This window comes from Cervus canadensis, chromosome 25 (genome assembly GCF_019320065.1).
Source record: "Cervus canadensis isolate Bull #8, Minnesota chromosome 25, ASM1932006v1, whole genome shotgun sequence".
In the NCBI taxonomy this organism is placed as follows: Eukaryota; Metazoa; Chordata; class Mammalia; order Artiodactyla; family Cervidae; genus Cervus; species Cervus canadensis.
In genome coordinates this window covers 586,439-708,334 of record NC_057410.1, presented here as the reverse complement: position 1 = coordinate 708,334, position 121,896 = coordinate 586,439, and the positions used below count along the sequence as shown (strand labels likewise).

Below are 121,896 nucleotides of genomic sequence, written 5' to 3'. Positions count from 1 at the left end.
CCTTAAGGGACTCTCAAGAGTCTTCTCCAACACCACAGTTCAAAAGCATCAATTCATCAGTGCTCTCAGCTTTCTTTATAGTCCAACTCTCACATGTATACATGACTACTGGAAAATCCATAGCTTTGACTAGATGGACCTTTGTTGGCAAAGTAATATCTCTGCTTTTTAATAAGCTGTCTAGGTAGGTCATAGCTCTTCTTCCAAGGGGCAGGCATCTTTTAATTTCATGGCTGCAATCACCATCTGCAGTGATTTTGGAGCCCCCCAAAATAAAGTCTATTGCTGTTTCCATTGTTTCCCCATCTATTTGCCATGAAGTGATGGGACCAGACGCCATGATCTTAGTTTTCTGAATGTTGAGCTTTAAGCCAACTTTTTCACTCTCCTCTTTCACTTTCATCAAGAGGCTTTTTAGTTCCTCTTCACTTTCTGCCATAAGGGTGGTGTCATCTGCATATCTGAGGTTACTGATATTTCTCCTGGCAATCTTGATTCCAGCTTGTGTTTCTTCCAGCCCAGAATTTCACATGATGTACTCTGCATATAAGTTAAATAAGCAGGGTGACAATATATAGCCTTGACACACTCCTTTCCCAATTTGGAACCAGTCTTTTCCATGTCCAGTTCTAACTGTTGCTTCCTGACCTGCATACCGATTTCTCAGGAGGCAGGTAAGTTGGTCTGGTATTCTCCTCTCTTTAAGAATTTCCCACAGTATGTGGTGATCCACACAGTCAAAGGCTTTGGCATAGTCAACAAAGTAGAAGTAGATGTTTTTCTGAAACTCTCTTGCTTTTTCAATGATCCAGCAGGTGTTGGCAATTTGATCTCTGGTTCCTCTGCCTTTTCTAAATCCAGCTTGAACATCTGGAAGTTCACAGCTCACGTACTGTTGAAGGCTTGATTGGAGAATTTTGAGCATTACTTTACTAGTGTGTGAGATGAGTGCAATTGTGCAGTAGTTTGGATTGGAATGAAAACTGACCTTTTCCAGTCCTGTGGCCACTGCTGAGTTTTCCAAATTTGCTGGCATATTGAGTGCAGCACTTTCACAGCATCATCTTTTAGGACTGAAATAGCTCAACTGGAATTCCATCACCTCCATTAGCTTTGTTCATAGTGATGCTTTCTAAGGCCCAATTGACTTCTCATTCCAGGATGTCTGGCTCTAGGTGAGTGATCACACCATTGTCATTGTCTGGGTCATGAAGATATTTTTTGTATAGTTCTTCTGTGTATTCTTGCCACCTCTTCTTAATATCTTCTGCTTCTGTTAGGTCCATACAATTTCTGTCCTTTATTGTGCCCATGTTTGCATGAAATGTTCCCTTGGTATCTCTAGTTTTCTTGACGAGATCTCTAGTCTTTCCCATTCTATTGTTTTCCTCTATTTCTTTGCATTGATCACTGAGGAAGGCTTTCTTATGTCTCCTTGCTATTCTTTGGAACTCTGCATTCAAATGGGTATATCTTTCCTTTTCTCCTTTGCTTTTCACTTCTCCTCTTCTCACAGCTATTTGTAAGGCCTCCTCAGACAGCCATTTTGCCTTTTTGCATTTCTTTTTCTTGGGGTACAAAGTCACAAACCTCTGTCCATAGTTCTTCAGGCACTCTATCTGATCTAATCCCCTGAATCTATTTCTCACTTCCACTGTATAATTGTAATGGATTTGATTTAGGTCATACCTGAATGGTCTAGTGGTTTTCCCTACTTTCTTCAATTTCAGTCTGAGTTTGGCAATAAGGAGTTCATGATCTGAGCCACAGTCAGCTCGTGTTTTTGCTGACTGTATGGAGCTTCTCCATCTTTGGCTGCAAAGAATATAATCAATCTGATTTTGGTGTTGACTATCTGGTGATGTCCATGTGTAGAATCTTCTTTTGTGTTGTTGGAAGAGGGTGTTTGCTATGACCAGTGCGTTGTCTTGGCAAAACCCTATTAGCCTTTGTCCTACTTCATTTTGTACTCCAAGGCCAAGTTTGCCTGTTACTCCAGGTACTTCCTGACTTCCTATTTTTGCATTCCAGTCCCCTACAATGAAAAGGACATCTTTTTGGGTGTTAGTTCTAGAAGGTCTTGTAGGTCTGACAAAACGTGGTCCACTGGAGAAGGGAATGGCAAACCACTTCAGTATTCTTGCCTTGAAAACCCCATAAACAGTATGAAAAGACAAAAAGATAGGACACTGAAAGATGAACTCCCCAGGTTGGTAGGTGCCCAATATGCTACTGGAGATCAGTGGAGAAATAACTCCAGAAAGAATGAAGAGATGGAGCCAAAGCAAAAACAATAACCAGTTGTGGATGTGACTGTGATGGAAGTAAAGTCCGATGCTGTAAAGAGCAATATTGCATAGGAAACTGGAATGTTATGTCCATGAATCAAGGCAAATTGGAAGAGGTCAAACAGGAGATGGCAAGATTGAACATCAACATTTTAGGAATCAGCGAACTAACATGTACTGGAATGGGTGAATTTAACTCAGATGACCATTATATCTACTAGTGTGGACAAGAATCCCTTAGAAGAAATGGCGTAGCCATCATAGTCAACAGGAGTCCAAAATGCAGTACTTGGATGCAGTCTCAAAAATGATAGAATTATCTCTGTTCATTTCCAAGGCAAACCATTCAATATTACAGTAATCCAATTCTATGCCACAACCAGTAATGCTGAAGAAGCTGAAGTTGAACAGTTCTTTGAAGACCTACAAGACCTAGAACCACACAGTTGTCTCCAAAATTGGATAAACGTTGATGTCAATGTGACCTCCCAGCATTCAGATCCAAGATAGTACAGATGGAGATGGACCCTTCATTTATGAGTCATTCAGGAGTCTAAACACACCAGATTCACTGTCCATCTAACAGCCCATCATGGTTTCTGCTAATTTGTAACCCATGTAATTAGAGTTAAAATTTATTTCCCAACTTTTGTTTTGGTTTCAAAACAAATATGTTTGTGGTCTTTTTCTAGTTTCAATTTGCTAGTTTCAATGGGATATAGAAAATGATAGACTCTAGATGGAAGCGTCTCCAGTTTTCACTTCAACATAGTCTCATGGAAAACAGAAAGCAGACAATATTGTATGGAATGGTAATGAGGTAGATAGGACCGAAAAAACCTTCAGTGATGGGGACAGAAAATAGTTAATATTTAAGAGTAAAATTAATGTTCCTATGTTGGTTTTTCTTTGCATTTTCATAGCCTGAGTTTTACTGGCTGGATTTCTGGGCATTAAGGGAAAAACACAGACTTTGGAATAAGACACCATGTCCTTGGGTTCAAATACGGGTTCTGTCACTTACTGATGAGTGTTAGACAAGTTATTTATTCTCTCTTGGTTTTTAATTCTTCACTAGTAATGATTTTATAGGTTGTCTCTACCTATTCATTTCTCTAAGTTAAATGAATACTTGGCACAGTGCTTGGCATTTATGGAACGCTCAAGAACTGGTAGACTTACTATCATCATATCAGTATCATACATAACTATTCATGTTATGTGTCTTGTATCTCCCTTGGTGTATAGTATGTCTTACATGTAGTAGGTACTCAACAAATGTTTGATGAATCTCTGCTTTGTATGCAGAGGCAGGTTGGGCTTTCTCTCCTATCCTGAAGGCACTCCTGGTGGGAAAATCTCCTCCACTTCCCATTCTAGTTTGAAAATTCTTCTGTTCTGTAGTAACATCTTGAGCATTCTTGTTTGCTTTTCTCTCAGTCTTAAGACTTGTTCATCTTCAAAAACGTTTCAAAGTGAAAGTGAACGCTCAGTTGTGTCCGACTCTTTGTGACCCCATGGACTCTACAGTCCATGGAATTCTCCAGGCCAGAATACTGGAGTGTGTAGCCTTTCCCTTCTCCAGGGGATCTTCCCAACCCAGGTCTCCCAGACTGCAGGCAGATTCTGAGCCTCAAAACATTTAGTAGTCAGTATAATATGCTGCAAGGACGTCCCCCTCCCTCCCAGCAGAAAAGTAAGGCAAAGGAAGTCTGCAAAAACAACCAGGGGTGTTAAATTACTCATGTTTATTTATAACAGACCTTCAGCCAGTACAGTACAAAACTTACAGTAGTATATCTCCGTTACACAAATATTTACTTACAGTATATCACATGTACAAAATGCTTTGCAATAAGTCTCAAAAGCTAGTTTAACTCCTCTTGAGAAAGGAGAAAAACTCTTTAAAAAAAAAAAAAAAAGGAGGGAGGGGGCCCCAGAGGAAGAGGAGGAGGTGAAGGGGTAAGATCCAAGGAGACACCCAGCAGAGGCTACAAATGAAACCCTGGCAGAGGGAGGAGAGAGGTGGTATTGCACTTACTTCTGTGTTTTATTTTTTCTTTTTGTTCTCATAACTTCTGATCAAAAATATATATTATATATATATATTATGTACACAAGGAAAGAAGCTGCCAGAAGTATTACAAAATCGCATCCGCAGCTTGGACACTGACACGAAAAAACAAAGGTCTGGAAAAGTGTCTATTTAGAAATGTTTTTGTGTGGTGTTGATTTTAAATATCAATATAAAAGGAAAACACCTCTTTTCTCCATGTGGGTTTCAATGTGTGTTTTTTCTTTTTCTTACTTTTTTTTTTTCTTTTTTTATGCAAAAGGAGCTAGGAGAGAGCATGAGGATGTTTGAGGTTCCAGAGCTGGCAGGCTCTGGAAAGCAGGATTTTGTACCTAAGACCCTGGTTAAAGTGCAGTGATGGTCTGGAGAGACAGAGCGCCCTTCTCTCCCCTCCGTAGCACCTGGGCTCGCCCTTCCAGTCTCTGCTCTCACGGGCTCAGAGCATGGCCTCAGAGCACAGTCCTTCATGTTCCAGGAGGTTACAGGTGCCAGAACTGACGGGGAGGGGACGGGGCACCCCAAGGCTCCGATACCCCAGAAAGGACTAGTCTTGTGAGGTGTCACCAAACACACAGCAGACGCAGAAGAGGCGGTGAGGGCAGGGCTCATGGGAAGGGGCTCGATAACCAGGAGGGTTGAGGGGAACCCCAGAGAAGAATCTCAAGTCTGCTGACCTCTGACACAAGGAGCTAGTTCCCTGGGGGTGCTCTCAAGAAGACTCTCCCCTTCTCCAGAGGCCACGCTCCTCCCACGTGGCCCCCTGCCCCCCTGCCCTTGGCAGCATCTGTTTATTGCTACATTGTCAAGGAGACACAGTCTACCCACAGTGTCCCTCCCTGACAATCTGGTTCTCTTGGGGAGACCACAGACTGGGGGAGCAGGGAGAAGGAAGTGTTCAGGGTCTCCCTTCCCGTAACAGGATAAGGCAGACTCTCTGAGAGCCCTTACGAGCCTCAATCCCAGGGTCTGTTCCTTAACCAACCCTTTACCAGCCCCCTGAATTATCCCTGATAGGGAGTGAGAAAAGTAGGAGGCCAAAGAGCCAATAAGGAGAGGACTTGTGGAAAGAAAAACGGAAGGAAGAGAAAAGGGGGGAGAGCGAGAGAGAGAGAAGGACCAAGGGTTACAACTTGTGAGGTGTTCTGTTTGGTTTTTACTTTTTAATTTTTAAATATAGAAAAACAGGCTTTGGTTTGAATCTCAGGGAAGCAGAGAATGGGATGGCTGTGGCCTTGGGTAGGGAGCTCTGGTGGAAAGAGACCCCCACTCAGCGGTGGAGCGATCCCCTCCTGCCCCTGTCTCACTGTCTAGGTCACCCAAACAGCCAGGAGTCTCTGCAGCAGCCAGGAGCGTGCCCCCTCCTGCCCTACATCTGGGAGCTGAGTGTAGGGGGGTAGTAAAGGATGGCTCTCCCATTCAGCTGTGTCCATCCCATTCTCGCTGGCACAAGACTGGGATGGGGAGAGGGGCGTCTGCCCTTGCTCATCCTGGGGAGAATTTTTGGTTATACTGAGAGTTAGGAGAGAGAAAAGAGACATCCTTTTCTCCCTGCCACTGATCCTAAGAACAGGGCCCAGGAGTCTGGGGATGAGAGGGTGAATCCTGCTAGGGGGGGAGAAGGCAGCATGACTGGGGGGCTGAGGATGCCCCCTTGTTATCAGGCAGCAACCCACCAGTTTCTCATAGGACAGGGGCCAGAGGTGCCCCTGAGAGCCCAAGTAGGTCGCTAGAGTGAGGAAGTTTGAGAGGTGGGAGAGAAAGAGAGGAATTTTGACCCATTCCCTTCCCTGGTTCCCAGTTAGGCACCTGTGGCTCCACACGTGTCAGAGACAGAGGATTGCTGACCTGGCCTTGGCCCCTGAGAGTATAAAGCTGGGGCATTCCAAGGAGAGAAAAACCACCACTGAGTGGACGGGCAGTGTGAAGAGAGTAGAGCAGTGCTGGGGGCTGTTCGAGGAGAGGGGGGAGATCACACTGGAGAGGCAGATCCCGGATGTGGGCTTTGGGGAACTCCAATTCCTAGTGGGATGTCAAGAGGACCCTCAGTCCCAGGGTGCCTGGGGAGGATTCCTTCAGCCTCTCCTACTTCCCAAGGAGGGGTTTCTTCATTTGATCAGGAGCTGTGCAAGCTGCCTAAGGTCAGAGGCCACGAGAGGCCACGAGTCCCAGGCTGCAGGGTCCCGGAGGGCAGAGGTAATGCCACAGAGCTAAGGTGGGTATAGAGCGCGGTTGGCATCGAAACGGAAGCATCGGGTACGGTAAAAGGTGAGGACCTAAATCAGGAAGCCCGAGGCCTCTCAGCACTAAGGGGAGCTTCCCACTCCTGGGGCTGCTGGAGAAAGCGCAAAGAGAAAAATCAGGCCTGACGTGGAGGGGGCTGTGGGGAGGAGGGTGGGGGTGTGGCAAGTGATATAAGTTAAAAAAAAAGAAGCAAAAGAAAACTCAACAAATTATATTAATAAATAACTCAGTGAGTATGGTGGGATGAAAGGAGAAGAGAAAAAGGAGAAAGATAAGCAAAAGACCTGTTTCATCACAACGCTTAGATCAGTGGGGGGAGGAGGAGCACAGGTGAGGACGGGTCAGGGTCAGGGGTGAAGCCAGGGAGCCGGTGGTGGGGGCTACACAGCCCAGCTCCTACGGCCGTGGTGGGGACAGGCCAGCCTCCTGCAGGCAGGGCGAGGGGGGTGCACTGAGGCGGGGGAGGAGGCCGCTAGCCCACCTTGTGCTCCCCCCGGACAATGTGGGAAGAGAACTCGTACCGGTCCTGGCTGTGGTAGCCACAGATGTTGCACTCGAAAGGGTCTCGGAAGCCGTGGCAGCCCATGTGAATCGTGAACATGACGTGGTCCAGGAAGAGGATGCGGCAGTGCTCGCACTTGAAGGCCTTCACTGGCTCGCCGCTCTCACCCACCACCCGGAGCACTTCCTTGGAGGGGCCTGGGGTGCCCCGCAGCAACCCCTCCTGTGGCTTGGGGTCCTCTTTGGCGTAGGCAGGGCTGGGCCGGCCCACCACCATGGTGGGAGGAGGCTGGGGTGGGGGGCCCTGAGGCAGTGACACCACTCCCCCCACCCGGTCCTCGTGGTTGCTCTCTGTGTCTGTGGAGTCCTGGCAGCCGTTGCTGGGGGAGGCCCCGGGGTCAGTCAGGGGGCCTCGGGCCCGGTAGAGGAGGGGACCTCCGTCAGCTAGATCCTCGGGCCCCTCACCTGCTTCCCGGGACCCCGGAAGCTCCAGTCGACCAGGGAGGGGCTGCATCTGAGTGTAGACAGAGCTGATGACAGGCGTGAGTTCTGAGATGCAGTTGGTGGGCGGCAGGCGGAGGGGACGCAGATGTTCGGCCCCCACGAAGGCCAGAGGCCCCCCGAAGCCAGGCTCCAGGCCGTGGTGCGCCGCCAGCTCCACGTCCTTCTCATAGCCGCCCGCGTTCACATCGTAGGGCAGGTCCGAGAGGCTGAAGCGCATCTGCTTCTCACCTGTGGAGAGAAGGGTCTCAGGAGGGCTGACTCGGGATAAGTCCAAGCTCCCCTAGGATTCCTTCTTTGTTTTCTTTCCCTGCGGGTGGGTGTAACATTACCCACCACCCCTCATTTACCTCCCACAAGGTCAGGTCCTCTGTGGGGCTGCTCCCCAACCCTGGGCTATAATCTTAGAGAAGGACTTGGTCCCAGCCCACTGGTCTTGAAAACTTACTTCCTTCATTGCTCTCCATAAAGAGAGCTAATGGCCAGGGACCCCCATACACACCTTTTCTCTCTGACTCAAAGGGCCCTCCTCTCAGTCCCCATAATCAGACTCCAAGGGCCCTTCTCTCAGCCCCCATAAACAGAAGTCCTTACTATTTTCAGAAACTGGAAAAGCCTGACCCCCAACCCTCTCCTCTTACAACCATCCTGAGAGCCCTCAACTCTGACTCCTCTTCCCCCTCGTGAGGGATGTTCTCCCTCTTCACTCCCCCCCCCCTCCCAGCCCATTCTGGGGATACATTCTGAACACTAAGAGACCACCAGGCTGCTCTCTTCCACCCCAAGCAAATCTCCAGACCCAGCTGGTCTGACAGCCACCAGTGCTCAGATTTAGACAAGTGGGGGCTTCCAGCTGATGTCTCCCCTCCAACTGGACTCTTACCTACAAACTTCTGGGGGGTGGAACGCTTGCGTTTGGTGAGGCTGTTGGCCAAACGGTCAATGAAAGTTGGCCTCTCAGAGGATGAGTGCAGCATGGAGTCTGGCACCATCTCCAGGTCCCGTATCTCATCGCCTGGTGGGAGGGGGCAGGGGAGGAGTGGGGTGGGCGCGACAGGCAGGAGCAGCTGAGCGAGGGAAGCCGGGGCCCAGCTGCCCCTGCCTGGAGAAAAGCAGCAGGTCGGTAGCTGAGGAAGGTCGGTAGCTGAGGAAGGTCAGAGCGGATGCCTGGGAAATGGCACTCTGCTTACTGCACTCCATCTAGAGCTCACTACGGCACATTTCCGGTGATGTGCGAACAGTTACATGCTTCTGACCCTTGACTGCATATCTCCTTGTGTGCCCTCTCTCTCTCTGACAACACAGATGAAATCCTCCCTACCTCTGGATCTGCCTGCAGCACCCACCACGGGGCCCGGCACATTCATCTGTTCTAGATCCACCCCTTTGTGAGGGCAGGGGCTGGCGTGGCCCCGCCCTGCCCCCGACGGCCCCGCCTGCGGCCTCACCTGACTGGCAGGCGCTGGCGTGGCCCCGTCCCGCCCCCTGACGGTCCCGCCTGCGGCCTCACCTGACTGGCAGGGGCTGGCGTGGCCCCGCCCTGCCCCCGACGGTCCCGCCTGCGGCCTCACCTGACTGGCAGGGGCTGGCGTGGCCCCGCCCTGCCCCCTGACGGCCCCGCCCTGCTCCCTCACCTGACTGGCAGGGGCTGGGGTGGCCCCGTCCCGCCCCCTGACCCCTCACCTGACTGGCAGGGGCTGGGGTGGCCCCGTCCCGCCCCCTGACGGCCCCGCCCTGCTCCCTCACCTGACTGGCAGGGGCTGGGGTGGCCCCGTCCCGCCCCCTGACGGCCCCGCCCTGCTCCCTCACCTGACTGGCAGGGGCTGGGGTGGCCCCGTCCCGCCCCCTGACGGCCCCGCCCTGCTCCCTCACCTGACTGGCAGGGGCTGGGGTGACCCCGTCCCGCCCCCTGACGGCCCCGCCCTGCTCCCTCACCTGACTGGCAGGGGCTGAGGTGGCCCCGTCCCGCCCCCTGACGATCCGCCTGCGGCCTCACCTGACTGGCCAGCCAGAGCTTGGGCTTCAGTGCTGAGACTCTGCAGGTAGTTGTGACACCGCTCCTTGTGCTCCTCCAGGGTGCTCTGCTGTTTGTAGCTCCGGCCGCAGTAGTTGCACTTGTAGGGCTTGCCCACCGTGGGGGAGGAGACTGCAGAGCAGAGGGGAGAGGGGGCGTCAGAGGGCCACCCAGGGAGCAGGTACGCCCGGGAGGGAGGAGGAAGGGACGTGGCTCAGCTGAGTTCTCTGGCTCATCTTTCTTTCCCCAGCTTCAGTGGCCAGCGAGGATAGACGGTGGAACCCTGAAGAAGAGACGACGCACCGGGATGGGAGGAGAGAGGGCACGTGGCTTCGACTGTTGGTGGGCCTCAAGATGGCCATGTTGCTGTTCAAAGGAAGGAAGGACCCGGGGACTTCGCAGGGCATCATCCCTGGCAGGCAGGTTGGCCCCACCCCAGGATCTCAGAGTCTGGGGCCCAGACTGTGGTTTAACCTTTCCATGTGGCAGGCGGGTGTAAGGGCTGTTTATCAGACAAGGGGATTTTTTTGCTTACGAACTATCTGCTTCAGTTTGGGGGAAACTGGTGGGCTGGGGTGGCAGAAATGAGAGCCCTCAGCTCTGCCAGGGTGGGGAGGGGCATGTTCACTGACCTTTACTTGTACTTTTACCTCCATCCCCGGCCTGGTTTTAATTGCTCAGTTTTCTTTTTCGCTACACTGAGATATACCAAGAGAGCCCCAGAAAAACCATCACTGATAGAGAAATTCTGAGAAGAGAAAAATAAATAAAATAACCAGAGGAAAGCAAAGGGAGCGAACACCAATTCTGGGGGTCTTCGTTTTTGTTTTTTTTTTTTTAAACAAAGAAGAGGTTATAAAGATTTTGTTTCCAGAGATGAAAAAAAGGTTAGGAAAACTGAGATCAACACTTCCTCTGAAAACAACTTGAGAGAGGATATTTGTGAATGTGGCCAGTACTGAGCAGGGAGACGGGAGAAGGCAGCTTCAGGAGGCTAGTAATCACCACCGGCCCCTGCCCCTACTCACACACGCCTAACTTGGCCCTGCACTAAGTCACCTATTGCCTTTCTGCTCTTGCTCTGTAAACCCGAGTGGTTGGGGGGTAAGATGAATGCCGTGGTCCTCATCCACCCAGGACTCTTGGGGACATGGTCTAACCTCTAGGACGGGAACTCCCTTTTCTCTCCTAGAGTGTGGGCTGTGATAGAAAACATCTCACAGAGATGAGACCCAACAGTGTATCTCTCTCCACCTGTGTCCCTAAAATGTCCTACACAACAACACCCAGTGTCCTCCCAGCTGGCTTCGCTGTGGTTGGTAAGAATTCTAGGGGCCAAGCCATCCTTGTTCCAAACCAGCAGGGGGAGCCACCCTTTTCCTCAGAAAAGGAGTCTGACTTGCTCGCATCTGCCACTCGCACCTGCCGTTAATTGGATTCCAGCAAGGCTGTAGAATAGCTCTGTGAAAATATCTACCTTGGGGTTGTTATGAGGACCACATGAGGGAGGAGACACATGTAAAATATTTGTAGATTATAATGCCTGAATCAGTAATGATCTTTCTCCCTGGTTCTCCACATACATAGAGAGAAAGAGGTCCCAGTTCCAAAGTGAGAGAATCTAGAACAAGGTAGGTGGCTGGGGAAATGTGGAACAAGAGGGTGGTGAGGTGACTGCTCTGGCCCTTTAAATCCTGGCCCAGGAGAGTTCAAGAAAAGAGAAACAGCAAGGAAAGTTTCCAAGGACAGACCCTACTGTCTCCCCTCTGCCCTTCTTCCTTTCCCCCCCTGCCAGCTCCGCTCCTGGCCTTTCCCAAGTCCAAGGTGAACGCTTAAGACTTAGTGAGAGGCTGCAGCAGTGCTGCCTGTCCAGTTGATCCAGAAAGGTGTTGACTCAACCTGTCTTGGCTGAGGCTAGGAAACCTGGTTAGTCCGGGTCCCTGGCAGTGTTCCCAACACTGACCTCCAGGCACCCTCTGGATTTGCTCTTGCCTCTAGGAAGGTGATGACCTTGTGAGATGGGAAACAGAAATGGGATACTCTTTTCCTAGGCTTCCTTTCTTCCAGTTTGAGAGGCCTGTGGAAATTTACAGGAACCAGCCAGAAGTCCAGGGGAGGACAGACAGAGGTTGCCAGAGACCTCTGGTGTTTGTGCGGGCTAGTAAAGACGGGGACAGGTGTGGGGCTGGAGCGCATGAGAGTGGAAGGAGGGGTGTCCCTGGTGCTCAGAAGGGAGAGTGACGGCCCCGGATGGTCCTGGCATCTGCATGCATGTAAAAGCCAAGTTAGGGAGGGTGACTATTGACAGCCAGGAACACCACCCCTGCTCCTCTTGTTCCAGGTCGCAGAGCATGGCAGATGCAAAATATCCCATCGAAGAGCCCCACGTGCCCTGGGGCCTGCGGCTCTGCTCTGGGAGTGCTCTGCCCCCTTCGGTGGCAGACACTGTAACCCTCCAAGACTAGAGAAGAGGCTGAGCTCATTTACTGGGTGTTCTGGACATGCCCTACCTGAGTGTGTGCGGAGGTGGCCGGTGAGCGCGTCGCGCCTGCGGCAGGCGTAGTTGCAGAAGGGGCACTTGAAGGGCTTCTCCCCAGAGTGCAGCTTGATGTGGCGTAGCAGGTTGCCCTTCTGGGTGAAGGAGGCGCCGCACTGGTTGCAGTGGAAGGGCCTCTCCCCTGGGGGAAGAAGAGGCCACAGCCGAGCGAGGGTGAGGAGCTGTGATGGCTGAGCCCCGCGCCCCGCGCTCCACTCTACCCTCTCCCCTGGAGGGAAGAAGAGGCCACAGCCGATTGAGGGTGAGGAGCCACGAAGGCTGAGCCCAGCGCCCCGTGCTCCACTCTACCCTCTCCCCTGGGGGAAGAAGAGGCCACAGCCAAGCGAGGGTGAGGAGCTGCGAAGGTTGAGCCTCGTGCCCCGCGCTCCACTCTACCCCGCCCAGGGAAGGAAGGTGCTCAGAACACATGTGTGAGGCAGGGCCGCGGCACACACACAAATGCTGCTTGCAAAGGGCCCCTCGGGAACAGGCTCACTCGGAGGCTGGGACTAGAGGTGTGTGGCAGGGCCAAGGGTCCCAGGCCTGGAATGCCGGGCCCAAGACTGTTAGCGAGAACTGAGCGCCGCAGGGCCTGCTCTGCCCCAGGAGCCTGGAGCCCAAGATAGCTGTAAAGAGGCTTCTGTTTTCCTTTATTTAAAGACTCATGAGACAGGGACTTCCCCTGGCGGCCCGGTGGTTAAGGCTCAGCGCCTCCACAGTAGGGGGCACAGGCTTGATCCCTGGTGGGGCGCGAAGTCCCCACATGCCAACTGGCACAGTCAAAAAAACCCGTAAGACACAAGTGCCCAAACAATACCCTGTTGGACTATAGGATCCTTCTTCTTTCTGTAAAAAAAAAAAAAACGTATTTATCTGGCTGTGCCCCGTCTTACTTTCAGCACTCGGATCTTCGCTCTTCGTCATAACGTGTAGGAGCTTGAGTTGTGGCATCTCTGAGTTGTGGCATGTGTGGGATCTAGTTCCCTGATTAGGGATCGAACCTGTGCCCCCTGAAGTGGAAGTTTGGAGACTTAACTGCTAGACTCCCTAGCACAGAAGTCCTTTATCGGACACTTCTTGAGGCAACACGTCTTCTCCTCCATCACCTCCTGAGACAAATACCAGCTTGCCTTATAACTACAGTTGAGGAAAGTGCCAGGAAGTACAGGTGTTGATGGAGTCCAGATTTCATCCCCCACCTTTTTTTAGCAGCTAGAAGCAGTGCTGGGAGAGACCTCCCCTTCCCGAGACGACCCCGCGTGGCCTGGGCCCGGCCGCCCGCCGGACTCACCCGTGTGGCTGCGCTTGTGCACCATGAGCACGTTGGGTCCAATGCAGACCATGCCGCAGACGTCACACTTGAGCTTGCCGTTGGGCAGGCGGATGCCACCGGGGGAGTGGGGCTCTGGCCCGCTTCCATCGCAGTAGCCCAGCGGCTCCGACAAGGAGTCCTCCACGATCACACTGTCATCCTTCTCCAGGAGACGCTCGTCCGGCCCCAGCAGTCTGCTCGACTCCTCATCGCTGTACATCTCCACCTTGATGGAGTTGGCTGGAGGGCGGGAGCGTGTTTAGGACAGAGACAGACCAAGGAGGGAGCCTGCCTGTGGGCCAGAGACGCCCTCCTTACGTCCCAAAGGCTGTCTCCAAGCCCTGAGACATTTAGGCTTTAAGAGGAGCCAATCTCCTAAGTATCCTGGGTGGTGCTATGGGGTCCTGCTGGGACCTGAGACACCTTTGTCCTCCTCTCCCACCCACAAGGCACACAGGTTTCCAGAGGAAAGTTGGGGTACATGGGGTGCCTTCAGTTCCTGGGGAGAGTGGGGGACTAAGGGGAGCCTTTTCCTCCCCTCTCTTGTCATTAAGGAAGATGTCTGGCTTGGCCCCGGGCAGGAAGCCAGGGAGTCACAGTGGTGGTAAAACGGTCCTAGGAAGACGGAGACGGCGGGCTGAAAAGAGCAAAACTGGAAGACAGACACAGCTCACGTTATCCCCCCACCCCACAGGGCCGGACACCTCTACTCCCCTTCGTGAAAATCTGGAGAGGGGACTGCAAGAGGGAGGAGCCATTGAGGAGAAAGCTTTGGCTCTGGCTCTGACCTACATTCCTGGCTATTCCAACCATTTAGAGAATGTCACAGATCCAGGGCCAGCGAGGAGGGGCAGTCATGGGGACCCTGTCTAGCAGGAGACCGGCGGGGGTGAGGAGGGGATCCTTCTCATCTCTATTTCCTATCTAACTCCAGCCCATGGCCACTTCCATCTGCTCAGTTCCAGAGTTTCTCTTTGGAGCCCTCACCTTAATCCCACCCATGCCTCTTTCAATTCCACCCTAGTCACTAGGCAGTGATGGTTCACCCTCCTCTCAGAAGTCACGGAAACCCAAGACATGGAGCTCCTGAGTGCTGCTAGGTCCTCTGGGCGGAAATCAGAGGGAGGCAGCGAGCGGGAAATGGCTGCCATGGAAGGTGAATTGAGGGCCAGACACACTGGGTGCCCAGGGCCTGGGAGGCTGGAGGCTGCACTTACCACTGAGTGAGCGGCTGGGAGAGGAGTGCTGGCTGTTGGGGGTGCTCACTGAGGGCCCCACTGGGGCCCCGAGGAATTCCTTCTCCAGAGATGAGTCCCCGCTACCTTGGAGGAGAGAACAAGGAGGAAGGTGAAGCTACAGCTCGAGCCATTTTCCGTCTACGCCTGATCTCTTCAAAGTTCAGTGACATTTCACAAACATTTATCTTGCAGCCACGTACGAGGGCCCGTTGTGTGTGGGGCACCATACCTCGTGCCCTCGCCAGCCTGGGTGCCCGGCGCTGACTTCCGCGAGCTCCGTGGCAGCTCCTTGCCCACCCTACCTTCATCTAGGCCTGAGGGGAAGAGCTTCACTGCCTGACGTCCACAGGAAGCAGGGCTGGGGCTGGGCGGGCCGGGGTGGAGAGGAAAATGGGGGCCTTGCGAGGGAGGCGGTTCAGGACAGACGTTCTTCCCTACTGTTACTCTCCGGAGCCCCCAACACCGGATTCGGGATCTGCAGGAAGGGTGGCTGGAATTGCCCCTGAATCTAATGATAATAATAGTAATCATAATAATAGCAGCTAACATTAATTGAGTGCTTACTACATGCCAGGCATCATTCTATGCACTTTAAAAGAATTATCTCATTGAATCTTCACAACAACCCTGCAAAGGAAGGGCCGATATGATCTTAATCGTACATATGAGGAAACTGAGGCACAGAAACAGCTGTTTCTTGCCCAAGTTCACAGAGCTGGCAGCGATGGGACCTGGGTCAGACCACAAGTAGGAATTACGGGCGTCCTTAACCCTCACCTGTGTACAGCTAACTGGAGTCACTGTTTCAGAAGCGGAGAGCTGGGTCCATCTCACTCTAAAATCAGCAAGCATGTAGCTATTCCAGAAACCCTCCATCTGATAGTATTCCAATAACATAGTTACTACTTGACATTCCCCTTGACAGTGAAATAATCAGTGTATTCTCAATATATATGCATTTTAACTTGTTGACAAATAGCTTTTGTAAAAATGCCTTCTAAGTGTCACGTATGTTTTTAAAAATCAGATAACATACCTGAAGACACGAATCAAGTCTTTAAAAAAACCCCTCCTCCCACAATCTTCTGCACAAATATACATGTGAAATAAAACACATGTAGATAAACACAGACACGGACATATATCACATAGGTAGATACACATAAAGAGAACATACCTACGGGGATACACACTGGGCTAGCCGTCTACATTATCTGCTAACATGAACATGCATAGATGTGTGCACACAGGTCTAAATATGGAAGACAGAGAGAGAGAGAGAGCCTAAAATTCACCCCTAAAGTCCACCTGTTAGCACTTTACCCAGTTTCCCAGCTATGCACATACTTACTTTCACAAAATAAAGATTCCATTATAAAATGGTTGGAGTCCTGGGCCTGAGGCAAGAAATCCGGAGCACACCCTCCTGAGGGATCCCTCTCCAGCTTCGGTCAGTGGGAAGAAAACAACCACTCAGGACTTTGGGGCCATTTCCCATTCACCGCCTCTACTAAAAGCCCCATTTCCCCCACTCTAGCCCATCAAAGCCTGAGGACATTTATTCACTACCTATCGAAGAAGCCTTAAGGCTTGAAACCGAGGTTCCCCGGCTGCGGCTCTTTAGGTGAGCCGTGGTTATTTAAAAAAAAAAATGTTGCCCCCTATCAATACCACACACATATCACCTAGTGAGCATCTCAGAGCTGTGGGTTGAGACCTGTAGACTCAGACCCAGTTTTAAAATATGTCCTCTTAACTGAGTAGGGTTTGCTAAGGTTGCAAGGGGTAAAAGGGCTGACTTGTCCTCAATCACTGGATGTTAGTAATGAGGGGAGAACAGGGCTCCGGGGCCTGGCACTAAGTCCTTGACCCTAAAAGGATGAGTGAGGTTGCTGGAAATCCATCGCTGGTCCCAGCCTACTGGGCTGAGGCTGCCTCTTGGGGCCTGGGGCTTGATACATGGGGGAAACATCCTTACAGGGATACTTAGGGACAGTAAGGGGACAACATTCTCTCTGACTCTCCCTTTTAAGGCCTGAGTACAGCAGGAGCAGGTACTTCCAGGGTCGCACCTGTAGTTCAAGAGGCTCTTTGATGCCATTGCCCTCCCTGGGATAAAGGTAAGAGGCAAAACAGGCTCAGGTTGACTTTTATGGGACTAATACCTAAAATAAATCCATTTCAGGGGTTAGAAAGTCTTCGGGGGCTCCAGGGATTTTGAGTTTCAGCTGGATGGTGAAGAGAACAAGAGTCCGATTTAGGAAGTTCAGCAGTTCCTCTCTCGGCCCCAGAAAACCCAGTGAGGGAATTTCAAACCTCTGGGACTCCCGAGAAATCCCAGACTATCAAAGCCAAGAATTAGGGTTGCCCTTAGGTCTCAGAGAGATTTTCTTGGTCCGAGTCATCCTACGTTGGCTGAATCCAAACCCCCCGGAGGGCAAAGCCAAATCATGAGGTTCACATCAGAGGAAGCAGGAGGCCGGTAAAGGGCATGAAAGCAGGAAGGCGAGGAAGGAGCTGGAGCGGTCCCACCAGCTCGATGTGTTTCCCAGCGAAGGGAGCCCAGCCCTCGGGGCCTCCTGCCCTTTCTCCATCCCTCCAAACAGTGGCCCCCTCGAGGGAGGAGCCAGCTGTGGGGTCCCAGAGCCTCCACGATTCTCTGAAGGGACCTCGACTTAACTGCTTTGCCTTCTTGACCACGGGCTCCAGGGGGCGGGATGCTAGCCCGCTGGCAGGGAAGAGTGGGGACAGGAGCAGAGAAAGACGCCCATCCCCAGCTCTATTGTGGGGAGGAGGCTGAGGCCCCTTGCATCTCAGTTCCAGGCGGAGGCATCTGCTGCCGGGGCACCCCTCTTTACCTAGGTTCTTTTATGACCCATTCCCACCCCAGCCTGTCTCGGCATTTCACCCCAGGCAGCTCTACATCTGTCCCCAAGGCCTAATCAAGATGTCACCACGAGCTCGCACTGACCAAGTCGCAGCCTTTGCTTAGCAACACCAAACACCCTTCCCCATCCTCCGCAAGTGTGAGGAGGAACGCCCCCTCCCCCGCTCCACGCACAGCCCCCAGTCCGCTCCCGCTCCTCAGGCTCGGGGAGTTGTTACTGAATTGGCTCCTCAGCCCCAGCAGCAGCCCCCCCTCCCCGCCCCCCTCCACTAGCCGCCTTCTGCCTGAACTTACATTATCCTTCCCTTGCCGGTGAGACCCCGGGGTGCGAGCGCGGCCGCCGCCTTGGAAACGGCGAGCGAGTGCGGGTGGTGTGTGCATGTCTGCGTCTCGGTGGCAGGCAGGGGTGAGCCCAGCCACTCACCTTCCAGGAAGCGTGGATTCCTGGAAGTGAGGGGAACCGCCGTCATTTCGCAGGCAGCGGCAGCGGCTCGGTGAGCAGAGGCCCACGGCTGCAGCCAGAGAGGAGAACTCAGCCCAGGGTGTGTGTGTGTGTGTGTGTGTGTGTGTGTGTGTGTGTGTGTGTGAGTGTGTGAGAGAGAGAGGGAGAGAGAGAGGGAGCGAGAGGTGGGGGGAGAGAGAGGGAGGGAGAGCGCGCAAGCAGCACAGGCTTGGATGCGCCTGGGGAGGGGGCTGCAGAGACTGTGTCTGCGCCTCTGGTGGGGGTCGCTAGGCTACAGCATCCCTTTCTCAAGACGGTGAAGGGCCTGGGGTGGGGGGCGCACAGGCAGGGGGGCAGATGCCTTTGCCCTGTGCCCAGCAGACAAAGAGGAACTGCACAACAGACGCCTGAGAGACACAAGAGTGTGTGCCAGAGAGAGAGGGAGATGGATGGGCCCGCGGGGTAGGGGGGGAAGGGGGGGCCCCAGGGAAGGCCCAATCCTTTGCCAGCTGGGGAAGCCAAGGCCTCAGAGGTCATGGGGCCCAGGACAAGGGGCAGCTTCAAGGCTCCAGATCGGCAGAAAGCCCCTCCCCCACCGAACTCAGGCCCTTGTCTTCCCTCCTTTTCTTCCTCCTCCAGGATGGAGGTCGCTCTCCAGATTGGGGGGCGGGGGGCGGGACTGACAGCCTCCCCCTTCCCAGCAGCCAGAGGGCCCTGCAAAGTCTGATCTCGGGGCTAGTGTTGCTCTGTGGCCCGGAGCCCTTTCAGATCCCAGGCAAAGTGCTGGTCCAGTCACCCCACCTCCCCTCCCCTCCTGTGCCCCTGGGGCCCCAGCCGCTGCCGACAGCCCTGGATGAATCCGCCCTCCATCAAGACAAGGCCTCCGCTCCCTTCCCTTCCAGAGGAGCTGCTCACGGGCCGTGCTGACCTACTTTGGAAGACTAGATTTTCTGATTCCAAGAATTAGGGGGTGGGAGGGGCTGGGAAACTTTGGGCTGCCTATCTCTGGACCCCTTTCTGCCAAGGTTCCCTTAAACATTTCACAGTCCCAGAAAACTTCGAACAAGCACTGCTCAGTCAATTAATTGCATGAGCTGGGTTTGAGCAACTCAGTTTCCCTAGAAAGATAGGGAGTGGGGGCGGGGAAAGCATCTGTGTGGTAAAGGAATGGACTCCTCCTTTCTTCCCTCTCCCCCCCCCCCCCACTCCCTCCCCACTCCAGGTGATGATCTTTCCAAAGAAAGAGATAGGGAAGGAAGAGGTGGACTTTCTGTAATCGGTTCTGTGTGGGGGTGGGGGGGGGGTGGAGGGGGGACTGCTTTGAAGAACAGGAGAGATTCCCCCTTCATCAGTTGGCCAGGCAAGGGAAAGTCCCCAGGTGTAGAGGCGGAAGAGTGGTGGAGACCCTCCGCCACGTGCTTTAGGAGGGGTGCACGCTGCGGCCTTGCCCTCTGCTTCCCCATCAATCCAGGAGAGGTGGCTCAGCGCGGGGCAGGGGTGCGGGGGCAGCTCTCAGGAGACCCTCACATGGACCGTCTCAGCCATGTCTGGTCCTGCAGGGGCTGCTTTTCAGAGCTCATGTTAGCCCTTCCTTGACTCCCGGTCCCCCTCCCCCAGTCCCCGTCCCTCTCTATGGTAGCTGCTGACATCTGGAATTCTCAAAACACAGGTGAGTGGTTCCTGGCCTCCACTTTCATTCAAAAACAATCCTTTGCTGAGGACTCTTCTCATCTAGGAACTGCCAACCTGCTGAAAGCCAGGAAAGCTTGGTTTCATAGCACAGTGATGCCCATACATTCAGTTTTCCTCTAATATCCAACGTTCTCCAGAGGTAGGCTGAAAAGTGCTCCATGGGCTATTTCCTCAGCCAGCTTCCCAGTTTCTCACTTGCCTGCCTCAGGGGAGGGACTAGTTTTTCTCTGAGAGTCCTCAGCTCCAAGGCAGGGTCCTGAGAACAGGTGTTGCTCAATCGTGGTTTTCTGAATAGACCCAGCTGAGCAGGAGACAGGAGGATTGGTTGGCTCCTCAGAAGAGACATGATTTTAGTCCCAATAAGGTTTCTTTCAACTGAATCAGTCCACTTGATCCCTGTTACTCTGTCCAGCACGTAGCAGGTATCAAATGCCTGTACCAATTCCAACTCCTTCCCTCCTTAAACGAGAAAGGGGTCAGAGTCAACTTCCTACCTTGACATTATGTGGGTGCTGCCAGTAACTCTCATAGGTGTGTCTGGCCCATCTTGCTATCTCCCTTAGTGCATGCCCATAATTCCTCCATTGGTCCCACTTTAAGGTAAAAAAATAAACTATAGGTCATTACTACAATGGTGCTTGGATTACTGATGGGGATACATGTTATGTCAAAACCCAGTTCTGGCTTCTGTTATTTCTTACAATCATTTCGTGCCCTAAAATTTTAATGGTCCAAAAAATGGTTCCTTCCCATCCCAGAGACAAATTCTGTCTTAGGCCATTTTCTACACCCTTGGAGAGAGCCAAATGAGGTTCCTCATTGCTTTTCATCTTGTGAAACTAAGAGGATCATGATTACTTTCATATCCCTAAAAGCCATCCATACTACAAGCCAGGATCTCTTCTGCCTCATAAGAATATGTGGCAGGTATAAAAAGCTCTATGATCATGGAAAAGATAGGGGAAGAATTGGTCTCCCTCTCTCTACTTCAAATGTGTAAGCTCTTGGCCCACTGGCTGAATTCAGACTGTAGACAAATTTGGCTTGCCCCATGGAACATTTCTTAAAATACAAAGTTATTATTTTTAAAAGGAGACATTTCATATAAAATCCTGATTTCTGATTTCTTTTGAAAAACTGGAAGCTTTGGCCACACTGGATACACATTCTGGTGGACCCTGCAGAGCCGCTGCTCCTTGAGGAAGGACATGTGCTCTCCAGTCCATGACTGTCCCCATCACTCTCTTCTGCTCATTACCTGAGCCCAGTTCACTCTGTTACGTCCTACCTGGCCCCTGCAGGCCTTTGAAACCCTGGGTGTCATGTTTGGTTAGTGACCTCGGCACAGGAGAAGGAACCAGATCTTGCTTCCACTGCTTTGTTTCAACTCTCTTCTCTCTAATAGTCTCCACTCACAGTACCCCTCTTATTTCCTTCCCCTGCTCCTATCCTCCAAGAAGTCTGGGAAGAGAATCACTTTTTAGGGAATGTAAAATTACCAAAATAAATGCACTCTATCTAGTACTACCAAAAGTGCCAGTTCCAAGACTGCGGTGCCCTGGGAGGTCCCTGAAGGCTCTCCACTCTGCTCCACAGGAGGGCGTGCTCCCAGCCCCTGACAAACAGAAAGCGCAAGAGGACATACCAGACATATAGGAGCGGCCATTGCAGTCTTCTAAGTCCATCTTAGAGAGACTCTGCTGGAAGAGAAAAATGCTATTAGAAGCCAGATCTGGAAAGGGAGTAGTTTTTTTCTCTAACATCCTGGCATCAGCAAGAACCCTAAAGGATCACTTAAGTGTGCTCTGACCCTATTCTAACAAAGCAAAACCTCAGACTTAGTCCTGATGACAAAGACGATGTACCCAGACTTCCAAACCCCAGGGTCTCCTCCAACCCCCAACTTCTGCAGGCTTCCCCAGTCTCTCAGGTGGAAACGCTGTCTCACTCCGAACTGGTCCCTGATTGTGTTGCTTGGAGAGCAGACCCTCTCTTGTTAAGTGACGCTGATGGTGTAGGACAGCTCAGTGCTCACCAGGCAAAGAAACAAACCCACAGAGTCGCTACACCTTGTTAAGAAGGGAGTAGTAATCTAAGAAGTTTAGATTCAATCCTTCAGGAGAAACATGTTTGGGTGGGGGGAGGGAGGGGGACAGGAAAGTAGAAGACAGAGGAGAGCGGCCCACCTCAGGTTCAGGGAGGAGTCCCGTACAGAAGGTGTAAGGGTCACATTAAATCCTTGAGTGGTTTCTTCTTACTTTTTGTTAATTACTTTGCTACCTTTATTTTTTTTTTGAGGGGAGTTGAGGGGGGACCTGAATTTAAAATGCAGGTTAGTCTATTTGAGGGAAGGCAAACAGTAATTGGCAGTAGAGTATTAAACAATCCAGAAGTGAGGACAATTAAAAGTGATAATTTGTTGCAATGAATTATCTCCTTAGGAGCCTATGGGAGGAGAAAAAAAAAAAATCCCTATTTGGTAGAAATTTACATACATCCATCTCCTATCTAGAACAATAGTAGATGTTCAGAGCAGTGGAATTCATCCTTATATTTTCCAAAAAGTGAAAACCAAAAATGCAAAATTTTGAGAAAAGTCTTTGAGAATACTAGCAACAGTCTAGAAGAATGGAACTTAAAGTTTATTAAATAAGTAAATATAGTAGTAGCATTGGTTGAATAGGGCTTCCCCGGTGGTTCAGCTGGTAAAGAATCTGCCTGCAATGCTGGAGACCTGGGTTTGATCCCTGGGTTGGGAAAATCCCCTGGAGAAGAGAAAGGCTACACACTCCAGTATTCTGGCCTTGAGAATCCCATGGACCATACAGTCCATGGGGTCATAAATAGTTGGACACGACTGAGTGACTTTCACTACATACATTTAAAATTGCTTTCACCAGTCATCTAACGAAAAATAAATACCCCAGGGGCAGATTTTGGCGAGTGAGAGTGGGGCAAGGAGAAGTTAGAAGGCCTTTCTAAGTGAACAATGCAAAGAAATAGAGGAAAACAATAGAATGGGAAAGACTAGAGATCTCTCCAAGAAAATTTGAGATATCAAGGGAATATTTCATGCAAGGACAGGCATGATAAAGGACAGAAACAAGAAGGACCTAACAGAAGAAGAGATTAAGAAGAGGTGGGAAGAATACACAAAACTGTACAAAAAAAGGTCTTAATGAACTGGATAACCACGGTGGTGTGGTAACTCATCTAAAGGCAAACATCCTGGAGTATGAAGTCAAGTGGGCTTTAGAAAGCATTACTATGAACAAAGCGCTAGTGGAGGTGACAGCATTCCAGCTGAGCCATTTAAAATCCTAAAGATGATGCTGTCAAAGTGCTGCACTCAGCAAATTTGGAAAACTCAGTAGGGGCAACAGGACTGCAAAAGGTCAGTTTTCATTCTAATCCCAAAGAAGGACAATGCCAAAGAATGTTCAAACTACCATACAATTGTGCTCTTTTCACATGCTAGCAAGGTTATGCTCAAAATCCTTCAAGCTAGGCTTCAGCAGTACATGAACCAAGAACATCCAAGTGAACAACCTGGGTTTAGAAAAGGCAGAGGAATCAGAGATCAAATTGCCAACATTTGTTGGATCATGGAGAAAGCAAGGGAATTCCAGAAAAACATCTACTTCTGCTTCACTGACTACCCTAAAGCCTTTGACTGTGTGGATCACAGCAGACTGTGGAAAATTCTTACAGAGACAGGAGTACCAGACCACCTTACTGTCTCCTGAGAAACCTGAAAGTGAGTCAAGAAGCAAAAGTTAGAACCTTACATGGAACAACTGACTGGTTCAAAATTGGGGAAGGAGTACGTCAAGGCTGTATATTGTCACCCTGTTTATTTAACTTCTATGCAGAGTACATCATGCAAAATGCCAGGCTGGATGACTCAGAAGCTGGAATCAAGATTGCTGGGAGAAATATCATATCTGGATATCAGATATGCAGATATATCACTCTAACGGCACAAAGTGAAGAGGAACTAAAGAGCCTCTTGATGAAGGTGAAAGAGGAGAGTGAAAAAACTAGCTTAAAACTCAACATTCACAAAACTAAGATCATGGCATCCGGTCCCAGACTTCACGGCAAATAGAAGGGGAAACAGTGGAAGCAGTGACAGATTTTATTTTCTTGGGCTCTAAAATCACTGTGGATGGTGACTGCAGCCATGAAATTAAAAGACACTTGCTCCTTGGAAGGAAAGCTGTGACCAACCTGGACAGGGTATTAAAAAGCAGAGACATCATTTTGCCGACAAAGGTCTATATAGTCAAAGTTATCATTTTTTTCAGGAGTCATGTATGGATTTGAGACTTGAACCATAAAGAAGGCTGAGCACCAAAGAGTTGATGCTTTTGTATTTTGGTGCTGGAGAAGACTCTTAAAAGAGTTCCCTGGACTGCAAAGAGATCAAACCAGTCAATCCTAAAGGAAATCAACCCTGAATATTCATTGAAAGCACTGATGCTGAAGCTCTAATACCTTGGCCACCTGATGCAAAGAGCCAACTCACTGGAAAAGACCCTGATGCTGGGAAAGACTGAGGGCAAAAGGAGAAGGGGGCATCAGAGGATGAGACAGTCAGATACCATCACTGACTCAATGGACATGAATTGAACAAACTCTGGGAGACAGTGGAAGACAGAGGGCATGCTACAGTCCATGGGGTTGCAAAGAGTCAAACGCAACTTAGTGACCGAACAACAACAGAGTGGGGTGACAGAACAGCCCGAGCTGCTATCAGGGTTCTTGGGTCTCTTGGAAGGATCGCACTGAAGCAAACGGGTGAAAATTTGGTTTGAGTGTACTACTGTATTGATTGAGGTGAGGGTGGGGGTTCTGAAGGGCACACATCAGGAAAGTATCTATTATCCTGTCTCACCACCACCACACCCCTCGTCGTTCTTGTCTAGTGCTGAGAGATATCATGCTCTAAAAAGTCTCATGAGAAAGCCTGAGACATGGGGCTTTGCTTCACCTCACAAAGCAGTTCTCCCTAGATTTCATTAGAAAGATTTCTAATCTCACCTAGGAAGCCTGGATGTGGAAAAAAAAAATTCTCTAGGTTTATTTCCAACTCCTCTTTTCTTGACATCCTCCCTGGTATGGACTGAACTTTGGGAAGAGACCGCTAGACCATGCCAATAATAAATGGTTCCTTGAAGGGTCCCTTAGGGGCAATGATGAGAAGAGCCCAAGTCCACAGTGGCTAGTGAACTCTCTGGAATTAGCCTAGAACTTCGGTGGTTAGAGATGCAAATATGAGGGAGGGCGGTCCCATACTGGTACTCCTGGGATCCCTTTCATTTCCAAATCATTAGCTACATAATTGCCCTTCGGGATTTTGTAAAGCTCAAGATGCCACAGGTTATTTCACACACACACACACACACACACACACACACACACACCCAATGCAGGAGAAGTGAGAGTGAGCAGGTTTTTCCCCATTTTCTGCTTGGAGAAACTGAGGCTCAGAGCAGCTAAGTGACTTGTCTCGGCTCACAGTGAAGCTGGAACAAGGAAAGGAACCCCAGTTTCCTGTCCCTCTGAGGTGTGCTCTTTCCATTAAACCATCTTACTTCCTTTCTTTTTTTTTTTTTTCTTTTTTTTTTTTTTTTCTTTTTTTTTAAAAATATGGAACGCTTCACGAATTTGCGTGTCATCCTTGCGCAGGGGCCATGCTAATCTTCTCTGTATCGCTCCAATTTCAGTATATGTGCTGCCGAAGCGAGCACTACTTCCTTTCTTAAGTCAGGGTACTCAATGCCTTTGGATTGTCTTGCTTTTCCCTGGTTCTAGTATCAATTTCCCTGGTTCTTACATTGTTTCCTTTTCTGTGATCCCCATGGGAGAGGGGTCTGTTACTTAAATGGAAAAGCCAGTTGAGCAGGCTCTACTGGGAGAAACACCCTAATGGGATTGTGTGTTTGTATGAACCCCGAATAGAAAGGCACTAGGTGGGCAGAGTGGCGGCGGCGGAAGCACAGCACTGGCTCAGTTAGTACTGGCTCGGGAAGTGCGTCTCATCTTTGGACACCTGTCCCAATGGTCTTAAAACAATTTCCAGAAGGGTCTGAAGGAGTTGTTTTCTGAGTTGAACTTGGTTCCTGGAAGTAAACTGAGCTCTTCTGCTTCTTAATTGTTCTCAACAGGTGCTCTATGACACATCTTGGGCAAAATCAGTCTTTAGCTGCCTCCAACTGGTCTAAATGCCAAGTTGGGAGCCCTGGGGGTGAGATGGAATTGAGATTCTGCTGCTCCTGATTCTGGTATTCTGAGAGCCAGGAGCACATCAGATGTACTTCACTGTTTGCTCAAATCTCCAGGCAGCATATCCATCTCCACCTTCCCATTCCCGGTCCCCCAAGAACCTCCTCCCCTGCCTGGCCTGCCAGGCCTCTCCTTAGAGAACTGGGTCAAATTAGGCAGTGCAGATTGGAGACACACCAGAGGGGGAGGAGGTATAAGGTGAGAGAAATTGGCGACACAAGATAGACTTAGTTCAAAGATCTCAAAAGGAAACTGACTTTATGGCAACACAGACATCATTCAGTGATGGAGGTAGGCATCTATGTACTGTAAATTCAGTTCAGTGAGCTGAATACAAAGCACCTAGAAACAGCCAGTCTCCCAATTCAAAAGGAAGTATCTCTGTGAGGAGGGAGGAAAGGTTGGTCATTGTAACCTGAGACAAAGATTTTCTTCCTTGTTCTTTCCAATGCAACTGGCACCCTAAAAAGAGCCCTCCATGGCCCTGGCTTTCTCTTAGCAACATAACATTGCATTTGAACAGGAATGGGCAGGAACAGGTATTCCCTTCTAGACAGAAGATTTCCCACCACACTTCCTGACAAACAGCAAGTGAGACCAGTCCAAGGTCTGACTTTCAAGGTTAGGCTTCAACTACTATCCCCATCTCCACAAAAACATACCCACAGCTCTATTGGTGACAAAAATATCAGAAAGTCAAGTTTTCTCTCCGTACTGGCTCTGAAAGTCTGAAATAAGGTGGACATCACAAGTAACGAAAGCTCTTCAAATCCTCCAGAGAATCCTGCTTGACCCAGTGATACTCCAAAACTGGAATTTAAACCGCATTACTGAGGCTGCACGGGTAGAGAGGTGGTGAGAGGGTGTTGCTGGGGAAGCAGGTGGGAGTGGAGCGAGGGCCGCCTCCTTGCCATCCTTTTGGGCGTAGTAGGGAGAAGGGGATTTTTTTATTTGGTCTCACTTAGGATCTGAAGTGGAGCCCAGGGATCATTATTATTTTTAAAATACTTATTTCTTTGGCTGCACCAGGTCTTAGTTGTGGTATGTGGGATCTTTGATCTTCCTTGCAGAAAGTGGGATATAGTTCTCTGACCAGGGGTCAAACCCAGGCCCCCTTGGGAGCATTGAGTCATAGCCACTGGACCACCCGGGAGGTCCCTCCCCAGTGATGATGATGATGATGATTTTAATTTTCATGGAGATTTAGTTGATTTACAATGTTAGTTTCGGGTATACAGCACAGTGAATCTCTTACATATATATCCACTCAGTGGGCAACAAAGTCATTATGTTTTGTGCTTGAGAAATCAACATCTGTTGAGTAGAACTAGATATAATTCTGAAGCTGCCAAATTGAGGGCCCCTCCCACCATCCTGGGGCCCACCCCAGAAGCTCCAGTGAGACCTCTCCTGATTCCCAATGGTAAGGCTATCTTCTTTTATAAAGACTTTATTTTTATCTCAGGGGCCATTCATTTGACTGTTCTTGTGATCCGGGGAGCTGTCTGGATTCTCTGAATTAGGCTGTAAGTGGGGAAGGCCGAATACCGCATACCGCAAAGAAAGATTCACTGACCTACTGGCAGACCCATGAGGAGATGAGGAATTCCTGGCTGGGCATTTCACATACCCTACCAAATAAGATGCCACACCCAGAGTGTCTGATTTGGACTTTTATCTGGTCTTGTCCTCAGAATTTGAGTTATCTTAAGTGGAAATATTCTAGGTAGTCAGACACCTGTTTTTAATGCTTCCTAAAGTGGCTCGGACAGTAAAGAATCTGCCTGCAATGCAGGAGACCCAGGTTCAATCCCTGGGTCAGGAAGATCCCCTGGAGAAGGGAGTGGCTACACACTCCAGTATTCTTGCCTGGAGAATCCCAGGGACAGAGGAGCCTGACAGGCTGCAGTCCATGTAGCCACAGAGCTAGACAAGACTGAGTGACTTTTTTTTTTTCCTCCAGGAAAAGTAGCAGTAAGGGGAAACAGTCAGGCCTCAATAGTTTTCTGTTTGGTCATGATATTGGAAGGCCTAGACTTGACCTGTGAGCAAGTCACAACCACGCCAAGCTCACCACTGATGCTCTGAGGGCTGACTGGAGAGGCTGGGGTAAGTTGGAACTCTCAAACATGTAAGTGGGGGGTGTTTAAGTCACGACAGTAGACAGTTTTGGAGAAGGAAAGGGCAACCCACTGCAGTATTACTGCCTGGAAAATCCCATGGACAGAAGAATCTGGCAGGCTACAATCCATGGGGTAGCAAAGAGTCAGACAAAACTGAGGGACTTTCACTTTTTTTCCCCCCAAGGATATGAACATGTACCTTTACACAGGCAAAGTGAACAAGTAGCAGTAAGGGGAAATAGCCAGGCCTCAACAGTCTTCTGTTTGGTCATGATATTGGAAGGCCTAGAGTTGACCTGTAAGTCACAACCATACCAAGCTCACCACTGATGCTTTGGGGGGGTCATACTGGGGAGACTGGGGCATAGCTGGAGCTCTCAAACATGTAAATGGAGGTGTTTAAGTCACGATAGTAGACAATTTTGCTTTATAAGAGAAGGGACTGAGGTGAAAGAAGTTGTTCAGCGTTGACACACTGTGGTTGGTGACATATCAAATCTTCCTGGAAGCAGAGTCAGTAAATTCATGACCTTGGAGGGGGAAATGGGGTACCATATTTCCTAAATATCTCCTATCTAAAGTCCCATGTTCCCATTAAACATTGTCACTAGACAGGACCACTCATAGTTTAAAAAAAAAAAAAAGCACACAAATCAAACAATGAGATTCTACAACTCTAGCAAACTGGGGGAAGAAAATAACTGGGATGGGGCTGTGTGAGGAGGTACAGGGAAGGCTGTTTTAGTTTAGACTTGCTTCCCAAGTCTGTTTTTCCCTCTGGTTGTCTGCCCCAGGACTTCTGCCTGTTACATTTCTTTCTTAAGGCTCCTATGCAATGAATCTCTACCTTCGTAGCCTTGCTTCTCAGGTTCCCTGGACTTCTCACCCTGCATAGTGCCGCACACAGCACTTTTTGCTCCACCCTAAGTTTCTTCAACACTTGTTTCTCCCACTCTGCTCATAGCCTCCCAGTCTTCCCACTTAGGCCTAGGTCTTTCTCGCTAACCTTCTTGACCGACATCTCCCCCTAGCCACCCGCAGTCTCTTGCTTCTTTGCCCAAGTACCCGGCCTAATTCTTTCTCCACCCTATCCTTCTGTTCTACCCCAGCCGTATCCAACGAAGGAGCCTCGCGCACGCCAGGTCTTGCCAGTCTTCGGTTCTCTGCCTTGACCCATCTCCCGCCTTTTTAGGCCACCTAGGTCCCTGCTACGTCCCTGTCAATCTTATGGCCTCGCGCCAACCCCTGTCCCCCACCGCCAGCTTCCTCCCTTGGGCCTCAGCCCACCCAGCGACCCTCTCCCCGCCAGGCCCCCTCCCACGTGTCCCCCTCCCTTCACGCCCAGGCCCCTCAGGCCCCGCCCCCGGCGGCCGAGGCCCCGCCTCTCGCGCTTTGCCCAAACCCCGCCCCTCACTCACCTGAGGCAGCTCCGCGCGCGCGCAGGCTGGGGGGGTGAGGGAGAGGGGACGGAATTGGAAGAGAGGGAGGCGGGGCAGCGGGGCTCCCCCACTCTGGCCCGGACGGCCCAGTGCGGGGGGAGTGGGGTCACTGAGCAGGCCACAACCGGGCCGGAGGAGGGACCCGGGCGCTCAGCGGCGGCGGCGGCTCCATCTCCATCGGCGGCTTCACCTGAGGAGGGACAGGCCCCCCCCATAAACCCCCCCAGTACGACTGTCCCCCTCCCCCGAACAACTTCCGGTCCCACTACCAGGCGACAGGCGGTGTGGCCGAACACCGAGCGCCTCCAAGCTGGGGAGACAAGGGAAGGAGAGCTAGGGGAGAGTAGCCGAGCGCCGAAAAGATTCAAGTCCTAAAGGCGCGGTCTCAGGCAAAGGAAAACTCAAGGACTGACCCTTCATCTGCATCTACTTTGCAAATAAGTCCACGTTGGGCGCTCTAGTTGCCCTGGCACGCCTGCCTCTAGTGCCACGTTTTGCCTTTGCCCCTTCTACGACAATATTGACTTTAACCTCCTTAGCATTCTTTGCCTTTCCTGCAAGGGCGTAGGAATTGTGTAGGGGAGGGACTTAAGGATGCCAAATTAAAAACAATTTCCTCTTGGAGGGGTATCTTGAGGTCATTCACCTAAGTAGCCCTGCAGATACCGACAGATTTAAGAGAAGGAAACCCCACTTCTTGACTTCCTTTCACCTTTCGTTTTGGGTTCTCAAGAGATATCCCAGTACCAGGGCATTTCCCTCCCTGCAATTTGCTCACTCCCCAGCCTCAAGAAGTTCCCCAAATCATCTTTTTAAAATTTTTCAGAGTGGTAGTCTTAAACAGATATTTTATTGATGTATTTAGAAAAGTGGAACTATAAAGGGAGAGGGTTGTGTTGCGCTCTTCACAGCCCTCGGCAACCTAGAGGTGGTGAAAAGTTACGTATACACACATACTTTGAAGAATCCCAAGGGCAAAGGCAAAATAAGGATTCAGTGGTGACAGTCATGAGAAATGGAGATAGGGTAGATAGAGAAAATAGTGCTTATTTCCAGAATTACTTTTCCTGCTTCCAGCCCTTTGCTCCAATAGCTCTTACCTTCTGGCACAGGGTCAGTGGCCTGTGACTCTAACAGCATCCACGGAGGGGTGAGAGCTTGGGTGGATATGTGTGAGGAATGTGTGTGTGTGGCTTCGGAATGCATAGTCAGGGCTGTGATCCAAGACATGGAAAGGAGGTGGAGGGAAAAGATTTTTTGCGGTAATGAGGCCAAAGAACGGGTATGGAAAGGGGCTCAGAATGTGGCTCTGTTTCACCTTCTCATGGGGCGACATGGACATGGACGCGGTGCCAGGCGTTGTTGAGCACCCCTCGTAGGTTCCAGATTGGGGCCACCGTGTCTGGCTGCACATTGTAGCTGTCATCTACAGCCTTACAAACAATGTTCAGTTCCTTTTCCCCAGCTGGCAGAGGGGCTTGCAGGTGCCATAGCCGCCAGGCCCAGGCCTTTCGGGCACGCTGCTCCTCTCCTTCCAGCTCAGCCACTTGCCAGGTTAGGCCCCCATCCAGAGACACATCCACCCTGACCACAGCTCTTCCTCCTCCACTCCATGCGTAGCCTCTGACAGTCACCTCCCCTGCCTCTATCGTCTCCCCTTCTTTGGGCTGTGTGATGGCTGACTGGACTGGAAGTTCTTGGATTGATGGAGCTGAGTCAAAGTCTACAGTGTCCCAGTCCACAGACGGAGAAAAGCCTTTGTAATCCCGCCGCTGCCAGTGGCTGAAACTCTCTTCTGGCTCCACGCTCACTCTGCCCAGCCATTTGACATGGCGGGCACCCACCACACCGGGAACCACCACTCGCACAGGAAAGCCGTGGTCACGAGGCAGAGGCTGCCCATTCATCTCATATGCCAGCAGGACCTCAGCTTCAGGGTCCATGGCCCGAGCCAGAGGAATGGATGCTCCATAGGGAGTCCCTGTGGGGTCTGAATCCAGGCCCTCAAAGCAGACATGGGCCTCAGTTTCACAGAGCTGGTGACCAGCCTGGGCTAACACATCACAAAGCCGTGCCCCAGCCCAGCGCGCAGTGCTAATGGCCCCTAAACTCCACTCCAGACCTCTTACTTCTTTGAACTGAGTCATCTCGGAGCGCCGGTTGCCAGCACACTGCAGAGTGACGGTGACCTCGTGCTTAGGGAACTGGTACAAGTCATCCAGGGACAGGCACAGCGACTGACCCCCTGGTGGCCCTGCTACATTCAGGCGATAGGTGTCTGGGTCCACGTTAGGTACAGGCAAATGATTCCGGGTGAAGAAGATAGGGTTGGGTGTGATGTAGTTTTCTGTCAGCAGCTCAGGGGGCGGCTCCGCATTAAAGGGGTGCTGGGTGTTGACCTTCAGAGCTGAGTGACGTGTGGGATCGTCCGCATAAGGATCAGAGGTCTTCAGGACGGAGGGTGCCTTGTCATCAGGGCTCAGCTCCCCAATCTTGTACTCAGCTAGCATCTCTTGCACATGGGGCTGGTTGTGAACAGCATAGTGGGCCCAGAAGGGCTCTAAAGGACCCCCGGCTGCTAGCATCAGCTTTGACGCCCCCCCTGGATGTATGTCCACAAATTCTGTGATATCAAAGACCTCACAGCCTAAAGTCACCCAGACCCCAGTCTCAAGGCTGCTGTGGGATTTCACTTCCTCCCTCGTATATCTGCGTGGTGACTCTTGAGAAGCCTGAGGCAAAAGGGAGCAGAATGTTAGGAAGAAATCACTCCACCTCACTCTGACCCTCTGCTTCCCTGGTGGCTTAGACGGTTAACAACCTGCCCACAATTCGAGAGACCAGGGTTTGATCAACAGGTCAGGAATATCCCCTGGAAAAAGGCATGGCAACCCACTCCAGTATTCTGTCCTAGAGAATTCCATGGACAGAGGAGCCTGATGAGGTCCATGGGGTCGCGAAGAGTCAGACATGACTGAGTGACTAACACTCTGACCCAACCCACAAAGTTATGGCCACTGGGAAGGTAGAAGATTCCATCTGTGCTGTGTGCATGAGGACCATGAAGACTGTGTAATCATGGGCTCTGTGGTAAAGCCTGGGTTGCCTGGGGAACTCACTCAGGCCCCTTGGTTCTGACAGTGAAGCTCCTTCCTTCCCTACTTACCCTGCACTGCTGGTCATGACAGGCCAACACTGCCCCGAGGCCTAGCAGCGTCCCCACGACTCTCCATCTCCTGGTGCTGGAGTTACCACCAGAGAAGGTGAAGCTGGGGCGCTGGGGCTGAAATGAATCATTTGTACAGCAGGCCCGAATGCAGAGCCTTGCCGGGGTTGACTTGAGTCTGGAAGAGAGAGAAGTCTTCTTAGTAGCACACTTCTGATCCTAAGAAAGGGCGGGGGAAGGCCTGGGGTGTACCTCTCCCAGGTTAGCCATTGGTTCCTTCAGCTGGGACTTAAGTTTCTCAGGGATGGGTGGGACAAGGGGGATGTGGCTTTCCCTTTCCTCCCAGGCCACAATCTCAGCCATTTCACCTGGCAGTTAAGCTAAGTGCCATAAAAGCACAGGGGGAAGGAGACATGGGCGAGGAACTGGATGGCCTACCTGCAGGCCTGTCGGAGCCCTGGGGCCACAGCTCTGCTCAGCAGCAGCATTATGGAGACCTAAGAGAGGAGGCAGATCCCAGGATCAAGATAGGAGTGCTGGGAGGTGATGAGATTAGGGCAGCTCGAGGCAACGGGTAGGCGGATGACACAGAGGAGACCAGCTAGGAGCTCTCTGGACAGATGGGGACAATTTTTCTGGGGTAACGAGGCCATAGAATGGGAGTAGGGATCCCAACGGGACCTTAGAGAAAACCTGGAGGAGTTCAGAGACAGAATATGCTGACAGGATGGAAAGGAACAGGGGGTGGGAGGGAGTCCCCTGAGAATCACCGGTTCTACATCCTCCACCCTGGACTCTGCACTGCAGAGAGCAATGGGAGCCAAAAGTCTATTGTCCAGCAGCTTGCCAGTTTAATCTTTCTGAAGCTAGCAGAGCACAACTGAGGGGTGTGCTCACGTAAAAGGAGACAAAAAAGTAAAAATACAGATAGTGGCCACCTAATGAGGTGAAGGAAGCTCAGATTCTGGAGTCAAACTGCTTTGCGTTTATAAAAACCAGTCCCGCCATTAACCAGCCCTGTTCCTGGGCAAGATACCAGGCCTCTCTGAACTTGTGTCCTCATGCATGAAATGAGATCTACCTAGCAGAGTTGCTGTGATGCGCAAACAAGTAATAACATTGCCATTGAAGGACTTTCCCTCCTCCCACTCCTAAAACAATAAAAATTGAACCCAGCTGGGAACTGGATCCCAGCCTGGGGTCCACACCCCTACCTTGTCTGTGCCATTTCAGTGAGCTCAGCAAACTGAGTAGTTAATGGCCTGGGTGTCAGGGAACCGGCTAGAGAAGGAAGAAGGTAATTTTTCTGCTCTGGCTCGCAGCAGTTTCTTCTTTACAGCACTGAGCAGATCACTGATCTCAGGAGGGCCAACGTGGCGAGTGGGGTGGGGCGAGAAGAGTCAGAATTGCCTAAGATGCAAGAAAGCTAGGAGTAGGAGCAGAGAGGCTGCGTTGTACTCCCGGGCCTTGGGACCCTCACTCTCCCTCTCACTCCCCGTCGGTGCCAGCAGCCCACTCTGCTGGAGCGATGAGGTAGAGCTGACTTATAGCGGAACTCGATCAGCCCAAGGTTCCAGTCTTGGGAGAAGCAGTCTTCTGCTACGGAACAGCTGACACCCCCTTGTGCGGGTGGTGACCAGTCACTCCCCAGGGTCACTTTGGGCAGAATATGGATATTTTACCGGGGCACAAGTAGCTGGCTCCATATCACTGCCTAACAGCTGGCCCGAGAGTATTTTGTAGCAATAGCCCACGGCCCCAGGAGCACCCGGCTGGCGGAGGTGGAGGCGGGTACCAGCAGTTTTGCTGAGCCTGGGATTCGGAGCACCCCGGGTGCCAAGCGCCCGCCCCGCCACCGCTCAGGTTATTGGCCTTGCCCCCTCCTCTCCCCTTTCCTGGCCCCAGCCTCCTTACCCGGCTCAACGTGCGCTGGGGGGCTGTTTTACCTTCTCCGTGCCCAGCGGCTATCGGCGACGGGGCGGGGCCTGCGCCGTGACGTTGTGCGGAGTACAGGACCACTCTCGCCCCTCGGCTCGTCCCCTGGCCATTGGCGGGCGGCAGACCGCCTCCCAGCTGCTGTGCCCGCCTCCTGGAGGCGAAGGCAGGCCGGGCGCCACCCCGGCTTGCAGATAGGACGGGCTGTTTTTCCTTCCGCCCGCGCCAGACGAGGAGTGGGACCCTCAGGATGTTCGGAACAGTGTAAGGTGATGAGGACTCCCAAGGGTTGGGCTGAGAGGCGCTCCCGCCCCGCCCCGCCCCGCCCGCCGAGACGCTTTCTCTAGAGGCCTTGGCGTCCAGCCGGCTTTCTCCCGGTGGTGAGCTCCGCCTCATCCTCTCTGTCGCAACTACCACAGCCCTGTTTGTTGTTTGTCGTTGAGAGAAAACAAGATCAAAAGCTCAAGTCTTTTATTTTCAGGAATGAGAGCAGAAATGGAGTCTAAAGAGTGGCTCAAAGACTTCGAGATTCCTTGGTCTAACAATTTCTCCTCAAATTGTAGAAATAACACTGAATAACCAACCATCTTTTATATTTTGCTTAGTTGTCAATTTATTTTAAAAGGTCGTTATTTAATGACATTTTAACACCCAAAAGTTGGAAGATTGCAGTTGCTCATAATATCAGAATAAAGGACACTAATTAAATTGTTTGCTGTTACCCTTTTCTCATTTGGCTAGGGAAAGCTTGTCATTGGCGAGCTGTGGCCCTGGGCAAACGTACCCAACACTGCCCTCTAGAGGTGAGAAGGCTGAGTTACAGCCTTACTTGAAAAGTCGACTGAGAGGCCAACACTTTCACTTTTTTTCCCCACCTTTAACTTTGGAAGATCATTTCCCCTCCCTCCCTTTCTTCTTTCCAGAATTGAACTAGAAGAGCTTTTACTAGAAATGAAGAAGTCGTGTGGGGGTGCAGGGGTAGTGTGGAATACTAAGCAATATAAAGAAAGGAGAACTGACAGTGAAAAGGTAATTTTGGCTCTAAGGTTTTTGGAAAAAAGATTCCCAATTTTACTGTACAATTTAATCATCAGACAGGTCTGATGCCCAACCTATCCTGCCAGTCTTAAAAAACAAGCTCAGTCCAAGGATACAGAGGAATCAGTTAAGGATTATCTGAAGTCATGGGATGAGATTTCTGCCTTGTAACTGTCACCCTATATAGAGCTACACACAGGCTTTATAGAATTGACCCTTTAAATCTCAAAAACTTTCATTTTACAGAGGAAACTGAGGCAGAGAACAGCTAAGTAACTTGACTAAGGCCATAGCTAATAAACTGTCAGAGGTGGGACTGAATTCCAGGGTGTCTTTCCTGTACTTCAGATCCTCTGGAATTTAAAATTCCTCCTGCAACCACACCTAATCTTTTCTATCATTCTCCCCGACCACTTCCACTTAGACTGTGAGGGTCAGAGCTTCAAGAATTCAGTAGAAAAGAAGAAGAATTTCCTGCTGAAGTTTTCCTGTTGGGGTAGAAGTCACATGATAAATCAACAATGTTAATTCAGTGATTTATAAAACTTTCTTTAGGTCATGGTCTCAGGTCACGGACCCCTTTGAGAGGCGCACAAAAATTTTTGCACAACACTCACAACCACCACCTCTCCCTCCAGCCTCAGCTGTCTGCCCACAGGTCCACAGATGCCCACCCCCTTCCACATATACAGTCTGTGCTAAGCTAGGGACAGATCTGATGAGCGCTCTAGTGGCTTGGGAACAGAAGTGATTAAACAGCAGTAAAGAGGCTATTTTACAAATTGAATTATCTCACCATTCAAGGAAAGATGAGTAATAAGGAGTTACCAAGATGCAGGGCTTCCCTGGTGGCTTAGCAGCAAAGAACTGCCTGCAATGCAGGAGACATAACAGACATGGGTTCAGTCCCTGGGTGGTAAAGATCCCCTGGAGGAGGGCATAGCAACCCACTCCAGTATTCTTGCCTGCAGAATCCCATGAACAGAGGAGCCTGGTGGGCTACAGTCCACAGGGTCACAGAGAATTGGACACGACTGAGCAACTTAGCCTGTACGTACGCACGCACACATGCATGCACCAAGATGCAAAGGAAGGCGTGTTTCTGGTTCAGTAAAACATTATTGGGTTGCCCTTGCAAATTTCTTGTATCAGAGAAATAGCAAAAAAAAAAAAAAAAGAGAAGAAGCAACACTCCAATACACCTTTTTTTCTCCTTTTTTACTTACATTAAATACATCGGTAAATCAGCAGTCGCATTCTGTTACCACGATTGTTATGTTGGGAGAGGAAGAAAAGGGAAAAAAGGCAAATGCTTTCTTAGAGGCAAAAAAAAAAAAAAAAGAAAAAAAAGATACCCCGCCTTAAAAAAAAAACTGATCAGAAGAAAAAAATGAAGAGCCGGGAAATAAAAACTAAGATTCCCCAAGCCCACCAGAGCTCAAAGAAAAACAGAAGAGCTGCTAGAAAGTAGAAGGAAGGCAGCAGACAGGCCCATAATTTAAGGCCAATCCTGTTCCTAAGTGGGGCAGTGGAGGGGAGAAGCAGCCTGGAGAAATGGTTTCCCAGCCCCAAGGCAATGAAACATCTTCACTCCTGCTCCATGGGGAAAACTGCACAAAGAACTTCATTTCTAAGAAACTTATGAGAGCCATCCTAGTTCTTCCACTTGTAAGAATGCACTGGGTGCTTTAGGGGGCTAATGGGTGCTGGGAAAAGAGGGGGAGAATATGCGTTTCAGGGCCGTGGGAACTAAGGCTGCCCCTGGGAAAGGAAGGGAATTGAGGCATAAGTGGAAGAACCTAAGCTCAGTCCTTCAGAATCTCAGCGTCATGGATTTCTCAGTTGCTCTGCAACAGAAAGCAGTCTACAAGCCCAAAAGGCAGAACGGTTCCAATCCGAGCTCACTATGGCCTCTCCTATCTCATTTCCCCCAATTTCCCCAAAATTCTAAGCTAGAACAAGAAGGAATTTAGAGTTCTCTCTTGCCTTGATGGCTTCCCAAAGACATCTTAAAATACCTGATGAGGGGCGTGGAGAGAGGCTGGAGATTTAGAAAGGACCAGTGTCCTCTGGTGTGAGACAGTCATGAGGGACCTTGAGTGCCAGCCATTCCCTGTCCACGGGAACAGGCGTTGTGATGAGGGGGCCACGGCAGACCTCGGTGGTGCAACTCCCTAGTGGTGTGCGGATTAAACCACTGGCTGCATGGGGGGTGGGTTTGGGGTGGTAAGCATGGCCAACTGAAGATTCTAACAAAGGGGAAAAGAAATCGGGCCTGATGGGAGGTGGGGGGCAGAACAGACTGTACAGTGGGAATAAAGATCATACCTATTTACAGGGAAGTAGAAAAGACACAGGAATGGGTGGATCAAATTGAATGGGAACCCTGGGAAAGCACAGAAAACTCCTCCCTCTGGCCGGACTCTCCTTCCCTCTCCTACGGTGAGTGGCCTATGCTATCCTGAGACTGCTCTGCAGTTGCTCAGTTAATTTCCCAGGAAAGGTAAACCTCTACCAAAGAGTCAGGCTGGCAAGGATACAGGCGCAGTGAGAATGAGAGTTAGAGGCAGCAAGCAGTGGAGACTGGGCTTGACTCGCTGCCACTGGTACTGTTCTCTGCAGCCCCGCCTCAAGTCTCACACACACACTGGATTCCACTTAACTAAAAAGAGGGCAAGTATGTCAACCAAACCACCCACTAAACAAGTATCACAACTAAACTACCATCAGTTAAAGTGCAAACTGCAGGGGGATATGGTGGCTGGGGCTGGGGCCATCTGAAGGCCAGAGAGAAAAAAATGCCTAAGTCAGAGGATGGGTATCAGAAACTGGTCCCTCCTCCATTTAGATCACAGCAGAGCCAAAGAGGCAGGCAACCAGTGAAGATTCTTTGGAGGACTCTGGGGTCCAGAATCTCCCCCATTATGGGGGAGAAGCTACCTAAGAAGCTGGGTGAGGGGAAATTAGGCCTTGGAAGAGTTCACGAGACACAGGTGACACTGCCTCTCCACCCCTTCCACTTGCAGTCAGCCAATAGCAAGACTCCAACCTGGTGCCCGGGAGCTGGCCGTCCCATTCCCACCTCTACCTAGAAAAACCCTCCACAAGGCCAACTCATGGACTGCAGTGCTTTCACATATGAGGAACTCCAACCAAACAAAAACAAAAAGGCAATGTTTCCTTACTACCCCCTGCTCTGAGCCTTACTTTCCCCCAAGGCCCTTAATGTGACTGAACTGGAAACCTTCCTCAGTTCCTGGGTTCACCACCTTCTCCATCCTGGGGAGAGGAGGAAAAGGAGATCAAGAACAGAGACTGACCAAAAGCAGAAGGGGAAGGGGCAGGAGACAAAAAAAAAAAAAAAAGTTTTCTAAAAAAATGGGCAGAAGGAGGAAAGATGAGTAGGTCACTGTCTTGCACCTATAATACAAAGTGAAGAAAGTTTGTTTTGGAAGGTAAGTCCTGGGGGATCTGACCCCCAAGCCCCAGAGTAGGGGTAGGAGGCCAGCGGCAACAGCGGCCTGGAGCTGCTGCTGAAGCGTTAAAAAGTGCCGTGACGGAGCCGTCAGGAGGCAGCCCTGGGGACCAGGGCTGGCTGTGCTGCTACCGAGGGGCTGTGTGCTGAGGGGATGGAGGTTATCTCTTAGCTCTCCTGCTAGCTCCGTACTTGTTTGCTGCTAGCCACCCCCTCAGTTGCTACAACACTGGCTCTTGTTCTGCTGGGACTGCTCGTGAAGATCCACACCCCGGCTTCGGCCTGCTGCACCCCCCAGATTCTGGGGTTCACTCTTTGGCAACTTCTTAGCTAGAGATAAAAACAGAAGGGAACAGAGTATGATAGATTTTACTCATCTCCCCAAAAGACTTAGGGGAAAGGGGAAATGTGAGAGACTAAAAGAATGCTCTGAAGAGGGGAGGGTTCATTGCAAACAACACTGAAGATGAAGGGGCTGGAGCTGCAACCAAAGGATGGAGGTCACAATGGAAAGTTACAGTATTTCCACACCTGAAGTTTTCATAAAGGGAGACACTCCCATTTATCCTTATGACCTGGGTTAGTGATCTTGCCTAGAGGCAAGGGGAAAACGACAGGAAGACCTCAGGCTGCTCTGACCTTACCTATTGCCAGGAAGAGATCGTTCACGTTCATAGCTGTCTTGGCTGAAGTCTCCATAAACAATAAGCTGTTGTCATCTGCATACGCCTGGGCCTCCTGCAAGGGGTGGGGTGTACTGGTACTCAGACTGGAGGGCAGGGACAAGGACTGCCTTTCCACTCCCATGTAGCACTGGAGCTAGGCAACATCCTAGGTTCCCTCCCCTCTGAGCCAGCTGGCCCTGGACCCATAATTTGGTGATGACTCCCTCAAGGGACAACCCATGGTCTCCACCACTTAATCCAACAAACAGATGTCAGCAAACTTAAGCACAGGGAAGAAGGTAAGTTGGTTAGGGGCCTCTGGGCTCTGACACTCGAGTCCCTCACCTCGCGTTCAGTCGCCCCCCCCTCCCCCTCTCACCTGGCCCACAGCTGGTACTGGCACTCCCCTACCCCTCTGCTCTGGGCTTTTCTTCTGACTCCTCTAAAATCTCCTGGCTGGCATTAGGGTCACAGTGCTGCTGTATTTAACTTGGTGCAGAACTGGGGAATGAGATGATGAATGTCCTCAGATGAGGTTTTCAGAGAGGGCAGGTTTGGGAAAAAGAGGTCCCAAGCATAGAGGGAGTGTGTCAGAGAAGGACTTGGTGGCCATCTTACTTCATACTCCACCATGCGCTTGTTGGCCAGGTCGGCTTTGTTCCCTGCCAGGGCAATAACGATGCTAGGACTGGCCTGTCGCTGTAGTTCTTTTACCCATGTCTTCGCTCGGGCAAAGGTTTCCTGGGAAAACACAAGGATGAGAATGGGTAGGCTGGAATGACTGCCAATCTAGGGCTATCACCTTCAAAGTCCAATCTCAAAACTCACCTCTTCTAAGCAGCCGTTACTCACCGAAACCATCTATTTCTGGCAAGTCATTACCTCTGTCTTCTTAACACTTGGAAGCATAATTTGTATTCTTATTTTGCTATTTCAAGAACCGGTTTTCTCTCCCCCACCTAATTTAATTCCTATAAATAAAAGCAAGGACAATCTTCTCAGCCCACTTACCTGATTAGTAATGTCATAAACCACAATGGCAGCTTGGGCACCTCTGTAGTACATGGGGGCCAAGCTATGGTATCGCTCCTGCCCAGCTGTGTCCCAGATCTCAAACTTGACTGTCGTGTCATCTAGACAAACAGACTGGGTGAGGAAGGCCGCTATGAATGAGAGAACACAGGAGAAGCTGGTGTAAGTGGGAGAATGCACTGGAACGTCCCAACCTCCTTCAAAATATCTCCACGTCAGTCTAAGACCAGTCACTACCCAGGCCGTTCGGCTACAGGAAAGGTTTAGCATTCTCCTTCTTATACCCTGGAAAGGTTTAGCATTTTCCTTCAGGTCCTGGCACCAGAATTAAGCCTGCTCTTGGCTAAATCCTTCCTGCCAGAAGTCTTTCCAGCTAAGGAATGGGGGTGCCATGGTAAACTCTAAGGGCTAGAAAGAACCAGATTTAATACCAGAGTCAACGCTCTTCTAACCAAAATAGATTAAGAGATAATGAGAGACAATAAGCTTCAGATAAAAGTCACATCAATAACTGATTAGAAGATTTTAAAGCCTGATGTGAGGTCCCACCATTATATTATTTGGCTGTTACTTTTTTGTATCACTTCTGCTGGTCTAAGAATGTATTTCCAAGGTAAGTAATAAAAGCGGGGAAGGAGGAATATGGGGAGTTCTCATATTGAATTAGCACCCTATTTCGGGATAGTGGCAGAGCGAAGATAGCCAACGTAGGAAAGGCATCTCTCTTCACCTTTTGTATTTAGCTCTCACCTCTGCTTTACCAGATGTGTGCATCAGAGATCAGCTAAGGAGCTTCTCCAAACATACACGTCTACACTGCCACCAATCTCACCCTCCTTCCAAAACTAATCAGCCAACCTGAGGTAGGGCCCAGCATGCTCCCCAGGAGTTTCAGATGTACACCTCTGATTATAAGCCACTGCCCCAAATCAACCATGCTCAAGACGACCCTCAACTGAACTTCACTGGCATTAAGATGAGAGCAGGAAGAGGAAAATAGTCTGAGATTAAAAAAAAAAAGAGTGGTTTTTTTGGTGCTCAAAGGCCAACCTTCCTAACTTTCTTCTAGGAAGAGGATGAACAGACACCTGTTTTGGGGCATTTTGGCAATTTTTTTGTTTCATAAAAGATTTCCATTTTTGGGAGCTAAGAGGGCCAGCAGCATGATCAGATCCCTTGACCTCCCTTCAGGAGCCCTTCTCAACAAGAACTCTCTTCTCTCCCTGAAGCGCTTACCTCCAATGGTGCTCTCCTGGTACTCGTGGAACTGCCCTTTGACAAAACGTAACACCAGGCTGGACTTCCCCACCGCAGATTCACCCAGCAGGACCAGTTTGAACTGGCATATTTTGCTGGCCTGGGGCTGCCCGTTGGGCCTGGCTGTGCTTCTGCTAGTCATGGCTAGGTTATCAGAGCGGGAAAGGGTGGAGGGAGGGGGATGCCACAAGGCGGCAGAGGGGGGAGGGGGAGGGGAGGGGGTGTCCAGGCTTCAGCAGTTCTGCAAGAAAAGAGGTGGGTGAAATTAAACACAGGGCCATGACAACGGCAACCATTCTTTAAAAGAAAGGACAGAATCTCTTCATTTCTTTGCTCCAATAAGGACTTAAGTCTTATAATCACCCACCATTAAAAGCTCACACCACTGAGAGGGTCCCAGGCACCTGGCACTCAGTGGTTAAGAGCGGGGATCAAGAAAACAAGAATAGCATTTAAAGTAGAGTGTGCTGCAATGGAGAGACTGAAAACCGTGTGAGAGTCGTCTTTAATCTCCCAGTCATTCCCCACCAGGTCTTCAAAGAACAGCAAATCGATCAACTTTTAGCTGGCCTAAAAGAACATCCAGGTCCACCCAAAAGTACCCCAGATCCCTACTATCTCTTTGGTGTCCAGGTGCTGTCCTTTTCTTACCCCCTCTTCTTTCTAGCCTTCAAAACGAGAAATTCACTCTAGGGGTGTAGGTAGCAGTCATCCCTCTGAGGAGCTAAGGGATAGCCTCTGGTTCTGTGTCCTTCATGCATGACCACTTCTGAAACTGACATCTCTGAAAATCAAACCAGGATCCAATTACCAAAATCTATCCTTTCTCATTTCTGCTCAGAGGTAACAGAGAAACAGACTACCTTCAGTGTTAACTCTTTCCCTTTGCTTCTACCACCCCTCTGAGTCTGAAAACCTATCAAGTCTGAGTCAGTAGGCTTGCTTTACTCTCAACCTGCGGCTCTCTTCTTGGTGCCTAGGGATAAGACTACGCTCCACATGAAAAAGGCCTAACAGCTGTAGGCCTCCAAGTCAGGCCCAGGGGAAGAAGGCGCACCTTCTGAACACAGGCAGCAATCTCCAGAAGGTGGTGCAGGGGTAAGTCTTCAAGCAATAAATACTTGATGAAAGAATATAACTGAACCACCTTCTCTACCTTCTAAGTGGCTAGGAAAGCTGGTGGAAGAGGATACAGACAGAGGTTGGGACTTTGTCCAATCATCCAAAACTGAATATATTTCATCATCGTGACTCTGAGGGGAAAAGAACTATGAGACTCAAAAAAGCGTTAGCGTGATCAGAACATGCAAAACCACCTCACCCCAAAATTAAGCACTGCTTGGATTGTACTTTGCTGGTTCAAATTGATGTTTCCCTTCTCCAAGACTGATTCTAGTGACTCCATAAAGATCATATTCTGTGACATATATAGTGAAAAAATAATTGCTTTGGGATCAAATCAGGGTTAAAAAATATCTGCAGTATTAGTAAAGATGGAAAGGACAGAAAAGCCATACAGAAAGAAGCATAGAGAACAAAAGCTGTGGAGTCCAATTCATTGGATTCATTTTAGTTCTGCTTACAAGCTATGAACTTTTGGACAAGTTACTAAATCTACCTGTGCATTTGTTTCCTCATCTGTAAAATGGGATAACAGTCTATGAGCACCTACTTCAAAAGGTGTTGTGAGGACTAAATGCAATAATACATATAAAGAACATAAATATTTGACAAAAGGTACTGTATCAATATTAAGCTACTAATCATTATTAAGCTACTAATCATTAATTTCATGACATCAAGAAAATTTTTCTTTCTGAGCCTTCTACCGTTATAAAATGGAAAAAATACCTATCTCATAGAATAGCCCTAATGATTAAGTGAAAGATGTGTTTAATACAGAGCTAATAAATAGTAAGACAGGTATTATTTAGTGGCCTTGATTCACAGAAATAATAAATTTAATATATTAAAGGACATCTCAATATTAGTTGTTATCAATATAATCCTAAAGAGCAGCCATTATATGAAGGAGGTAGAGGAAAACAAAGAAAAAAAAAAAGTGTAAGAGGAAGTTAACAGAGAAATGAGCGAGAAACAAGAAAGCCCAGAAAAGTCTCAGCATGGACGAGATTAAGACAGAGGACTGTATAAAATTACTCTGATCCTACTGGGTATTTTGTAGTCCCCTACATCAATGAGTCCTAAGAATTCAGATATACATGTGCCACTCTGTGATGAACTTTTCACTGGTTTATGATGAAATGATTAAAATAAAAATGATAGAGCAAGTTTTTCACAAAGCTAAATTTATTCAATTTAAGAGTATCCTTTATAATACAATTTCTAACTTCTTAGTATCAATTTTCTCTCAAAGGTAAATATGTATTTATTGCATGGATAAGCCTCTAAGACCTATAGTTCAATTTTTAAAAAAAGCAAAACACCCGGCTGATTCTATTTCTATAAACAAAGCAAAATTCTACAAAGAAAAAGGTATGGAAAGATACATGCTCATCTGTTAACAGTGGTTACTTCCCTCTAGGGAGAATGAGACTAAGGAAAATGGTATGTAAAGAACTCAGATTTCATTCTACATAAATCTTTCTTTTATTAACAGGAAATAAATATATATATATATATATATATATATATATATATATATTTAAAGTTTCCTACATAACTTTAAAAAAAAATGCTTTCTTTAAAAAATAAATAATGGTGTTGCTAGTCAGTAGTAAACTTTCTAAATATACTTATGTAGAAAAATAGAAACCCTTAAATTTCATTTGTCTGTTAAATCCAAAATTCTGGGAACCAGTACTGCAAGAATCAGTATTAATTAGTTTCTTAACTACTAGTCACAGTTCTTTAACTCTTTTCATCCTCAAACCTTTAGAGCAGTGTTTTTATGCTGTAAGGCAGTAGTGATCTTGAAATCGCTTGGTGGATCATGATCAGTATATTAAAAAAAGAAGAAAAAAATTACCATGTGGCATGCAAATAATAAGCATGAGAATCATTTTGTGAAAATGCTTCACTTGTGGTTGTATGTACACACACTGAATTTTGATGTAAAAAAACTTTTTTTTTTGAGCCATGACTAAAAGTTTTAACAAACACTGCTTTGGAGAGGCCTGCCACTGAAAGATGGGTTAGTAGGAAGTCTAGTCTCTGGCTGGCCTACAAAAGCACTTCCAGGTGAAATTAAGATGAGGGCCAAATATAGCTCTCCAGGGATTAGAGGTTTTCCAATTCTGCTACGAAAGTTATGGAACAATTATGAAAATGGAATGCTAAAGTCGACAGAGGCAGTCCTGCACAGTGGTAAGGGCTCTGGAATCAGGCAAGCCTTAGAATAAAGCCTTATTCTCTGCTTTGTCAATTAACCCACTGTGATCCTAGGCCACTCACTCCTTTTACCTTTCTGAGCTTCAGCTTCCTTATCTATGAGAATCTGGGGGTGGAGTAGGAAGGATAATAGGGGAAAATAGTAAAAGGCAGAATTTGAATTCAAAGTACATTTAAGAAATACGTTTCTCTTATATAGTTTCTCAGCATCTGTGAGATTATTTTTAAAAATATATTTATGTAATACTTCATATACATTGTTCCATAAGTTAAGAGGATAGGCCATTAAACTCTACACTTGAAAACAGATGACATGACAGGGAGAAAAAAAAAACCTACAGATGATAAGCTGATCAAGTTTCCTTTAGGTTGATACACATATACTATACTCTTAAGAAACAACAGGAAAAGTGACTAGATTCTTTGACTTACTCCCTCACACTTCAAAGCATGTGATCCAAGGGGCAGAACACTAAGTTAGAGTGAACTGAATTCTCAGTAGCAGACACATCTTTCTAGGCCTGGGAAAACAGCAGGAGTTGGAGAAGTGTGATGAAAGTGAAAGAGGAGAGTGAAAAAGTTAGCTTGAAGCTCAACATTCAGAAAACTAAGATCATGGCATCTGGTCCCATCACCTCATGGGAAATAGATGGGGAGACAGTGGAAACAGTGTCAGATTTTATTTTTTGGGGCTCCAAAATCACTGCAGATGGTGACTGCAGCCATGAAATTAAAAGACGCTTACTCCTTGGAAGGAAAGTTATGACCAACCTAGATAGCATATTAAAAAGCAGAGACATTACTTTGCCAACAAAGGTCCGTCTGGTCAAGGTTATGGTTTTTCCAGTGGTCATGTATGGATGTGAGAGTTGGACTGTGAGGTAAGCTGAGTGCTGAAAAATTGACGCTTTTGAACTGTGGTGTTGGAGAAGACTCTTGAGAGTCCCTTGGACTGCAAGGAGATCCAACCAGTCCATCCTGAAGGAGATAAGTCCTGGGTGTTCATTGGAAGGACTGATGCTGAAGCTGAAACTCCAATACTTTGGCCACCTGATGCGAAGAGTTGACTCATTGGAAAAGACCCTGATGCTGGGAGGGATTGGGGGCAGGAGAAGAAGGGGACGACAGAGGATGAGATGGCTGGATGGCATCACCGACTCGATGGGCATGAGTTTGAGTGAACTCCGGGAGTTTGTGATGGACAGGGAGGTCTGGTGTGCTTCGATTCATGGGGTCGCAAAGAGTCGGACACGACTGAGCGACTGAACTGAACTGAACTGAAGATAGGAAACAGTTGGGAATTTCCTGGCGGTCCAGTGGTTAGGACTCCATGATTTAACCTCCATGGCCTGGGTTCAATCCCTGGTCAGGGACCTGCAAGTTGCATGGCGTGGCCAGGAAAAAAAAAGGTACGAAAGAGTCACAGACACTCAGGTTGAAAAGCCCTTGGTCACTAACCCCGACAGATGGTAAGTCAAGCCAGAGTAAATGAGCAAACTTTCTTCAACTGTCAGAGATTAGTAACTACTAGCTTGGGAAAGACTCTCCCACTCCAGTGTTTCAGCTCAAGACTATGTCCTATCTTCTCTGTTCACGGTAACTGACCGGCTGCCCATCTTTGGGCCTTCATCTTTACTCCTAGCTTGTTAGTAAGAGTATCATGTTTCCTATGCAACAGCTAGACTCTCGAAAGATCAGGGGTACAGAAATGGAATAATACACATAAGATTCAATTGATTTCTCCCCTATTCTGGTGATGATTTTTTTGGCTGACAATCGACAGTGGGCAAACGATCCATCTGAAGGCAAAAAACCAACCGCAGCCAGCCCGTCAGGTGGTGTGACGATTGTTACCTTCAAACCTGAGGCAAGAAAGGGGGGAGGAGATCCTCCTTCCCTTCAGCCCTTTCAGCTCAGATGAGAATGACTTAACTCTCCTCAGAATCCCAGCCCCACAAGAACGGCTTACCAAATGAGTAAGGAGGATTAAGGCTTGACTCTGCCACCCGTCCACTTGGGAGGGCGAGGTGGAGGATGAGGGGCAAGTTCTTTAGTGCAGGTAGCTCTCCCAGCAGCAGAGGAAAATATGAACAGGGAAGCTTTCTAAGGGACTTCCCTGGTGGTCCAGCGGTTAACACTCTGAGCTTTCACTGCAGGGGGGCAAGAGTTCGATCCCTGGTTGGCGAACCAAGATCCCACAAGCAGGGTGGCAAAAAAAAAAAAAATCAAACACAAAGGGAAAGGCTGCTTAGCCTGCTGATCCCCGGGAGGGCAGGACTCCATTCCTCAGATCCTTTCCCACATGGTAGCTTTGAGTTCCCATGTCAACTACGTATGATGTGTGTGTTAGTCACTCAGTAGTGTCTGACTCTTTGTGACCCCACGGACTGTAGCCTGCCAGGCTCCTTTGTCCTTGTGCATGGGAATTCTCCAGGCAAGAATACTGGAGTAGGTTGCCATTTCCTTTTCCAGGGGATCTTCCCAACCCAGTGATTGAACCTGGGTCTCCCGTATTATAGGCAGATTCTTTACTGTTTGAGCCGCCAGGGAAACCCAACTACAGGTAATGGATGCCTCCAGACGTCTGTCATCCATCAATAGAGACTGAGTTTCAGGTAAACAGCCACTGGAGTCTAGCTCCCTCACTCATGTTAGCCCTATAAATTCAGTTTTGCAGATTAGAGGCAGTTTAGAGGTCATCTAGTCCAATCTGTCCTTTACAGCGAGGAAACTGAGGCAAATAAAATCAACCAACTTGCCCATACAGCCAGCTATCACAGAACAGATTAGTAGCAAATATCCTTCTAGCATGTACTCCTAGTAAGGCACTCTTGCTCCTATAATATCACTATACACTTAAGGAAGCAGGAGATGCTGAACTCTGAACTGAAATTCAAAGAAAGTACCAGAACAGGAACAAGAGCTTAGACTGGATAGTTTCTGCCTCTATACAGTTTGGATAAGTACTTCCTTTGGGACTGAAAACAAGTTAGGAAGCCCCACGCCTTCCCTGGGAACGAGAATCTAGTCCCATATCCTTCTGATAGAAGGAATCACTTATTACTATGCTTCTCTAAAAGGTCTTGACTGATCCCTGCCAGGACAGCTGAGACAGGAGCAGTCAGTGGCGGGCACCAGGGAAAGCAGTGGTAATTTCTGCATAATTCAATGGCCGTGGGATTAACATGAGATTTAATGAACAGGGAAGACAGCACAGGAGCCAGTAAGTGTCTTCAACTCTCCAACTTTGTTTAGACCCCAAGTTACCAAAATCTTAAACTGAATTACACTGCTTGGCTCATTGTGCTGATCCAATGTTAACCAATGAGTCACGGGCTTAAAAGAGAGTTTTCCACTTCCCCTTACCCTCTCCCTTGCTGTTCAGTAGCTCCAGTTGTGTCTGACTTTGTGTAGCCTACCAGGTTTCTCTGTCCATGGGATTTACCAGGCAAAAATACTGCAGTACGTTGCCAGTTCCTTCTCCAATCTTCTCCCTTGTATTTCCCCCAAAGCCAAAAAAGCACACTTAATCTCTTATCAGCATGGTACTGCAAAGTCCCTCATATTGACCTAGGAAAGACTGGAATGCCTTTCTCCACTTTGTCTGCCTAGCAAACTCCTACTGTATCTTTTAAGGACAAACTCAAATGTCACATTCTCTGTGAAATTGCGTAATTACCCTCTCAACCCAAGAGAATTCACCATTGCTTCCTCTGGAATCCCACAGTATTAAGATTACATTCTTGGGAATTCCCTGGTGGTCCTGTGGTTAGAATTCAGGGCATTCACTGCCTGGGCCCAGGTTCAATCTCTGGTCGGGGAACTAAGATCCCACAAGCCATGTGGCATGGTCAAAAAATAAAGATGACTGCATTCTTATCACAACATTTACTACATTATTTAATTGTGTCTGTCTGCTCTGCTAAACTAAGAACTTCTCAAAAAGTGTGACTATTTTTTATGTCATTTTCAATCTCCAGAGCAAAGCACAATGTTGGGGTCCCTAGTAGGTGTTCATTAACGTCAAAGCAATCCTGCTTGCTTCCTCTATCTATTCCTCCCCTTCTGTGCCATCTGGATAGAATCTTACTTCTATTTGGGAATGTTTTTAATAGGCCAAATCGCTCTCTCGCCTGCTTGTCATCTCCCCTGGATAGAAGGCCCTCTTGGCACCCAGCCCACAAGGTACTGTTGCAACTCACATGGGCTAACTGCTTTTCCTGTCGCCGGTTACTATGCCTCAGATGGCCTAATCACACCAAACATGCAGCCCTCCCACGGTAACACTGAGGCAACTGTGGTTAAAAAAAAAGTTTTCTGAATCTTCAGTTAATGTTAAGTGTTAAAAAAAAAACTTTGGTTCAATATCTCCATTAATCCCTAAACTTAAGAAACACAAGTTTAAAAAAGGAAAAAAAAATCATACCTCTGAAAAGGTACCCACTGCCCCTCAAGAGAAACTACAACCTGACCTAGACTCTGCACACACTTTGCTCACCTGGGCGGCTCCTCACTCAGCTCAGTGACTGCTCAGTCAGTGACTAAATCTTTCCTAAAACACTCTTTTGGGAAGCAGGAGTGCATGGTGTAGGGTTTTAAGGTATCCCTCCTCCAACCAGGCTGTTGCATTTCCTTAATTTAAATGCACTGTCTCACACTTAGGTTACCAATCTGAAATGCTGTAGGATTAGGGAGCAGGCACTTGCTTCTCATACCTATGTCCCCTCATAAGTCAAATTCATATCAGTGAGCACAAATAAGCAAACTGTAAAAGAGCAATCCTTGCTCCTGGGCAAAAAGCGTTAGAAGGGATGAGGTATGACTTCAAGAGCAATGGGAAACTCCTCTTCTCCAAATATATTTCTGTAACTCCAGATCTATGTTTGAAATTCTATACTGACAATTTCCATTCTTTAACTCCCTCTTTAACAGCAAAAACTCTCGGAAGGATTAATACTTTAAGTGACTATTCGTTATTTACACCTTAATATGGAGCAATTTTAGATAATTTTTCTTGAAAGTAGGCGTTGATTAAGGGGAAGGTAGATAAGATAAGAAGAGATGTATAGAAGAAAAGGACAAAAAAAAAGGAAGGGACAGGATACCATCAGGATGCAGGAAATGACAAAGCCTACTGAGGATTTAAAACACATACACATCTACACAATCTTCTCTAGGACTGGCTTTGTAGAAGAGAAGACAAAAGCTTCTGGAGGGACAACAATCAAGGTTTCCAAGGGCACTGCACAAAGGCTGGGCACATCACAGGGCTTCTAAAGCCAGCAAGGACAAATTCAATTCATAAGGTGGTGTAAAAAAATGTCCCAGCTGTGTTGAGGTTTAGAGGAAAACCAATTTCAAAGCCAGAAAATTTGGAAGCTTCTCGTATCACTATAGAAAGACAGACACAAAGGCCCTTTAAGAAGAACCACCATCTTCTTTGGGGATAATGAAGGGAGAGTCACATAATTTGAACATGCAGAGACCATGAACCACAAGACAGAAATCTCAAATTCCTCACTTTAGCAAAGATGCCAATAATTTTTCCAAACAAAATGATTCACTTTAACGTTTCTTTCCTGCCCATAAAAGAGAAAGACATTTTGGCCATCTATTTGGGCATTGCCTTAGGATACCCAGCAGTGCACAAGTGGGGTGTGTATGTTTGTGTAAGAATGTGAAGGGATAACCCAGAGTATAGCTCTCTGCTTGTCTAAATTTCATAAAAAGCAAGACAGAATGAACTGTGAAAGGAGCACAATAAATAACAGAGTATCATCCCAGAAGGGAAAACTAAAGAAGGAGAAGCCAGAGCATGGTGGGAACATGAAAACAGAATTGCCTTTGGTGGCACATCCCCCAGAGTGAAGTAAGATTAGTTTGATCTGCTGTCTCTTATCTCTGACCTTTCTGGATGAAATGAGTGGGGTGTATGTAGGAGGTTTTACACTTTTTACACTTCTGTAAAACCTGAATATTTTAACATGTACATACCACTTTTCTAATTAAAAAGAAAATAGTTATAAAATACAGTGGAATAAAACAGAAAAAGGAGGAAGTATAATAAGGGAAAATCCAATAAGTTCCAATCTATGGGGGGAACTAAGAGGTCAGTAGACTGTTAAAAATACATGGGAGAAAGGGACCTCTGGGTCTTAGAAACCCATCTTCCTTTTCTCTACTCACCTCCTTCCCCGAGTGCCTCTGTTTGACCCAGCTTTCTAATAGCTCAGAAACCCCGGCTCCTGAAGAAGTAGACAAAGAACGGGTGATGCCAACCTTCTGGAATGGAACTTCTCTCTTCCCCAAATCCCTTCCTCTGTGATATCACCTCATATTTCCAGGCTTGATTCCACATAATCACTACCTGCCTGGGAAATACCCAAGTCTGAGTACCACAAAAGTTTCACCAACTATGGTCAGAAGATCTTGGATGGTTGGGGATACCTAAGCCCATTTGTAGGGCAGAAAATGAATCACTGATTCCCCACTTCCAGGTGAGAGATATGGTCTCCAATATAGACCACATTATTAAGCAGGAAAGAAACGAACAAACATCCCCCAAATCTAACTTCTTAGCTTTTTCACAGGACATGAAACAGGAGGTAAGAAGAAACACCGAGACTGCAGCCTAAACAGCTTGAGGGCAAGGGAGAGAGTAGGGGCTGAGTTGGGAACTGACAACAGTCACAGAAAAAAACAAAAACAGAAAACAATTTGTCTTCATTGTCTACCCTGAGAGTACCAGAAAACTTCAACTTGCCACATCTCCACACCAATGAGAACAAAAGCGCTAGTGGCAAAACCCAAGGCCCCCAGCCCACCCCCCAGCACTCCCAGAAGCTCCCATCACTGATTCGTGGCCCTGCTTCCACTAGTCCGGCTACCTGAGTCTTCCAGATGAGGAAAGCTTTCTTCGCTTGTGTCAGATCTCCGACACTGAGCCCAATCCCTCTCGGCTCAACTCTGGGGCACCCTAGTTATTTTTATAATAATCACTTTGCCTGAAAAGAATGCCTCTTACCCAGTTAAGAGCCCTTCCCTCACCCTTCCAAAGAGACCTCTCGAGAGTCCCGCCCCGGTTCCCCTCGGGGCCTGGGCGTCGGGTTTGACCCCTCCTCACCTCCCGGCGAATGGACTTACCTCACCCGCCGCCCAGTCCCTTTCCCCCAGCTCCTCCCTCTCCGGCGCCGCTCAATGAGGCCTGCCCCTGCCCGCACGCGAGCCCCGGGCCTCCCGCGCCGGCCCCCAGCCCAGCCGCCAACATCTCCCGGCCGCCTCCCCGACTCACCAACTTCGGGCTCCCAGCCCGCCCGGCCCCCTCCTCAGCGCCCCCATTAGGCCTGCCGGGGCCTGGTCCCCTTCTCCCCTCTCCGGTGGGCCATTCTAACCCCTCGCGGAGGCCCAGACCCGCCTCTGCCCTCAGGCCAGGCCGCTTTCCTCTCCGGGGCGCCTCCGCCCCTGCCCTTGCGGGCTCCATCAGCCCGGTACCTGGGGCTCCGTCTCCCCCGTCGGGCCCAAGCCTGTGTCGAACAGACAAACAGCTGCAGCTCAACCAAACCCTCCTGCCCCTCCTCCTCCTCCTCGCCCTGGGGCGGGGCCCCAGCCAATTGCACTACTACCCGCCTACCATCGAGGGTGGGCTCTCTGCGTGCTAATCCGCCAATCCTCTGGAGAAAGGCGGGTCTCTTTCGACGCTGTCACCAACGAGTACGAGCCCAGGGCTGGATAGGCGAGACCCCAGACCAATACAGTGAGGGAAACCTTGAAGATGGACGAGGTGAGGAGCCACTAAAGGGCGAGCGCCTCAAGATAGGGGGCGGTACCCTGTTGATAGGCGTACATTTTAACCAATAAAATCGCGATGCCCTCATGACCCCGCCTTTTAACTCATAAACATCTAATCAGGTGAGCGATGGAGGCGGGTCAAAGTGAAACTTCAACCAGTACTGCGAAAAGTTGGGACTTGAATGGCAGGCAAGGCGGGGTTGAAAGAGGCCTTAGGAACGCCGCTACTGACCTTCGCCCCTCCCCCGGGGTTTGACTGGGGCTGCCTCCAGCGCCCCGCCTTCGATGACAAACGCGCGGGCGTGAAGGGAAATACCTCTCCTAAGGACCCGGAGCCTGGGAATTGAAGCAGCCTTCACGTCGGTGCTTCCTCCTTTTAGCTGGGGCCCCAGAGCACAGGAATTTCGGGGCTGGCCCTCGGGCAGTCTGAGATGTTTTCCGGTGAGCTGAGACAGTGGCAGGTCCAAGAACTGGTAGTTTGGGGAGGCTTTAGCCCCTTTACAATAATTTTCATACAGACGGTTGATATATTCAGAATCATATGTAAATGTGAATAAGTATATTTGAAAAACTGTTTGTGATATGCATTATTGGGAAACGCAGCGTCAATGCGAATTCCCTTGGAGCCCACTTCCAGCGTCGTCCTGCTCCTGAGCCCTAACAGACATTGCAAATCTCGAACTGGACCTTGTATGTATGTGTGTGTGATACGGGTGGTGGGTAGGGTGGTGAGACGCGCAGGTTTAGGTGAAAGTGAAGTAGGAAATAGGTAAGCTTCACTTTCCCCAGCCGTAAAATGGGGGCATTAATTCCCGCTTCGCCCAGCCGCACAGTATCACATTGCATCACAGAGGTCGAAATGGAGTGGGGTGGTTAGCCGTGGTCTGACAAATTAAGAGGGGTCTGAAATCTATTTCACATACACACATCCATATTCTCTCTCACACCATTCTTTCAGTAAATACACAAAAGAGGAAAGAGATGAACTGTAAAACTAGGAACTTTTTAATCAGTTACAAACTAAATTACAAATAATGTTAACAGCAAGAACACTCAAGGACAAAAGGTGGGAGAAGAGAGACAAAATCATGAAAAAAAGCTTTAAAAAAAAAACACACAACATATTTGCATTACAAACCCCAAGGTGCACATGGCAACAATCCCCACCCATTCCCACTTAAAAAACTACTATAACCTGAAATATAAATATAATTGTTCATCCTTCTTTTAAAGAAATATTTTTTCCCCAATATCCCCAGTCAGTCACAGCCCTAAGTGTCAGAATTCTCAAAATGATGTCTCAACCTTAACTTTTACTCTTACGGGGTGGCCTTCAGAGGAAGATGGGACCTAGCACCTTAAGAATCTTAAAAAGAAGAGAAAAATTCAAACACCTGTCACTTGCCTCATAAGGCCAAGGTGAAGCACAGTCCCTGTCCCAGAGCCTCCTAGACACACCTTGCTCATAGGAGGGACAGGCAAGAAGCCTAGGAGCCATCGTTTCTACTGCAGCCCCACTGGGACCACAGAGACTAGGAGTCTGAGACTGGGAGTCCTGAGTCTCCCAGATGTTAGGTGAGATGAAACACTAAAACTAGGGTAGAAACCGGTTGGATCTATTTTTTTAAACCTAATTCTTTAAAACAGGCCCCTCCATAATGTTTTTGTTTTGCTTGGTTTTCAAAGGTTCCAACTTAGCCCCCAATGCTATCAGTTGGCCTTACACAGTGGCTCTGGAGGCTTGGGGTCTTTAATCATCCCAGATACAGAAAATAATAATAGTGGGGCTTTCAGAGACTGGGATGGCAAACCTATGTAGACGGAGGAGAAAGTCTTTTTTTTTAATCTTTTTTAAAAATATCAGCCCTCTTAAGCAACGACTAAGAGGAGGGAGAGAGGGGAGTGGAGGCTGACTTAAGTGCATCTAATACTGAAGCGTCCTTTCAATTCCACCTATTTCTTCCCTCCACCCCATCATTCCAGAGTGGACTGGCTAAGAGGCGCAGGTGAGTGCTAAGGCAACCAGACAAGATCAGTGAGCTAAGAGCCTGGGCCAAGCCAGATCACACTCGCACTGGAGAAGAGGGTGATACTGGGAGTAGGGGCTTGAGAAGGCGATCAGAGTCGAAGGTGAGGTACTGGCTTGGTCACATCTTGGAAGAAAGGATGAGCCAGAGCTGCCTTGGCTGAAATCCGCTTGTTAGGGTCGTAGTGCAGCATTTGCTGGAGGGAGAGATGCATGCTGACTTCAGTAATGTGGTAATGGACTAAATGGGCAGCAGGTATTGAGAAACTGGGAAACAGAATTCCTTTCACCCCCAGTTCCCCTTTCCTCCTCCCTATATCTAATGGGTGTACCAACAAGAGGGAAGCAGAGACAAGGGAAATGCTGAGACCAGGAGTCCAGGGCCTCATTCTTCCTTCATGCTAGAAAATCACTGCCCTGGGGGAGGGAACAAGAGGAAATGGATGCCCACTCCCTAGCCTCACCGATAACAAGCTCCGTCCATCTTCATCCAGGGGAGGCACCACTTTGCTAAAATCCTGCCTGGCCCACTTGGGGAAACTTGGCTTATAATCCGGCATAGAAGTAACTCCTGGCCAAACCACCTCATCTGGGGTTCCCAGGGTCCGAAAGATCCGGAAGAGTTGGTCGATCTCAGAATCTCCGGGGAATAGGGCCCGGCGGGTCACCTGAAGATGGGGAAAGGGGAAAGGCCAGGACCGACACTGACGTCAATCAGAGCTGCCCAATGGATAATGGAGCTTCCCACAGGCAGTGGAAGGTCAGCAGGGCCCCATGACTCCCTCCCCAGGTCTTTCATGGGCTCAGTCACACAGAGCCTGAGACAATGAAGTCCCTTCATCTGCCTCCTTGCCCCCTCCTTCCTTCCCCCAACCATGGTTTTGCAGATCCCCAAGGCTGGGTGGGGCTGGGAGGGGGTGAATGTTTGGGGTGCCACTGACATGTAGCAAAGGGATGTCAAGCCACTCACGGGGTATGGGGTAGACACTGCGGTCATCCCCCCTCCTTGTGATGCAGCCACTTCTAGATAGGAGCACAGCGGGCAGAGACTGTGTCTTCCATTTCTTCTGTGTTCCCCACAGCACCTAGCATGGTGCTGGGTACACACTAGGTGCTTAACAAATATTTTTTGATGAATTGAGAGACGTATATGGGCAATTGTAAAGTATTGCACTGGGGGATAAATGCATGTTATATATATGGGCTAATGGTCTCCATGCCCCCAGTTACAACCCAGATAAGGGACCGTAAAACATACTGCTGATTTGATTTGAAAACTCAGCTCACTCCACTGTTCTATTAAAGGGAATGAGAGCTCCCTTATAAGGCTGGGCCTCAGGGATCCTTCAATCTGAAAAGCCAGAGGTTGAGGGAGGACATGTCTGCAGTTTAAATAAAAGGTGTGGATAAGGTGAATACAGCTGGCCTCACCACTTCCTGATGCCCTAAAATAAGGTCTACAGGCAAATGAAGGAGATGCTAAATGGAACTTATTTTCCCAAATATATGTAGGCTAAAGCTAGCGCAGTTGCAGAAATGATTTAGCTCAGTTTGGAGATAAGATTTGTATACTGGATGCTAAGCTGTCTGAGGCTATCCTAACATTGTGGTTGACAACAGGGATGACAGCCGTCTCCTTTCTCTACCACCCGCTTTGTGCTACTCTAGAGGAAGAGCCCTGTGATAAGAGAAGGACCATGGGTCTGGGCCAAGAAACAGTTCTGTTGTTCTTGAATGTGGGAAGGAGTGGGCTGGGTAGACCATGGGCATGCCTCCATACCATCTCAGCAAAGATGCAACCGAGGCTCCATATGTCCACTGCTGTGGAGTAGTATTTGCAGCCCAGAAGGATTTCTGGTGCTCGGTACCACAGAGTCACCACCTGAGGACAAGAGCATATAGGACATGAAGATACCCACACGTCGGTTCCTAGACACTATTCTGCTAACTCAGTTTCTTAACAAGCAGCTTCTATCCCGTCATCCTTCCCTCCCTTCTCATTGCCCCTAAGTAAAATAACTGGGTACAACTTGTTAGCCCAGAGTTAGCCTAATCCATGGTTCTGGGGAACATATATTCTGAACCCCCAATTTGCAACCTTCTTGGAAGACTTGAGGCAAGCGGTCATAATTTTACATTTCATGCCATCCACCTGTCCCCTGGCTCAGTATGTATCAATATATGAACTCTGTGCATACTCTAAGACCTCTTGGGGTGTCAGAGATACTTTCCATCTAGTGAGAAACTGCTGGCCAGATCGTTACTAAAAACTCTGTGAATGTCCTTGTTAACACCTCCCAGGAAGTTCAGAGAAGACACGCAGAGGAGGACTCACCTCGTGGGTGTAAGTACGAACAGGGACCCCAAAAGCTCTGGCTAGTCCAAAGTCTGCTAGCTTGATGGACCCATCAGCATTGATAAGCAGATTCTGAGGTTTAAGATCTCGGTGCAGGACCCGATGAGAGTGGCAGAAAGCTAGGCCCTGGAGCAGCTGAAACAAGTAGCTCTGACAAGGGGAGAGAAAAACTGTTTTTCCACCACTGTGAGCAGATTAGGGTCTCCTCTGTAACTCCAAAGTCCTACTAAAGCCTTTACTAGTTAAATTGTAATTATATGTTTACAAGCTATTTCTCCAATTGGACTGTCAACCAGTGAGGATAAGATCAGGTCTCATTCAGTTTTGCATTTATGTTCCATATTGTGGGTCCTGCATATTGAAGGTGTTCAATAAATGTGTGTTGGATAAATGTTTGTTGGTTGATCGAAAGTAGCTTCTGGAGTAAGGAACCAGGAAAAACGGACAACGGAGACTCACTGGCTATTTCTCCCACCAAACAGGTGGAAGGGTTTTCTGGAGGCGTCCAGCAAGTCCCTCCAGTCCCACTTATCTGAGTTTCATCTCAAGAACCTTCCACCTGAGCTGCTCAGTTGACTCACTAGAGTTTCAACTTCTTTGATTCCCCTGCCCAGCCCTAGGGTTAAAAGCATAATGAGCAGTGAAAGAGCCACAAGAAAAGGTGTGTGTGTGTGTGTGTGTGTGTGTGTGTGTGTGTGTGTGTGTGTGTGTGTGAGAGGGTGTGTGTGTGTGTGTGTGTGTGTGTGTGTGTGTGTGTGTGTGTGTGTGTGTGTGTGTGTGTGTGTGTGTGTGTGTGTGTGTGTGTGTGTGTGTGTGTGTGTGTGTGTGTGTGTGTGTGTGTGTGTGTGTGTGTAGGGCTGGGAAGGAAGCCAGGATGACAAATCAACACTCAGTCGGGATTGCCTGGCTTCATTCCCCCCAAGACATGCCCATGTTGGGGAGGAGCTGATGAGAAGGAGTACCTTTATGAGCGGAAGAGGGATGCCAGTGAGCGTAGAGGCATCCATGAATTTCTTGAGATCCTGGTGCAGAAACTCAAAAACCAGGTAGAGTTTGTTTTCTGTGTGAATGACATCCAGCAGCCTAGGGAAGGGGGAGGTCCAGGAATACACGTGAGGGAGAGAAAGGCCCAGACAACACAAACAGAAGACATCCTCCTTTACTGTCAGAGCACCTCCCACCTCCCAGATACATACTTACTTGACAATATTAGGGTGATTAAGCTCCTTAAGCAGAGAGATCTCTCGTATGGCAGTACTGGGTACACCCTCCGTCTCACTTGCAGAAGTTGGGAAAGCAGAGATGGGAATGTGGTTACAAATATTCCTCTTCCCTCAGTACAGTCATCCCCCCCACCCCGCCCCCGGCCCCCACCATCCCAGCATCCCCTAAGAAAATGAGAGAAAGGGTGCTTCAGGGGTTAATTCATGGATGGACAGGAGTGGCCTTTTAGACACATTGGGATCATCATTTCTTCTTTGCCCAGGGTTAGGTTAGCAAAGCCTCTTGGTGAAGGTGAAGTTAAAAGGGGGATAAAAGTGTGTGTCGGAGGGGAGTAACAGCACCCAGCCTCTCTAGAGGTGCCAGTGAGGTTCAACTGCCGTTCTTTTGAAAAAGAGAATTCTAAGATGCGGGTGGGGTTGGGGCACTGAGGGCTCGTCTAGTCATGTATAAGGGTACTCTTTACCGCTTATCACAAAACCCATCTCCTCGTCGGGGAGTCCTGGATCCCATCTCAAAAGGCTCCTTCCTCTTCCTGACTCTTTCTGACTGTACATTTGGGGACATCGCCCGCCTTTGGGGAGGAAATTTCCCACGGATTCGACACTACCCTATAGTCTCCACCGGGAAACCCTCTACTCGTCCTTCAACCCACCTCTCCACTTCAAAAGACTTCCCTCCCTGCTACCTTCCGGTCCCTGGGAGGCTACCCGCCTGTTGCGGTGGGGGTGGGGGGCACTCAAGGAGCTCCCGAGTCAGGAGTCCCGGGCACAGAGGCCACTCACGTGTCCAGGCGGATTTTTTTAAGCGCCACCACTTCTCCCGTCAGCTTGTTTTTGGCTTTGTACACAACTCCGTACGTTCCCTCTCCGATCTTTTCCACTTTTTGGAAGTTCTCCATGAAGCGCTAGCGAGTCGGGTCAGCCCGGCCCTGGAGCGGGGGCCTGGGAACCCTGCAGAAAACGGCACCCAGCTCTCGGGGGCCGAGGAGGGAAACACCGCCCAGCACCGCGACCCGAGGTCGGGATGGAACGCAGTGTATCTCTAGCTCTTGTCAATTTGTCCAACTTGAAACAATATTGCCGCCTCCCCCCTCCAGTTCCCTACCGCCACCAGAAGCCCCGCCTCTCCTTCCCGCGTTTCCCTGGCTCCTCCCTCGGGCCTTCCTATTGGTCTACGTCAGAGAGGGCGGTGCCAGCCCTGCGTCCCTCGCTGCAAACGACCCCACCCTGAGCAACTTTGGTTCCGAGGAGTGTTAATGATAAATTTTTATCTGGGTGGGGAGGCTCAACACCTTTTTCCAAGTATCTGATTTGGGATCGAGTTTCCTCCTTGTGTCCTGAGTCTAGAGGGATATCCTGATCTCTAATTCGCCGTTTTCACGACCCCTAGGAAAATATGTATTGACCTAAGATTAAATTCCACCTCGCCCTGGAACCTCCTCTGAAAGCAGGCAACTGGAAATCTCACTGTAAGCGTTTCCTGGGGCTCCAAAGAGTCGTTGTCCCGCTTCTCTCAGCCTACCCCAATACTGTCTGTTTTTGGATCCAGGGTCACTGCTTCTACAGTTATTTTGAGAGGTTCCTGGTTTGACTCACAATAGATTGATCCACTCTCCAATGATGAACTGTGTGTGTCCGGTACGTGTTACGTTTTGTAGCTGCCCTTCAGTCATTTTTTCCCCCGAGGGGAGATGGAGTGTTTTAGGATGAGACTGACCCTGGAAAGCCAGAAACTGTCAATGAGCAGCAGGATGTCCGGGGACCAGGATCCCTCCTCGGTTCTGCCTTTCTCAGGTCATTCTGCTCCTCCCAGGATTGGCCTGGAGGGAGGGGAGGAAGGGCTATGCAAATGAGCACCCTCTTCTTATACAGGGGTTTGTCCAATACCCCAGAGTCTTTGGTTGCTGGAAGGGAGAACAGGATGGATCTGGTGCTGAGAAAATACCTTCTCCATGTGGCTCTGATGGGTGTTCTTCTGGCTGTAGGGGCCACAGAAGGTGAGTGTGGGATGTGTGGACATGAACAAGTGTGAATTTGGATTTGCACACCTGCTCTGGTTTTTCTCTCCCTAAAACGGAAGATATCAGCAGCGCTTCAGGTGTCTCCCACCCATTTGATTTGGTGAGGACATGGGCAACTGAGCTCCCTCCCCACATGAAGATTTGGGTGCATGTGTGTTCAGGCACTTGGGACTGAACCTGAAAACAATCCCATCTACCTGGAAGGGTGAGAGAACAATATGTCCCTGTGGCCCTAAGTTTGAGATGCTCTGAATAGTGAGCTGGAACGTGGCTGCCAAGGTAGTAAAATGAGTGGAAACTCATTTAGGCATTGCCTCAGGCACTTGGGATAGGGTATTTAAAGTGAGGAGAAAGAGAATGTGGCACTGGAGAGAAGGGTAAAGAGGCACCTCATCCCCTCTTTGGGATGGGCATGGGTGAACACAACCCAGGCTTTTGTTCTGGGGCTGGAAGAGACAGGCAGAGGGGTCTCAGCTGAGCATCACATGAAAGGGCTCTGGGGGATTGGGGCCTCGTGACAGGACCAAGGGGTGGGGGTGGGGTGGGGGTGGTGAGAGGGTCTGGAATGTCCCGTGCTGCTCTGAGGAGGGAGGATTGGGAGTGGAGAAAGAATGGGGCATCTTATGATTCTCTTGTTCTTGTGGTGAGATCTTCAGCGGGATGATTCTAGATCCTCCCCCAGGAGAATCAACCCGGTTTCTGGTACATTTTAGAGGCAGAGTGAGGATAGACTGTGATGCGCAGAAATGTCTACGCTGTACCCCAGTGCCCTCTTTCTCTAGATCCCTGGTCTCACAGACTTCTTGGGACTTCTTGACCTGACTCCCCACATTCATGGTGTCGTTTCAAGTCTTCTTCTTTTACTGTGTTCGTTATTGTATTCTGGAAATATTCTGTTCACATGTGTCCACCCAAGGCTCTTAAAATATTGTGCTTACTTTCTGGATCCGGATTTTTAAAATCATAAGAAGACATTTTTTTTCCATTTATTTTTATTCATTGGAGGCTAATTATTTTACAATATTGTAGTGGTTTTTGCCATACATTGACATGAATCAGCCATGGATTTACATGTGTTCCCCATCCCGATCCCTCCTCCCAAGAAGACATTTTTATATATTTCACGAAATTTTGCATGGACTGAGTTTGGTAATTTTGTCTAGTGTGAATTAACATTGTGTTTATTTAAGAAAATATTCTTTTTTTTTTTTTTTTTTCAGAAACCTACTGAATTTGTAGGTTTTTAAAATAGCATGATGTCTGGGATTTGCTTTTGAATGCTTCAGCCAACAAACAAACAATAAAAATAAAGGATAGATAAAGCAAATGTGACAAAATGTTGATAGTTGTTGGACCTGGGGGAGGCACATGCAGAGCCATCACATCACTTTTTTTCAGACCTCTTTCTTGGTCAGTTATAATAATTTTGTTTGTCCTCACTCCCTATTTCTACCTGCCTCTAGTCCATCCTCCTCACTGCTTGCCAAAGTGATCCTTCTAAAACACAAATCTGATCATATTAAAAAAGCTCTTGAAGGGTAAATTTTATGGCACGTGACATATCTCAGTACAACAAACAAAATCATCTGAGGTGCCCTCACCTGCAGGATCAAGTCCAAACTCCTTTGCCTGGCACTCAAAGCCCCCACTCCATTTTCCCGGCCTCATCTCTCGCGATGCACATTGGCCACGTTGCTAGTGGTCTCCTATCATGCCACGTGCTTCCATACTTCCCTGCATCTGCTCATGCTGGGCCTTCTGCCTAGAACGCTTTATGCCCCAGGCCAACTCTTTACTGAGTCTTCCCCAGTCGACCAGAGTGCAACTTACCTGTTTAAATCTCATTTTGTTGTATACTGTGCATGTCTGCTATGGCTCACCTTAAGCAATGCCTTGAATCATAGCGATTCATGTATATGTCTATTTCATTTACTTTAACCTGGACCCCTTCAGAACCATTTCTTTCTCATTTCTTAAGTTCTTTGCACCTAACCCAGTGCCTGGTACGTGGTGGGTATTCAGTAGATTAAAATGCACTTTAAGGGACTCCCCTTGTTGTCATTCAAGTGGCGAAGGCTCTGTGCTCCCAGTGTGGGGGACCAGGGTTCACTCTCAGCTCAGGGAACTAGGTCCCACAGGTCACAACTCAGAGTGTGCATGCCACAACTACCTGAGCCCACACGCCACAACTAACCGAAGCTCCCTCACGCTGCAACTAAGTCCTAGCACAGTTAAATAAATATATTTTTTAAATGCACTTTAAATGTGAGAGTGAATGATGTGTCACAGACAGTGTTGTCCTCTGAGAAGGGAGTGAGTAATGATTTGAGGGCCCTCACAGTATATCTTCCTTTTTAGGACCCAGAGACAGGGACTGGCCTGGTGTCTCAAGGCAGCTCAGAGTTAAAGCATGGAACAGACAGCTGTACCCGGAGTGGACAGAAAGCCCCGGGCCTGACTGCTGGCGAGGTAGGAACTTGGCAGTCTCCAGGGAGGATGTGGTGGAAATGGGGAGGGGAGGGGAACGGGGTGGAATGTAGTTGGGAAGATAGGAAAGGAAAAGGCATACGGGGAGGAGAAGCCAAGGAGTTCCAGCTAACGCAGCTGCCCTTTTTAGGTGGCCGTGTATCCCTGAAGGTCAGCAATGATGGGCCTACGTTGATTGGGGCAAATGCCTCCTTCTCTGTTGCCCTGCACTTTCCTAAAAGCCAAAAGGTGCTGCCGGATGGGCGGGTCGTCTGGGCCAACACCACCATCGTCAATGGTGAGTGCCTCTGTGCTCCAGGCCTCCTTCCCAAGGTCCAGAATCCCTGGTATCCCGAAAGAGCTCAAGGAATCCTCCTCCCCGTCCTCTTCTTCCTTTGTGTGTGTGTGTGTGTTTTTTTTTTTTTTTTTACAAATTATATATGTAACACATATTCACTGCAGAAAACTTAGAAAACATAGATAAAGCAAAAAGAAAAAAAATTATAGTTCCCCAAATGGGGCACAGAAGACGCAGTGGACACAGAAGTTGGATAGACTTGGATTTAAGCTGGTTACCAGTATGTGACCCTGGGCAAGTCACTGAATTGATTTGTGCCATTCCCTTATCTATAGAATGGGGGTGATAGCACTTTAAAAGGTTGCTGTAAGGATGCCAGTGTGATAACATGTAAAGAATTTAGCAGAATGCCTGCCCTGTGCAGCGCTCAGTCGCTTAGTTTAGACGCTCTGCAACGCCATGGACTGCAGCCCACAGCCTCCTCTGTCCATGTGGACTCTCCAGGCAAGAGTACTGGAGTGGGTTGCCATGCCCTCCTCCAGGGGATCTTCCCAACTCAGTATTAGTTGATGCTGTTAGTTTTACTTTTATCCCACTAGCTAGAGCACATCATCCTAGACATGTTGCTACATGGCCTACCAATCTGTGTCCAGTGTAAGAACATACATGTGCGTGCTCAGTGGCTCAGCCGTATCTGACTCTTTGTGACCCCATGGACTGTAGCCTGAGAAAGCTCCTCTGCCCATGGGATTGCCCAGACAAGAATACTGGAGCAGGTTGCCATTTCTTCCTCCAGGGTATCTTTCAACACGGGGATTGAATCCTGTGTCTCCTGCATCGGCAGGTGTATTCTTTACCACTGAGCCACCTGGGAAGCCCCTTAAGTATATACATAGGAATCTTTAAGTATAGTTCCCATTCTACCCTCTACCATTCCAAATAGGTTATACCAAGGAGAATGTATACTGGTAGCTAGGCAGTATTCCCGGAGCCCCTCTCTGGGAGTCATGTTCAAGGTTTTGGTGTACAGTAAGGAATGCCAGGATTGAGGGAGACTTGGTATCTTCTTTTCAGGGAGCCAGGTGTGGGAAGGACAGCTGGTATATCCCCAAGAACCTGATGATACCTGCATCTTCCCCGATGGGGGTGCCTGCCCTTCTGGCCCTCTATCTCAGAAAAGATGCTTTGTTTATGTCTGGAAGACCTGGGGTAAGAGTCTCCCTTCTCTGGCCTGTCATTCACACTTGAATTCAGTTCTTCCTACCTAATCCCCTTTCTTTTGGTCCCATCCCTGATTCTGTGAGTTTCCCTAATCTTCACTTCCCCCATGGAGTGAAGAACCCCAAGGAGTCCTTCCTCTTCCACAGCACCTAGTCAATTCTATGATACTTCTTTCTGGGAGCCCTGCTCCAATTATAGTCCCATCCCATGGACCCTTTCATAAGGACTCCTTTCCTGCCCAACATATGCAAGCTTACAAACACTCTCTGAAATAACCATCCTTGATACATCTCCTGACCTTCCTTCTCTGGTTCCCTGTCTCTAACCCTGCCCCCGTCTCCTTTGACCAGTAACTCCCTTCCCTACTCTTCTTTCCAAAAACCTCAGACCAATACTGGCAAGTTCTGGGGGGCCCAGTGTCTGGACTGAGCATTGGGACGGACAAGGCAGTGCTGGGCACACATAACATGGAAGTGACCGTCTACCACCGCCGGGGGCCCCAGAGCTACGTGCCCCTCGCTCGCTCCAGCTCAGCCTTCACCGTCACTGGTAAGGACTGAGGAGGGACAAGGCCAGTTGCAGGGCAGGAGAAGGTGGGGAGGCTGGGCTGGACAGGAGAGGGGAGAGAGGAAATGGTGTGTAACCTTGCAGGGGCAGAACCAGGAAGGTGTGGGCAGAGGGATGTGGGGCTTGGAGCCCGTGAAGGGCCAGGCAGCTTGGGTTGGTTGAAAACTATGGCTGTGAAAGAAGAAGCCGAAAGAATGAAGAACTTATGGTTCTCACTTTCTCTGACTCCAATCCCAGACCAGGTGCCCTTCTCCGTGAGTGTGTCTCAGCTGCAGGCCTTGGATGGAAGGAACAAGCGCTTCCTGAGAAAGCAGCCTCTGACCTTTGCCCTCCAGCTCCATGATCCCAGTGGCTATTTGGCTGGGGCTGACCTTTCCTACACCTGGGACTTTGGTGACAGCACAGGGACCCTGATCTCTCGGGCACTCGTGGTCACTCACACCTACCTAGAGACCGGCCCAGTCACTGCACAGGTGGTGCTGCAGGCTGCCGTTCCTCTCGCCTGTGGCTCCTCTCCAGTCCCAGGCACCACAGCTGGGCAGGTGCCAACTGCAGAGGCCCCTGGGACCACAGCTGGGCAGGTGCCAACTGCAGAGGCCCCTGGGACCACAGCTGGGCAGGTGCCAACTGCAGAGGCCCCTGGGACCACAGCTGGGCAGGTGCCAACCACAGAGAGCGTAGGTACCACACCTGAGCAGGTGGCAACCTCCCAAGTCTTAGGTACCACACCAGCAGAGATGCCAAGTGAAGAGGCTTCAGTTACGGCACCTGAAGTGTCAACTACAGAGCCCTCTGGAGCCACGGTTACACAGGGAACAGCCCCAGAGCTGGCGGAGACCACAGCAGGAGAGGTGTCCACTCCTGAGCCTGCGGGTTCAAATACCAGCCCATTCATGCCTAGAGAAGGTATTGCAGGTAAGGGGGCCACCATGAATGAGTTCATGGAGGTGGGGCATTTGTCACTGCTCTGAAGACCTGAATTACTCAGGACCCAGATGTTACCCAATCCTTAGCTCAGCAGTGGAGTCCCCTCAGGGTCTTCCCTGGTTTTAAAACCCCCTAAGTCCCTCTTAATGGCACAGAATAGATCCAGAGTTCAGGAAACCAGGGTCTCCTCCTAGGCCATGGGGAGAGAGCTTATTGCTTCTCCATCCCTGAGAAGAGTTTGTTCCCTGAAGAGAAGTTCAGGGAGCAGTCTGTGACGGTGGTGCTCACTCATGTCTGACTCTTTGCGACCTCATGGGCTATGGCCACCAGGCTCCTCTGTCCATGGAATTCCCCAGGCAAGAATACTGGACCATTCCCTCCTCCAGGGCATTTTCCCTGCCCAGGGGTCAGACCCGCATTGGCAGGTGGAGTCTTTACCCCTGAGCCACCTAGAAAGCCCCATGTGATCACTGAAAGTGAAGTCGCTCCGTCGTGTCCGACTTGTAGCGGCCCCATGGACTGCAGCCTACCAGGCTCCTCCATCCATGGGATTTTCCAGGCAAGAGTACTGGAGTGGGGTGCCATTTCCTTCTCCAGGGGATCTTCCCGACCCAGGGATCAAACCCGGGTCTCCTGCATTGTACACAGACGCTTTACCGTCTGAGCCACCAGGCAAGTCCAACATGTGATCATTAGATAATACTTATACCTCATTTTCTGATTAAGTGTAAATGCACAGAAATCTTTCTCAGTTTCTGACACCATTTCCCACCCCTGGATTCCCATCCCAAAGTAGGTTTACCTGGAATTGTGGTAGGAACACTAAAAAGGGAGGAGTGAGACAGCGACACTCATGACTTAACACGTGTCAAACGTCTGACCCAGGACCTGGCACAGTGTAGGGTGTGGTTAACATTGGGGATTTCTAAAATGCCGACTCTAACCCTAACTGTGACTCTGGGGCAGTCATTTCTCTTGGGCCTGTTTCTTTATCTAAAAAAAGGAGAGTTCCCAGCTCTTGTCTGATTCTAAGCCTGGATCCAGTAGCTCTGACTCTACCTGGGAAAATGCCTGTTGGGCCTCTGTTTTCAGGTTAGTCATCTGTTTCTTGACTTTGCCTCTTTAATCCTCTCGTGCCAGGCCCCCTGAGCCCCCTGCCGGGTGACGCCGCCACCTTAGTCCTGGTGAAGCGCCAAGCCCCCCTGGACTGTGTTCTGTATCGCTATGGCTCCTTTTCCCTCACCCTGGATATTGTCCGTGAGTCTTGCCTACATTGTCCGTGAGCTGGTGGAGGGAGGCGTGTGCTGCTTAGGGTTACCCAGTGGAAGCACACCTTGGAAGGAATTACTCACCGGGACAAGGAGAATACCCAGATCCCAGGGGTTTCATATGAAGGCAGGAGAATGGGACTGGGGAGGCAGCCCAAGGACCTTCCTGTCCGTGGGCCTTGGGGGAGGATAAGTACAGGCGTCTGACTTAAAATCTTGCAACTGTGCAGAGGGTATTGAGAGTGCCGAGATCCTACAGGCTGGGTCATCCAGCGAAGGAGACGCATTTGAGCTGACTGTGTCTTGCCAAGGCGGGTGAGTGTCCCACGGTTGCCCTGAGAACTCCTGGGGTGACTGCTGCCCTGTTCTCTGGGGTCTAGTGTCCCTTCCCAGATTCCCTGACGTAAGCTGGCATCTCTCCCAGGCTACCCAAGGAAGCCTGCATGGACATCTCATCGCCGGGGTGTCGGCCGCCGGCCCAGCGGCTGTGTCAGCCTGTGCCCCCCAGCCCAGCCTGCCAGCTGGTTTTGCACCAGGTACTGAAGGGCAGCTCAGGGACCTACTGCCTCAATGTGTCTCTGGCTGATGCCAACAGCCTGGCGATGGTCAGCACCCAGCTTGTCATGCCTGGTAGGTAGTTGGACAAGAGGTAGGATGAAGACACGGGGAGATGGTAGGGGTCACCACTAGCGGAAGCAGACACTGAATGTAGCCGTATCCGGGATTCCACCCATAGGTCGAGAAGCAGGCCTCAGGCAGGCTCCTCTGTTCGTGGGCATCTTGCTGGTGCTGACGACTTTGCTGCTCGCATCTCTGATATACAGGTGAGATCCCCGCCATCCTGCTCCCGCTCCCTCACCCCTTACCACCACCACCACTCTTCCTCAGGGAAGAGACCACCAACCCCTTTGGGAAAGTGTAGAGTCCAGCAAAGAGCCCAGACTTGGAAGTTCGACAGGTCTAGGCTGCAGTCTTGCTGGTGGGACCCTGGGGAAGTCGGTTAACCCTTCCGAGCCTCTGAAAAGTAGGGAATCTAATACCCATCCTGTGGGGCTGTTGTCAGGGCTCCAGACAACGTGAGTAAATCACCTGGTTCTGAAACAAAAGTGCAATAAACGATGACCTTAATGGCTGTTGTTATGAATAACATCAACAGTGGAGGAGGCTGGTGCACTGCGTTCTCCACCTGCCAAAAAGGCAAATCCCCAGGCCTGGAGGGCTGAGGCCCTCAAAGAAGGGAAGCGTGTAGGGTGAGAGGGAAACGGTCAGAGCTTACCAGAAACATGAGAGGATAAACCCTGTTGGTGAGGAGAGGAGGCAGCCAGGATCAAGGCCAAGTCCACCTGGGTTATGGTTTAGCCTTTCTCTTGGAGAAGCACAAAGAGGCTGCCATCGACCACCACTGACCACTATCCCTGCTTTTCTCCCCGTATCAGGCGAAGACTTAGGAAGCAAGGCTCAGCAGCCCCCCTTCCCCAGCTGCCGCACGGTGGGACCCCGTGGCTGCGTCTGCCCTGGGTCTTCCGCTCCTGCCCCGTTGGCGAGAGCAGACCCCTCCTCAGCCCGCAGCAGGTCTGAGAGCTCCTATGTGACGTCATTTACCCAGGTGGAGAGCGAGGCCTGTCTTTTCTCTGGTCTTCCTCAGAGACTACCACTGCCTGAAATAAAGACTCAGAAGCTGATGCTGTTATTTCCTTGTTTCTGGAAGAATCTATGTCACTTAAGGAGGGGAGGGATAAAGGAAGGAGGTGTACCACTTACTTAACAGATATCCCAGTGGGGAAAAAAGTTCATTTTATTCAGATGAGGCACTTTCAATGTATTATTTGTGTGTGTGTGTGTATGGGGGGTAGTGGGCGAGGTGCAGGATAATAAATACTGTGAGGGTGGAGGAACACCCCCCTGAGCTGGCAGGAGGGCGTGGCAGCAATTTACAGAGCCTGGGTAGGACAGTCCAGGGACAAGGAGCTTCACAGCTGGCTTGGAGGCCGAGATGCCCCCATCAGCACAAGAAGCCAAAGAAATTGGAGGAGCGAGGAGGTGGGCCCACGAGCATGGGCATCTGGTTCCTGTGAGTGATCTTGATCTGGAAGGGAAGGAGCGACATTCAGAGGCAGGCCCTGGTGCCTTGGGGCTAGGGCAGCAGAGACTTGGGGGAAATCTGTCCAGGGTCCTAGAGAGGCCACAGTTGGAAGGCCAGGGGCTGAGAAATCAGGATTTAGGAGGAAGGCGCATGGAGAACTTGAGGTCTCAGAAGGAAGTGAAGAATCCATGGAAGGGAGATTTAGGACCCATAGAGCCCGGGGCTTCAGTTTCTGGCAGGCGGAGGCAATACTCACTGTACAAGGTGTCTGCATCCAGGGTTCTCCGTCAATTTGCATGGGGAGGGTTTTTGTGGTGCTGCGTAAGGTCAAGACAAATTGGTGGCGACCTCTTTGCCAGCTGAGTACCACAACTCTGTTCCCTGGTTGGCTTTGGGCCCCTCTGTTACCAAGGAAGATCTGGGACAGGCCCTCCCTGCCATTCCCATAACCTGTCTGCCTTCCTGGCCCCACTCCTTCCCTCAGAGCCCCCCAGCTGGAGTTTTTCTTACTGGAAGGTGATCTCAGAGCACTTGGCCAGCCGATGTCCAGCATTCTTGAGCTTGGTATAGATCTGGCCTATCTCAATTGCACCCTCCAGCCCCACTACTTCCAGCCGCTTGTCACTTAGGTCTGCGGGGTGGGAAGTAGGGAGATAGGTTTTGTAGAAGCAGTGTGCCACCAGAGCCATACCTTGCCCTTAGTGCCCCCCACCCACCCCCGACTCAGCTCCCAAGGCCGCTCCTCTTACCCGGCACGCAGGTCTTCAGGATGTCGGGGTCGGTGATGACTTTGGCAGTAGCACCCAAGGCCTGGTTGATCCCGTGGACGTCGCCGTGTGGCCTCTTGGTGTCACCCCAGAGATTGGAACCACCGTGTGTGCTTGGGATGTTCAGCACTGCGATGCCTTCTAGGGACAGGCTGCTCAGGTCCAGTGGTTTCCCACAGATCTGAGATGGGGGAGAGCACAGATCCTTGCCTCACGGCATCAAAACGGCCGTGCCCGTTCCCTCCACCAGGTAACACACAGGGAAGGCTAGGATGTGGAGGTTTGCAAGCGGTGGAGAGAATGAGGCACTGGTGTTTCTTGAGAACTTGGGAAATCAGGATTTGAGAACTGAGAGGTCAGAGTATAGGTTCAAGAATATGGGGGTTCCTGAGGGCGCCTGTGGAGGGCGAGATTATTAATGTGATACAAGAAGCTGAAAGGGATGTGGGGTTAGCTCTCAACACACCCACCTCAACGGTCAAAGATTCCTCCAGCTTTTTGCACGTTGAGAAGATGGATTCAGAAGTGGCAAATTCGAAGTACCATAGCTTGTTCTTCATTCTGTGTTGGCCCCAACGCCAGGCCCAGGAGGGACAGGACAAATTGTACAGTGCTGGCAGAGGTGGATTCAGTGACAGGGAAGGCCATCAACCCCCCAGCTGCTGTCCCAGTGGGAGCAGGGAAGCTCGGTCAAGGGGCTTCCTAGGAGTGTCACTGCCCATCGAAGCACGGAGTCACACTTGGCCAAAGCTGGTCCCTGCCACTGGGTGTGCCCACACTCTCCCTTCCCTCACCTGCTGTTGAACTTCTCAGGATACTTCTCTCGCATGATGTGGAATCGGTGAGCAATAGAGGCATCCTGGGGGGTCCAGGGCAAGTGAGATCAGAGGCTGCCTCCTTTCTCAGCACAGAGCCCTCTCTCTTTCACTCCCCAGTTTGGGAGTGATACACCCCGCCTTCTCTTCTTGCAGTTCACACCACTATCCCCCAGCTCCTCATTTCCGTGCATGGCTCCCTTACCCTCCCTTTTCTGCCCTCTGTGAGCTTTTCCCAGCTTGACCCCCACTCCCCCCGCTCCCTCCCCTGCCCATGCCCCACTCCACTGACCACACCGATGGAGAAGTAGTTATTGATGATTTGAAAGGGGACTGGGTCACTCTTTTCTTCAGTTTGCTGGGGTATCACCTCCACAGACCATCGATCCATATGTACCACCTTACTCGTCTCTAAATCCTTGAGGATCTTCCCCAGATTCTGTCCCTCATACCCTAAGGATGGGGGAGAAAACAGGTTAGCACTAAGCCCTGGGTCCCAGAGGAGGGACCTCCTCTAAGCTCCCAGCTCCACAAATTCTCAGGGATACTATGCTCTTGTGCTGCAGACCCTACCAGCCCGAAGCACAAAAGGGCAGGGTGCTCAGTCACGGCTTCCATGTACCAGTCTTAAGGTCAGACACTTACTGACCCTTTTCTCCACACGGTCACTGTCATGGAGGGTGAAAGTGTCCAATGTGTGTGCACAGCTAACAACAATGCCAAAGTTCATCTGGAAGAGTAAAGAAAATCGCCAGGAAAATGAAAAGTGCTGAAAAAGATGAGTGATGAATGGGAATGATGTCTTTCTCTGATGCTTTCTCTTCTCCCAGACAGAACACAGTATAAAGCAACAGTATCAGAACAGGCTGATACTGACACGGTGAACAGAATAAAAAGCTCAACAGTAAAGAACAGAGCGCCCCAGAAATAGACTCGAGTATATGTGGGAACTTAGTGTGTGATGACATTTCAAAGAAACGGAAAAGAAAGATTATTCAGTAAATGGTGCTGGATGTAGAAGTAACAACACCTGATACTAAAATAAATTCAAGATGGGTCAAACAATTTAAATGTAAGCAAAATTTGTACTAGCAGAAAACATGAGTGAATGTTTTATCATCTTTGAGTGGAAAAAGCCTTTCTAAAGCATAGTATAGCCTAGACGGGCGGGGGGAGGATGGCTACATGTGTGTGTACGGCTGAGCCCCTCTGCTGTCTGTCTGAAACTATCACAACATTGTTCATCAGCTGTATGCCATGAAATATATAAAATTTTTTATTTCGTACATATTTTTATAAAAATATAACTTTTATTTTATAAAATAAAAAATTTAAAAAAACATAGTACAAAACTTAGAGCCAAATAAGAAGACCAATAAATACAATCATATTAAAATTAAATTTAAAATTTCTGAAATCAAACAAAAGTAAAGCAAATATATTTGGAATTTTCAAAATTGCCATAAAATAAACAGAAATAGTCCTGACCAAAAGAAAAAAAGGCCCAAACATACAACTTCTGTATCATTAAATAAACACACACCTTTAAAAAAAGACAAACTGGGAAAAAGTACCTGTAGCACATATAACAGACTAACTTATCCAACATTTGAAAAGTACTTATAAAACACTATATTCAAAAAGTCAATAGAAAAATGGGCAAACAACTCAAGCCAATCACAGAAGGAAAAACATGCATGGCCAGTATGCCTATTACAGATGCTTAGTATTACTAACAACTAAAGAATTGTAAATTAAAACTGTAAAGTAGTTAACTTTTTGTTGCCTATCAGATTGACAAATTATGAAGAGGATGAGAAAACCAAGTGTTGACGGGATTATGAATAAACTGGCACTCTCATCTGCTGTTGGAGCATAAACTGGTATTTCATTTTTGGAAAACCATTTGGCAACTTTTATCGAAATGTTATCAAAACATATTCTCTGACACAGCAATTCCACATTTAGGAATTTCTCCTCCAGAAACACAAATGTACAGAGATGGAGGCACAAGGATTTTTGCTGAGGTACTCACTCTCTAAAACAGCAAAAAAAAAGAAAAACAAAAAACAATCTAAATATCCATTATGAGGGGAAAGCTATATAAATTATGCCAAATCCATGCCATGAAATAATGTGCAGCTATTATAATCTGAATCAAATCTTTAAGAAATAACTTGGAAAGTTCTCCAAGACATATTCAAAGAAAAAAGAAGTACCAGGGCAGTGTGCGATCCCATCTCTTTGTTTAAAGCTCTGTGTGTTTGTGTAACACACAGAGTGTGTGTAAACACACACACACACACAGTGCAAATAGGGAAGAGTGGTTATCCCTGGGGAGGAATGTGGGATTTGGTGAGGGGGTAGGGAAGTGGAAACTTTTATGTGAAGACTCACATATTTTACTTTTTAAAACCTTTCACAGTGAAAATGTACTGATGCAATATTTGTGTAATTTTTAAAAGATAAAATAACCAGTAAAATGTTTATACTCTTTGAGCCAGCGATTCCACTTTTAGAAATCTCTCCTAGAGAAATTCTCACAGCTGTGTACAGAGATAGATTGTAGCATGGTATGTGATTAAAAAATTGAATGCTACCCAGATGTCTATCAACATGAGACTAGTTACGAAGTTCCCTGGCGGTTCAGTGGTTAGGACTCGATACTTTTACTGCCAAGGCTCCAGTTCAGTCTCTGGTTGGGGAACTATAATCCTGCAAGCCTCATGGTATGGCCAAAAAAAAAAGGGGGGGGGGGCTACTTAAATAAATTATGGCATATTCACACAATGGAATGCTGCTCAGTAGTAAAAAAAAAAAGTGAGGCAAACCTGACCATATTGAAATATGATAAGATGAACCACTTTTTTAAAATATAAAAGAAAAACATCAATAAAATGATCTTATTGCTTAAATACATATTAGTATGTGTCTAGAGAGAAAAACATGGAAGAACAGACTCCAAAACTTCAGGGAGTAGATTCCAGGGAACTTCATTTTCTTGGCAAGTATATCTGAGATGTTTGATTTTTTTTTTTTGGCCACTCTGTGCCAGGACATGGAACTTCCCTAATGAGGGACTGAACCTGTACCTCTTGCAGTGGAAGACTAGGTAAGTCCTGAATTATCATTATTATTTTTTTTTTACCACGTGCATGTATTATTTTTGTAATCAGGAAAAGAAACGATTAAAAAAATATCTTCACTTCCTCACATTTCATCAATGGTTCAACCCATTATAATTTGCCTTTCTCAATACCACCCTGTGAAACTCTTCTGGTAAAGACTGCCAGTGATTCCTGCCAAAACCAACAGTATATCTTTAGTTCTCATTTTAATTCATGAAACTCCTCACTTAGCCTCTAAAATACCACCAAATTACAGAGGACCTGTTCTGTTTTTTCTTAGTCTCTGTGGTAAGCAAAACAGTGGCCCTTCAGGGACGTCCACAACCTAATCTACAAAATTGGTGAGTAAATGGCAAAAGAGACTTTGCAGACAAGATTAAACTAAGGACTTTAAGGTGAGGAGATCATCCTGGATTATCTGGCCGGGCCCTGTGTAATCACAGGGCTCATTATAAGTGAAAGAGGCTATAAGAGAGAAGTCATGGAAGGAGATAGGACAAGGAAGCAGAGCTTGGAATGATAACACTGCTGGTTGGAAGGTGGGCCATGAGCCAGAGAATGCAGGCAGCCTCTAGTAACTGGAAAAGGCAAGGCAAGGGATTCTCCCCTAGAGCCTCTAGAAAAAAATACAGCCCTGTATTATATTGGAGTAGCCAATTAAGAATGCTGTGATAGACTCAGCCATATACATACATGTATCCACTCTCCCCCAAACTCGCCTTCCATCCAGGCTACCACATAACAGCGAGCAGTCAGTTCCCTGTGCTATTCGCAAGGTCACTGTTGGTTATCCATTTTAAATACAGCAGTGTGTACATGCTGACTCTAAACTCCCTGTCTATCCCTTCCCCCAACTCTTCCCCCCGATTGCCGTAAGTTTGTTCTCTAAGTCTCTGAGCCTGTTTTCACCCCTGCCAAGATTTTAGCTCAGTGGAAATGATTTTGGATTTGTGCCCTCCAGAACTGTTAAGATAATAAATCTGTGTTGATTTAAGGCACCATGGTGATTTTTATGGCGGCAACAGGGCACTAATACAGACTCCTTTAATAATTCATCTTCTTCTGCTCAACCTTTAAATAGAATGTTTACCAGGACCTGGCTGTCCTTACCTACCTTCTCTTCTTATCTCTCTCCCTGGGTAACTCATCTCCTCTGAGGACATCAATTATCTCTTTGGAGCAGATGTCTCTCAAACACGTATCTTTAGCCCTGACCTCTCTCCCAAATTCCTAAAGTCAAGTTCTAACTACCCACCACACATCTCCATCCAGGGGCTCCACTGATAGCTAAACTCAATACACCCCAAACAGAATCTTTCTTCCTTAAACTGGTCTCCTTCTAAATTCCCTGTCTTAATAAATAGTACCCCCATCTGCTCAGTTCACAAACCTAGAGAATGTCTTAGACGTGTCTTCACCTCATCCTCCACCGCCTATTAGCTCCCAAGGCCTGTGGCTTCTACCTCATGACCCCACCGGTAACGCTGCCTTTGCTTCTGTGTTCTCTCCTCCTGACCGTGCGCTGTGCTCAGGGCCCGACTCTGCGCGGCCCCAAAGACTGCAGCTCCCCAGGCTCCTCTGTCCATGTCATTTTCCGGGCAAGAACTCTGGAGTGGGTTGTTGCTTCCTCCTCCAGGGGCTCTTCCCAACCCAAGGACCCAACCTGCATCTCCTGCATTGCAGGCACATTCTTTACCCACTGAGGAATCAACCAGACGACTGCAACTGAGGTATTGCTTCCTGCCTCCAACCCATCCTCCACAGAGCGCCCATCGCAGTATTCCTTTCATCAATCCCTCTTCGAATCTTAGGATTTTTTTCAATATCAACACAAATATTCATTAGTGCTGTATTCAAATAATTATTTTCATGGTTCAGATGGAATTAGCAGAAACTGCTATGAGAATCTCATTTGTAAAGCACAAAGTGAAAGGACATCCCTGGTGGTCCAGGGGCTAAGACTCTGAGCTCCCAAAGCCAGAGGCCCGGGTTCAATCCCTGGTCAGGCAACTAGATCCCGCGCCACAGCGAAGGGTTCGCATGCTGCAACCAAAGATCCTGCATGCCACAACTAAGATTGGGTGCAGCCAAATAAATAACTAATAAATAAAATAACTGTATGTTTCTTTAGAAAAAAAAGAGTGAAGATTCAAAGTTCATGATTTCAAAGAGTCGAATATTGCAATGAAACCAAAGTCAGGAATTTCCCTGGTGGTTCGATGGTTAAGAATCTGCTTTCCAAAAAAAAAAAAAAAAAAGAATCTGCGTTCCAATGCAGGGAACACAGGTTTGGGAAGATTCTTATGCCTCAGGGCAGTTAAGCCTGTGTGCCACAACTATTGAGCCGGCACCTAGAGCCCATGCTCCACAAGAGAAGCCTTGCAATGAGAAGCCTGTGGACCACAACTAGAGAGTGACCCCTGCTTGCTGCAACCAAAGAAAAGCCCAAGCAGCAACGAAGACCCAGAGCAGCCAGAAAAAGGAAAAAGGACTCAATGCAGCCAAATAAAATAAATAAATGTTTGGAAAAACAGTAACTGTAATGAAAAAAGAAACAAAGTCAGATGTTGAGAATTTAAGAATACCCCTCCAAAAATGGTCACATGTTTACATACAAGGTTCAAATTACTATATACAGAGATATTTCTACTTTCTGGAATAATATTTTATATGAAGAGTAATTTTGGACTTCCCTGGTGGCACAGTGGATAAGAATTCTCTTGCCAATTCAGGAGACACGGGTTTGAACCCTGGTCCAGAAAGATTCCCCATGCCGCAGAGCAGCTAAGTCCACGTACCACAACTACTGAGCCCGTGTGCTCCAACCACTGAGTCTGTGAGCCACAAGCGTTGAAGCCGGTGCGCCCAGGGCCTGGGCTCTGCAACCATGATGAAGAGTGGCCCTGCTCGCTGAGACCAGAGAAAGCCCTTGCAAAAGCAACGAAAACCATGCAGCCAGAAAAAAATTCTATTATATACGAAGTAATATTACATACTACTTTGAGAAGAAGGGGACGACAGAGGATGAGATGGTTGGATGGCATCACCGACTCGATGGACATGAGTCTGAGCAAACTTCGGAAGTTGGTGATGGACAGGGAAGCCTGGTGTGCTGCAGTCCATGGGGTCCCAAAGAGTCAGACACGACTGAGCGACTGAACTGAACTGATAGAAAGTAATATATATATCTCTATGTACCTATATATATATATATCTTTCATGAGTTCCTGAGTTCCAGAGTTCCCCATGGTTCCGGGATGGCACGTTCTAATGCCTCAGAGGCTAGAAAGGTAGAGTGTATGAGTAGCAGGGAGCTGAGAGGATTATGGTGAATTGAAGAATACATGACCCATTTTTAGATACAGCCAAGGTCAAAAAACTTTACAACTTCGCAAGGCAAACATGCTAGTGTGAAACAGTACGAAGCATGTCTGGGCTGCCAGCCTTCAGTCACGGCAGGATGAAGGTAGACAGTCCACAGCACTCACGTCCTCCGTCACCTGACCCTGCTTCGGTCAGGCCTCCTCTTCCCACAGCCCGCTGTGCACCAGTCACAACGGACGACTCACACTTTCCAAAGTGCACCACCACCTTGTCTGGCGGCTCTGCTGGTCTTACACAACTTGTTTCACCTAGAATACCTTTCTCTCTCCTGAGCAAGCTCCCATTCCATAATCTCCTGTGAGATCTCAAAGCTGGACTCTGAATCCAAGAGCCTCTCAACTCCAAGACAACTTCCTCATTCCAAGACAGTTTCAACCTTTCCCCACACTGACCTCTTTATCTATCAATACCATCCCTCAAACCTTCTCTTTGAAGGGATAAAAAAAACAGTAGAAATGGGAGAGCCTTTAAGGGAATGTTGCAATAGACTTGGGGAAAAAACTATGATGAATGAATGAATGATTCCTTTTTTTTTTCTTTTTTTGAGAGTGGAATGTAGTTTATTACACCGACGGGCCCAAGGCAGAGTCTCCTCTTAGCCAAGGACCCCGACCAGTTTTTGTGAAAACCTTACATACCCTAAGTGTACATGCTCAAACCCACCTCCCCAAATTCTTTTAAACTAGTCAGAACAAAGGAAAAGAAAGATACAATCAAAGTTAACCCATGATTCGTATGTCTTGAACCCATGATTCATATGCCTTAAGCCCACGTAGTTAACAGTGGACAATTATCAGTAGGTCTGTGGTCATACCCCAGTAAGCATAATAGAATTTAGGATTCTATTTGGTTACACAGATAATTAGGGTATTGAATGAATGATTTCTGATTATAGTTGACCTCTGAATACCATAGGGGTTAATCTGAATATAACATAGTCAGCCCTCCAAATCCACTGTTCCTCTGCATCTGTGGATACAACCAACCATGGACTGTGCAATCCTGTAACACTTACTACCAGAAGATATCCTCAGTAAGTGGATCAGCACAGCTCAAGATCATGCTGCTCAAGGGCCAACTGTAATTGGCTGAATAAACCCATGCGCCACAGCCAAGTTCCCCGCTAGCTCCATCACTCAGAATCTGGCTGAGCTCTTATACACAGCCCTTACATATAGCTCTTTCTTATTCCCACATTGTCTTCTCCACCCACATTTTCTTTGATTCTGAGCTCTAAGACCTGGGAGAAACAAAAGAGTATTTTCAAGTTGATAGGGAAGAGGACGGTCACCCTTGACTCTTCTAAGTTCAGACTATCACCCTTGGCCCTTCAGGCCCTTGGCTTCTTCCAGAGCCCTCTTCCTTTGAGACGATCTACTTTAGGACCCATCTATCTGTGCCTCTCTTCTCCACCAACACTTTTTCTTCACCAGATGCCTAAATGCTTATTTTAAATTAAAAAAAAAAAAGTTTTGGCTGCTCCGCATGGCATGCGGGATCTTAGTTTCCTAACCAGGGATTGAACCTGCACCCCCTGCAGTGGGAGCTTGGAGTCTGAACCACTGTGCCACCAGGGAAGGCCCCCAAATGCCTTCTTTATGTGCCTTCCCCTTCCTACCCAACTCCCGCACACCCCTGTGCTTAGCCGCTCAGTTGTGTCCGATTCCTTGTGACCCCGTGGACTGTAGCCCACCAGGCTCCTCTGGCCATGGGGATTCCCCAGGCAAGAATACCGGAGCGGGTTGCCAGACCCTCCTCCAGGGGATCTTCCCAACCCAGGGATGGACCCCAAGTCTCCCGCATGGCAGGTGGATTCTTTACTGTCTCAGCCACCAGGGAAGCCAACGATTACTGCAGTGGGCAGCCTATCCCTTCTCCGGGGGATTTTCCCAGGAACGGAACCAGGGTCTCCTGCGTTGCAGGCGGACACTTTACTAGCTGAACTACCAAACAGTTTCTAACCACTTACCTCCTCCCCACCTTAGGCAACGAGCCAGATCATTTCCAGTGCCCAGGGGCAACACGGCAACAGGAGGCACAAAAGGCAAGTTGGCTTTGTCTGGGGAGGCAGGTGGGAGACGGATGGAGAGAGTTAGCTCTGGAGGGCCGCTGCCCCTGAGCCCAGCCTGCAGCCTCTCCCTTCACTGACCAATGGACTCTAGAATCCAGCCTACTGTGCCATCCCCGCCGCACACCAAAATCCTGTAATCAGGAACATCTCTGAAGAATCTGAGTCTGAGACAAAAGGTGAAAGGGAAAATGAAGAAGGATATCAGGACCAAGGCTACCCAACTCTTGGGATAGGCAGAGTAAATACTTATTGTCTCTCATTCCTTATAATGCCCTTTCCCTTTGTCAAAAGACTTGTTTCTATTAAGGCTAGAGAAAAAGTACAACCTTATAGCCACTCCTCAGTGAAGAGAAACAGTTATCTCCTTCCGTTGAGATGCAGAGCAAAGGTGAGCCAGGGAATTCAGGGTCGGGGATACCCAGCACAAGCAGCATTGTGAAGTCTGGTTTTCTGGGCTCCCCTGGCCCTTCCCTCCCAACATGCACTCTTTCCTGCTCTCTTCCAACGTACACAGACAGGCAGACACACACAACCCTCTAATACAGCCCCCAGTCTATCCTCACCCTGGCTCAGGACCATCCTTTAGGAGGTTGAACACCTGTCGAGGGTTCAGCAGATACTGGAATTTCCAAAGCACCCTGTGTGGGGAAAAAGGAAAACTCATGGAGGGGACGGGCATTCTGTATGCCACTCTTTTTTGGCGTGGCGTGCAGAACCTTAGTTCCCCAACAGTTGATGGGATCCCTGCCCCTGCAGTGGACACTCAGAGTCTTAACCACTGGGCCTCCAAGGAAGTCCCTACACTCCCCACTCTGAATGTCCTTTAGGTATGTCCCCTCCATACACACAGATTCCCAACCTCTGCTGGTCTTCCCCCTTGATTTCACAAAGGCTATTCTATCTCTTCTCACCTCTCGCCTTGCTTCCCGCCACTCTTGGGGTTCACAAAGACCAGAAGTGGGTGGGTGTTAGAAACGGGATCAATCTGCATTGAGGGAAGAAAACAAGGATAAGGAAAGCAGGATTTTGTCAGTGAAGATGGACCCTGGAGACAGGGACAGAGGGCTGACTTCCCCCCAGGAGGCTTTCCCCTCCACTCCCAGGGAGCAGGCTCCAACACCCAGGTTTCCTCCCATGAAGTCCCCACCATGAAGCCCTCTCGGCCCTGTACCCGCAGAGCCTCAGAAGTGCTCAAACTTAAATCATCCACAGTCTTCTGGCTTATTTTGCTAGTTTTACGCTCCTGTCCAGAGGCCTAGGAAGGGAAGGAGGCAGAGGGAAGGAATACTGGATTGTGTGACTCCGTAAACAGATGAGAGTCTGACTTGAATCCTAGAAATATAGGCTCTCTGCTCTAAGCGACATTGTATGTGTGCGTGTTTAACATGGGGAAGCTCTCCAGCTCCCTTCCCAAGTGCTGCCCAAGAGTCTCACCAGGACGCTGGGGTAGATGGAAGACGGAGGCAGGATGTGATCTCGGAGCAGCCCACAGTCACACTCATGGCCCATGGCTGGAAGGCAGTCATCATGGATCTGAAAGACAAGGCAGGCATGGAGAGATGGTGAAGGGACCCCCACCACCTGTTACCTGGCAGTCTAGTACAACCAAGGCTGCTGGACGTGGGGGAGGCGGGGTGCGTGGTGGTGGGTGGCGGGCTGCCTGGGTGGGGTGGCAAGGGCCGCCCGCGAGGGGCCCAGAGCAGGGCCGGGGCGACGGCTCCCAGGCTGACCTCTAGGTGGCACCACACGCAATGCAGCCCAACCAGACTGTGGTAGATCCGGATCTTCTTCTGACAGCGGTCGCAGCGGCCGGATTCACAGCCTCCTCGCACCCACACGTGTGACTGCACCTTGGGGAGAAAGGCAGTCTCTTGTCTGGGAGGGTCTGAGGCAGGGACTCGGGGAAGGTCCGGGCGGCGACGGGCCAAGACCCGGGGCCAGGATCGGGTGGTGACTGAGCGGGCGCGGGGTCACTCACCCCAATGTCCTTCCGAGACTTGGCGTACGTGCTGACTTCACAGGGCAGGGCCTTCATGGCGCAGCGGTCGTGAACGACGTATTTACAGACTGCGCCAGAGGGAGAGAGGTCAGCCCCTCAGCTGCGGCCCCCAGCCCGTGTCCTCCTCACCTGGGGGCCAGGCAGCATCACCCACTGCCGCTGCCGTGAGGCTGTGGCACAGAATTAAAGTTTGGGGTGGACTTGGACTTGGACTCCCCTCCAAGACCTGGGCCTTTTGCTCACTCTTCCCCCTAAAAGAGCAACTGCTACCAAATGCTCACCCCCACTCCATTCGTGTGTCAGAAACTGAGCTGGATGATGTAAAAGGACGCCCAGATAAAACCACCAAAAATAACAGCTAATTTTTATTGCAGACTTAATAGTAGGTACATGAACTGAATGAAGTACTTTTCTGGCATCAACTTATTTAATGCTCATATTACCTCACTTTCAGTTGAAGAAACTAAGACTTAAAGATGTTATGGGCTAGACCTGGACACAACTTAAAATGTCCATCTATAAAGATGTGGTACGTATATACAATGGAATATCACTCAGTCATTAAAAACAATGAAATAACGCCATTTGCAGCACCATGGATGTAGAGAGCGTCACACTGAGTGAAATAAGTCAGACAGAGGAGAAATACTGTATGACATTCCTTATGTGTGGAATCTAAAAAGAAATGATACAAATGAACTTACAAAGCAGAAAGAAACTCACAGGCTGAAAACAGGAACTTACGGTTGCTGGGGGGAAGGGAGAGTTGGAGAGTTTGGGAAGGTCATGTACACACTGCTATATTCAAAGTGGATAACCAACAAGGACCCATTGTATGGCACAGGGAACTCTGCTCAGTGTCATGTGGCAGCCCGGATGGGAGGGGCTTGGGGGAAGGATGGATACACGTATGTCTCGCTGAGTCCCTCCGCTGTCCACCTGAATCTACCACAACATGGTTAATCGGCTGTATCCCAATACAAAATCAAAAGCTGAAAAAAACACATGCTATGTGGCTTTCCCAGGGCCACATACCCAGTCACTGGCAGAGCCCAGGACTCAGACCCAGGTCTCTCAGAGCTCAGAGCACCGTGCTCCCACAGACAGCCGGCTGCCCCTCTGCTCCCACACTCCGCGGCCCGTCACTCACGGTTGCAGCTCAGCCCCTGTTTGCCTAGACCGATGCTCGACTCGCAGAGGTTGCAATAGACTGGTCGCGGGAATCTCTTGGGTCTCCACATGTGCTGCCCGTTGTCCTTCAGGGTCTGGGAGGGTACAGCAGACACGGGGGATGTCTAAGCCCTTAGAGAGCCAACTCTGGCAAGTACAAGCCAAGACAACTGTTTTACCCATCTTCACAGATCTCCCCTACTCACCATCTCCAGGCCCAGCAGCACGAGCAGGGGCACAGTGGTGGCCCCGGCCCGCAGCCACTCAGCCAGGGAGACAGAGCCGCTGCCGTCATAGTCAATCTCTTTCATCATCTGTTGAAGAATCTGAGCAGAGAAGGCAGGGAGGCAGACTTTTGGGGTGAATAACCCCTCACTTCTACTGCCCCCTAGCACACTCAGCCTAGTCATCCTAGTCAAGGGCAACCAAGCTGCCTTGTCAGAAATGGGGGAGGACAAATCAAGGACTGACTAAGGAGGAGGTATAAGAAGGGACATGCAGGAAGAATTGCCTTACCGGCCTCAGCTCAGACACATCCCAATCCAGGTATTCCGCCATTCGCATCATCTGTATGATGATTCTGTCCACTTCCTGGGGGCCAAGAGGGTAAGAGCCACAGCCATATCCTGCCTCACTACCACTGTCCAAACTCTCCTCTAGAGACCAAGGCTCCACCCGCAGACCCCCACATCCTCAAGTGCCTCTGTCAAGTAAATGAGTGCCTATGTGTTTATGTTTGTAAGGGAGTCCCCAGATCATGTCTCCAGCATCCGCTTTTAGGGGTCAAGAGCGTGGGTTGTGGTTGTTTAGTTGCTAAGTCATGCCTGACTCTTTGCGACCCCATGGACTGGAGCCCACAAGGCTTCTCCATCCATGGAATTCTCTACGTAAGAATACTGGAGTGGGTTGCCATTTCCTTCTCCAGGAGATCTTCTTGACCCAGGGATCGGACTTGAGTCTCCTGCACTGGCAGGCAGATTCTTTACCGCTGAGCCATCAGGGAAGCCCCAAGAGCTTGGGACCTACTCCCAGATTTAGTCCTGGAAGACTCAGCTTCTCCCTCTAGCTTCCTCTTCTTCTCGAGGTCCTGGAAGAGCTGGGGCGGGAGGGCGCAGACAGACGGACACACACTCCCCTGCCCAGCACACAGGCCCCCAACTCACTGAGCTGTCCAGGATCCCGTTTCGGTCCGTGTCATATAGCTTGAAGGTGACTGTGGGGGGTTTTAGGGGCCCGGGTCAGTTTGTGAGGGAGATCCAAAGAATTCATAACCGAATACAGGGGAAACAAAGAGATAGGAGAGACTGGATGAAGAACCCAAGACTTGGGGCTGGGACTGAGACGGGGACAAAAAGTGAGGGGAAACAGTACACACCTCCCAAATCCCAAGAACATCCTAGGTCACCCGCATGAAAATATACAAGACATGGGAACTAGGGTGACTCTGGTGGATGGAGTTAAGTGTGAGGAGTCTGGGGAAACAAAGGAAATGGGGCCCATTCTCTGACCCCACCTTTGTCTGGCTAGGGAATACCCTCTTTCCCTTCACCTTTCCCCCCCTCTCCCAGTCCAGAATGGCAACTCACACTCTAGCTTGTCTTCCGGCCGGCCACCCTCCAGAAGAGAAAAGTAGCAGGAGACATCACTGAGACACACCACATCTGGTCACAAAAAATGCAGCAGACCTGAGGCTGGGGCTCCCTCCATCTGGCTCTTCTCCCTTCCTTTGTTTGTTCCAACTCTCTGCTTTCACCTTTCTCCCTCTGGCTCCTAGACCAGCCTGGCTACACTCTACCTCTCCCTCCCACCACCTTGCCCCCAAGATGTGACTCAATTCAACTCTCACTCCCAAAACTCCCAGGTAATTTGATTTTTCTTCTGGGCTGGAAGCCCAGCCCAGTCAGTCCCACCTACATGTGACCATACCTTCTCTTACAGTGTCTTCTATGTAGTAGCCAGTCTGGAAGGACTGAAACAGTGCCTGGCTTAGGTGATCTGGAACATTATCCACTTCCAGGTAGATTTTCAGGAATTGCTGGAACCCCTCGTATCCAATGGCCTATGATGACAGCAAGCATTACCCCAGGGAGATCTACGGGATGGGAGCTGGGGACTGCTTTGGGAGTGGTGGGGACATGACAATAAATGCAGAGTTGAGAAGCATCCAAGGCAGGAGTGTGCTTTATTGGGCTAAATCTTGAGTTCACGGAATCTCTTGTTTTGTCCTAAAGCAGCAGCTGCAGTAACCATGGGTGCTGGCAGAATCTGGAGAGAGGATAGCAAGGGTTCGGCCAGAATAATCCTTGGAAGTTGGGCATCCCAATCGAGTAGCAAAAACAAGGTGGGAGGAGTTGGTGAAGGAGATGATTTCCCAATGGCCACTTACATCTCCTTGGAGATATTCAGCCATTTCACCATCCTCAAAGAGCTTCAGGACATCACTGACCTTTTTGGTGGAGTCTAGGGAGTGAAGAGAGGGAAGATAGCGTTATTCTGGTTCAGATTTCCCTACCCTCTGCCAGTCACCCTCCAGACATCCAACAGGAAAGGAGATTCCAGTGAGATGAAAAAGAAATTTCAAGAACAAAAGAGAAATACAGAGAGAAAAACCTTTCAGATCCTCCAAAGTGGTTGCCCTCGTTACTTCTCTTCTCTGAGATTTGAAGCAGGCAGTTAAGATTCAGAGAAGGTGGGTAGAAAGCTAAGACCCCAGGTGTCTCCCCATTTGCCTCCCCGCCTTCTCCCAGTCAGGCATATCTCAAGAGCATCCAGTCTCAAGGCCACTAGGGAAAAGAGGGGGAGCTGGGGGGAGCGAGGAGGAGGAGGGACTGTCTAAGGGTAAGGGCTCCAGGACTGAATGCCTGAAAGACTCACACTCCATGTATTTCTGCAGCTGGGCAAAATCACTGGGGCTTATTAGGCCCCTCTCCTTGGCCATCTTTCTTTTTTTAAGGATGAACACAAAGGCAGCTTGGTTGTGGTACTTGCGGGGCTTAGAACTTTGCTTCCAAGGGTAGTTCTGGAAGAAGAGGACAAGAGCATGCGGCAGGACTGACCAACTCTCTGCGCCTCTCCGCTTCCGTCTGGTGCATTCATTCTCCACTCCTGCCTCCGCTCCTGTTCCTGCTCTGAGTGCCTCCCCAGGGCCTCCCTTGCCCTCCGTTCCTCTCCTGTGTCTCCACCTCCCGGACACTGTTCTGTGTGTGTTTCTCTGACTCATCCTTGCCTCCATCGCCAGCGTTTCTGGCTCCTTCTCCAGCTCTCTGATTTCTCCCCTAGTCTGTCTTGATTCACCTCTTGACCACCCTCACTCCCCCGCCCCCGCCCCGCTCGCCCAGGCTAGTGTCCCTGTGGGGGTGTCCTTCAGCCGCTTTTCTACCTTTTCTCCCTCCACCCCCAGTCTCCGCAATCTCAGTTCCCCGGCCCTGAGCTCAGGATGGATCCCGCAGTCCCGGCCCTGCGGTGGTTCTCACTGAGATGGCCGCACGCCTCCCGGGCCACGACCCCATCTTGCTCCGCCTCCAGCCCTGGTCCCCGGCCCCGCTCGGCCACCACTCCCAGAGCCACCCACGCCCCGCAACGACCTCTAGCGCTTCTGACGCGCGCGACACAGAACCAGCTCTCGCCGGGCCCCCAACCCCAGCCCCGCCTGTCTGCCTGCGTCCTGCGGAGCTCCACTGGGGAAGGGCGGGCCCCAGGCAGGAGACAAGTGGGAGGAGGTAGGGGAAGAAGGCGCTGAGCATCAGCTGCAGGACGGCTGTGCTGAGTGAGGGAGCTTTCTTTCCACCCTGCTAGGTAGGCAGTGTTTAGGGAGCCCCAGCATTCAGCTGTGGGCCTCAGGAACCAAGGAGGAGCCATCAACATGTGGATCATGTTGACCACTGCTGACCCAGGGGCCAAGCTGCAGGGGGCAACTTGCCTTGAAAATTCAATAACAGTAGTAACAATAATAAATTACATTAGCATAGTACAGCACCTCTTTGGAGTCAGACAGCACTGGGGTTAGTCATATGGGGATTCCATTCTCAGCTCTGATACCATCGTGTGACTTGGGCAAGTTATATCTATAAAATGGGGAGAATGATGTCTATCTTTCCTAGTTGCGAGGATTAAGTCAAATAATGTATGAGAAAAGAAAAGAAAAAAAGAATGTATGAAAAGTACCTAGTATAACCTGGCATATATAGAAGGTCTACAAGGAATGGTAGTTATTATTGTATTAAGAAGTAAAATCAAACTCTATAAGAAATCATTGGTATAGCCATTCTATAGATGAAAAAAACTGGAGCTCAAAGAGGTTGGGACTTCCCATGGCAGGTGACAAGTGGAGGCCCCAAGGCTCCGACCCAAGAACTGTGTGCGTGCGTCCCCCCTTGCCCCCCACTTCTCCCCACACACACCCCCGCCTCACACACTGCTCTCTGGTCTCACTGCCCTCCTTTCTGTTCCTCAAGCACACGAAGTTCTTCCCTGCTCAGGGCCATGAGACTTACTGTTCTGTCTGCCTGGAACACCCTTCCCTGCTCTTGGCAGAGATGACTTCTTGCCTAAGCTGAAATGTCAGCTCCTCCGAGACCTTTCCAGATCATTCTGTCCTAAGGTAGGCCCCCTCCTTTACACAGCACCTTCCCTTGTTCCCTTCACAGAACTTACCACAACTGGACATTATCTTGCCAATGTATTTGCTTCTTTGTTTACTGTTTATCATGTCCTACCAGAATGTAAGTTTCACAGGGCAGGAGCTTATCAGACTTGTCCTCAGCACCTAATGCCCATGGTGTTTTAAGTGTTCCGTAACAGTTGTACAGATGGGTCTATCGAGTTAGGGAGTCATATTTGGGGACTATTAATCCAAAGATGATAAATGGGATGCTAGAGTATCCATCTGGACAGTGAGGGGAACATGAGAAAGCGTGGAGCACATGTGGTGCTGGTGGTCGTGTCTGATTCTGCAACCCTATGAACTGTAGCCCTCCAGGCTCCGCTGTCCATGGGATCTCCCAGGCAAAAATACTGGAGTGGGTTGCCATTTCCTCCTCCAGGGGATCTTCCCAATCCAGGGATCAAACCCAGGTCTCCTGCATTGCAAGCGGATTCTTTACCACTGGGCAACTGGGAAGCCTGGAGCACATATAGTAGGTGCTAAATAATTATTTGTTAAATGGTGAATGATGCTTAAAAGCCACTTACTGTGGTACTCAACCCAAGGCCCTAACCTTCTGTCTCACTTCTGCCCACTTAGTTAGGGTTGTTGGGGCAGGCTTAAGGAGGCGGTTAGGGCCCACTAAAATTTTCTTTTCTGATGATGGAAGAACCTTCTCTGCAGCCTCTGCCTCTGGGACATCTCTGCCACCTATCTCCACATACAGCATTCCTATTCTGGACACTCTCTGGGAACACTTAGAAGCAGGTACTGAGGCACTAATATTCTGAAGAAAGGACTCCACCCATCTGGTCCTTTCAATGACTATAATCTAACTTCTCCTGCCAACAGATCTGATGAATACATAATTGTCTTATGGTTAATGGGGCCTGTATGGCTTAATTAGCCTCTGATTACCCCTGGGGATTCTTAGATGGCTCCAAGGTTCTAGGAAATGGAATCTGAGAGAGAAAATGACTGAGTGAGCAAGCAAGGGGCAAACAGGAAAGGCACAATACTCCTCTCTTGCCTGTCTTTTCAAACCCTCCAGGTCTTAAATGTAGTATATAGTAGAAGTTAAGAGAATGGATTTTTGAATTAGATAGACATGGATTAGAATTCTGGCTCTTGAATGAGTTATTTCATCTCCCTGAACCTGTTTTCTTATCCGTAAAATGGTTACCTGGAGAAATCAGTCACCACGTGGAGATTACATAAGGTAAAACATGCAATATACTTAGCAAACTGCATGGCACAGAGAAAGAACTCAATAAACACTAGCTTGTTGTTATTATACAAGGGTAGTACCTAGAGAAACATATTTGAAGATTAGGAAAAATGATGCCTTGGACCCAGGATGGCATAAATTCCAAGGGACCCCCGGTGGCAGTGAAGCCCGGGTGTACCGCTTCCCACTTGTCCATGTCTCAGGCACAGACGTGTAATATCAAGATCCTGCACTTTGCTCTGGGAGGGTGAGGAGGTGGCTATAGAAACTAGATGATCAGGGTCCAACGACATCTCTGGGCTGAGACCTTGGACATAAAGCCTCCTGGGATTTTTTTCAGGTGTCCAGGGCCTTAAAAATCTGAAACAAGTCCAGTTTTGTCCTGCTCCATCCCAACCCTGAAGCTATAACCTGGGCTAGTCCAGGCGAATGCTAGGGCTGGGAGGGTGGGGTCTGCTGCCCGCCTGCCAGCTATTTGTGACTCACCCTTCCCTTCCCTTCTCTGGTTTCCCTGCCTGCCCCTACTAACTTGGGGTGAGAAAGTAAGAAGTTAATATGGAGGCAGAGAATCCTAGAACATCCTCTGAGCGGGGAGGCACCAACTCTCTTATCTTACAGAGGAGAAAACTGCGGCCCAGAGAGAGAACACTCTCTCAAGGTCACACCCAGACTCTTGACATTCCGTCCTTAGTCCATTCCATTAAATCTTAGTGTCTCTGGTCTTCTTCTAGATCTTATTTTAAACATTAAGTATCAGAATTGCTGGTAACGGAGAGATAAATATGATTTCCAAAGCCTGTGCTAACACTTAAAGTTTCTTTTTCACTTCAACACTCACGGCTCACATTCCAAGTCATGTAGGTTTACCACTACCCAAGAAGCAGCTATGTCCCCAGAATACTCAGGAAGGAACCCCCAGGGGCAGGCACCCCTCTGTGACCTCCCAGAACAGATGACCTGAACTTCTGAATCCCTTAGCCATTCCAGGGCTTGCATCCTCCTCCTCTTAGTGAGGATTGAGGGAGGGTCGCTTCTTTCCTGCCCATCCTTGCTATCAGTGGCCCCTGAGAGGGAATCATTTGGCTTGAAGCCTTAAAATTTGTTAAGCTTCCACAAACGTCGCAGACGGTAGTGTTGTCTGATTAATGGGGTGCTATTTCTGTGGGGCGGGGGGAGTGTCGCTGTGTAGTACAGGAGGAAGTTACAATGTTGGCATGGTTGGGGGATGTGGGTTCATGTGGTTAGGAGGTTGGGAAGATGCCCGGTAATATTTGCATGCCTTCCTCCGTAAACCTCATTTTCCCAATTTAAAGGTGAAAAGTGGGATTCAGACCCAGGTAGTTTCAGAAACTTCCCGCTGACAGGTGTAGAAAGGAGAGGGGTGGGGAGTTGGGCACCAGGAGGCCAAACAAGTACCCTTCTCCACCCGTGCAGCGCTGCGGAGGTTCCAAAGCGGACTTTCCTCCGACTCGGGTCCCTAGGAGCCAGCTTCAGCATCCGTCCGAGTGATCAGGGACCGGAGAGATGGAAGGGAAGGCATGGGGAAAACGCTGCCTATGGGGTTCTGGGCCAACCCTCATGCTGCCCCCGGCTCCTGGCGCAAACCTTTCTAGCTACCCATTCCAGCTGTCACGCTTCCTCCTTCTCGGCCCAGCAGCCCTACCCCAGCCCGTGGGGCGTCCCCTCCCGCGGCCTCCGCCCCGAGCCGCTCGAGTGCGGGAGGGTGGGAGGCGGCGCGGGGCTCGCGGGGTCTCTACCTTGCATGCGGAGGGCGCGCGGTCGGAGCTGGAGCGCCGGCGCGGGAGCAGGAGCTCGAGCGGGGCTGGAGGGGACGGGCCAGGCAGGCGCGGCCGCCGCGGGGCCGCCCCGCTCCTGACGACACAGCTGCCCGCCCCCCACCCCGGCCGGCCGGCCCGCCCGCCAGCCGGCGCCCGGCGCCCCCAGCTCGGGGAACTTCTAGTTCACCAGACCCGCCTTCCTCCTCCCCCGATCCCCAGATCTCCAGGGCTCTGGTCTGTGCCACTATCTCCACATTCCAACGCTGCTCATCTTCCCGCCCCGGCAACAGTTCTGTCTGTCCAGTAACTTACACCCTCTCCCCGAACCCCAACCCAGGGAGGCGAAGGTAGGTGGGAAGGGGAGGGGGAGTCCGCTGATAAGACAGCGTGGCAGTGGCCCACCCAGCCACCTCTCACCCTCTCCTAAATGCTGCCATCAGGGGACCTCCCTTCCCAAGTCCTTTCTGTCCACCATGGATTGAATTTATACTCAGGAGATGCCTCAGCAGCAAGGCCAGAGTGCCAAACTGCACATCCTCTGACCAAACACTTCCCTGCCACCGCGGGCTCCACACTGCTTGACACCGTTTGAGATAACCTGCCCACCTTTGCCTCTAGTTTTCTCGCCTCTGTTAAACCCAAACCCCAGCTGTCTCAGATTTGTTTTCCCCAGGCTAAGAACAACTCCTCTCAAGACTCAGATTCCTTCCTTAATTCTGGGGTCAAGGTTCAGGTGCAAAGAGCATTTTCCTGTGTCCACCCTTTCTTGGTGCCCTAACCCTCTCACTTTACCTGCTGGCCTTGGCAGGTGGTGTGAGGCCCTGGTCAAAAGTCGGGGTGAAAGGAGATCTTTTCAGCTTCTCCTGTCTGGAATCTGCTCCGAGTTAAGGTTCTTGGGGCAGCATGGATGGTGGTGAGGCTGGTAGAGCAGGGGAGAAAGACAGAGGCCTAGGGACTCTCTGGTAGGAACTGAGGACCCAGGCATCCAGCTCCCTGGCCCCGCCCCAACCCCCGTCTAACCCCCTCCTACCCTTCATTGAAATAGGACACAGGAACAAAGGCTTGAGTTCCTGGAATCTTCCCTTTTACACCTGGTAGTAGAGGGTGGGGAGGGGGGAGCTCTGATTGGAAGGGTGTATTTGGGTGTTGTGTGTGTGTTGCGCGTGTAAGTACACATATACACACGTGTAATATACACATATTTTTGGTGGGGGTTGGAAAGGAGAAGGAATGAATACATGAGGCCCTCTAGTGGAAACAGGGATCTAAGCAGCTCTTGACTTTTGAGACTTGGAAAAGAACCCTCCATTTTTGTCAGAAATATAGCTGCTGAGTAATAGGGTTTGGAGTATTATTGTTGCATCTGAACTGGAGATCTGAGGTAGGGAGTGGAGACGGCCTGTCTCTCTGCTCCTGTCTCCCCTCTGACCTTAAAAAGACAAGAACCTTGCCACTCCCTATCCTTCGTCTCCCCTTCCTACATGATCTCCTTAGTCATGGAATCATAAGCACTTTTGAAGGATTATTATACATCAGGTCCGGTACTTTGTTTTGCAGGACAGCCAAAGACATCGATAGCCCAGCTTAGGGACTGCCCCAAAGAGCATGGGTATGTGTGTCAGCCATCCTGAATGATGTAAGAACAGGCCCCCCAGCCCCTCTTCCAATCAGTTCTATGCCCCTGTGCCCCTCACCTAGGAATCCTGGCATGATACTAATCCTCAAGGAGCCCAGCTTTCCTCGCAAGTAACATTGGTAGTGCTAGCACCCTATGTACGTCTGTTTTTCAGTCATGCTCAGCTATGTTCCTACACGAAGTTAAAGATATTCCTTTTAAGACATTTTTTTGAGACTTCAAAGTGGGGCATGAGATGACGCCTCTAATAAAGAACAAGATGGAATCAATTATACTCTGGGCTTGAGTTGTCTTCAAGATCTGTGCTCCATCATACCCCAGTAACTTACTGGTGGGGGTGAGAGGAAGAAAGGCCAAGAAACATCTAAGGAGGAGGCTTCTGATGCCTACAGCTCCAGGTGCTCATTTCTTTAATCAACCACATCATAAAAATCAGAAAGAAAGAAACCGCAACGAACAAAGGGAAAGGAAAAAACAACAGCCTTGTTCTCCCCAGCCTCTCCGTTCTCTTCTTCCTCCTGGGGGGGCGGGGGAGGTGGCACATCCGGGGTTCAGGGCTGGGTCCCAAGCAGGTCTGCTATGCAGACAATTGAGTTTCACTTCCTGTCAGTCCCAGAGCTGAGACAGGATGTCTGAGGGCACAGTGGGGGGCCTAGGGTTGGGTGGTCAACTGGAGCCACTTTAGGACTGATTCTTGCATAAAGTACTCCTCAGATAGTACAGGCAGGAACAATGCATTCCTCTAGTTTTTAAGAGACTTCATCTCACCCTTACCTTTAATCAATAGTAACAGGGTTATGAAAAGGAGATCCCGCAGGGCTGAAGCACGGGCGGTGAAAGAAGAGCAAGGGTTAAGGACGGCAATGTTGGAACACTTGGAATGACTACGTGTTGAATGCATATCAGTTTTTACACGAGTCTTTTTGAGATTTTCAGAGCTGGGCCTCTGGTGGAAGTCAGGAAGGTGGAGTATGGGAGAGAAGGCAAGCTGTGACCCCATAAAACTTCTGAAGCTTCATTTCAAAGCTTTAGTAAATTCCTAGTCAGCCATTGCTCTCAGCTGGGTTTTTTGTCTTTTTTTTTTTTAAGTGGGACATGCAGCCTAGTGTTGGAGGTGGTCACTTTTTCTGTTGGACATTAACCTAGGCCCAAGTGGGTATCTGGAGGAAGATAAAACTGTTGATGAGGAAAAAACAACACGGCGGGTGGGGGAGGGCAGGGCAGACACCTGAGCAGAGGAGGGGAACCTGTAGCCGGCCCCTCCCAAGCTGCGGGGGAAACGAGTTTAGCAGGACTTAGCCCAGAAGGAACCAGAGCTGCCGCAAACAGCGGGGGCGGGAGAACATTTGGGTTCCTAAAGAAAAGGCAGACACGGGGCCGGGCAGGGCTGCAAAGGGAGCGACCGTACGGCTCAGATTATTGGCGTTTTGCCCGGAGTTGGATCCCCAGAGCACTGAGACGTGGCCGAGGTTAATTAGACTACTAATTGGGTCCGCCCAGCAGCCTTCACCTCACCCTCTGACCCTGGGGCGAGCCCGAGGAGGCTCCCGGGTCGAAGGCCTGAGCAAACTTGGACCGTCGTCACTTCGCCGCCCGAGTCCCTGGGGCCGCCCCAGGGGCAGGGCCAGGTCCGGGCTGTCCGCCCCGCCCGCCCGCCGCGCCTTCTCAGCCGTAGAAGTCGCCGGCAACCCTGTAGCTGCGGGGACAAATGACCGACAGGCAGCGCCCTCGGCCTTGCACGTCCCTCTCGCGCGTCTCTCTCGGGAGGGTTGTGCTGAGCGGCCAAGGGCAATCGGCGCGCGATTTCTACCTCCCCACCTTCTAAGAGAGGGTCAGTTGGGGTCTTGCGTTCGCCCCCAACACTGGTGCGCCCCGGTGCGTTCCCGGAGCTTGCCTCCCCCGCCCCGTATCCCCAGGCGGCTCTGGAACCTGGGCGCAGGCCAGGACCTGAATATCCTTCTTTTCCTCGTTTACTAGCCTTCCCCCTCCCCCGCCTTCTGGAGGCAGGTGGGCCTTGCCCCGTTTTCTCCCGCAGGTCCTAGACAGACGAAGACTGCCTGCAAGGGTAGGGGCTGTGCCTCGGAACTCCTCTCGGCGCTCAGAGAACTGCTATATACGCAGCAGGCGCTCAATACTGGCATCAATGGCAGTAAAAGAGGCTACGGCTCCTATTTTATTTTAGTCTTCAGCTTCTTTCCGCCTCCTTCACTTCTGTCCACCAAATGGTGTACTCTCCCTTTAAGACTAAAATGGTGGCTTGTTACGATCTGGACTCCACTTCCGGTGGGGAGGGGGGCGGGACCCCAGCCCGCTCACGCCGGAAGTGGTTTGCGTTTTCAAGATGGCGACTCCCTATGTAACTGACGAGACCGGCGGTGAGTGCGGGAGTCGCGGAGCCGCTTCTCCCCGGGCTCTCGGGGCAGGGGTTCGGACTTAGAAAGGGGTCTGTGCCCCGCCCATACCGGGGCCCCTCCTTTGCCCCGCCCTCCGGACCGCCTTCCCCATTCATTCTCTCCTACGGGCTGTCACCTGCGCCCCCTTCTGGTCTCTTGTTTGGGGGTCTCCGCTTCCGGTCACCCAAGCCCTGGGGTCCTTCAGTGCTGGTCCTTGATCCAGGACCCTCACGGGCCCTTAGCTTTTCTCCAGCAGTTGGAGCTCCCATATCTCTTTTGGGTTCTTCAGCCTTGGGGGCGCCTGCACTCTCAATTCCCTCCAATTCCTGATCCCCCCTTTTCCCCTCCCCCATCTCTCAGTGTACATGCTTTCTCCTCTACCGGAGCCCCGTTTAAATACTGTTTATCGAAGATGTATCTGTTGGAGACCTCCTCATTGCTACATAGTTCTTTTTCCACTCTTCCTCATCTTAGTTGTTGGGTCACTGAGGTCCAGAGGTGTGAGGGGAAGAGGAACCTAATACAACTTTCAGCTGGAGTTCTCTCTTTGATGACACCACCCGTCACCCTTCGGTACCTTCTCTGGTGATGGTGATAAGAGTTGAGGGATCTGAGGTGGTAGAAGGTAAACGAGAAGGTGTCTAGTGGCCTCTGAAGTCCTCTGACAAGTTTATAGAACCCACTGTTTCTTCTGGTCAGGGAAGATGTTCCAACCTGGCTGATTGAGATGCTGAAGTGTCTGCTATGTATGTGAGGTTGATACGTTGAAAACTGGGAATCAGGATTTTCATTTTTTCTGTGCCCCGTCCTCATCTCCTCATCTTTAGGAAAAATGTGCGTATCTATTCAGTGACAGTCGAATAAGATAGTATATGTGAAAGCGATTTATAAAATGCTGTGCAAGGCAAGGAGTTACTGTTTTTTGTAGTCCTCATTGTGTATTTGTATTCTATAGAAGTGAGTGTGTGTGTGTACTTTGGTACATGCAGTCTGTTTTAAAATATACCTTTTATGCCTCTTGCTTTTCTTGTTTTCCATGTTACTTCTCAACCCACCTCTAATATGGTATCTAATGACAACCCAAGTCTCTGCTACTTCTCTGCAACATCACCTTTCAAAGTGGTACAACTTCTCTTGCTCTCTACATAGTAGGTACTTCTTCAATTTGCCTCTTTTGATGTGTGCTTTGAAAATATTACTCATTGTGCAGTACATTTCTACTTACTAACTTTTCTTTAAACTGATTTAATGAAAATTCGGATATGGCATCTCACCTTCCCCCCCCAAGAGGCGTCTTCTGTTCTCATGTGACCGTGTAGAAGAGGAGGAGTCACGCTGCTGTTTTGCTTTCCCTTGCTGTTTCCAGGTCATTGATCTACCCCTGTCACTGTAATTCTGGAAGATGTTGCCAAGTAATTGTGGCATTTTCTCTAAAACTTCAGGGCCAACGTCCGCTGCCCACAAGGACGAGACGTATCATATCGTTCCATTCTGTTTCTCAGTGTCTCCGCTCAGCATCTATGGGACACTTAAGGATGCACATTTATTATTTATTTGGCTGCATCCACACAGGGGGGTTTTTGTTGTGTCATGTAAAATCTTCCGTTTGGTCACGCAGACTTAGTTCCCCTACCAGGGATTGAACCTGTGTCCTCTGCCTTGCAAGGCGGACTTTTAACCCCTAGACCAACAGGGAAGTCCCTGCAATACTTTTATAATTCCTCAACGTGAGATTATTGATTTTCCTTTGAATTTTCAAGCCAGCTACACATCAGAACCACTGCCATCTGGACCTGCTACATATCTTACCTCACAGACCACCACCAGCGCCAGAGCTCCCCATCACTTGTTTCAGCTTCCTGACTCAGTCACCTTTTTTACTTCCACAAACCCATAGAGTCAGCTTTTTGCGCTCCTTAGTTTCTCTGGTCCTTGACCTCTTTTCCATTTCATTTCATTGAGTCTACCAGCACCTTTATGACTACTGTTTCTTTTTTTTTTTTAGTTTTTGAAAAATTAACTAACTTTTGGTTGAGCTGGGTCTCTTGTTGCGCATGGCGTTCTCTCGCTGGGAGCAGGGGCTCGTCCTCGGTGCTCGGGCTTCTCCTTGTGGTGGAGCACAGGCTCTGCGCACAGGCGCCAGAGGCTGGCAGCACTCGGGCTCTGTAGTCGGGCCGCGTGCGCTTGGTTGCTGGCCATCACGTGGGATTTTCCTGGACCAGGGATCCAACTGCTGTCCCTCGCACTGGCAGATGGACTCTTATCCACTGCGCCACCGGGGAAGTCTCCATTGTGACTACTTGTGATGCTGCCCTGATGGACCTCTGTGACCAGTCACTATCCTCATTGCTTTCTTCATTCATTTTGATCTCCTGTACTAAGCAAGCACTTCTGTTATCTTGAATCATACCCATCAAATTTTTTCTTGGCTTCTGCTTCTAGGCCACAGCGCATGGCTAGAGAAAAGGCATGGACAGTAGCACATTCGGTATAATATAACAATGTTAACTTCTGCCAAGGTCATGGATTTTCTCCAATTCTTCTATTAAAAAAAATTTTTTTAAAAAATTTATTTGGCTGCTCCCAGTCTTTAGTTGTCGCATGCAGACTTTTAGTGGCCGCATGTGGATTCTAGTTTCCTGACCAGGGATCAAACCTGGGCCTTCTGCCTTAGGAACACAGAGTCTTAGTGGCTGGATCACCAGGGAAGTTGCATCCAGTTCTTCTTTCTCCATATGCTTACATCCTAACGTGGCTATTTCCCCTACCTTTCTCAGCTCTCTGTGACTTTCCCTTCTTGTGGCAAATGGCCTCACTTTCTATTTCATTGAGAAGTTAAGGTCTGTTATTTCTGTTTCCTTCCTGTTCATAGCCTGATTTGAATATCAGGTTCACACATACTATTTCCATTTCCTTACTGCTTACTTGTTCCTTAACTTTTTTTTTCTTTTTTGGCCTCACGGCTTTCGGAATCTTAGTTCCCTGACCAGGGATTGAACCCAGGTCACAGCAGTGAAAGTGCCGAATGAATCTCCTAACCACTGGCCTGCCAGGACGTTCCCTGTTACTTAAGTCTTTGCAGTGGCTTCTTTCTAGCACCAACTTCTCTCCTGGGTTGTCAGTTCCCTTTTCTAATTGTTCAGTGAGTAGCTTTTATTCTTGGATATACTGTCAGACCTTAAATCCAGTCTGACCAAAATCATTATCAGTTTTTCCTTCCTTATTTCTGCTAAAGGCACCATTGTTCTAGCCAACCTAAGATGTACTCATTACATCATTTCTCTCTTTCTTTCTCCCTTCTAAAATTTTAAATAGACTATTTTTAGAGCAGTTTTAGATTTATAGAAAAATTGAGAAAATGATACAATTCCTATATACCTTAAACTCAGTTTCCCGTTATTAACATCATACATTAGTATGAGATCATTATTGCAGTTAATGAACCAGTATTCCAACCCACGGATCAAACCCAGGTCTCCTGCATTGCAGGCGGATTCTTCATCAGCTGAGCCACCAGGGAAGCCCAAGAATACTGGAGTGGGGAGCCTATCCCTTCTCCAGCGGATCTTCCCAACCCGGGAATCAAACTGGGGTCTCCTGCATTGCAGGCAGATTCTTTACCATCTGAGCTACCAGGGAAACATTATAAACTAAGGCCCATACATTACTCAGATTTTCTCAGTTTTTACCTTTTTTTTTTTTTCTGTTCCAGGATCCCTTATTAGATTTAGTTCTCATGTCACCTTCAGCTCTGAGAGATTCTCAGACTTTTCTTGTTTTTGATGACCTTGACAATTTTGAGGCGTATTGATCAGGTATTTTTGTAGGATTCCCTCTGTAGGAATTTGATGTTTTTCTCATGATTAGACCGGTATTAAGTGCTTTTTAGGGAAGGACCATAGAAGTAAAGTGACATTTTCATCATATCATATTGAAGTTACATAGTATCACATAGATTCTTTTTACTCTTGATAGTTACTGTGGTTTCCCTCCCAGGTGGTACTTGTAAGATTTCTCTGCTGTGAAGTCACTTTTGTCCCTTCTCCTTTCTGTTCTGTACTCTTCAGAAGAAAGTCACTATCCACAGCCCACACCTAAAGAGTTACACTCCCTTCCTTAAGGATGTAATACTTATACACGTTGTTTGGAATTCATCTGCACAGGAGATTTTTCTCTTCTCCACCATATATTTATTCAGTAATTTATTGATGGACAGGAAAGCCTGGTGTGTTGCAGTCCATGGGGTTGCAAAGAGTCAGACACAACTGAGTGACTGAACTGAACTGAATTTATTTGTTATCAATATGGACTTTGGGTTATTTTACTTATTTTACTGTTCAGATGTTCCAGCTTTGAACATTGAGAGCTCTTTTAGTTGGCCCTGTGTCCCTTTGACATACCCTCATCAGTGTAGGTTTTTGTTGTTTTGGGTTTTTTTTTTTTTTTAGTGCTTCTTTTTTGGCACTAGAAGGTGCTCCAGGCTCATCTTGTATATTTCCTGTCCCAGACCTAAAATCGTCTATTTCTTCAAGGAACCCTTGTTCTTTTTAAAGAATGATGTAGGAAACCAAGATCAGAGCACTAGAGGTTTTTGTTATTATCAACAAATGTAACTGGAGTGTTATTTTCGCATTGTCTTTCAATCCCACCCCCCAATCAAAGTATCATTTTTCTCCTCCTGCTGCTATTACCATTATTCCATCTTCAATATTTGTTAACTATATGGCCTGGGAATTTTAAACCTAGGGAATCCAAGACTTAGTTTTCTTATCAGTGAAATAGGAATAGTAACTCCTACATTATAGGATTATTGTGAGAATTAATTAACATTTAAATGAAATAACGTACATGTCTAGCACATAGAAAAGAAAGAAAGAAAGTGAAGTCGCTCAGTCAAGTCTGACTCTTTGTGACCCTATGGACTGTAGCCTACCAGGCTCTTGTGTCCATGGGATTTTCCAGGCAAGAGTACTGGAGCGGATTGCCATTTCCTTCTCCAGGGGATCTTCCTGACTCAGGGATCAAACCCGGGTCTCCCACATTGTAAGCAGACGCTTTATACCGTCTGAGCCACCAGGGAACTCCTAAGAAAGCACCTAGGTCCTGAGGAAGCAGGCGGCCGGTACCCGAGGAGCGGCTCTGTGACTGTTAGTTATGTGAGGTCGGGCTTAGAAGAGATTACACGTGCAAAGTGTCAAGCAGGGTACTTGGGTCAGTCTAACTGCCTGATAGAATTCTAGTTTCCTTTATCCTGCAGATACTGCCATGACCTCCTAAGCAGTTGCTCTGCCCCCCTCCCCCTCCCCCTCTCATCTGACACACGGTTACCATATTACTGCTCAAGTGCAGTTTAATTATGTAATGTTTGTTCAGTATAATTTGTCAACTGTTAAATTTGGCATATACCTTTCTGATCTTTATTTTTCTGTGCACTTTAAGAACATTTTTTAATCATACGGTATTTACGTTTTTATGTGTTACCTTTTCATTTAACCTCATGACAGAAATATTTTTCCTTGCTATTAAAAACTCTTTGTAAACATCTTTCAAAATACTGGCAGAGTGTTTTATTGTTTGAGCATGCACCCTCTCTTAACCTTTTTTCTGTTATTGGACTTCCAGATTGTTTATAGAAGTTTTGTTACAATAAGTCGATGAATGTTTTTGTCTGCATTTAGGATTTTTTCTTAGGATAGATTTCTCAGAGATAGACTTACTGGATTAGAGGGTACAAACTTTTATTTATTTTTAATTAATTATAGAATTCATATTGATTATAGAAAACTTGGAAAATATTTTCATAACTAGTGTTAAGTATAAGTCACATGCATGTTTGGCAAGTCCAAGATGACTACAGTTAATATTTCCTTTTAGTTTTTCTTCCTATGCACATATAAAGCATTCTCTGTTTAACATAATTTGGATCATACTGAATGGCTATGCTTTCCAGGATGTAACTCTCAGAATACTTAGTAGTCCTCTGAGATGTGCCATAAAATAAAAGGCTAAAATAAAAATAAGGTTCCTGTGGTCAAATAAATTTGGGAAACACTAAACCATATTCCCATCAGAATATTCACATGAATAAGAACATAATGTGTTTAAGTCTTTGTTGATAAGAACAAAAAAAATTTTTTTCCTGTGTTTAACCCATAATTTCTCAAACTTAACAAATTTTGGGGGGTAACCCTTGTTAATATCTTACAAAAGTAGTGTTATATATAATGATATTTTATGGAAATGCTGCTAAATGTTAGGACTACTTTATTCTCTTGCTTAGATTGCTTTCTAAAGTATTTTACCATTGACAATATGTGAAAATACTGGTTTCAGCACTTCTTTGACTACATTGGAATTCTCATCTTTAAAAATTCTACTGCTAAAAAAAAAAAAATTCTACTGCTTTGATAGGTTAAAATAATATTTTATTGTTTTAATTTTTATTTCCTTTGATTACTAGTGAGGTTGAACTTTCTGGTATTCTTTTTCACTTATAACACAATAGTAGTGTAAAAAGCATAGCCTTCAGGACCCACAGCTTGGATTTGAATTCTGCAGTTTCCTGACATTGTAAGTTTGGGCAAATTAATATAAATACTGAATGTTTATATTAATTGGCATGAAGCAAGCACTTAATAAAGGGTAGCTGCTATATTCTTTCTGGAATTGGCTATCAAATTAACATACAGCCTGTTTGCTCTTACATTAAAGATACTCCTCTGGTATGAGCACAAACCACTTTTCAATACAGTATCATCACATACTATTCTTGTGAAAGTCGCTCAGTTGTGTCTGACTGTTTGTGACCCCGTGGACTATCCATGGAATTCTCCACGCCAGAATACTGCAGTGGGTAGCCTTTCCCTTCTCCAGGGGATCTTCCCAACCCAGGGATCGAACCCAGGTCTCCCGCATTGCAGGCGGATTCCTTACCAGCTGAGCCACAAGGGAAGCCCATCACATACCATGTCTCTGCTCAAATCCTCCAGTGACACTGAGTGGTGTGGTGTAAAGCAGGGGAGAGGGCGGTGTGCTGGTGTGTGAGCTGCAGATCAGTAAGCTGATGGGTGATCACATCAGAACTGAGGTCAGATTGCACGTATTAATACATGCTGCCTGTGTGATCTTAATCATATCTTGGATCTCTTGAGGACTTTGTTTCCTCAGCTGCAGATGATGATAATCTACTTACTGTGTAGAATCAGTGCAGTAGTATATGTAAAATTCCTGGTGTATTCTGGCCACTTCCTAATGTTCTTTCCTAATTGTTCTCAACATACTGTGAGTTTTACACTGCCATCATTTTTTTTTTTTTTTTTAATTGTGTTGCTTTGGGGACTTCCTTGGTTGTCCAATGGCTAAGAGTCCGAGTTCCCAATGGAGGGGCCCCATGTTCGATCCCTGGTCAGTGAATTAGATCCCACATGCCACAGCTGAGATCCAGCTCTGTCAGATAAATAAATACTTGAAAAAATTGTGTTGCTTTTGAAAGGTTCTCTTATTGATTTACTCACGTTTGTTTATTTGGCTGCACTGGGTCTTGGTTGCGGCTTTCAAACGCTTAGGTGTGGCATGTGGGATCTGTTTCCCTGAGCAGGGACCAGACTTGTGTCCTCTGCATCGGGAGTGCAGAGGATCGGCCACTGGACCACCAGAGAAGTCCCTACACTGCCGTAGTTTCGCTTGTTGTTATTCTTAGAATGCCCTTTCTTTCTCTGCCTACACAATTATCAGCCACTGATTTACTGTTGTTATTATTAACTACTATTACATAGTCTTTGAGGTCAAGTCCCTGAGTTTTTCCTAATTTTGTGTCACCTTCCCCCATCAAATAGGGTGTGGTTATTTATTCTCTTGAAGTCTTCTATTAGTGTGTATCAGTGTCTCTCAGGGATGCCTGAAACATTCATATATATCTATATCTATGTATTTTTGGCAGAACCATGCAGCATTTGGGATCTTGGTTCTCCAACCAGAGATCAAATCCATGACCCCTGCTTGGGAGAGGGGAGTCTTAACCACCAGACCTCCAGGGAAGTCCCAAGACATTTATATTTTTATCTTATTCTTTGTTTACCTAACTTGTCCACCCTTCTCCTTACATAAACTGTAAATTTCTTGAAAGTGGTGGCCAATTTACTGATCTTGATAATTTCCATAGCATTTAGTAGAGGATTTTTCTCATAGGAGGCTTTCAATAAATGTTTACTGCATTTAATTAATTTATAGTCTGACTTCTGACCACTTTACTTTTCTGAGTTGTATTCTTTAACATAATTAGGGATTTCCAAATTGCCAAAATTGATAACCTTTTTCTTCTCAGTTCTTCTTTTCCTTAATCCCTTTGTAGTATTTAATACTGTTAATCACCTGGCCTAACCTCAGACCCTTGGTCTCCATGCAATAGTCCTGTCCCAGTCTTTCTTTTCTGGGATTACTTCCTGGTGCTGCTGACACCTTTTCTTTCTTGAGGGAAATAATCAGGACTGTTTTTCTGGAGTCACTCCTCCAAACTAGGTCTTCTGTTTTAATATTCTATGTTAGGAACCACACCTGAATCTTAAAATTGGTGGCCCCGAGGTCATCCTCAGGCTCAGATCTGTAACCCTGATCTTAACTCTGAAGCAGGCACCAGGGCTTCGACACACCTTTAACAGTCACTTCCATGTCACCCCTTGGAGTTCTTTGAAGCCTTCTGTGTCGTATCTTCACTGTCTTCCTGCCACCCCGAAAACTAGGCCCTTTTCAATTTAAGAAAACAGATTGAGGATTACAAAATAGGAGATGTGAGGAAATAACAAAATGTACAAGGTTCTGAGGGTAGCAGTCTCTAACCTCTTTGTTTTTGGTTCTCTCAAAGATGCCTCCTGAGGGCACTGTTGCATGCAGTCCAGTGGTTAAGACGCTGCACTTCCACTGCAGGGGGTCTGAGTTTGATCCCTGGTAAGGGAACTAGATCCACATACCACAACTAACCCACAAAGCCAAATTAAATAAATAAAAGTAAATAAATACTTAAAAAAAAGAAAAGATGCTACCTAAGAATCTTGATAATTCTGCCCATGGTTTTTATTTCTAGGTTTAGGAATCTGTAAGTCTCTCGTTCCTTTTTGACTTTACCTTTGAAAGATCCCCTGGAGAAGGGGAAGACTGCCCACTCCAGTATTCCGGGCTAAAGAATTCCATGGCTGTGTAGTCCACGGAGTCGCAAAGAGTCGGACACTTCACTTCACTTGGATACCATCAAGGCCAGGGAGGGAAACCAAAGATAACATAAAATAGGTGCTCCGTTGTGATAATGGGCTGTTTGTATCTCCAAGGGTTTCCAGTTAGGACGGCTGTTCAAGAAGTTTCTGTCTCTATCTTTTCTCACATTCCATCTTTACTAGTCTTAAGCCTTCAACTGTAATCTCTATGCAGTTTACTTAAATGTATGTTTCTAGCTGTCTCTCCTTAATTCCTTGTAAAAACACTGTCTAGAGTCGAATTAGTCATTCACAAAACTGTCTTCTTTGGGTTTTCTGTAAATCAGTAGTTTATATTCTCCTCCAAATTGCCCACATTCAAGAGTGATATTGCAGTTAGTTTGTGTTCTTACCTTTCTTTTTCATTAGAATGAATGCTCCAAGAAGGCAAGACCCTTGCTTGCTTTATTTATTCATTGTTGTATCCCTAGCTCCTGTTACAGTGCCTGCCACAACAGCAGGTACCCAATAAACATTTAAAATCCACGTGTGAAGAATGTTATTACTGTGTGCCCGTGTACCCACAGATATGTTGTGAAAAATAACAAGAAAACGTGAAAAGCACCAGATTAAATCCACTGTAGTGAAATGATTTCCTCTCATTCAAAGGTTGGCAGTCTTCAGATCCTGTCTTACTCTTTATAATAAATTTTTCTTTCATTTTCTTTTCAACATCCATACAGACCATTGAAATCAAGTCTTCTCACATTGCAACTGTTGTTTTTTTCCCCTCTGCCTTTAGTTTATGTTACACATTTTCAGGGTAATCTTCTTAAAGCACTGCTTTGAGCAGATCATCTCCACTCCCTTAATGGCCTGCATTGTTCTCTCACATTAGGAAGCTGGAGTTCAAGCTCAAGAGGAGGTGGATATCTTTCATATTCTGACTGACTGACTTCTAGTCTCTTCCCATTACATGTGTTTTTTGCCCAAAATATACTGGATTCTTACTGTTCCCTAATATGATATTTAGATTTATTTATTTATTTGAATTGATTTGAATTTGAACTGATTACAGTCTTCCATGGTTCAGGCCCTGTGCTTCAAAGATCAAAGGCAAAGTTTCTGCTCTCAAGCAAGCAAACAAATCATGTTAAACACTAGATCCTGATAAAAGGCCAAAACAGGTGCTGTGGGTGCACAAAGGGCAACTTCTAAATGGGTTTGGGATGGAAAGGTCAGGAAAGACTTCACTGAAGAGTTTATACTTGAACTTGACCTTTAAAGACCAGTTCAGTTCAGTGCTCAGTCCTGTCAGACTCTTCGCGACCCCATGAACCGCAACACCCCAGGCCTCCCTGTCCACCACCAACTCCCGGAGTTTACCCAAACCCATGCCCATCGAGTCGGTGATACCATCCAGCCATCTCATCCTCTGTTGTCCCCTTCTCCTCCTGCCCCCAATCCCTCCCAGCATCAGGGTCTTTTCCAATGAGTCAACTCTTCGCATCAGGTGGCCAAAGTATTGGAGTTTCAGCTTCAGCATCAGTCCTTCCAATGAACACCCAGGACTGATATCCTTTAGGATGGGCTGGTTGGATCTCCTTGGAGTCCAAGGGACTCTCAAGAGTCTTCTCCAACACCACAGTTCAAAAGCATCAGTTTTTTGGCACTCAGCTTTCTTTATAGTCCAACTCTCATATCCATACATGACCACTGGAAAAACCATAGCCTTGACTAGATGGACCTTTGTTGACAAAGTGATGTCTCTGCTTTTTAATACTCTGTCTAGGTTGGTCATAACTTTCCTTCCAAGGAGTAAGCGTCTTTTAATTTCATGGCTGCAGTCACCATCTGCAGTGATTTTGGAGCCCAGAAAAATTTAAAGACCAGTAGTCATTAAGAATAAAGAAAAGTCTATTCCAACCCAAAGGAAGAACATAGAGAATAAAGGCATGGGGGAGGTTTGTGACTATTTTCGTGGCCAGAGCAGGGAGTGGCTTAGAGGCTGGAGACTGGCTGGACCAGGGTCAAGGCTTTTGTGTGTGGTTTCATGTCCATCCAAATATCCTGAGGGAAACAGGAATCCAGGAAGAAATTTAGGTAGGTGAATGACTGGAATAACTTGTCCCTTGTTTATGTTGTCCTATAAGCCTGAAATACTTCCCTTTCTTCTCTTTCCTCATAACCACACCCCTACCCCCACCTGTCTAAATCCTGCTTGTCTTCCCAAGATCACAAAGTTGCTTTGTCCTACATAAAATCTTTGTAAGTCACCTGGTCAAAAATAATTTCACCCTCCTTTGTGTACTCATTCTTTAAGCCATTTAGATCTGAAACCCAAAATGAGATTTTTAAAAACCCACAATATAACAACATTAATGGGAATTTTTCAAAGGAAAAGTTATTCATAATCCAGTCACCAAACATAGCTTTTCATATTGCACATTCTTTTTGTAATTTATGAATCTAACGTTTAATATTAGAAATCATAGTATATATATGTTTTACATTCCATTACATCATATTAATGATTAAAATTACCATTTTTACTGGCTGTATTGTAAACCATTCCTATATAACTGGATGTGGTTTGTTTTCAATTTTTTGCTATTTATAAATACTGCCATGGTTTCATGACTACTGTCTCTTTTTTCTTTGTTTTTTCCAGTTGGGACTGTTTCCTCATGCTACATTTCCGAGATTGGGATTAGGAAGCGGAGTGTGTTCTTTGACTTTAGAGCTCTTTGCCCCTCCCCCGTCAGTGAATTGCCGAGTGCTGGTGTGTCTTTGATAATACATCTGGCATCGTTCTCTTCCTTTCCTTTTTCAGCCAGTTCTTCTCATGCCAGGATTACTGCGGTCTTTTTTTCCTAACGGATTTCCCCAGTTTCCAATGTTTTCCCTTAACAATTCATCTTTTCATCATGCCAGATTAATTGCCCTAAAACTCTGCATTGGATAAAAGATTCATTCATTTGACAGCTATTTAGTGAATGCATGCCATGTGCCAGATATTAAACTCCTTAACTGGCACTTTGAAGTCCGAACATTCTCTCATTTACTTTACATCAGCCCTGATTCAGCCAGGCTGGTCTAGTCACCATCTCCTGCCCAGGCCCTGTACACTGCCATGTTGGAAATTTGGTTTAGAATAGAATTCTGTTTAGAATCCATTCTCATTCCATTTTCATTTGCTTTAGTTTGGGTCTTTCTCCAAAGCCCAGCTCTAATCTCCATCCTCTCTCTGTGGAGCCTCTGTTTTCTCATTATGGAGTTTTTATTTTTGTCTCTGAACTATTGGAGCTACGCAAACAATGTGCTCAGTGTCCCTCTTTTATTCACCGATAAACTCCAAATTCCTTGACCTTGTTTTTAAGACTTTCTGAGATATGGCCCTATTTTTAATTTTCAGCGTAGCTTTGTATTCCCCAGCAGGAACTGTCTGGTTCTCCTGTATGCCTCTGTTTTCTGTTCTTTGCATCCCCACAGTCCAAGCCTTTCTTGGCTCATGTTTGTTCTTTCTCCATCCCCCCTACCTGTGAAGTCTTACCCATTTTTCTTTCACATTTTTTGGTTTTAGTTTATTAATGATATTTGCATTATGAACACAGATAACTTGTGTAATCTATGTGGGAGGCTCTAGACTTTTTATTTTTTTAATCATTTTTACTTTCTTGCTTCCCCTTTTTAAAACAGAAGTTATAGTAAAAAAAAAAAAAAACAACACCATGTGTAACACAAGATATAAATACGTGTTTTTAAAACTTACGTTATTAAAGGTTAATGGTTTCTACCACCTCTTGTCCCAGGTTACCCCTCTTGAGGTCACCAGCATTAAAGTCTTGATAGTCTTGTTATGTGTCCTCCACACCTCCCCGCTGTCCCTACGCACAAACCCTATGGGCCTCTGAGTGCCTGTCCTTGCCCCCACAGGAATGGGGGCCTCCTCTACACCAGCACTTCTCAAAATGTTGTCCAGGAGCCTTGGAGATTCCCTAAGACCCTTTCCACTGGTCTACCAGCACAGCTATTTTGATAATATACTAAGATGCTATTTGCCTCTTTGCCTGGGTTGAGGGTACAGAAGGCATGGTGGGTAAAACTGTGACCCTTCAGCACTAATCAGGGTGGCGGGACCAACACTGTACTCGTCACTGTTCCTCACTGCCACATGCTTATAATAAATAATGCCAGTGTCACTTAAGAATGTCCTCATGATGCAATAAAAATTATTAATTTTGGACTTGCCTGGCGGTGCAGTGGTTAAAACTCCACGCTCCCACGGTAGGGAGCACAGGTTTGATCGCTGGTCAGAAAACTAAGATCCCGCATGCCCAGAGGCATGGCCAAAAATTTTTTTTTATTTCAAAAGTTTAAAAATTATTAACTTGATTAAACCCTGGCTGGCCCTTAAATGCACATCTTTTTATCTATTATTTTTCCAGAATTATTGAGGTATGACATAAAACATTATGTACAGTGTTATAGGTGTACAATGCAGTGATTTGATTTGATACACTACATACGTTGTGAAAGCTTTACCACAATAAGGTCAGTTAACAGTTGGACACATAATGACCGTTACCTCTCATACTTACCGTTACCTCTCATAATGACCGTTACCTCTCATACTTACCGTTACCTCTCATAATGACCGTTACCTCTCATACTTACCGTTACCTCTCATACTTACCGTTACCTCTCATAATGACCATTTCATTGATTTATGGTGAGAGCATGGAAACTCTTCACAGCCACTTTCGAGTATATAACTCAGTTTCGCTGTCTGTAGTCACCATGCTGTACCTGATAGCCCCAGAACTTACTCACCCGTAACTGAAAATTACACCTCTCGTTGCTGTTCTCTGTGAGCTGAACGGGGAGGAGACTCGAGGCCCTGCTGCCCACTGGAGGGACATGATGTCTCAGGAAACAGCACTGGCGCAGTGGTCTGGCTTGCGAGCTAAACCAGCCGCCTTTTCATGGAACTCTGTTCTGCTTGAAAGAAAGACTGACAGACTATAGTTCAGACCTGAGCATCTGATTGGCATTTTCCTGTAAATGAAAGAAGTGAGCCTGTTGTTTCATGGAAATCAACTGACAGTGCTTATTGCCAGTGATAAAATTCAAGCCGTCAAGTGGAAATTAGAATTTTGGAAAACTTGTATCTGCCACTATGAGCAAAACAGCTTCACAGTAAAGAGTTTTCTGATAACATTAATGGCTATGATTTAAAAAAAAAAGTCATCATGAAATGTATAATATTACAAAATAAGAGTGTATGGGAGATTCTGAAACAAAAAAGTTTGAGGATCTCTACATATCAGCCTGCAGCTTGCATTTTCACTTAGTATATCATGGATACCATTCAAGGTCAGTTAATTTGTATCTAACTTTTTTTTTTAATAACATGGTGTTATATCCTGCGATGACCTACATCTATTTGGTCACTCATCTGTTGATGGCCATTCAAGTTGCTTTCAGCTTTTTGCTAATTTAAATAATATAGCAAGATTCTTATAATGTGAGCATCCTTTGCATATAGCCTTGTGTGCTGGTCCTTTTATATCTACAGTATGGATTCCTGAAAGTTGACCAATGTTTTTAACCATCCACCATAGTAAAACTTCTTTTCTATAACATCTCTGGTTATTTTCCCTCTTAGGATTCTTGTTTTTGCCTTTTCTGGCTTCTTATTCATGTACTGTCTTTTGATGTCCTCATGTCGCTTGTGTTTTTTTAAACTTCCTCTGTGTCTGCCCTGTCTTGCCAACTAGATTATAAAGATAGAAACTCCCTGAGGGCAGGAATGGTGTGTTATACAGGGTATAGGCACTCAGTAAATAGAGAGTAAAGGTTGATATGAGAAAAGAAGTCCTTAATGGGTGCATTCGGTGGAAGGGACTGGGGGAAACTGTGCACTCATGCATTCTTTCATCTTGGGAACTATTTGAAAATTAAGAGTAACTGTCCAACTTAATTCTCCCATTTCAGGCAAGTACATCGCTTCAACACAGCGACCTGACGGGACCTGGCGAAAGCAGCGGAGGGTGAAAGAAGGCTATGTGCCCCAGGAGGAGGTCCCAGTGTGAGTGGCTAGGCATGAGGCGGGGGTATTTAATGGGCCCCATACAGCAAGAAAGAACATGTGAATTTCCTGGTCCCAAGATCCTAAGAAATGGAAGGAGGGGCTGGGACCCAGGGGTGAGTGAGGGAGGAGTAACCAGGCGACTGACGGCCCCGTTTCTCGGGCCTCTGATCAGCAGAGTCTGTCAGCGGCACTCAGAGATCCAGGGCTTTAGGACTTACATGCGTGTTAGTCACTCGGTCTGACTCTCTGTGGCCCCGTGGACTGTAGCCCGCCAGGCTCCTCTGTCCATAGGATTTCCCAGGCAAGAATACTGGAGTGGACTGCCATTCCCTTCTCCAGGGGATCAGCCTGAGTCTCCTGCATTGCAGGAGCCCCCAAAACCTAGGGACCCTCCAATCTGCAGAGCTGAGGAAAGTCGGGGAGGGCCTGGAGGGAGAGGAAGGCAGCAGGAAAATGAAAAGGGTGATGTAAATTATGAGGCTGGGAAAAGGACCCGAAAAGTCAGTGATTCTTTGACACTGTTCCCCACAGGTATGAGAACAAGTATGTGAAGTTTTTCAAGAGTAAACCAGAATTGCCCCCCGGCCTGAGCCCAGAGGCCACTGCCTCCGTCACCGCATCCAGGCCTGAAGGCGGTGAGCCCGCCCTCTCCAAGACCGCCAAACGCAACCTGAAGAGGAAGGAGAAGAGGCGGCAGCAGCAAGAGAAAGGGGAGGCGGAGGCCTTGAGCCGGACTCTTGAGAAGGTGTCCCTGGGAGAGACAGCCCAGGTCCCCAGTGCCCCACAGGCCTCCCGGGCAGCGCCTACGGCCGCCTCAGACCAGCCCGACTCAGCTGCCACCACTGAGAAGGCCAAGAAGATAAAGAACCTAAAGAAGAAGCTTCGGCAGGTGGAAGAGCTGCAGCAGCGGATCCAGGCTGGAGAGATCAGCCAGCCCAGCAGAGAGCAGCTGGAGAAGCTAGCGAGGAGGAGGGCGTTGGAGGAGGAGCTTGAGGACTTGGAGCTGGGCCTGTGAGGCCCTGGGGATTAGGGGATGGACCGCAGAATAAACCGTGGGCTCTCTGGGGTCCGGGGGAGCGTGGGCAGCAGCAGCCGGCAGGGGTGTCCCCGGACTGGCTCACTTCCACTTCTCATGGCCCGACTCCGTCCTCCAGAGCCTAGCCTCTCCCTCATTCCTTCCCTTTTGTCCCTAACTCCTGTTTTTTTGGACTTCTCTCTCTCTCTCTCCTATCCCCAGTGTTCACGATCTCAGTGACTATCCCAGGTACCTTTGCTGCTGATTTGGGTGTCTTGTTTAAAAGAAAATTGGGTGGGTGGGAGTCTCTTGGAGAACTGAGGTTGAGGACTGGGGGAGCACGCCCAAGTCTTGGAGTCTTGGTTCCTGTTCACAGTGTTTATGGGTTATCTCCCCTTCCATCCCTCACCTCTTTTTTTTTTTTTTTTCCTTTTTTTAAAAAGAACAGAATAAACTCAAGTAGACAACATGTCTTGCTTTGTCTCTTTTCTTTTCAGCTTCTAGCAGTTGTTTTATCCTCTTCATTTGGGCACAGGAAGCTAAGTGTTCAGAGTAGTGTTCTTTTTTGCTTTTCAAAAATTACATGTATCACCAAATTAGCAACACTGACTTTGGTACATGTTTGTCAGACTTCAGTGGACAGAAATTAGTGTTATAATAAAACGTAACTTAGAACAAATTTAATTTGATATTAATTTGCATGTATTATCATTATTGTGCTGCCTAGCAATGGAGCCCTAGTATCTCCCTTACTCTTTATTTCTGAAAATCATCAATCAGGGATTGAGCCTGGCCCGCTGCAGTGAGAGCACCAAGTCCTAACCGCTGGAGCACCAGGGAAGTCCCAGGACAGCTCTTTTGAAATTTTACCTTGTTAGATGCCACCCCAAGATGGCATTGTGGGGCAAATAAGAAGAGGAATTTACAGCTGAAATTAAGCTGTCACTTAATTTTCACATATCCTCTGATTTCCACACATTCACTTAGCCCAATCTTTCTAGCCAACTACCAGAATAGAAGGGAAGTCAGCCTTAATGAACTATATGAAGAGTTCAAAAGTTCTTAACTGTTAAGGTCCCACTCAATCCGGCCTTATTTCTTGCCATTTCTTAACCCTGGTCAAATGGCTTCAATTCGCTGAACTACTTTCACTTCATCGAATGAGCCATATTCTCTCTGAGCGTAGTCCTTTGTCCCTGATAGCTCCTCTGCCAAGAATACTCTTGCTGATCCCTTCTCTTTAATCAATTCTTTCTTAACCTCTGGATCTCTGCCTAAATGTTATCTTCCCTGGGAAGACTTCCGTTACCCTCAAATATTAATTTAGGGGTATTTTTTTTTTTTGCATCCAGGATCTTAGTTCTCTGACCAGGAGCCAAGCCCATACCCCATGCAGTGGAAACCCAGAGTCTTAATCACCGGACCACCAGGGAAGTCCTCTAGGTGTCTTAATTCCCTTCCTTAACACTCCACCCTTAGTGTTTATAATGCCATTTATTACATTACGCTGTCACACTTATTTTCTTGTTAGCCGTCCTCCTCCTCATTAGATCATGCGCTCCTGGAGCATTAGGCTTGTGTTTATTATCGTTGCATCCCAATGCCTAATGTAGTGAATTCTCAAATATTTGGCTGAACGAATGAAGCCACAAGCCTTGTGGAGAAACAGAAGATGAGGGAAAATTTGTGCCTTGCACACCTGAGAGGTTAATGAGAACTTGACTGGCCACCTCAGTGTGAGACCAAAGCCCAAGTGCCCTTGTAAAGTGAAAGTGAAGTCACTCAGTCGTGTCCGACCCTTTGCGACCCTGTGGACTGTAGGCCACCAGGCTCCTCCGTCTGTGGGATTTCCCAGGCAAGAATACTGGAGTGGGTTGCCATTTCTTTGTCCATCGGATCTTCCCAACCCAGGGATCAAACCCGGGTCTCCCGCATTGCAAGCAGACGCTTTAACCTCTGAGCCAAGGCCCCCACAGTTATGAAGATTTTAAATAAGATTTAATTAACTTATAAGTAGGTGTTTGATGATTTGTAAATTCATAGGTTATAGAGGAATCTATACTTTAAGAATTTTTTTTTTGGCCATGCCACGTGGCTTGTGAAATCTCAGTTGCCTGAGCAGGGATTGAACCCAGGCCATGACAGTGAGAGCCTGGACTCCTAACCACTAGGCAACCCGGAAAGTCCCTATGCTCTCAAAACTATTATTAGGGAGAGGCTATTTGCTTTGCAACAGGATTTCTCACAGTAAACCTTTAAATATCCTGGATCTTTGGTTTGGTTAAAGTTTATTTTGATTATTTGTTGGATCTTAATCATTGGACTAGTTTAGAGAGAGGCAGTTATGAGCACAGTGTATTAAGGTTGGTGCAAATGTAATTGTGGTTTTTGCATTGTTGAACTTTACTGTTTGATATTGGAATACATTCTTAAATGTGGTTATGTTATAATCATGTTAATGTGCATTTCTCACTTTATTTTTTTTTTGCTAATGACTTATTACTTGTTTATTTTATATATATTTTAGACTATAGAAATGATATTAGGCAAAAAGCAAATTCGAGCAATTTTCTAGTTCAAAATGGGTTATAAAGCAGCGAGATAACTCGCAACACCAACAACACATTTGACCCAGGAACTGCCAACGAACGTATAGTGCAGTGGTGGTTCAAGAAGTTTTGCAAAGGAGATGAGAGCCTCAAAGATGAGGAGTGCAGTGGCTGGCCATCAGAAGTTGACAACGACCAAATGAAAGGATCATCGAAGGTGATCTTCTTTCAACCACATGAGAAGTTGCCAAAGAATGCAACATGGACCATTCTGAGGTCATTTGGCATTTGAAGCAAGTTGGAGAGCAAGATGGAAAAGCTCGATAAGTGGGTGCCTCATGAGTGACCACAAGTAAAAAAAAATTCATTTTGAAGTGTCTTCTCTTATTCTACATAACAGCAGCTAAGCATTTCGCAGTTGGATTATGACATGCAGCAAAAAGTGGATTTTATACAACAACCAGGGACAACTAGCTCAGTGGTTGGATTGAGAAGAAGCTCCAAAGCACTTCTCAAAGCTCAACTTGCACCAAAAAAAGGTCATGGTCACTCTTTGGTGGTCTGCTGCTGGTCTGATCCACTACATCTTTCTGAATCCTGGTGAAACCATTATACCTGAGAAGCATGCTTAGCAAATTGATGAAATGCACTGGTAACTACAGAGCCTACAGCTGGCACCGGTCAACAGAAAAGGCCCAGTTCTTCTCCAAAACAATGCCCGACTGCACGTCACACAACCAGTGCTTCAAAATTTGAACAAACTGGGTTACGAAGTTTCACCTCATCCATTATATTCATCTGACCTCTCACCAACCAACTACCATTTCTTCACGCATCTCCATAATTTTTTGCAGGGAAAACGTTTCCACAACCAGCAGCATGCAGAAAATGCTTTTCAAGAGTTCACTGAATCTCGAAGCGTGGATTTTTACACTATAGGAATAAAAAACTTTTTTCTCATTGACAAAAATGTGTTGATTGTAATGATTCCTATTTTGATTAATAAAATGTGTTTGAGCCTAGCTATAATGATTTAAAACTCATGGTCTGAAACTGCAACTACTTTTGCACCAGTCATGTAAATCACTAAGTGCTAGTCAAATCTAATGTGCAGTGGTAGAGGTACCAGTAATGAGTTGAGGGAGAGCTAAGAAAGAAGCTATTCTGACTGTGGAGGATGGGGAGGCTAAATGGTGGAGTTAGATCTTAAAGAAGATCATGACTAGCATCTCAAGAAAGGTAGGGGACAGCAAGTAAGTACAAATGCTTGGCAGCATGAAAAGTATGTGGTAAATTTGCTTTCAGTTTTGCCAGAGCACATTTCCTTATATAAAATCAGTGTTAATCACTTGATATAGGATGAAAATTTGTACATAAGTTTGTATTTTTCTAAATTTGTACATAAGTAAGTGGGTTATGAAATCAATTTAGAAACTTGTGGCCAGTATTTTTTCTTAAATAGAATATAATAGAAAAGAGCAGAGACTGACGCCTAACAAGAGTAAATATATCTCATGATAATTTTGTTTCATCTGAGCATTGGGTTAGAATGTAAGATACTTTCCTTACATTGGTTTGCAAGGAAATAAATTTTAAAGTCACTGATAAAATTAATACTGAGGGGCTCAGGCATCACACACTTTCCTTCTGGTTTTTATACTTGGGATGGGTAGGATAGAAGGATGTTAGTTTAATTATTTCCCCAAAGACCCTTGTAGCTTATGGCGAAGTACATTAGCCCTTGGCTTTCTTTCTTTCTTTCTTTTTTAATATGATGTTTATTTATTTACTTGTTACTGTACTGGGTCTTCATTGCTGTGTGAGCTTTTCTCTTGTTGCAACGAGCAGGAGCTACTCTATCTGTGGTGACTAGGCTTCTCATTGAGGTGGCTTTTCATGTGAAAGAGCAAGGGCTCTAGGCACTTGGGCTTCAGTAGTTGAGGCACTTGGACGCATCAGTTGCAGCTCCTGGGCTCTAGAGCACAGGCTTAATAATTGTGGCGCAAGGGCTTAGTTGCTCTGAGGCATGTAGGATCTTCCCTCACCAGGGATCAAACCTATGTCCCCTGCATTAGCAGGCGGATTCTTTACCACTGGACCACCCAGGAAGCCTCCTGGCTTTCTTTTTAATGCTGAAACTATATTACTATTTGTTTAGCATTTTTTTTCCTCCTTGCAGATGAATCCTCTGTCCTAATATGTGAATAACAAAGATTCTCCTCTCAGGATCCAGAAGTGAATTATTTTAGGGTTGGTCTTGTATCCTCACAGGCTCCGAATCCATGTCTTAGTTTCTTACTGTCCACTAGGTGGTATTGTGGGGAGCCATTGTTTGCAAGTTATCTTGTCCCAAGACTCCAGCTTGTTTTGAAATTAGCAGATACCTTTACTCAGCTAGAGAGTCTTTTCTCTTTGGGCTCCACGCACTCCAGGATGGGGGTATGTAGATCTCCCTTCCTTCCCCAACTCTCACTTCGTGCTACAAATTGAGGAAGATAGAGAAGCTGGGGTGGGGAGGATACTTTTTTCGGTCAGTAATGCCCTCTCTCAGGAGAAGGCAATGGCAACCTACTCCAGTACCCTTGCCTGGAAAATCCAATGGATGGAGGAGCCTGGTGGGCTGCCATCTATGGGGTTGCACAGAGTCGGACATGACTGAAGCGACTTAGCAGCAGCAGCAATGCCTTCTCTCAAAAGAAACAGTAAAGCTTTTCAATCTCCCCTGGAGTTCAAAGAAGCTGCTGAACTGCAGTGGGAGGGATGGAGATTATATCCCCAAACAGATAACTGGCTGAGTGGGGGGTATTAATAAAAGAATTGACTGAGAGGTGGGGAGAGAGATGTTGCTTCCTTGGGAAAGCAGCAAGACATGGTATTTGGTTACATTCAGCAGACATTTTCGAAAAGACTTCTGTAGGAGACGAGAATCCAAAGCTGGATAAGTTTTGGTACCTCCTTTCTAGAACCTCAAGAAAAACAGGCAGACACTCAACAATAATAAAGTTCGAACTATACTATGTTAGGGTCATACACAGATTGCTGTGGAAGCCAAGAAGGTATTCCTAAGTCAACTGTAGGGGTGAAGACAGGCAGGTGGTAATTAGGGGAGGTTCCTCAGAGAAGATACTTAGGCTAAGTCTGGAAGGATGAATAGGAGCCCTCCAACATTCTAGAAATCCACAAAGTTCTGCTGTACTCAAATCTTCACCAGTGACTTAATTTACTCCTGTGATTTCAATAATTGCCTCTGTGTTAATAATTCCTAATCTTTCTCTAACCAGACCATCTATAAGATAGGCCTATCCAGTATCTCCAAACACTGAAAGCAGCCTGAGGCTATTGGTTTTTACAAGTCATATAATTTTTAATCCTTATCTAGGTATCTTAGTCACTACTTGTCTGAGCTACTGCAAAAACACACTAACTAATCTCCAACTTAGATCTCTCTACCACCCACTTCCCCAATCAGTTCCACACACTTTGTTCTTCAAAAAGATTTACTTCCCCTAAGCCCAACATTGATGGTATCATTTCATCAGACAACAATCTTTGGTCATTTCCCTTTCATCCACCTAATGGAGACCAAGCTCCTTCATCAAATAATCAAAACAGTGGCTATGGTCTGAATGTTCATGTCACCCCAAATTCAGATGTTGAAATCCTAACCCCCAAAGGGTATTAGGAGGTGAGACCTTTGGGAGGTGATTAGTTTATGAGGGTGGAGTTCTCATGAATGGAACTAGTTCAGTTCAGTTCAGTAGCTCAGTTGTATCCAACTCTTTGCGACCGCATGGACCGCAGCACACCAGGCCTCCCTGTCCATCACCAACTCCCAGAGTTTACTCAAACTTGTGTCCATTGAGTCAGTGATGCCATCCAGCCATCTCATCCTCTGTCGTCCCCTTCTCCTCCTGCCCTCAATCTTTCCCGATATCAGGGTCTTTTCAAATGAGTCAGCTTTTCCCATGAGGTGGCCAAAATATTGGGGTTTCAGCTTCAGCATCAGCCTTTCCAATGAATATTCAGGACTGATTTCCTTTAGGATGGACTGGTTGGATCTCTTTGCAGTCCAAGGAACTCACAAGAGTCTTCTCCAACACCGCAGTTCAAAAGCATCAGTTTTTTGGCACTCAGCTTTCTTTATAGTCCAACTCTCACATCCATACATGACTACTGGAAAAACCATAGCCTTGACTAGACGGACCTTTGTTAGCAAAGTAATGTCTCTGCTTTTTAATATGCTGTCTAGGTTGGTCATAACTTTCCTTCCAAGGAGCAAGCATCTTTTGATTTCATGGCTACAGTCACCATCTGCAGTGATTCTGGAGCCCCCCAAAATAAAGTCTGTCACTGTTTCCACTGTTTATCCATCTATTTGCCATGAAGTGATGGCACCAGATGCCATGATCTTAGTTTTCTGAATGTTAAGTTTTTAGCCAAATTTTTTACTCTCCTCTTTCACTTTCATTAAGAGGCTCTTTAGTCCTTCTTCACTTTCTGCCATAAGGGTGGTGTCATCTGCATATCTGAGGTTACTGATATTTCTCCTGGCAATCTTGATTCCAGCTTGCGCTTCTTCCAGCCCAGCATTTCTCATGATGTACTCTGCATATAAGTTAAATGAGCAGGGTGACAATATACAGCCTTGACACACGTCTTTCCCAATTTGGAACCAGTCTGTTGTTCCATGTCCAGTTCTAACTGTTGCTTCCTGACCTGCATACAGATTTCTCAAGGGGCAGGTCAGGTGGGTTGGTATTACCATCTGTTTAAGAATTTTCCACAGTTTGTTGTAATTCACACAGTCAAAGGCTTTGGCATAGTCAATAAAGCAGAAGTAGATGTTTTTCTGGAACTGTCTTGCTTTTTTGATGATCCAGTGGATGTTGGCAATTTGATCTCTGGTTCTTCTGCCTTTTCTAAAACCAGCTTGAATATCTGGAAGTTCATGGTTTATGTACTGTTGAAGCCTCACTTGCAGAATTTTGAGCATTACTTTACTAGCGTGTGAGATGAGTGCAATTGTGCGGTAGTTTGAGCATTCTTTGGCATTGCCTTTCTTAGAGATTGGAATGAAAACTGGCCTTTTCCAGTCCTGTGGCCACTGCTGAGTTTTCCAAATTTGCTGGCATATTGAATGCAGCACTTTCACAGCATCATCTTTTAGGGTTTGAAATAGCTCAACTGGAATTCCATCACCTCCACTAGCTTTGTTCATAGTGATGCTTCCTAAGGCCCACTTCCTAAGGCCTATCTTTTTTCCTAAGGCAAAAAGGACACTGAAAGATGAAGTCCCCAGGTTGGTAGATGCCCAAAATGCTACTGGAGATCAGTGGAGAAATAACTCCAGAAAGAATGAAGAGATGGAGCCAAAGCAAAAACAACACCCAGTTGTAGATGTGACTGTGATAGAAGCAAAGTCTGATGCTGTAAAGAGCAATATTGCATAGGAACCAGGAATGTTAGGTCCTTGAATCAAGGTAAATTGGAAGTGGTCAAACAGGAGATGGCAAGAGTGAACGTTGACATTTTAGGAATCAGTGAACTAAAATGGACTGGAATGGGTGAATTTAACTCAGATGACCATTATATCTACTATTGTGGGCAGGAATCCCTTAGAAGAAATGGAATAGCCATCATGGTCAACAAAAGAGTCTGAAATACAGTACTTGGATGCAATCTCAAAAACAACAAAATGATCTCTGTTTGTTTCCAAGGCAAATAATTCAATATCACAGTAGTCCAAGTCTGTGCCCCAACCAGTAATGCTGAGGAAGCTGAAGTTGAACTGTTTTATGAAGACCTATAAGACCTTCTAGAAGTAACACCCCAAAAAGATGTCCTTTTCATTATAGGGGACTGGAATGCAAAAATAGGAAGTCAAGAAACATCTGGAGTAACAGGCAAATTTGACCTTGGAGTACAGAATGAAGCAGGGCAAAGGTTGATAGAGTTTTGCCAAGAGAACTCACTGGTCATAGCAAACACCCTCTTCCAACAAACACAAGAGAAGACTCTATACATGGACATCACCAGATGGTAATACTGAAATCAGATTGATTATATTCTTTGCAGCCAAAGATGGAGAAGCTCTTACAGCCAGTAAAAACAAGACCAGGAGCTGACTGTGGCTCAGATCATGAATTCCTTGCTTTCAAATTCAGACTGAAATTGAAGAAAGTGGGGAAAACCACTAGACCATTCCGGTATGACCTAAATCAAATCCCTTACAGTGGAAGTGAGAAATAGATTCAGGGGATTAGATCTGATAGACAGAGTGCCTGAAGAACTATGTACGGAGGTTCATGAGATTGTATAGGAGGCAGGGATCAAGACCATCCCCAAGAAAAAGAAATGCAAAACAGCAAAATGGCTGTCTGAGGAGGCCTTACAAATAGCTGTGAAAAGAAGAGAAGTGAAAAGCAAAGGAGAAAAGGAAAGAAAGATATACCCATTTGAATGCAGAGTTGCAAAGAATAGCAAGGAGAGATAAGAAAGGCTTCCTCAGTGATCAGTGCAAAGAAATAGAGGAAAACAATGGAATGGGAAAGACTAGAGATCTCTTCAAGAAAATTAGAGATACCAAGGGAACATTTCATGCAAAGATGGGCAAAATAAAGGGCAGAAATGGTATGGACCTAACAGAAGCAGAAGATATTAAGAAGAGGTGGCAAGACTACACAGAAGAACTATACGAAAAAAGATCTTCATGACCCAGATAATCACAAACGGGACTAACGTTCTCATATAAAAGACTCCACAAAACTCCCAAGCCCTTTTCACTATGTGAGGAAACAAGAAATCTGAGACCTGGGAAAGGAAACTTAACTGATCATGCTGGCTTCCTGATCTCAGATTTCCAGCTTCTAGAATTGTGAGCAATAACTTTTTTCATTTTATTTATTTATTATAATTTTTTTTAACTTTTTTCATTTTATCAAGGCATAGTTGATTTATAACATTATATAAGTTCCAGGTGTACAACATCGTGATTCACAATTTTAAAATGTTATGCTCCATTTGTAGTTATAATAAAATACTGGCTATATCCCCTGTGCTTTACAATATATTCTTGTAGTTTGTACCTTTTTTTTCTGCCATGCTGGGTCTTTATTGATGTAGGTGGGTTTCTCTGGCTGTTGTGCCCTGGCTTCTCCTGCTCTGGAGTGTGGGCTCTGGGGCGTTTTGGCTTCAGTAGTTGTGATGCCTGGGTTTCATTGCCCCAAGGTATGTGGGATCTTCCCAGTCCTGGGGTTGAACCTGTGTCCCCTGCATTGGCAGGTGAATTCTTAACCACTGACCATCAAGGAAGTCCTCCAGTACCACATATTCTTCATCCATTCAGATGGTGATGGACGTAGGTTCCGTCCATGTTCTGGTTATTGTGAATAATGTCTCTATGAACATAAGGTTGCACGTGTCTTTTTGAGTTATATGTCCAGGAGTGGGATTGCTGGATCATATTGTAAGTCTATTTTTAGTTTTCTGAGTCCACATTTATTTAAGTTTATACTATTCTCATCTGCCTTGTCAAAATGTTATCTATTTTGGGCAGGGAAAGATTTTGTGAGCATAACATTCAAGGCAGAAAACATATATAACAAAGGATTTATATTTTGTTACACAAAAAGCTCTTGCAGATCAATGCAAAAAGACAACCTCTCCAGTAGAAAAATGGGCAAAGTCCATAAACAGACAATTCCAATTGATATGGCCAGGTTTAAGTTTCCCAACCATGGTACTTGTTGTATCTATTTTTGCTCCTTTATTTTCCTTCTGAACTTAGATTGAGTATTTTTAGTATTTCATTTTATCTATTAATTAAATATTTAAAATTTTTTCAGTAGTTGCTCTAGAGTTTACCATATATATCTTTAACTTATTGTAGTCTATGTTCAAATAATATTATATGGCTTCACATATAATGGAAAAATTTACAAAAGTGTATTTCCATTTTTCCTTCTCCCATTCTTTTTACTATTGTTGTCATATATTTTACTTCTACATATATTATAGCCCATTGTACATTATTACTATTTTTGTCTTAAGGAGTTTATTTTTAAACAGTTCTTTTTTTGGGCATGCTGTGTGGCTTGCAGGATCTTATTTCCTCAACCAAGGACTGAACGTGAGCCACAGCAGTGAAAGCATTGAGTCCTAAACACTAGTCCTCCAGGGAACTCTAAACAATTTTTAAAATGTCTTTTGTATCTGTCCATATGTGTGCTATTTCCATGCCTTTAATTCTTTTGTATAGATCTGTTTCCATTTGGTGTCTTTTTTCTTCAACTTTAAGAACTTCC

The 121,896-nt window shown here is 47.7% G+C and overlaps 7 protein-coding genes, 1 long non-coding RNA gene and 1 other non-coding gene across 29 annotated transcripts; 3 read left to right on the top strand and 6 right to left on the bottom strand.

The window, feature by feature from the left end:
- Nucleotides 1-4,017: 4,017 nt before the first annotated feature.
- Nucleotides 4,018-30,288, bottom strand: IKZF4 (IKAROS family zinc finger 4). Of its 8 annotated transcripts, none has more exons than XM_043446213.1 (10): nt 29,556-30,288; nt 21,372-21,426; nt 17,887-18,036; nt 16,057-16,150; nt 14,685-14,789; nt 13,447-13,707; nt 12,130-12,297; nt 9,602-9,751; nt 8,489-8,620; nt 4,018-7,836 (listed from the first exon to the last, which is right to left on the bottom strand). In XM_043446213.1, exons 3-10 carry the CDS (start codon nt 17,971-17,973, stop codon nt 7,076-7,078), a joined length of 1,758 nt encoding a protein of 585 aa, XP_043302148.1. In that variant the 5' UTR covers nt 17,974-18,036; nt 21,372-21,426; nt 29,556-30,288; the 3' UTR covers nt 4,018-7,075. The 8 variants fall into 8 exon arrangements, with proteins under 8 accessions (XP_043302148.1, XP_043302147.1, XP_043302150.1 ...); XM_043446212.1 differs by having other exon boundaries at nt 21,372-21,423; XM_043446215.1 differs by lacking the exon at nt 17,887-18,036 and having other exon boundaries at nt 29,556-29,856.
- LOC122427056 lies at nt 10,810-12,112 on the top strand. The gene is made up of 3 exons (XR_006265343.1): nt 10,810-10,938; nt 11,207-11,250; nt 11,961-12,112. It is a non-coding gene; the product is annotated as an uncharacterized LOC122427056 (long non-coding RNA).
- On the bottom strand, nt 25,373-25,479 carry LOC122427904. Its single transcript, XR_006265595.1, has one exon. It is a non-coding gene; the product is annotated as a U6 spliceosomal RNA (small nuclear RNA).
- A 119-nt stretch (nt 30,289-30,407) lies between the features above and the next one.
- On the bottom strand, nt 30,408-34,959 carry SUOX (sulfite oxidase). Of its 4 annotated transcripts, XM_043446208.1 has the most exons (5): nt 34,657-34,790; nt 33,957-34,168; nt 33,181-33,239; nt 32,743-32,920; nt 30,408-32,308 (listed from the first exon to the last, which is right to left on the bottom strand). In XM_043446208.1, exons 3-5 carry the CDS (start codon nt 33,228-33,230, stop codon nt 30,899-30,901), a joined length of 1,638 nt encoding a protein of 545 aa, XP_043302143.1. In that variant the 5' UTR covers nt 33,231-33,239; nt 33,957-34,168; nt 34,657-34,790; the 3' UTR covers nt 30,408-30,898. The 4 variants fall into 4 exon arrangements, with proteins under 4 accessions (XP_043302143.1, XP_043302142.1, XP_043302145.1 ...); XM_043446207.1 differs by lacking the exon at nt 33,957-34,168 and having other exon boundaries at nt 34,657-34,959; XM_043446210.1 differs by lacking the exon at nt 34,657-34,790 and having other exon boundaries at nt 33,957-34,575.
- A 1,955-nt stretch (nt 34,960-36,914) lies between these two features.
- On the bottom strand, nt 36,915-53,107 carry RAB5B (RAB5B, member RAS oncogene family). Of its 4 annotated transcripts, XM_043446220.1 has the most exons (7): nt 52,987-53,079; nt 51,682-51,740; nt 42,124-42,385; nt 40,867-41,018; nt 40,474-40,596; nt 39,835-39,928; nt 36,915-39,520 (listed from the first exon to the last, which is right to left on the bottom strand). In XM_043446220.1, exons 3-7 carry the CDS (start codon nt 42,284-42,286, stop codon nt 39,405-39,407), a joined length of 648 nt encoding a protein of 215 aa, XP_043302155.1. In that variant the 5' UTR covers nt 42,287-42,385; nt 51,682-51,740; nt 52,987-53,079; the 3' UTR covers nt 36,915-39,404. The 4 variants fall into 4 exon arrangements, with proteins under 4 accessions (XP_043302155.1, XP_043302156.1, XP_043302158.1 ...); XM_043446221.1 differs by lacking the exon at nt 51,682-51,740 and having other exon boundaries at nt 52,987-53,107; XM_043446223.1 differs by lacking the exons at nt 51,682-51,740; nt 52,987-53,079 and adding an exon at nt 52,787-52,937.
- A 1,158-nt stretch (nt 53,108-54,265) lies between these two features.
- Nucleotides 54,266-60,025, bottom strand: CDK2 (cyclin dependent kinase 2). Of its 2 annotated transcripts, XM_043447055.1 has the most exons (8): nt 59,672-60,025; nt 58,866-58,943; nt 58,628-58,748; nt 57,645-57,815; nt 57,090-57,191; nt 56,280-56,423; nt 55,774-55,977; nt 54,266-55,506 (listed from the first exon to the last, which is right to left on the bottom strand). In XM_043447055.1, exons 1-8 carry the CDS (start codon nt 59,785-59,787, stop codon nt 55,402-55,404), a joined length of 1,041 nt encoding a protein of 346 aa, XP_043302990.1. In that variant the 5' UTR covers nt 59,788-60,025; the 3' UTR covers nt 54,266-55,401. The 2 variants fall into 2 exon arrangements, with proteins under 2 accessions (XP_043302990.1, XP_043302991.1); XM_043447056.1 differs by lacking the exon at nt 56,280-56,423 and having other exon boundaries at nt 59,672-60,023.
- Nucleotides 60,026-60,105: 80 nt separating this feature from the next.
- Nucleotides 60,106-69,338, top strand: PMEL (premelanosome protein). 2 transcript variants are annotated; one of them, XM_043446618.1, is made up of 14 exons: nt 60,106-60,357; nt 60,438-60,526; nt 60,761-60,885; nt 63,268-63,378; nt 63,527-63,673; nt 64,748-64,882; nt 65,282-65,443; nt 65,699-66,003; nt 66,043-66,376; nt 67,529-67,645; nt 67,887-67,971; nt 68,081-68,286; nt 68,393-68,480; nt 69,093-69,338. In XM_043446618.1, the coding sequence occupies exons 3-14, from the start codon at nt 60,810-60,812 to the stop codon at nt 69,232-69,234; spliced, it is 1,908 nt and encodes a 635-aa protein (XP_043302553.1). In that variant the 5' UTR covers nt 60,106-60,357; nt 60,438-60,526; nt 60,761-60,809; the 3' UTR covers nt 69,235-69,338. The 2 variants fall into 2 exon arrangements, with proteins under 2 accessions (XP_043302553.1, XP_043302552.1); XM_043446617.1 differs by having other exon boundaries at nt 65,699-66,376.
- An 83-nt stretch (nt 69,339-69,421) lies between these two features.
- On the bottom strand, nt 69,422-91,673 carry DGKA (diacylglycerol kinase alpha). Of its 6 annotated transcripts, none has more exons than XM_043446613.1 (24): nt 91,514-91,673; nt 85,948-86,092; nt 85,460-85,533; nt 85,000-85,132; nt 84,660-84,734; nt 84,237-84,286; nt 83,590-83,664; nt 83,280-83,399; nt 83,054-83,168; nt 81,883-81,971; nt 81,635-81,754; nt 81,339-81,437; nt 81,076-81,159; nt 80,816-80,889; nt 80,468-80,542; nt 79,983-80,068; nt 79,803-79,892; nt 71,614-71,774; nt 71,301-71,365; nt 70,977-71,067; nt 70,489-70,687; nt 70,250-70,370; nt 69,996-70,056; nt 69,422-69,742 (listed from the first exon to the last, which is right to left on the bottom strand). In XM_043446613.1, the coding sequence occupies exons 2-24, from the start codon at nt 86,009-86,011 to the stop codon at nt 69,659-69,661; spliced, it is 2,205 nt and encodes a 734-aa protein (XP_043302548.1). In that variant the 5' UTR covers nt 86,012-86,092; nt 91,514-91,673; the 3' UTR covers nt 69,422-69,658. The 6 variants fall into 6 exon arrangements, with proteins under 6 accessions (XP_043302548.1, XP_043302547.1, XP_043302546.1 ...); XM_043446612.1 differs by lacking the exon at nt 91,514-91,673 and adding an exon at nt 90,701-90,852; XM_043446611.1 differs by lacking the exon at nt 91,514-91,673 and adding an exon at nt 86,547-86,722.
- Nucleotides 91,674-94,649: 2,976 nt separating this feature from the next.
- On the top strand, nt 94,650-111,513 carry PYM1 (PYM homolog 1, exon junction complex associated factor). Its single transcript, XM_043446620.1, has 3 exons — nt 94,650-94,732; nt 109,933-110,026; nt 110,561-111,513. Exons 1-3 carry the CDS (start codon nt 94,699-94,701, stop codon nt 111,042-111,044), a joined length of 612 nt encoding a protein of 203 aa, XP_043302555.1. The 5' UTR covers nt 94,650-94,698; the 3' UTR covers nt 111,045-111,513.
- The last annotated feature ends 10,383 nt before the right edge of the window (nt 111,514-121,896 follow it).

Bases quoted from the DNA above. Each gene is read 5' to 3' on its own strand.
- IKZF4 (XM_043446213.1), bottom strand. From the start codon at position 17,973: ATGCACACACCACCCGCACTCGCTCGCCGTTTCCAAGGCGGCGGCCGC. The intron at 13,708-14,684 runs GTAAGTGCAGCC...CCCGCCCTCCAG, and splicing joins TCCCAGCCGCTCACTCAGTG to CCAACTCCATCAAGGTGGAG. The intron at 12,298-13,446 runs GTGAGTCCGGCG...TTCTTCCCCCAG, and splicing joins GCACAAGCGCAGCCACACGG to GGGAGAGGCCCTTCCACTGC.
- SUOX (XM_043446207.1), bottom strand. From the start codon at position 33,230: ATGCTGCTGCTGAGCAGAGCTGTGGCCCCAGGGCTCCGACAGGCCTGC. The intron at 32,921-33,180 runs GTAGGCCATCCA...TCTCTCTTCCAG, and splicing joins GGGCTCCGACAGGCCTGCAG to ACTCAAGTCAACCCCGGCAA. The intron at 32,309-32,742 runs GTAAGTAGGGAA...CTTTTGCCTCAG, and splicing joins GTCATGACCAGCAGTGCAGG to GCTTCTCAAGAGTCACCACG.
- RAB5B (XM_043446221.1), bottom strand. From the start codon at position 42,286: ATGACTAGCAGAAGCACAGCCAGGCCCAACGGGCAGCCCCAGGCCAGC. The intron at 40,597-40,866 runs GTAAGTGGGCTG...GTGTTTTCCCAG, and splicing joins TTTATGACATTACTAATCAG to GAAACCTTTGCCCGAGCGAA. The intron at 39,521-39,834 runs GTAAGGTCAGAG...TTTTATCTCTAG, and splicing joins CGATCTCTTCCTGGCAATAG to CTAAGAAGTTGCCAAAGAGT.
- CDK2 (XM_043447055.1), bottom strand. From the start codon at position 59,787: ATGGAGAACTTCCAAAAAGTGGAAAAGATCGGAGAGGGAACGTACGGA. The intron at 56,424-57,089 runs GTATGGAGGCAT...ATATTTGTTAAG, and splicing joins GTTGCATCTTTGCTGAGATG to CACCTAGTGTGTACCCAGCA. The intron at 55,507-55,773 runs GTGAGGCTAGGG...CTCTCCCTCCAG, and splicing joins ATGGACGGAGCTTGTTATCG to CAAATGCTGCACTACGACCC.
- PMEL (XM_043446617.1), top strand. From the start codon at position 60,810: ATGGATCTGGTGCTGAGAAAATACCTTCTCCATGTGGCTCTGATGGGT. The intron at 64,883-65,281 runs GTAAGAGTCTCC...CAAAAACCTCAG, and splicing joins TTATGTCTGGAAGACCTGGG to ACCAATACTGGCAAGTTCTG. The intron at 66,377-67,528 runs GTAAGGGGGCCA...CTCTCGTGCCAG, and splicing joins GCCTAGAGAAGGTATTGCAG to GCCCCCTGAGCCCCCTGCCG.
- DGKA (XM_043446611.1), bottom strand. From the start codon at position 86,582: ATGGGGTCGTGGCCCGGGAGGCGTGCGGCCATCTCA. The intron at 70,371-70,488 runs GTAAGAGGAGCG...CCCACCCCGCAG, and splicing joins CCTGAAGACCTGCGTGCCGG to ACCTAAGTGACAAGCGGCTG. The intron at 69,743-69,995 runs GTGAGTATTGCC...CTTCCCTTCCAG, and splicing joins GGATGCAGACACCTTGTACA to ATCAAGATCACTCACAGGAA.
- PYM1 (XM_043446620.1), top strand. From the start codon at position 94,699: ATGGCGACTCCCTATGTAACTGACGAGACCGGCG. The intron at 94,733-109,932 runs GTGAGTGCGGGA...CTCCCATTTCAG, and splicing joins TGTAACTGACGAGACCGGCG to GCAAGTACATCGCTTCAACA. The intron at 110,027-110,560 runs GTGAGTGGCTAG...TGTTCCCCACAG, and splicing joins CCCCAGGAGGAGGTCCCAGT to GTATGAGAACAAGTATGTGA.